Source organism: Thamnophis elegans, unplaced genomic scaffold, assembly GCF_009769535.1.
Source record: "Thamnophis elegans isolate rThaEle1 unplaced genomic scaffold, rThaEle1.pri scaffold_62_arrow_ctg1, whole genome shotgun sequence".
NCBI classification, from domain to species: domain Eukaryota; kingdom Metazoa; phylum Chordata; class Lepidosauria; order Squamata; family Colubridae; genus Thamnophis; species Thamnophis elegans.
Window position 1 is genome coordinate 489,014 of NW_022473900.1, and position 144,179 is coordinate 633,192.

At 43.6% G+C, this 144,179-nt stretch overlaps 2 protein-coding genes and 1 long non-coding RNA gene across 3 annotated transcripts; 1 reads left to right on the forward strand and 2 right to left on the reverse strand.

Moving 5' to 3' along the window:
* Window positions 1–585: 585 nt before the first annotated feature.
* Window positions 586–22,615, reverse strand: LOC116523616. Its single transcript, XR_004257091.1, has 3 exons — window positions 22,420–22,615; window positions 13,172–13,315; window positions 586–748 (listed from the first exon to the last, which is right to left on the reverse strand). It is a non-coding gene; the product is annotated as an uncharacterized LOC116523616 (long non-coding RNA).
* A 19,919-nt stretch (window positions 22,616–42,534) lies between these two features.
* On the reverse strand, window positions 42,535–65,177 carry LOC116523615 (NACHT, LRR and PYD domains-containing protein 12-like). Its single transcript, XM_032238731.1, has 4 exons — window positions 65,112–65,177; window positions 62,409–62,700; window positions 51,401–51,433; window positions 42,535–44,821 (listed from the first exon to the last, which is right to left on the reverse strand). The coding sequence occupies exons 2-4, from the start codon at window positions 62,479–62,481 to the stop codon at window positions 43,161–43,163; spliced, it is 1,767 nt and encodes a 588-aa protein (XP_032094622.1). The 5' UTR covers window positions 62,482–62,700; window positions 65,112–65,177; the 3' UTR covers window positions 42,535–43,160.
* Window positions 65,178–68,420: 3,243 nt separating this feature from the next.
* LOC116523610 (protein-glucosylgalactosylhydroxylysine glucosidase-like) lies at window positions 68,421–83,216 on the forward strand. The gene is made up of 13 exons (XM_032238726.1): window positions 68,421–68,478; window positions 69,753–69,963; window positions 70,477–70,912; window positions 71,937–72,056; window positions 73,795–73,926; window positions 74,044–74,155; window positions 74,485–74,557; window positions 77,776–77,912; window positions 78,766–78,899; window positions 79,014–79,109; window positions 79,210–79,307; window positions 81,756–81,930; window positions 83,199–83,216. Exons 1-13 carry the CDS (start codon window positions 68,421–68,423, stop codon window positions 83,214–83,216), a joined length of 1,800 nt encoding a protein of 599 aa, XP_032094617.1.
* The last annotated feature ends 60,963 nt before the right edge of the window (window positions 83,217–144,179 follow it).

Below are 144,179 nucleotides of genomic sequence, written 5' to 3' on the forward strand. Positions count from 1 at the left end.
GAGTTGCTGAAATTCCTTTTTTCCCCTAAAACAAAATTTTAGAAATGTTTGTAAATTTATTAAAAAGAAAAAACTGAAATATCCTATCAGCATAAGTATCCAGATTCTTCACTCAGTACTTTGTTGAAGCATCTTTGGCAGCAATTACAGCCTCCAGTCTTTTTGGGTATGATGCAACAAGCTTTGCACCCCTGGATTGGGGGATTTTCTTTCATTCTTCCTTGCAAATCCTCTCATGCTCAGTCAGGTTGGATGATGACCGCCAGGGGACAGCCATTTTTAGGCCCCTCCAGAGATGCTCATTAGGGTTCAAGTCAGGGCTCTGGTTGGGCCACTCTAGGATATTCACAGTTTTCCCTAAGCCACTGCCCTACCACCTGTCCCCTGTTCCAACCCCACCAGAAACAAATATAGAAAAACACAATTTCTTGAATATTAAGTATGCAATGTATTTTATAGGAACTGAAGAGAATAGGATCATGTATGGCAACTAAATTGACTCTCTAGATATATTTCTAAAATATTAAGAGTCAAAATACAATTATGCAGATCAAACTGAAAGTAAATAGTCACTTACCCTAATGTCTCTATTGTGCATTGTGGATGATTGAGCCCATCGCACAATAGTTCCATTGCTTTGTCATCTGAGTTCTGGCTGTTCAAGTATAACTCTCTCAATCGCTGGTTTTTCCTGAGTACTTCTGCAACATGCCTGCTGCAAGATTCATTCAGGGTACCTATAAAAAAACTATAGTCCAAAATAATCACAATTATTTCTGGAAAAATAATTATGGATTGTTTTTTATAGGAATTCAAGGGAATGAGTGGCAACTGAACCGCTTTTCCTTGGATATATTTTCAAAATATTACTCAATTTGGAATATTTCTGTTCATCAAACTGAAAGGAATAAATGTCGAAGAGAGCAAGGGGGAAAGGCAGGCAAACCCTACCTGCGCACAGCTCATCCTGGTGCTGGAAAGCAGGCAAATGTTGCCTGCACCCTACTACTGATGGGCAGGGGGCAGGGGGTCCACTGGGGGGGGGGGCAGCCAAACTGCCCATTCGGAATCAGGCTGGAGTCCAGGTGCAGAGGCAATGGTGGTGGTGGTGAAAATGAGAAGCCACCGTGGGTAACTGGCAGGCAGCAGTGGGTGGGGGCTTTCCAATTGAACCTCTCACTGTCTTTGCCTCTGCGTCTGGACTCTGGCTTAACTCTGAACAGACAACTGCCCTCCTATTATGCACCACACCATTCTAACCCCCCCTCCACACAACCTACTATCAGCCATGTTTACCATCAATGCACTGATGCCGCCCCTCCCCCAGGAGCAGTGCATAGGCAGCATTTGCCTCCTTTCCCCTCCCAGCTGCACCAGGAGCTGTCCACAGGCGTTGCCAGGATCACTCCATTAAACATTAAACTGAAAGGTATTTGCATTTCATGCTTTAGCTTATTTAATGTACACCCTGGATTATTGAGCCCATTGCACAATAGTTTCATTGTTTTGCCATCATGCCTTTTGAAGGACAGCATTAACTCTCTCAATCTCTGGTCTGTCTTGAATACTTCTGCAAGAGGCCTGTTGCAAGATATTGTCCAGATCTCTCCACCAAGCCTTCAGATGTGAGTTTGAAAAATAACAAATATTGCTTGAAAATCCATCATGCAATGTATTTTATTGGAACTGAAGGGAATGTGATCATAAAGTGCATTCAGCCATGGCCACACCCAGTTCACCTCAAGCCACCTGCCTCAGCCCATTCATAGCCAGCTTTTCTATTCTGCTGGCCCTCCCCAGCAATTCTCTCTGGCCCTCCACTCCTTGCCCTTCAGCTTGGCCCATTCACTGAGACACCGTTTGTCCTGGGTGTTTCACTCCATGGGACAAAAAGCCACCAACCAATCAGGTGGCAGGTGGCAGCGATGGCCCTGGGAAGGGTGACCGAGAGGGTTCAGAGGGGGATGCAATTGTTGATAGGTTATGGAAGAGAGCACGTGGGGAAGGCAGGTAAACCCTACCTGCATGCAGCTCATGCTGGAAGGGGGCAGCAGGCAAATGCTGCCTGTGTGCCTAGTTCTGTTCCTGGTAGGTTAAACCAGCAAATGCTACCTGCACACTACTCCTGATGGTGCAGTGGGTGGGGGAGTGCACAGTGGGGGAGCAGCCAAACTGCCCATTTGGCATCAGGCTGCAGAGGTAATGGTGGTGATGGTTCTTCAATAATGAGAACATCGGAGGTGAGTGTGGACAAATGAGGTGAAACAGCTTTAATTCAAACTCTTTATTAACATTACTATCTAGACCGCAATTGCTTGAAACTATGAATGAAAGGAACAGAGGCTTCCCCATCTGATAGCCCCTTAAATACCCCTCTGTCAGATGGCTTAGCCAATCAGCACCCAGGGCAGCTCCTGCCTATGTAATGGTGTTGAATGGAACTGAATATATAACACCCATTCCCACCTTGTTTGCACATGCGTATTCTTGCAAATACACTGGCCAACGCCGGATTCGGGTTGAATGTCTCAGGTCCCCTCCTGCTGAACTGGTTGGTGAGCTACAAACCAGCAAAGTTTCTTTCACCACCCCCTGAATACCTTCTGGACCACCATGAAGCCTCAAACTGGCCAAAAACAGAGACGAAGATGAAGACGGGCCTAATTCCACAGATGAGTCCTCCGCATCCTTGGTGTAACCAGGGCTGTCATCATTATTGGCAGTCCAGGATCCTCTCACATCTGTGGCAGTACTTGATGGTTCCCCATTGGTCTGCCTTTGGGTCATTTGTGGTTCTTGTTTGTGTCCCTTGGATTGAGGCAAGGTCCCCGGCAATGCAACTGGTCTACATGGAGCTTCCAAATCTGATCATCCACCAATTCTACCCTATAAGAACAGGGTCCAGTTATAGCTGCCACCCTGCCAGGCACTGATAGGGGACCCTGTGATATTCCTCTCATAAAAATGATCCCCTTACTTAAATTCACGGACCATCCCTCCTGAATCCAGAGGTTTTTCTGGGTTATAATTAGGATGTAATCTATCTAAAGGGGTCCTCAGATGTCGTCCCATCAGAATTTCTGCTGGGCTTTCATTAGTATTCTGGCACGGGGCCTATGCTGTATTAACAAGAAATGGTCTACCTTCTCCTGCCAATTCTGAGGTTCCATTTTCACCAGTGCCTCCTTAGCGGTTTAAACCATGCGTTCTGCCAGGCCATTACATGCCAGAAGGAATGGTGAAGTTAGGACATGTCTGATTCCCTGACTTGCCAAGAACCCTTCAAAAACTGTAGAAGTCAATTGGAGCCCATTATCCAAGACCAACAAGTCAGATAGCCCCTGTGTGGCAAAAATCCTGCGTAATGCCCTTATCACTGCCTCAGAAGTGGTGGATGTCACTAAGACAACTTACAATCGTTTCGAGTAAGTGTCAACTAGCACTAGAAATATTTAGCCATGAAACAGCCCTGCAAAATCTATATGTACTCTGGCCTATGGAGTGGAAGGAGTTGTAACATGTCTAATATGCTAGTGCTTAGGGGCAAAGGCACTACTACCCTTTGTCCCCATAACAGACACCCGTTCTGCACTGACAATTCACAACGGAGGTTGGAATATGGAAGGAACTCTTGTCCTATCTGCTCCTGAGGCCACCCCCTCAGGACCCAGCCCAACACCTGGGAAATGACTTGATCCTTAGAGGAATACCTGGCAATGCCCGCAGCTGTAATTGGAAGCTGGAGGTCTTCAATCAGAAGCACCTGATGCTGGAGCTGGGTCTTCAAACGTCTCAGGCAATGGTCATCTGCTTAGTGCATCCGCATGACTGATGTGTTTCCCAGGCCTATATGACGGTTGGTAATCATAGGCGCCCAGGAAAACGGTCCATCAAGTTAGATGGGGTGAAAGAATCTGTGGTTTTTGCTTATCTCCGGCTAGCAAACCCAAGAGTGGTTATAATGCAGAAATGTCGTCCAGAAAGGTAGTTGTGGAACCTTTTACTCCAACCACTATAGCCAGCGCCTCTTTATCCAAGTGGCTATAATTGATTCAGCAGTTGCAAATGTTCTTGAATAAAAAGCTGTAGGATATTCATGGCTGTCAGGCAACAATTGGCTTAGCATCGCCCCCACCCCATAGGGGAAAGCATCACAAGATAAGATCACAGGCAAGGTATCTCTGTATTGGGACAGTACATTATTGGAAACCAATAGCTGCTTAACAGCCCTGAATGCTTGTGTCTCTCATTGACCCCAGATCCATGTTGTTTTTGGTCAAGTAAGCAATGTAGCAGTTCTGCAACTGAGGCTTTATGTGGCAGAAAAATTGTATAAAAATTCAAAAGCCCCAGGAAAGCCTGTTAGCTGGAGTGGGGGCTTCTAAAATAGCCTTGGTCTTAGCTGTAGTAGGATGCAGCCCCTCAGCGTCCACAAGAAACCTCAAAAATTCTACTTGGAGCACTGCTATGTGGCACTTTTGTTTTTTAACTTTGAGTCCCACACTTTGGAATTTTTGCAATATTTTTCTGATATTGGCTAAGAGTGTGGACTGATCAGGGGCAGCAATTAATACATTGTCGAAATATGGTATTACTCCGAGTGTCCCTTGCCTCTCCATCATGCTCTGAAATATTTTCAGTGCCACACTTAGCCCCAAACTGCATCAGAAAGCCCCTCTATGAGTAATAATCATTTGAGCCTCAGCCATTTCATCATCTACCAACAATTGCTGGTAAGCTTGGGCTACGGTAAGTCCAACTTTGCAAAAATGTGCCCCTTTCCTAAAGAGTGCAGCAGGCGCTGCACTACAGGCACTGGGTATGCATTGGCGGGTACCACACAGTTAATTGTGCATTTATAATTGGCGCACAATCTTATAGACCTGTCTGGTTTGATGGGGGTCACAATGGGGGTCTCCCACTTTCCATGTACCACTGGTTCCAGTACCCTCTGCTCTATTAACTTGTCTAATTCAGCGTCCACTCTTGATCTTAATGCGAATGGCACGTGCTGTGGTTTAAGGCGGATAAGGGGCTATTGTGTGATTTAAATTAAAGGAACTGGCTTTCCCTTGTACATCCCCAACTTGCCATCAAAAACAGATATAGGTATTCTTTGTTTTTCCTGCTGATAACCAGCCTGCTGAGTGGCTCTACAAACTTTTGCTATAGGCCCTTTTTGGCCACAATATTTTTTTTTTGATTTTTGATTTTATTGAAATTTGTAGGCCGCCCTTTTCCCTGAGGGGACTCAGGGCGGCTCACATAAAATCAGGGAAGGGGAAATGCAAACAGTAACATAGACACATATAATAAAAACAATAGGCAACATGCATTCATCATTCGGGAGGGGCAACTATCTTCATCCCCAGGCCTGACGGGCTAGCCAGTTCTTCAAGGCTGTGCGGAAGGCCTGGACGGTGGTGAGGGTACGAATCTCCACGGGGAGTTCGTTCCAAAGGGTCGGGGCTACTACTGAGAAGGCCCTCCTCCTTGTGGTTGCCAGCCGACACTGGCTGGCCGATGGAATACGGAGGAGGCCCAATCTGTGTGATCTAATTGGTCGCAGGGAGGTGCATATAGTGTTCTTAAATTTACAGTCAGATCTCAAATGGCTTCCCCCACAACCAAAACAAGTTCTGGAAGTGTATTCAGGGTCATTCTTTTTCGCCCTCCACTCAATCTATGCACATCTTCTTCCTCTTCAGAATTATTTGCTATGTTAGCCTCACTTTGGTGTATAGCTGTGCTTGAAGAGTTATCTGTTTTGGCTGAAGTAATGGGTGTTTGATTTTGAATGAAAGCTAGTGATTGAGTGGACAACTCAGCAGCCCTTGCCTTGTCTAGGGCTGACAAGAAAGTTACCTCAGGCTTGGCTAAAAGGCAGCATTGAAGGTGAAGATCCCTCATACCACACACCAATCCGTCAAGCAATGCATCTTCAAGATCCTTAAACTCACAATATAAAGCAGCAGATCTCAGAGCAGCAACATACTTGTTGATTGACTCCCCCTCCTTCTGATTTCTGTGATAAAAAGCATGTCTTCTAGCAATTTTGGAGGGGGGTGGAGCATAATGAGACTTTAGCTTAGCCATCAAAATCTCCTATGTCACGGTGAGTATAGAATTTGGGGTGCATGGAATTAGCGATTAAACTTCATTTTAGATGAGGCGAGAGGATTTATAATCCTTGCCTCTTTAAGCAAGGAAAGGAAAAGAGAACCAGGTTGTCCTCAGTAGAGGAAAATATGCAAATGTAACAAAGGTTAGAAGGGAGGGAAGGAGGACAGTAGGGAAGTCAGGATGGAGAGGAGAAAGGAGAGGAATAGGAAAGGCAGAAGAAGGGGGGAAGGATAGAGGAGGAAGAGAAAGAAGAGAAGGGAAAGAAGGTGGGAAGAAAGAAGGAGAGAAGAAAGAGAAGAAACTGGGGGAGGAAGGAGGGAGGGAAGAAGAGAGGGTAGTAAAGAGGGAAAGAGGGAGGGAAAGAAAGAGAGAAGGAGTGTTGAAAGGAAGAAAGGAAGGAGGGAGGAAAGGAGGGAGGTTAAGAGAAAAGAAAGGAGGAGGGAAAGAGGAAGGGAAGGAGGGAAGGTATGTGTGAAGGAGGGGGGGATCGAGGGAGGGAAAGGAGGAAAGGAGAAAAGAAAGGAGGGAAGGCAGGGGAGAAGGAAGTAAGGGGGGAGGGAAGAAAAGGGTATGGAAAAGAAGAAATGAGGGAAGAGAAGAGGGAGGGAAGGAATAAGATACCTAACCTTTGATGTTTATAATGATTTGATAGTATGGGAATATCTTGAAATGTAGTTGTATTGTTTTTTACAAGTTATGGATGTTGTATTTTCTTTTTACCAATAAAATCTTTTTTAAAAAATTAAAAAAAAAAAAGAATTTGGGGTTGTAAGAGAGAAGGCTGAATCAAACATCTAAGTTCCACAAATGTTCAAAAAAAGTGCACTTACTATCACTGGACATATCAGTTACTTCGTTAGCCCTGAGAAAACATTTGAACCCAGTAATATAAGATTCCCATGGCTCAGTGTTGGGATTAAAAGGATTGAATGCCAGGAGGACAGACATTGCTAATCTTCTGAGAAGAAGTATGTTAATTTTGGCCCTGAGCAAATTGCATCGCTGACGTGCCTATTTTCTGATTCACTTTATTCTACGGCCTCTGTCCGAACCCCATCCTCATCGCCAGTATTCAATATTGAGAACATCGGAGGTAGGTGTGGACAAATGAGGAGAAACAGCTTTAATTCAAACTCTTTATTAATATTTTTGCATCTTGGAGCGAAGGGAAGGGACGCGACAAGCGGGTATGCAACAGCAACCTTTATTGGGAATAGAGTGTCTGCGATTCAACGTGGCGTGGTTCGCGCCAAACATTTATACCCCCGGGTTTGAACGAGGAGCCAATGGGGCGTCGAGTAGCTCGACCAATCGGGGCGAGGATTGAACCGGCTCCGCCCGGGAACCAATCAGAAAGGGAGTCCTTTATCCCCGCGCTTGTATTTCCCGCGCTAGTATTCAACACCCCTCCCCCCCTAGTCAAGAGTCCCTTTAGGAAGGGCAAACATAGTCTTGTAAGTAGGTGGGACGGCGACGTTCTCGTCCCGACCTTCGTAGCTCCCCGGCGGTTGTCGATGGGGGGGGAACCGCCGGTGGAGGTGTGTCTGTGGCGGGGCGGTGGATCTGCGACGCGGCCTCGTGAGATGGCGCTGGCCCCGTGCCCCGTGCCCAATGTCCATTTGTCCGGGGTGGCGTCTCCGTGGCAACAGGAGTGTCCGACAGTGGCTCCGCGCAGTCTGGTTGGGGTGTAGGTTCAGAGTCTCGATAAGGGCTTCGAAGAAGGGAGTAGCCGGGTGAGGCGCGTCTGTCCGAAAAGTTCGTATCGGCTTGTCCCCCGTTCCCCGGGTAGAGGCGGTCCGTTTGGGGGAAGGTCATCGAGGGTGGCTCGTGCTGAGAGTGGGTGTCTGAGATGCTCGGGCCGTCTGTTTCCGTGGGGAGGCGTCGCCTTAACTGGTCCACGTGGCGCCTCCATTGTGTTCCGTCGGCCAGACCGACCCTGAAGGAACAGGGGCCGGTCAGAGCTGTGATGGTTGCGGGAACCCACCGTGGATCCCCCGAAAAGGAGCGGGCCCATACAGGATCCCCTAACTTAAACGCGTGGGAAGGGAGGGCCCCCAGGTTGCTCGGCAGATCCCCTGCGTAAAGTGGATGGAGCCTGTCTAGGGAGGTTCGCAATCTCCTACCCATCAAGAGCTCCGCGGGGCTTTTATTAGTCGTTGGGCAGGGTATGGAGTGCTGGCTCAAGAGGTAAGCTGCCACTCTTTCTTGCCAGTCGCCCTGGTCCATGCGGCCTAAGGCTTCTTTGGCCGAGCGAACTGCGCGCTCCGCCCGGCCGTTACTAGCTGGGTGATAAGGGGCTGTGGCTGCGTGTCTGATTCCTTGTTCTGCCAGGAATTCTTGGAACGTGGTGGAGGTAAACTGGGGCCCATTATCTGAGACTATCACATCCGGTAACCCATGGGTGGCGAACATCTTACGAAGGGCCCTCACTGTACTCTCTGCTGTGGTGGAGGTCATGATTACCAGCTCCACCCACTTGGAGTAAGCATCGACTACTATCATGAAGTTTCGGCCGTGGAAGGGGCCGGCGAAGTCAATGTGTAAACAGGACCATGGGCCTCTAGGGATTTCCCACTCCCGGGGGGCGGCTGTGGGGGGATTCGGCCTAGAGTTTTGGCAGATCCTGCAGCGGCCTACGTAGTCTGCAATTTCCGAATCTAGCAAGGGCCACCACACATAGCTACGGGCTAAGGCTTTCATTCGCGCTATGCCTGGGTGGTTTTTGTGGAGTGCGGGCAGGATTCGTGCCCGCAGGGCTGTGGGGATCACTACCCTATCCCCCCAGACAAGACAACCCCCGTGTATGGCGAGTTCTGCTTGTCGTGCTTTAAATGGTCGGAATCCTTCCGCTACCTTTTCCGTGGGCCAACCCCTCAAGACCCATGAAGCTACTTGGGATAGGACGGGGTCAGCCTTGGTGCAAGCTGCGACGTCCGCGGCAGAGACGGGGAGGTCGGATTCGGCGATGGACAAAATAGAGAGAGCGGGCACGCGGGCAGTGTCCGTCTCTGGCAAGGGGCAGCGGCTCAGGGCGTCTGCGTGCCCTAGCTGCTTACCCGGACGGTATAACAGCGTATACGAATACGCCGTTAGGAACTCCGTCCAGCGTGTCATGCGGGGAGACAAAATGGGGGGGGTTGGCTTGTCGCCTGCCAGTAGTCCCAGGAGTGGCTTGTGATCCGTGACAAGGGTGAAATTCCTACCATAGAGGTAGTCATGGAACCGCTTAATGCCGGATACTGCAGCCAGGGCTTCTTTATCGATTTGGCTGTAGTTCCGCTCCGTGGAGGAGAGTGTCCGGGAATAGAAGGCTATGGGGGCCTCTGAGCCGTTCGGGAGGGCATGGCTCAGGACCGCCCCTATGCCATAGGGAGAGGCGTCGCAAGTCAGAACTAGGGGCATCCTATCGCTATATTGAATTAGTACTGCCGATGAGGTCAAAATGTCTTTTATAGCCGCGAACGCGTGCGCTTCACGGCTACCCCATTGCCAGGCCGCTGACCGGTCAAGCAGTCGGTGTAGCGGCTCAGCTAGCGACGCCTTGTGGGGAATAAACGGGGCGTAGAAATTTAAAAGCCCCAGGAACGCCTGCAATTCCGCCCTAGAGGTGGGTGCAGGTGCGTTTTTGATGGCGGCAACTTTGGAAGGAGTGGGGTGGATGCCTTGGGCATCAATGAGGAACCCCAAGAATTCTACTTTGGAAACAGCAATTTCGCATTTGCTGCGCTTTAGTTTCAGTCCTGCCTCCCTAAAACGTGTGAGGACCTCCCGCAGTATTTTCAGGAGTTCCGAGTGGCTGGGGGCTGCGACCAGGACGTCATCGAAGTAGGGCACGACGCCTGGGAGCCCGTGGAGCAACCGCTCCATGAGGCTCTGGAAAATCCCCGGGGCAACCGAAACGCCGAATTGGAGGCGGCGGCAACGGAAGGCCCCGCGGTGGGTGACGATGGTCTGGGCTGTAGCCGCATCGTCATCTACGGGAAGCTGCTGGTAGGCCTGTGCCATATCTAGCTTGGCGAAAATGCGGCCTTGCCCTAAGGAGTGGAGTAGGTGTTGCACTATGGGGACCAGATATGGATTTGCCTGCAGGGCCAAGTTGATGGTCGACTTGTAGTCGGCACATATTCTCACCGATCCGTCGGGTTTGACCGGGAGGACTATGGGGGTTTCCCAACGGGCGTGATCTACGGGCTCGATTACCCCCTGCTCTATGAGCTTATCAAGTTCAGCGTCTACCTTTGCTCTCAATGCGAAGGGGACCCTGCGTGCCTTCAGCCTAATGGGAGCGACCTGGGGATCGAGGCAGAGGGAAATGGGGGTGCCCTTATAACAGCCCAATTTCCCATCGAACACATCTGCGAACTCGTCTAGAACGCTATCTACGGTGAGGGGAACTACCCTGTGCACCCCCTCTATGGTGAGGCCCAAGGCGGGAAACCAATCCAACCCAAGAAGGGCGGGCAGATCGTTCCTGACGATTAGAACTGGGAGTTTCCCCTTAAAATCTCCGTATTCTACTCGGATGTGGAATATTCCTGCCGTGGGAATCCCATTTCCCTGATAGTCTAGGAGGGAGACCCCGACGGGGCGCAACTTCTCTGGGGAACCCCGGGACAAAGGCGGGAAAACTGGGCCCAAGATAGGAGAGAACGGGAAGACCCGGAGTCCACCTCCATTCTACAAAGCTGACCTTCGAGTCGGACGGCGGTGCTGATTTTGCGATCGCCGGCGGGAACGTGGGAAGCCTGGTAGACCACGCAGTCGGCGCTGGAGGGCTGGTAGGTTGAGTGGCAGTCCTCAGCTCGCCTCGCAGGACGTGGCTGTTGGCGGCGTTGCGGTGCCTGGCGCTGGTCGCTGGGCTGCATGAACGATGGGGCTGGCACGAGAGCCCGGCAGACCCTGGCGAGGTGTCCTTCTCCTCGGCAGCGGTGGCAGACGGCAGAACGGAACGGGCAGGATGCGCGGCTGTGGCGGCCGCCGCATCCGCGGCAAGGTGCGTTTGAGACTGGCTGAGCTGGCGTCGGTGGTTGCTGGTGTGGCTTCCGCTTCGGCTGCGTCCTCATTTGTCCGACGGTTTCCTCCTCCTCGTCTTCAGCAGGAGAGAGGTCGTCGACGAGGTTCGTCTGGGTGGAAGGCCCCGCGGCGGTTTGTGCGGGGGTTTTCAGCTGGAGGCGTTCGATGTCGGCCGTGGATTGTTCGGAGAGCTCTGCTGCTCGCGCGGTCTCCACGGCTTGCACCAAGGTGATTTTGTGGTTCCGGAGCATGCGGCTGCGCAAATGTGCGTCGCGGACCCCGCATACAAACTGCTCTACGAGGTTCTCCTCCAGGTCTGCAAAATCGCACTGGGCGGCCACGGTGCGCAAAGCCTCTAGGAACTGGCTGATGGATTCGTTGGGCTTCTGCACTCGGCGGCGGAAGGTGAAGCGGCGTGCGATCAGAGAGGGTGAGGGAGCGTAGTGGTTCCTCAGCCTGGACATCAGCTCGTCCCACCCAAGTTTGTAGGCTGGCCTCGGGGCGGCCAGGGCTCTCGCAGAGGCGAACATGGAAGGCTCACAGCAAGACAAGAAGAAACTGCATTTCTCCTCGTCGGTCTGTGCCTGGTTCCTCGATGCGATTAAGTAGCACTCAAAACGCTCCATGAAGCCGTCCCATGATTCTCCGGCAGATCCGAATGGCGCGAAAGGAGGAAGCGCTGATGCCATCGTGGTGTGGAGCCAGAGAGGGGGAGGAAGAGGGCGGAGAAATTTTTTGCGTTCGCTGCCGGAGTTCTCAGCCTGAGATAGCGTTCGTGCTGATTCAGACGCGGTGGCAGCTGGCTCGTTCTCCTCCGTGGTCGCGGGAATCGGAATCCCACCTTCGTCGCCAGTTTTGCATCTTGGAGCGAAGGGAAGGGACGCGACAAGCGGGTATGCAACAGCAACCTTTATTGGGAATAGAGTGTCTGCGATTCAACGTGGCGTGGTTCGCGCCAAACATTTATACCCCCGGGTTTGAACGAGGAGCCAATGGGGCGTCGAGTAGCTCGACCAATCGGGGCGAGGATTGAACCGGCTCCGCCCGGGAACCAATCAGAAAGGGAGTCCTTTATCCCCGCGCTTGTATTTCCCGCGCTAGTATTCAACAAATATTATTAACTAGACCGCAACTGCTTGAAACTATGAACGAATGGAACAGAGGCTTCCCTGTCTGACAGCTCCTTAACTACCCCTCTGTCAGGGGTACTTGAGCTGAGCTGAAGAGGAAGGGTTGGAGGCCCAGAGTCCCATTGGCCAGGGAGAATCACCGGGAAAGGGCCAGCAGAGGAAGACAGCTGGCTGTGAATGGGCTGAGGTGTGTGGCTGGAGGCAAAAGAAGCATGGCCAAGGGTGGGAGCCTGAAGGTCCTAGACCCATTTAGATTACCCACTTCACTTTTGTCAATATTGTTATGCTGCAGCCTGATTCTATAACTGTTGAAATTAATTTGTTTCTCATTAATCTACACTCAATACTGCATTAGGACAAAGAGATTTTTTTAAAGAAATATTTGTAAATTTATTAAAAAGAAAAAACTGAAATATCCCATCGGCATAAGTATCCAGACTCTTAACCCAGTACTTTGTTGAAGGCTCTTTGGTAGTAATTTCAGCCTCAATTCTTTTTGGGTCTGATGCAACAAGCGTTGCACATCTGGATTGGGGGATTTTCTATCATTCCTTGCAAACCCTCTCATGCTCAGCCAGGTTTGATGATGACGGGCAATGGAAGGCGATTTTCAGGTCCCTCCAGAGATGATCATTAGGGTTCAAGTCAGGGCTCTGGTTGGGCCACTCTAGGACATTCACAGAATTTTCCCTAAGCCACTGCCCTGCCCCCTGTCCCCCCTCCAAGCTGCTCCAGAAACATATATGAAAAATTATAATTTCTTGAATATCAAGTATGCAATGTATTTTATAGGAACTGAGAAGAGGACCATGTATGACAACTGAATTTATTCTAGATATATTTCTAAAATATTAACAGCCAAAAAACACATATGCAGATCAATCTGAAAGTAAATAGTCACTTACATTAATGTCTCTATTGTGCATTGTGGATGTTTGAGCTCATCACACAATAGTTCCATTGTTTTGTCATCTGGTATGAAGTAAATATGGAACTTTCTCAATCTCTGGTTTTTCCTGAGTACTTCTGCAACATTTGTGTTAATCAAACTGAAAGGAATAAATGTTGACATATTGTAGTATTATAAGAAATTCACATATTCATTTGTTACAATTTTGATTGAAAAATTATTCACATATTATATTTTCTAAAATGAAATTGTTTAGGTTAAATATCGTACTGCGGGTAAAGAGAAAGGAAAAAATAGTGTCTTATATTGGCACACCTGTTTGTTGTTCAGTTAAATATTAAATATTAAATAGGATTTGTATCCAAGTTGCTTTTGCCAATACCAGAGCATGTATATATTATTAAACAATATCCATTTACATTTCCTTGTTGTTATTACAATAGGCTAAAAATCATTTACTATTTATGTCCCATCTCCTCTCGTCAGATCCAGAAAAAAAACCTTACGCCTTTATGACAAGATCTAAATAAAAATTTGTTAATAAAATTTATAGATCTTTTTCCCAGATCGCAATTTGTAATTTAAATCCAAATTTCTTTTACTAGTTTGCCAGTACATGTATATATCATTAAGCTGTATCCATTATCACTTCATTATTGTTATTATAGTTAATTATTTGTTAACAAATAAACATTTAATAACAATCTAAAACAATCTAAGAATTACTAAATTCCTACATATTGATCACTAAAATCAACTATTTTTTTATTATCAACTTTCATTTTCAACCTGTATCTTTCCAGTAACAAAACAATCTTATCTCTCTTGCCAATTATGGTGTCAGTCTTATTTTTATCTCCTTTATAAGGATTTTATAAACTTCTCTCCACACTTTGTTGCTTGAAGGATCTCTCAGGTAATCTCGTTGCCCTCCAGCTGTTACTAAAATTAGCTTGTCAATTGTGCTTCTGAAAGAATTCCTCCTCTTAAATCCATGATCATTATCATTTCTTTTTCTTCTGTATCTTGGAATCTGGGGTAGGGCTCAAATTCCATTTTCCATATTCCCTTCTTTCCACTTTCACCCACATTTGCTCCATTAATAAATTCATCTATTGTCTTGTCTTTATCTTCTATGTCTTCATTCTCCCCTTTAATTTTTGGGGCTTCAACCATTTCATCTTTTGCTGTGAGGAAGACTAGTCTTTCCAACTTCTTCTCAATTCTCCCATATCTTTCCAATAGATTTTGAAATCCAGTCAAGATATTTTGGAATTTTAAGGTTTTCTCATCTGAATATTGATCCATGTCCAAAAAACAAAGGAAAGAGAAAACAAACTAATAACCACTGCCACTCTAGCTTTCCAGGCCTCTTTTATTTTATTTTTTTAAGTTGACTTGAACACAAGATCTTTTATGCTCTTCAAAGGAGAAGGGTTTTGTTTGTTTTTTCCCCTTTCTCTCCCCTGCCAAAAAAGTTCTCAAAGGCACCTGTGAAAACAATTCATGCCCTTGGCTTTTTATCAGTTTCTGTAAACAAGTTGCAAACCCTTCAGCTACAAAGTCAGAAGGAAAGAGAAGAGATATGTTGTTTCAAAAACTCCAGCCTCTGACCTCCAGCCTCTGAGTGGCAGTGTTGCTACTTTTCACTTTCTAATATTTATCTCTGGCTTATAGGAAACAAAGTTCTTTAAATTTCTTCAATGGATTTTAATAACAAGTAAAAGGAAGAATTGTTAAAATAAAAAGGAAGGTTTTAATCCAAAAGTCAAAAAATAAAGCAACAAAAGGCAGAAGAAAAAAAATCAATCTGTTCACTTTAAGAGGAGAAATGAGAAATGTTATGAGCACTTCAATCCACAAAGTATAATTACAAAGAAAAAAAAGCTTTTCAAAGCAATCCAGTATGAATTAAATTAGCCGCTTAATTCTTTTGCTTAAGGATCTAATTTGGCTTAAGAAAAGTTTCTTTGGGCAGTCTTTCCCAAAATAGAAAAAAATGGCTCACCAGATGGACTCACTTTCTCTTTTCACTTCCTTCCTTCCAGAGCCGTCACAACTTCATCAGCCTGGGGGCTGCCTGTTTACTTCCGGCTTGAAGAGCTTCCCTTGGGTCTATCAGGGACTTTGTGATATCCCTGAGACCAGCAAGGCTTCATCTTCCTGATCACTGTCTCTGCGGGATGGTTTAGGTCGCAATGGACCGTCCAGCAGCAAAAGTATCAATGACTGTCTTGGAGTATCGAGACCGCACGTTGTGACATCACGACATTGGCTCCTCCTTCCAGGCATTCCTCGGAATTCTTAACTTCTACAGCGTCTTTCTTAAACAGAAAGCTACTGTCTCTGAGCCTTTGCATTGGCTCCTCAGCAAGAAGGCAAAGTGGACGTGGGGCCAAGTTGAAGCTGCCGCATTTGCCATGGCTGCTCTCAGCGGACATGTTCCTGGTCCAGTACAACAGATTCTGCCACTTGTGCTGACTTGTGATGCCTCTCCATTTGGCGTCGGAGTGGTCCTCAGCCAACGCATGCCCAATGGAACCAAGGCCCCCATCGGCTACTACTCGAGGGCTCTGTCAGCTGCCAAGCGGAACTACAGCCAACTGGACTGTGAGACTCTGGCTGTGGTAGCTGGTGTGAAGAGGTTCCATGAGTACCTCTATGGCCATGAGTTTGAAATCATCACAGACCATAAGCCGCTTTTGGGGCTCTTGGCTGGGGACTGGTCTACTCCAGCATCGCTGTTGCCACGAATGACTTGCTGGACTATTTTCATGGCAGCCTACAGCTACCACCTTGTTCATCGGCTGGGCATCACCTTGGGGCATGCTGACGCCCTCAGCTGGTGCCCTCTACTCAAACTGCTTGCCGATCCAATCCCTGAGTCCCCGGTCCTGCTCACTGACTGTCTTGAGGCTGGCCCGGGCTCTTCCAGAGAGGTTGCCCATCACTCAGCGAGAGACTGAACTCTTATATAGGTTTTGAACTGGGTGTTGAGGCCCAATTGGGCCTGAATTTAAAATGTTTGTAACTAAAAGGGATGAACTGTCTGTTGTAAATGGTTGTATACTGTGGGGGGACCAAGTCATTGTTCCAACCAAACTGCGGGTTGCAGTAATAGGGCCTTACATGTAGGGCATCCGGGAATTGTGCAGATGAAATCTTTGGCTAGGGGTTATGTGTGGTGGCCTAATATGGATAGACAGATTGAAGAGTGGGTGGCTTCCTGCACACCATTCCAGGAGTCCAGTCCAGCTTCCCCAGAGGTACCCGCTAAGGAATGGGAACAACCTCATTCACCCTGGTTGAGGGTGCACATTGACTTTTCTGGTCCTGTTCACAGCCTAGTCTTCATGGCAGTTGTGGACACTTACTTGAAATGGTTAGAGATAGTCCTCATGCCTGTTACCACAGCAGAAGCAGTTATCAAGGCACTACGGAGACTTTTCTCCACTGACGGCCTGCCCAACATCCTTGTCTCTGACAACAGGCCCCAATTTATGGCCATGCAATTCAAGACTTACTTAGCTTCCCAGGGAATCAGGCATGCCCTAGTCGCTCCATTTCATCAGGCCAGTAATGGACAGGCAGAGAGAATGGTGCGATCTGCAAAATAAGCCCTATTTGGATGGATGGAGCTGGGAGATTGGCAAACATGGGTAGACCAATTCCTCTTTTACCATGTAAAAGAGGAATTGCTCATCACGCCAAGTGCAACCACTGGCAGAAGCCCTGCCGAGCTTCTGATTGGTCACCGGCTAAGATCGCCCTTAGACCGACTACACCCAAACTACTCTGCTGTGACACCCCCTGATTCGACTGGCAAACTTAAACACTTTAGCATAGGGGATCGAGTTTACACCCACAACTATGCTGGGGAGGATTCTCTGGATTCCTGCCACTGTTACAGGAATTACCAGACCTCACTCTTACCAGTTAAGAGCTCAAGGACAGTAGAATTTGGAAGCGGCACACTGATCAACTCCGAGGCAGCATAACCCAATCCTATCTTAGGCAACCAGAGGTAACTCCTGCACGAGTTAGCCAAAGCCCTACACAAAAGGAGCATGAATTCACTCCTTCCACAGACTACTCAAGCCTGAAGGTACCGGGTTACTTATCTGGTGAGATTCCAGGGCTGCAGCAAGTTCCGAGCAAACTGGCTCCAGAAATTCCAGCGGTGTCCTGTAGAAAGTTCCTGGAGCTTCCACCAGGCAAAGCCAGAGAGACATCAGGTCCATCCGACCTGACTAAAGTTCCAGCACTGACTGAACTGTGCAGGTCAGAGAGAGTCACTAGAAAACCCACCCACCTGGGTGAGTATGTAACCAGCTGGATCAGCCCAACTAAGAGGGGAGGGGTGTTACATACTGACAGACAGTATGGCTGTTTCCACCAAGGTCCTCTGATTCAGTGGGAAACACATTCAAATGTGATTGGTCAAAACACCTGACAGCTCCCGGGGAAGAAGGCGGGGCTTAGCAGTGAGAAGATGGAGTTTCAGGCTACTCCTGAAATTTCTCTATTCCGAAGGATTTTTGGACGAGTCATTGGACTCTAGCTGTCCCGTAGAAGACAGTGAAAGATGAGGGGAGATCCAGTGACCTCAGAGACGATCGCAAAGTCTCTGGGGGGTGTTGGAATTAACCCCACTTGCCAATTCCTTTTTGGATTAGCTGCATGCTAACTGAAACTGCAGGTGCCCCTAAGAATGGTTTGAGTGGATTCACCTGGTAAGCTGATTTTATTACTCAAAGAGAGACAGTCCGCACTAAAATCTAAGCTAATTGAAACCAAAGAACAGAAGAATCCAGCAGCGAATCGGCTTTTTTTTTAATGGATTTATGGCTGGTGGTTACTCTACTTCTTAAATGTTTTGAATGCTGTCTACGTGGATAAAGGAAAGTTTACTTTACTTCAATACTTCCTCACGGTTCTCCTTAAGTGGGCTGTAAACCAATTTATTATAATTTGGCTTCTTACAACCTGACACTTTTATTGCTTGGCTGTGTTAGTTTAAGACCAGATAAGACTGCATAGCTCCCAGCGTGTCCTTAATTTCATCTGCGTCACATCATGGCGTCTCTACTTGCTCCAAGTAATTCATTCCAAAAGATTTTCTCCGTCTTTCAGAAGTTGTTTGATACTTATGAAAAATCTGAAAAAATATCTGGGAAAAAACTGGACTATTTGTTATCTTTAACACTAAAATATGAAGGAAAGAGTCAGGATGTTGAATGTTTGAATGCTCCTGAAATTCAAATGAAGAATGTCATTTCTCAACTTGCTGACACGCCAGCCGTCTGTTCTACTTCGGAGGCAGAAAGAGAAAGAGATGCAACGTTTGAAAGAAAAAGAGCCACACAGAAAACTTCGGAGGCAGAAAGAGGAGGGGGAACCATACAGAAAATTTATTTCAAAAGACAGAGCGTAGAAGGAATGAGAAACATTAAAGAATCTGTACTTTATGAAACATTATCTGCAAAAATTTTGACACCACCTTTGAAAATTCAGGACAAATTGAATGGAATATACGAAGGACAACATTATTACATCAGAGGCAACCTAAGCAAAAAGGTGCGAATATATTTCTGCTTGGACTTGCCTATAAAAACGTTTGGGGAATTTGTTTTAAGAATGGTAAGAGGACTTTGCTATTGGAGAGACATAGGCTGATAGATTGAAGAATACAATTGAAAACTAGCTAAATCTAATTACTCTTATTTGTAATAGATATAGCTGAATAATAATTGATATTGATAGTAATGTATATAATGTGGAGTTGATATGATAAATAATAATTGGATATGAGAAAGGAAGGTTGGAAATATTTTTGGATTATATATAAAGGGTTTTAATTATAATAATTATTACTATTATAAAATAAAATATATACAGTTAAATGTTAACTAATATGGGGAAAATGTTATGATATATGATATAACTATATAAAGAAGGGAGAATGATAATAAATTATACTGTATGGAAGATGGAATCTTTGGTATTAAATACTATGGATGTTCAGCTAAAATAGGATATGAGGATTTGATGTTAATAGAGGATTTTACAAACAAGTAATGAAATGTCAGCATGTGTCTATGGATTAATTCTTTGGCATAGTTAAGGATGAAGGATGTTTAAACAACTATAGTCAATTAAAAGTGGAGGTATAATGATGTTACTATGGTAAACATTTGAGTTAAGATATTCAAATTAATATGAAATAATGGAAGAGATGCACCAAAACATGTTGTAACCAGCTGATATACTTTTTTTTTGATGATATATACCTGTGTTCATTTTTCCCCCCTTTTTTTTGTTTTGTCTTTTTTTTATTCCCTGCCTTGTCTTTTTTTGTTGTTGTTGTCTTTTTTTGCTCTCTTTTTTGTGTGTTTCTTTTTATTTTTTATTTTTTCCCACTGGTGTGGGTATGTATTGTTTAAGAATATTATTATTATTAATATCTTTAAATAGTAATTACAGTCAAATGAAAATGGATATATGATGATGGTGATATGTATGAATATCTGAGTCAAAATGCTTGAGTTATGTTTGTTGACTGTGGAGGAGATGTACCAAAGTTTATTTGTGATCGACTGATACGCTTTTTATAGCATGTAAAGAAAGATGTTGTACTTGTTTCAAATTAAAAATAAAAAAAATTTAATTAAAAAAAAAAAAAACACCTGACAGCTCCCTATAAAAGGGCTGCTGCCAGACAGAGTCTTTGCTGGATTGTACATAGTTGTCATTTAATAAAGAGTTGTTGTTGCTAAAGCCTGAGTCTTGCCTCTTCCATTCACCTGATCTAACATCCTTAGTCATGTGATTATGATCTGGGTACTTGGCAACACTTATAAAAAGTGGTCCAATGTCTTATAATCTTGTTATTGCCAATTTCATTGTTTCCCACCAGCTTCCCCAGAAAGTCCATGCAGAACCCAGCAGGAAAGATCACACATCATTTCTGTCTACCATGGGGACTTGGCATGGAGGTTTTTCATCCAGCCTACAGAGACAAATGGCTTCCCTGTCATCTCTAGGGACTCACTGGAAATAATTCCTGGTCCCAATCCTGTTTGGACAAGAGGGAAGCCCCCTGATTCTGACAGGTGACTGAAAAAACTGCCTGCTTTTGAAAATCCTCCCTGGTTGAAAATCTTTCCTGGATATCAGCAGGGAGGTTTTTCAGCCAGTCCCCAGAGCAAAGTGGCTTCTCTGTTGATTTTACCCTTGTTGTTTAGCCTTCACCTCCCCATTTGCTAGGCATCTAAAACTGCACTCTCTTCACAAAACTTTCTGAAGATAGGGTAGCTTGAGGCGTATGTAGGACATGTTTGCTAAGAAGTTGGGTCTGAAAAATAATTAAAAACACAATGAGGTGTTTGATGCAAAAGGTTAAAAATTGATTGGGAAAAGAATTGGGCAGGAAATTGGGAGAGAAAATAGCTGTGGGAATGAATGCTTGCTGAATCTGCCTGGGCACACTGTGCAGTTCTAGGGCTGCTTGCCAACCTACAAGGCAGAGGCCAGGACAGTAAAAAGAACAGTGGTGGAAGGGAAATAGGTGAAGGGATTTGGAGATGGTCCCTTTTTCTTACCGAAGACTGATCCTAGAATGGCTTGGACAGGATGGATACTCAGTGACACATGATTTCTGGTTAACAACTACAACTGTGATAGATCCTACAGCTGAAAGGAAGAAAGCCCTTAAAGGATGAGTTAAGAAATATTCTTGCTGGGGGCTGGGGATGGCAGAAATGAACAACAAATGGACCATTTTTGCCCCCAGCCCCAGCAGCACTCTATAAGCCTCCATAAGGCTATGCATGCATTTTTTGGACAAAAAAACGGGCCTGTTTTTCACAGAAAATGGCCCTTTTTTTGCTTGGTTTTGGCCCTCCCACCCCCCAGGAGCACTCTGCAAGCCCCCCCAAGGCTATTCATGCCTTTTTTGGAGAAAATGGGCCATTTTGGGGAGGTTTGCAGAGTGCAAAAACTTTTTTTCCCCTTTTGGAAAGCTCTTTAACTGATTGATGAGAATTACATTGATCAAGTGCTGTGTCAGCAGAAACACCTACCTATCTTCTCTCTCTCTCTCTCTCTCTCTCTCTCTCTCTCTCTCTCTCCCTACACACTCTCTCTCCCTACCTACCTACTGTATTTCTCTATTTCTCTCTCTCTATCCCTTTATCTACCTACGTACCTACTCTCTCTCTCTCTCTCCCTATCTGCTGTATTTCTCTCTCTCTCTCTCTCTATTTCTCTCTATCCCTCTACCTCCCAACCTACCTACTCTCTCGCTCTCTCCCTATTGTAATTCAATCTCTATTTCTTCCTATTTCTTTTTCTATACTTCTACCTACCTACCTACACACACACTCTCTCTATCTCTCTCTATTTCTCTCTCTCCCCCCCTTTATCTACCTACCTAACTACTCTCATTCTCCCTACTTACCCACTGTATTTCTATCTCTTTCTCTCCATATATATCTCTCTATTTACCTACCTACTTTTTTTTACTTGCCTCTTCAAAACCCTGGTGCATCTTATACTCCGGTGAGTCTTATACTCCAAAAAATACGGTACTCAGACTATTTCACTTTTATTTTTTATGCAGCAGCCTGATGCTATAGTTGTTGAAATTCATTTTTTCTGACTAATCTACACTCAATACTGCATAATGACGAAAAGAAAACACAATTATAGAAATGTCTGTAAATTTATTAAAAAGAAAAAACTGCAATATCCCATTGGCATAAGTATCCAGACTCTTCACTCAGTACTTCGTTGAAGCATCTTTGGCAGCAATTGCAGCCTCCAGTTTTTTGGGTATGATGCAAAAAGCTTTGCACACCTGGATTGGGGGATTTTCTGTTATTCTTCCTTGCAAATGTTCTGATGCTCAGTCAGGTTGGATGACAACAGTGGATAGCCATTTTCAGGTCCCTCCAAAGATGCTCATTAGGGTTCAAGTCAGGGCTCCGGTTGGGCCACTCTAGGACATTCACAGAGTTTTCCATAAGCCACTGCCCTGCCGCCTGTCCCCTCTCCCAGCCCCACCAGAAAAAGTATGAAAAATTACAATTATTTCTTGAATATCAAGTATGCAATGTATTTTACAGGACCTGAAGAGAATAGGGCCATTTATGGCAACTGAATTGACTCTCTAGATATATTTCTAAAATATTAAAAGCCAAAACACACTTATGCAGATCAAACTGAAAGTAAATAGACACTTACTCTAATGTCTCTATTGTGCATTGTGGATGTTTGAGCCCATCACACAATAGTTTCATTGCTTTGTCATCTGGGCTATGCATGTGAAAGTGTAACTCTCTCAATCTCTGGTTTGTCCTGAGTACTTCTGCAAGATACTTGCCGCAACATTTAGTCAGAATCCCTCCATCAAGCCTCCAAAGCAGAGTATGAAAAATAACAATTATTTCTTGAAAAAGAAACATAGAATATATTTTCATAGGACTTCAAGGGACTGTGATTAAGTAAGGAAATTGAATTGCCTCACCCTGGATATATTTCCAGAAAAATAATAATTAAACAGTGGTTGTACAGATCAAACTGAAAGTTATTTGCATTTCATACTTTAGCTTCTTTAATGTACACTCTGGATTATTGAGCCCATTGCAAAATAGTTTCATTGCTTTGTCATCATGGCTTTTGAAGGACAGCTCTAACTCTCTCAATCTCTGGTTTGTCTTGAATACTTCTGCAAGAGGCCTGCTGCAGGATATTGTCCCGATCTCTCCACCAAGCCTTCAGACTTGAGTTTGAAAAATTACAAGTATATCTGGAGAATCCATCATGCAATGTATTTTATTGGAACTGAAGGGAATGTGATCATATGGTGCATTCAGAATGGATCAGGACCTTTAGGCTCCCACCCTTGGCCGCACCCAGTTCATGTCAAGCTACCTGTCTCAGCCCATTCACAGCCAACATTTCTATACCGCTGGCCCTCCCCCAGCGATTTTCTCTGGCCCTCCACCCCTTGCCCTTCAGCTTGGCCCATTCACTGAGACACCGTTTGTCCCTGTTGTTTCACTCAATGGAATTAAAAGCCACCAGCCAATCAGGTGGAGAGTGACAACTATGTTCCTGGGAAGGGTGACTGAGAGGGCTCAGAGGGGGATGCGATTGTTGACAGGTTACAGAAGAGAGGAGGGGGGAAGGCAGGCAAACCCTACCTGCGCGCAGCTCATGATGATGGTGGGAGGGGGAAGCAGACAAAGGCTGCCTTCCCTTGATCCTGGAGGTTGAGGGCAGCAGGCAAATTCTGCTTGTGTGCCCGGTGCTGATGCTGGTAGGGGAAAACAGACAAATGCTGCCTACACACTGCTCCTAGTATTGTGGGGAAGGGGTGCACAGTGGGGGAGCAGCCAAACCACCCATTTGGCATGAGGCTGGAGTCCAGGTGCAGAGGCAATGGTGGTGATGGTGGTGAAAATGAGAAACCACCATGGGCAACAGGTAGGCAGCAGTAGATGGTAGATGGGCCGAGATGCCCATTTGCCAGGGAGAATCACCGGAAAAGGGCCAGCAGAGAAAGAAAGCTGGCTGTGAATGGGCTGAGGTGGGTGGCTGGAGGCAAAGGAGGCATGGCCAAGGGTGGAAGTCTGAAGGTCCTAGACCCATTCAGAAATTACTCAGACCCCCTTCACTTTTGTCAATTTTTTTATGCTGCAGCCCGATTCTATAATAGTTGAAATTCATTTTTTTCCTCATTAATCTACACTTAATACTGCATTATGACAAACATTTTTTTTTAAAATGTCTGTAAATTTATTGAAAAGAAAGAACTGAAATATCCCATTGGCATAAGTACCCAGACTCTTAACCCAGTACTTTGTTGAAGCATCTTTGGCAGCTATTACAGTCTTTTTGGGTATGTTGCAAGAAGCTTTGCACACCTGGATTGGGGGATTTTCTGTCATTCTTCCTTGCAAATGCTCTCATGCTCAGTCAGGTTAGGAACTGATAATAGGACCATGTATGGCAACTGAATTGACTCTCTAGATACATTTCTAAAATATTATCAGGCAAAAGACACGTATGCAGATCAAACTGAAAGTAAATAGTCACTTACCATAATGTCTCTATTGTGCATTGTGGATGTTTGAGCCCATCGCACAATAGTTTAATTGCTTTTTCAACTGGGTACTCAATGTGCAAGCGTAACGTTCTCAATCTCTGGTTTTTCCTGAGTACTTCTGCAAAATGCCTGCTGCAAGATTCAGTCAGCATCTCTCCACCAAGTCTGCAGTCCAAAATAATCACAATTATTTCTTGAAAAATAATCATGGATTGTATTTTTATAGGAATTCAAGGGCATGTATTTATGGCAACTGAACTGCTTTTCCTTGGACATATTTTCAAAATATTACTCAATTTGGAATACTTATGTTTATCAAACTGAAAGGAATAAACATTGACATATTGTAGTTTGTAATAAATTTACATATTCACTTTCAATTTTGATTGAAAGATTCTTCACAGATTATATTTTCTAAAATGAAATTCTTTAGGTGGAATATCGTACTGTAGGCAAAATAGTATCTTATATTGGCACACCTGTTTGTTGTTCAGTTAAATATTTAGGGAAGGAAGGAGGCCCTTAAAGGGGGAGTTTAGAAATATTCTCACTTTGGATTCTATGGGAGTGGGGAATCAAACCCTTCTTAGGCTTTATCAGGCACTCCCAAGGGAAATGATGGTTCTGCAGTCGTGCTCTGGGAGGGCATGCGGATGTCGGCAGCAAGGCAGGGAGGGCGGGCAGCAAGAGCGGCGGTGTCCCCTTCCAAGCAGAACTCACAGAGATGGTGGGCAAGGTGGGCAAGGCAGCCCCAGTGTGCCTCTTGCTGGGGAGGTGCAGTCCCAGGATCTAAAGCGAGGATTGCCTCGGCCTCTCTGCCAGGCCTCTCTGCCAGGATTGCCTCGGCCTCTCTGCCTGTGCTATATTCTGCTCTGGCTAGCCACGGGACTACAAGTGCGATGACCTGGTCTTTGCCAAGATGAAGCGGTGGCGCCCAGGATGAAGGGAAAGCACCACAGGCTCTGCAGTGGTATGGCGGTCCTGGCCTGCTCCCCAATTGAGGGGCTGCCAATGGGCTACTTTGCAGCCTGAAGCCCCATGGAGCTAGGGTGGAAGGCAGCCTTTTCTGCAGCATCCCCCTCCCCTCTTTGGATTGCCCTGTAGCAGTGGCTCTGCCATTGCAGAAACAGAGCAGGCACATGTGCAGCAGCCCCAGGAAGTTAACTTACCCTCGGGGAGCACCACCACCCTTCTCAGCCCCAGCACAGTGTCTGCGTTTCTACCAAGGGCTGCCAGGCCAGGCTGGATGCTGACCTCAAAAGGCAAGCTGGTGTGGGGGACCGCCGGAAAGGCTGCGTGGAAGGCAGGGAAGCATGGCAGGGCTGCGGGCCATGGGGAAGGGGGCAGAGGTAGTTAGCTAAGCCGCAACTCGCAGGCTTACCTGGCAGACAGATCAGGGCCGCAGCGCTTCAGGAAGGCAACTGGGTGGGGTGCATGCACAGTACTAAAAAAATGCTTCTGTGCAGAAGCAAAAAACAAGATGGCGCCACCAGAGGCGCCACCGATAGAACCAGTTCAGGGGCATGGCAGGCCAAGTTACTACCTACTCAGCGAAACTGGGCTGAACGGTAGGAACCCATCTCTGCACCAGACTCATTGCTCATGGGAAGGAGGCATCTTTGAACATGGTTGAGGGATAGTAGGTAGCTTTACAGTACATCTCTCCAGCAGATGCAGAAACTTTACTCCAACACCGACAGGAGATGGAAGGAAAAATGTGGAACTTAGAGGCAACAGTACTCCAATTAGTCCACAATAAGTTCAAAATGCCAAGCAGGACAGGATGTGCAGGAACAATTGTGGGGACTCCAGGGGAGGAAGAATGAGATATATTGGTGGAAGCCTTGGGTAATCTGAAGAAGATAACCTTTTCCATCACTAGGCCCCCATGACCTTCCCCACCCTGAGATACCTTATGTACACTTAATAATCCATTTGATTAGTGAATGCATGGGCGAAAGGAGGGAGTGATCGCAGTCAAGTTATATGATTCACTCCTACAAATCCTTTGGTTACAAATGTAATTAGCAGGTTCCATTATATTCATAATTCAAGGACTACCTGTACAACCTTTAATTAATTGGCAATTATCTTACGAGTCAATATTTATATTAAAGCAGATTCCTAAAATACTAAGCAGAATAAATTTTCAGGAAACCTTACTGTATTAAAGGAAGCTATTAAACAATTGAAGAGAAAGTCGAAAAAAGATAGCAAAATGATATAATCCACCCAAATAACAAATCTTGTCATAAAGTGTAAAAAAATTAAGCTATATGAGAATTCCCAAAAAATGACCATTTATAGACCTATAAATCTGCAAGGCACAGCTGCAGATTTTTTAATCAGTAAAATTGCTATCATATCTGCAAATTGCTTAATGAACATTTATAAACTTCTGAGCTCATCCCTAGGAACTGACCTCCTCCCTCAAATTTAGTCTCTCTGCCAGAATCTCAGCAGTTTACAGTTAAGAAAGTATCTCATATCCCCCAGAACCAATTATCACCATGCCATTTTGATTATAATCACAGAAAGAATTGTATCTTAGAAAACAGAAGGAACAGAAAACAATATGTTTAAATATGACAATTGTAATTATCTTTCCATGGATACTTTTCCAGAATTCAAGAGAAAATAACACATACCAAACTTAAAAGTAATACTGATCACTCACATTAGACTTTCTATTTTGCAGTCTGGATCTTGGAGCCTCTCACACAGCAATTCCGGTGCTCTATCATCTATGTCCTTGAGAGACAACAGTAACACTTTCAATCTCTGGTTGTTCTTTAAGACTTTAGCAAGATGCCTGCTGCAGGACGCTTTGAGGGACAATCCTGTCAACCTGAAAGAACAGCAATTACTCAGAAAAATTAGAATGATAAATTCTGGTTAGTAGTATCACATATAAAAATAGACAATAATAATTAAAAACAAAACAAAAGTAATAAGTATGGGCATATAATTAACAAATCTAAGATATCGGGGAGGAGCCAACATCACGATGATACGGACGTGCGGTCTCAATGCTCCCACCGCAGCTTGTACTTTTGCCGCTGGGTAGTCCAATTGGACCTAAACCGTCCCGCAGAGACGGTGAACAGGAAGAATACATCTTGCTGATCGCAGGGACATCACAAAGTCCCTGATCATTCCAAGAGAAGTTCTTCAAGCCGGCAACAAAAAATCCAGCCATTTGATTTAATACATAACCACATACTGGCCTTTCATTTACTATTTCTAAAATCCTCCAATAACACTGAATCCTTATGTCCTATTTTAGCTAAACATCCATAATATTTAATAACAAAATTTTCTACTCCTTCTTTCTAAATCACTGTTTACAATTTACATCCAGTTTGCTTATGTTGTACATACATATATGCACCCAGTCACACGACAACCCAGCAATGCCCACCCAGTCACATGATCACCCAATCACATGACTGCATAGCCATGCCCACCTAGTCACATGACTACCAAGCCATGCCCACAGAATCAGCAGTAAAAAAATTTGAATCCCACCACTGGCTGAAGGGAATTGGCAACTGGCAGATGATCTAACTGTATTCTGCTGTAGGTTTAAGAAAAAACTATTGTCAATTATTGCTATCCTGTCCATCTCAGATACACCAACCACAGCCAAATCTCCTATGCCTGATTCCATCCGTCTGGGCCCCCACCTCTAGTCATCCTAAAAAAAGAGGTGCAATGTCTATTTCACATACAAAAGTCGAGAAAAGCACCAGGCCTAGACAGGATAACTCCTTCTTGCTTGAGAGACTATGCTGATCACCCAGCCCCCATCTTCCACATGGATATTTAATAAATAATGGGATTCTACCTATTCTGTGGATGTGGTCCATTTTGTGGGCTTTGCTGGGTGGCCATGTGACTGGGTAGGTGTGGCCAACTTGTAAAATGTGGTGAAACTCACTTAAAAATGCTCTTGCTGGAGGAAGAGCCAATGTCGCGACAAGATGGTTGTGTGGTCTCAATGGTCTGAGACCACAGCCAATACTTTTGCCATTGGGTGGTCCAAACGGACCTAAACCGTCCCAAAGAGACAGTGAACAGGAAAAATATGTCTTGCTGATCTCGGGGATATCGCAAAATCCTCAAAAGAAGCAAGAGAAGTTCTTCAAGCTGGTGACAAAAATTCTAGCCACAAGGCTGACAAAGTCGAGGCGGTCCAAAACGGAAGGATATGGAAGGAGAAAGTGTTTCCAGCTGGTGAGGATTTTTTTATAGCAGATTTTTTTATTATTTTTTCCCTTTTACAACACCTTACAGTCATTACATCAACATTGTTGTGTCATCATACCTGTACATGTATATATTTCACTTCTATATTTACACACTTTATACACAGTTCTATATATATTTATATTTTATATATATATATATATATATATATATATATATATATATATATATATATATATATATATATATATATATATATAGGGTTTCTTTTGCTTAATTAATTTCATTCCTGTTTTGCAGCCATTTGTACCAATTGTTCCAAATTTCATAATATTTCGACTCTTCTTTATCTTTAAATTTCAGTGTTAATTTGTCCATCTCTGCACAATCCAAAGTTTTTTTTATCACTAATTCGTCCGAGGGGGTATTATTTTGTTTCTAGCATTGGTCAAATGCTATTCTAGCTGTAGTTAGTAGATGTGTTAATATGTACTTAATTTTCTTTGTATATTTCCCTTTGATTATTCCCAGTAGAAAGATTTCGGGTTTGTATTTTATCTGTTCTCCTGTAATTTCTTGCACCCATTTCCAAATTTTTATCCAATATTTTTTTGTTACCGGGTAGGTCCATCATATGTGATAATAAGTCCCTTGTACTTTTTTACACTTCCAGCAGGTCGGCTTCATGATTGGGTATATTTTAGCCAATCTTGTTGGTGATAAATGCCAATGATAAAACATTTTGTATATATTTTCTACAAGTGCTGCTGATCGTGTTAGTTATAATTTGAGTTCCAAATTCTTTCCCAATCCACTAGATCTATGTTGTAACCAAAGTTTTTGGCCCAGTCTGCCTATAAAAACTCAAAAACCAATTTAAATTAAAGAATAGAAGAATCAAGTGGTGGAATTGAATTTGGAATGGTTTTGGACAGTGGTTATCTTACTTTTTAAATGTTATTTACATGGATCGAATCTATGCAAGCTCTTTAAGAGTGTCTCGGCTCCGGAGGCTGGAGGTACTCGGAGTTTTGAGTATTCAAAACGGAACTTTTTTTTTCTTCTTTTCTTTCACGGATTTCTTTGACTTGGCGCCTCAAGGATTTATTGTCTTGGCTACACACTGATAAGAATGCACAGATGTCTCTTTGATGCTCGACCAGCATTCTTTGTGAATCTATGCTTTAATTTTGTTGATCTTTTAAGCTTTGTCAGAATGACACAATCCCAAGGAAAATAGAGTTCTTGACTTTGCAAGATACACTTTCAGAACTACAGAAATTATTAAATAGAGAAGAGAAACAACTGGAATACCTAGAGCAAATAAAAGAAAATATGATGAAAAAATTGAAAATGATCATCAAATACAAAATGAGGTGATCGAAACTCAAAACATGGAAGTGGAAAATGAATATAAAGAGACTAAACCTGCTGATATCTATGGTAATTGGTTTGTTCCTGAAAATGGAAAGAATGGAATACAGAAAGAGGAATTAAATGGAGAGGAAATCTACTTTAAGGATCAAGATATAGAAGAAGATAAAATTAAAGAACCTATGGATTTAAAGAAAAAAATTCCACTAGCAAAAGTTTTGATAACACTGTTGACAATCAAAGACAAACTGAATAAGGAAACAGAAAGAGGGCATCAAGATTATATGAGAGACCTTATAAGCAAGGAATTGCTAAGAGAAGTCCATACAAAGCTGATCAAGAAGATGACTAGAGGATTGGTACCACAAATCAGAAGATATGAGATTATTTTGTTATTGGAAAGATACAGGTTGATAGAAGGAAGAATAGAACTTAAAACTAGTTAAACTTAGTGAAACAGTAATAATAGATATAATTAAAAAAACAATTGATGATGATAATAATGTATACAATGTGTTGTGTTATGATAAGTAATAATTGGATATGAATATTGAATGGTACTCATGAAAGGAAGATTAGAAATCATTTTGGATTATATACAGAGGTTAATAAAAAAGAATTAAATTAGATATAGTTAAGTTTTGATTATTAGGGGGAAAATGTTATGATACAGAATATAGTTAAATAAAGGAGGGATAATAATGACAACCTATATATATATGTATGGGTACAATATAAGGAAACTGGATGAAAACTGCAAACAGTGATCTGGAAAGGAGGATTAGAAAAGTTTGTTACTAAATATTAAGGATGTTTAGCTAGAATAGGACATAAGGATTCAATGCTATTGGAGAATTTTATAAATATTAAATGAAATGCCAGTATGTGGTTATGTATTAAATCTTGGTATATTTTATGATGAAGGACGTTTAAACAATCATAGTCAAATAAAAATGGAGGTTTAAGGGTAACATGTATAAATATCTGAGTTAAAATACTATGGCAGAAGATATAAGATTGTTTTGTTATTGGAAAGATACAGGTTGATAGAAGGAAGAATATAACTTAAAACTAGTTAAACATAGTGAAATTTAGTAATAATAGATATAATTATATTTTATGATGAAGGACGTTTAAATAATTATAGTCAAACATAAATGGAAGTATAAGAGTAACATGTATAAATATTTGAGTTAAAATACTTGAGTTAATATGAATTATGCTTGATGACTGTGGAAGAGATGCATGAAAACCTTTTGTAATCAACTGATACACTTTCTACAGTATGTATGGATGATAATTTTTTAATGTTGTTTTTTTATGTTCAAAAATAAAAAAATGGAAAAAAATGCTCTTGCTTAGCAACCAAAATTTTGGGCTCAATTGTGGTCTTTCTTTTTCTTTCTCTCTCTCTCTCTCTCTTTCTTTCTTTCTTTCCTTTCCTTTCCTTTCCTTCCTTCCTTTCCTTCCTTTTTTTCTTGTGTCTCTCTCTGCCACTTTCTTTCTTTCTTTCTTTGTCTCTTTCTTTTCTCCCTTCCTTCCTTTCTCTTTCTTTCTCTCTTACCCTTTCTCTTTTTTCTCTCTCTCCCCCTCTCTCTCACACACATGCACACACACACACATGGTGAAAATTTCTGTTTTGCCAGCTGGGAGGTTGGCACAGAAGCCCCACTTTTCCAGCTGCTGTGGCTCTTGGAAGAAAGAGGCATAGATACTGCCCTTGCCCTTGCTTTCCTTAATGCTAACCACCGCTCGCCCCCTCACCGCTTTCCCTCCCAGCTGCCCAGCTAAGCAGGGCAGGCAGGGCCCGGGCTGCAGCCAGCAAGGAGGGGATGGTAAAGGGAAGCATGCCGGCTTCTTCCAATATCCAAATCCTCCACTCCTGTCCTTCCTCAGCTGTTGGAAGAAGCCTGTGCGCACTTCCTTCTCTTTGACAGCCAGCTTGTTTCTAATGGGGTGGGGAGAAATCCATGCATTAGAGAGGGAGGAAAGGCAGTCCCCAGCAAAAGCTTGGCCTTCTCTTTCCTCTAATGCATGGATTTCTCTCCACCCCATTAGAAACCAGGCGGCTATCAAAGAGAAAGAAGCCCATGCAGTCCTCTTCCAATAGCCGAGTCCTCCGCTCCGGCAAAGTCGATGGGCAGAACAATCATGGTGCGGACAGGTGGGGCGAGAGAGCAAGTGAGCAGTGACTGGGTGGGGGGAGTGAGTTGGGGACAGGCCATGAAAGGAACTGTACCAGTACAGGGCCTCCAAGGGCCCTGACACGCAAACAGATACAATTTCCGCTACTGGCACGCAAGGAACAGGGCGTACCAGTCAGAACCCACCTCTGCCTATATAAGGGTCCTTTTTGTAGACTTCAGCTCAGCATTCAACACCATCATTCCTGAAATCCTTGTCTACAAACTGACTTAATTAGCTGTGCCTGACCATAGTTGCAGATGGATCACAAGCTTTCTAACAGATAGCAAGAAGCAGGTGAAGCCAAGCAAAATCCCATCAGTTACCTGTACAATTAGCATAGGTGTCCCCCACGGCGGTGTGTTCTCTCCACTACTCTTTTCTCTCTATACCAATGACTGCATCTCAAAGGATCCCTGTTAAAGTACTGAAGTTTGCAGATAATACAGCAGTGATTGGTCTTATTCGAGATGATGATGAAGCTGCATACAGATGGGAAGTTAAAGAACTGGCCCTGTGGTGCAACTGGAACAATCTTGAACTATACACATTCAAAACTGTAGAGATGGTAGATTTCAAGAGAAGGCCTCCTATTCTATCACCTGCAACAATCTTAGTCAACACAGTATCAACAGTAGATACTAGAGTTTCTGGGTTCTATAATCTGCCAGGACTTGAAATAGACACCTAACGTTAGAAACATTATTAAAAAGGCACAAGAAAAAATGTTCTTCAATTCAGAAATCTCAGAATGCCCGAGGATTTGTTGATACAGTTCTACAGAGGAATAATTGAGTCTGTTATTTGTTCCTCGATAACTGTCTGGTTTGGCACAGCAACCAAACAGGACAAGTACAGACTTCAACGGATAGTTAGGACTGCAGGAAAAAGAGTTGCAACCAACCTGTCTTCCACTTAGGACCTGTATACTGCATGAAACAGAAAGAGGGCTTAGAAAATATTTACAGACCCCTTACATACTAGACATAAACTGTTTCAAGTTCTTCTGTAAAAATGCCACTATAGGGAATTACATGCGCAAATATCTAGACACAAAGATAGTTTCTTCCCCCATGCCATCACTCTGCTAAATACCTAACTCCTACAGCACTTATGCCTAAAGATATGTACCCACATAGTAGTCTATATTGCTATTATCCTTGTTATCTTCTCATCTTTCTCATCCTCTCATCTTTCTAACTTTTCATCTTTCCTATAGCTTCTGCTATTGGTATATTATGATTTATCAATTGCCATTGTATCTTATGATGTATGATCTCTGACTTATCACTTTGTCATTTGTATGTACACTAAGAGTTTATGCACCAGAGATAAATTCCTTGTGTGTCCAATCACACTTGGCCAATAAAGAATTCTATTCTATCCTGTTCTGTTCTAGTCTATTTCCTGCCTCTGGTTAAGAAATTCCAGTGAAAGTACTGCACCCTTCCTTGAGTTTTCTAAACTGTGTTTCCTTCTCTCTGAGTGTCAATTATAACTCAATTCCATGGTAGGCTTCGGTAACTCCTAGTTAAGCATCTTCTATTGTTGACCATGAGAAATTGATGAGAGACTGCTGTAACAATATATTTAGTTTAATACACAAACTTCTAATATTATGTAGTGGTTTCATTATCAATAACATCTAAAATAAAATACTAGCACTTTCTTACCGCAGGAATTCTAAGTTTCTCAGTTGCGTCAGTTCTTTAAAGAGATCTTCCACATTTCTTTCATGCAAACTCCAATCCCTGAAAAGGAAAGACACAGACTTTTACTTCAGTGCTTCCAGTTACTCTAATTTGCAAATATATTCCAGTCCATTTGAAAAGTAATCATATATAGTTTCCGAAGTGAGGCGTGGGAGGAGTCACACATGGGTATTACTACAGCCCTTTTGCCCTGGAGACTGAGGTAAGTCTTGAGACCACACCTCCATTCCTCCTTCTGACCTCCCAGATTAACCTCAGTCTCCAGCCCAGAAGGAGTGTTTTACCTGACTCTCCCTTCACTTTGAGGACTTAGGAATTTTTTCTTACAGGTTTTTTTTCTACAATTTTACCTTTTTTACTTGCTTTATCTTGCTGGATTGCTGCACCACTCCTCTGCTGTGCTCAGCACTGCTAGATTCAAGCCTCGCTGCTTGCTAGCGTGCGCGCGTGCCTCAAGCGATCAGATAGTCGCGTAAGAGGGGAAGAAAGCCTCCACGCTGCGTGATGTGTGAGAGATGGCTGCGCAGCTCCCAAAAGGCCAACGAAGACCAGCAGAGAACCGGGGATCCGGCAGAGATTGCCCCAACGCTCCCCAGCTTCAGGAGGAGATCGGACCGCAGATCGGTGGCCGCCATCTTGCCCACTGCCATCTTGAGCACGTGAGTGAACGTGTGACGGGCATTCCCCTACGGACGCTGAGAGCAATCTAAAAGTATTGCCGAATCCGGAAGAGGCTTCTTCAGGGCCCAACTCCGCCGGCAATCCAGGGAGGCCTGTAAATCAGTGCTTGCCGGCAACTCGGGCCGCGGATCGGCACCAGGAAGAAGAAGAGCTGGGATTCATCACAAGAGGATAGAATCCCACCAAATTGAGGCCGGCAGAGAGAGAGGAGGTTGGTGATCAACATGACTGTAAGTACAATGGCAGAGGCGGCGAGGAGCAGGGGTGCTAGGCCCAGATCCCCAGGGGTTTCGGATCCGGCCGAAGGGACCTCCACGAGGGTTCCCCCAGTCTCCAGAGTGAGGTCTCCAGCCAAGAGGGGCAACCCCAGAGCCCAGGGCAAGGCAACCTCTGAGAAGGAGGTTAGGATCACCAGGGCCTCTGCTAGAAGGTTTAAGGCTACCATCAGTCCCTCCCCTTCCAGATCCCACTCCCCCTGCAGGCTTCCGGCCCTGGAAGAGGCCCAGGCGGCATCTCCAGGTTCCCCAAGGGGCTCAGGCAGAGGTCATAGCTCCCTATCGCCCCCCCCCCCCCATCGCCTGCACATACATCTGAGTCTAGGGGTAACCCTTTTGGGTGCAGAGCACCCAGTCCAGCCAGGCATTGGTTGGCACTGCAATCCCCTGAACCCAGGGATTATATACAACCTCCAGAGCTCCATCCTGCCCTGCCTGAGCTACCTACAAGCTTTCAGGATGTGTTAGCTAGGGCCATAGCCCAGGGGATCGCTTCTGGGATGAAGCACCAGCCCCAGAGCTCCAGGGGTAGGTCTTCCCGGGACCAGCCCAGGGGTCACCAGGATCGCTCCAGGGCCTCTGCTACCAGAGGGGCCAGGTCTCCCTCTCCCTCCACTGCCAGTGAGGCTTCTGAGTTAGAGGAGGGAGAGTTGAAGGTCGTGGGGTTTTCTGAGGATGAGGATGTCCAGGCACCTGAGGCCCCCAACATCCCTGGTCTCTTCCCCCCCCTCCTTGTTTAGCTCATTATTTCGTAAGGCCAGGGCCACAGCAGACCTGGATACCCGCCCCTCCAGATCCCAGGCCTGCGACTGCCATGCCTAGCACTAGAGGGGTTAACAAAAAGGGGCCCTTTCATAGACCACCTGTGGAGAAGGAGGAGATCCCCACTCCAGAGGTGTTCCTAGAAGTGCTTAAATCCCAGTGGGTTAAGCCAGGATCATTTCCCAACCCGGGGGGGCAATGAGCGGAGGTTCTATAATCTCAATTCTACCTTTGCCCAAGCTCTCCAGGTTCCCGAGGTGGACACTCCAGTCGCCACCTTAGCTTCAGCCTCAGCCATAGTCACTGGAGACATCGCCAACTGCCTTAAGGCAGAGGATAAGAAGGCGGACATTGTTTTTCGTAAATCATTCCAAGCAATAACCTGGGCCATTAGGGCAGCCGCTTCTGCATCCTTTTTCAATAGGTCTACAGTGCTATGGTTGGAACAGCTGAGAGATAGGACCCCGGCCACGGAGGTATGACTGCTGCAGGACATCTCTAAGGTGCTGGCAGCCATGCAGTTCTCAGCAGACGCCACCCTGGATGCAGTTAAGTATGCTTCTCGAGCCTTGTCATCCTCTGTAGCATCCAGGTGCCTGCTGTGGTTGCGCCACTGGCAGGCGGAGTCCCGGGCTAAGTGGCACCTGGCAGGAGCAGACTACGCCGGGAACAAGCTTTTCGGTGCCTCGCTGGATCCTATCCTGGTGGAGGACAAAAATAAGTGGAAGGTCTTCCCGACTATGACCAGACGGTCAGATCACCGACATGCTCCTTACCCCAGGAGAACATCTTATCGCCTGCCTGAATCGGACATCCAGAATCAGAGGTACCAGACCCCCAGGTTTCATAGACAAGGGGATAGACAGTTTCCTAGAGACAGATTCAGGGGCCAGCAGCAGAGCAAGTGGCCCTTTCGAGGAGGGGGCAGACACCCATTCCACAAGTTCAAGTGATCCGTTCATGGATCACCCCATCGGCGGTCGCCTCTCCATTTTTGCGGATGCCTGGGAGCGTGTCACTTCAGACAAATGGGTCCTCCAGACTGTCAAGCTCGGGTTACAGCTGGAGTTCCGCTCGCAGCCTCCAAATAGGTTCCGTCCCTACGCCTCCTCTGCAGATCCGACCAAATGGGCCCTTAAGGCAAAGGCCATCAAACATCTGTTAGATATCAGAGCCATAGAGAGGGTTCCAGAGGGGGAGAGGGGTGCCGGATTCTATTCGAACCTATTTTTGGTCCCCAAGAGTTCAGGGAGGTGGAGAGCCATCCTGGATCTTAAGCTGCTCAATTGCAGGGTGGTCTACCGTAGGATCAAGATGGCCTCCCTGAAATCCTTCTTAGAAGGCATCTGACAGGACGATTTCTTGGCCTCCATTGATCTCACTGAGGCCTACCTTCACATTGGAATCACCTTGGAACATCGTAAATTCCTTAGATTTTCCCATGAGGGCAACCATTTTCAATATAGGGCCCTCCCCTTTGGGCTGGCTTCAGCCCCCAGGACCTTTACCAAGGTGCTGGCCATGGCTGTGGGTAACCTGCATTCCTTCCCAGTCTGGCTTTTTTGCTACCTGGATGACATCCTCATCCTAGCCAGGTCCCCGGACCTGCCAGGCAGGAGCTGGGACTCACCATCAACACTCTCAGGTCCCTGGGGTTCTCTATCAACCTAGAGAAGAGTCACCTGGACCCATCTACTGGTCTCCAACACCTAGGGTCCATTATAGATTCGGTGTCCTGAGAGGTTTTCTTTTCCCAGGATCGAAGGGACAGCATTGTGCAGCTGGTTTTGGAAATACGCAAATTACGCTCTGTCCCTGTAGTTCTTCTTTCCAGGTTCCTTGAGAAATTCATTTCTTGTATAGGGATCGTGCCTTGGGCTCACCTACACACCAGGGAGCTTCAGTGGTTCCTGCTTCCATACCAGAGAGCCAGGACGAGCAACACCAACTTCAAAGTTCAAGTGTCACCCCAGGTGCTGCTCTCGCTCCGTTGGTGGCTGACCCCAGCACTAGACAAGGGATCCCTCTTCAGGGAACCAGCAAGGAAGGTACTCACAATGGACACAAGCCTGTTCATCTGGGGAGCACACCTGGAGAACCAGATAGCCCAGGGCCACTGGACTCCAACAGACCTGCGCAACAACATAAACTGGTTGGAGCTCAGGGCCATCCACCTGGCCCTATGTCACTTCAAGATCACCGTGACTGGCCACCATGTCCTGGTCCTGATGGACAACGTGGCAGCCAAGGCCCACATGAACAGGCAAGTGGGCACTCATTCCAAGGCCCTTCGCGATGAGGCCCTCCGGTTGGGGAACTGGGCAGAGAGGCATCTCCAGTCCATCATTTTTATCATTTATCATTTTATTAAGATTTATAGGCCGCCCTTCTCCCTGAGGGGACTCAGGGCGGCTTACAATCACAGGGAAGGGGGTGCAATAATAAAAAACAAACAGTGAGTGAACAAAATAAAATAATAAAACACAACTTGCATTCAACAGTCAACACTCGGGCGGGTAATTTAAGAACTTATCCCCAGGCCTGCTGGGAGAGCCAGGTCTTAAGGGCCGTGCGGAAGGTCTGGATGGTGGTGAGGGTACGAATCTCAATGGGGAGATCGATCCACAGGGTCGGAGCTGCAACAGAAAAGGCTCTCCTCCATGTAGTCGCCAGTCGACATTGACTGGCAGATGGAATCCGGAGGAGGCCCAATCTGTGCGATCTAATCGGTCGAAGGGAGGTAATCGGCAGAAGGCGGTCTCTCAAGTACCCAGATCCACTACTATGGAGTGCTTTAAAGGTGGTCATCAGTACCCTGAAGCGCACCCGGAGATCGACAGGTAGCCAGTGCAGCTCGCGGAGGATGGGTGTAATGTGGGCGAACCGCGGTGCGCCCACTATCACTCACGCGGCTGCATTCTGGACTAACTGCAGTCGCCGGATGCACTTCAAGGGCAACCCCATGTAGAGCCCATTGCAGTATTCCAGCCTAGAGATCACAAGGGCTCGAGTGACTGTTGCAAGAGCCTCCCGGTTCAGGTAGGGCCGTAACTGACGGACCAGGCGAACCTGGGCAAATGCCCCCCTGGTCACAGCCGACAACTGATGGTCAAAAGTCAGCTGTGGATCCAGGAGGACTCCTAGATTACGGACCCTATCTGAGGGGTATAAAATTTGACCCCCCAGCCTGAGTGTTGGAATATCGGCCAAATTGTTGGGAGGGAAACACAACAGCCACTCGGTCTTGTCCGGGTTGAGTACCAGTTTGTTAGCACTCATCCAGTTCTTAACGGCCTCAAGACCCTGGTTCATCACGTCCACCGCTTCATTGAGTTGGCACGGGGCGGACAGATACAGTTGTGTATCGTCCGCATATTGATGGTATTTTATCCCGTGCCTCCGGATGATCTCGCCCAGCGGTTTCATGTATATGTTAAATAGTAGGGGGGGATAAGACCGAACCCTGCGGCACCCCGTATGTTAGGGGCCTCAGGGATGATCTCTGCCCCCCGACCAACACCGACTGCGACCTGTCCGAGAGGTAGGAGGAGAACCACTGCAAAACAGTGCCTCCCACCCCCACCTCCCGCAGTCGTCGCAGAAGGATACCATGGTCGATGGTATCGAAAGCCGCTGAGAGGTCAAGGAGAACCAGGATGGACGTATGGCCTCCATCTCTGGCCCTCCAGAGATCATCGGTCAATGCGACCAAAGCGGTTTCAGTGCTGTGACCAGGTCTGAAGCCGGACTGGAAGGGGTCAAGATAACTAGCTTCCTCCAAGGCCCGTTGAAGCTGGAAGGCCACCACCTTCTCAACAACCTTCCCAATAAAGGGGAGGTTGGAGACAGGACGATAGTTGTTTAAAATGGCTGGATCCAAGGATGGTTTCTTCAGGAGGGGTCTCACCACCGCCGTCTTAAGTGCGGCGGGGAAGTGCCCCTCCCGAAGGGAGGCGGTCACAACCGCCTGGATCCAGCCATGTGTCACCTCCCTGCTGTTGGCAACCAGCCAGGAGGGACACGGGTCCAGAATACAGGTGGAGGCACTTACAGCTCGAATGGCCTTGTCCACATCCCCAGAGGCAACATCCTGGAACTCAACCCAGAGATGGCTTGCCAAGTAATCCCCCTGTGTCTCGGCTGGATCTACGGCGGTGGAGTCCAAGTCCGACCGAAACCGAGCAACTTTGTCCGCCAAGAACTGGGCATAGTCCTCAGCCCTACCCTGCAAGGGGTCTCCCACATCCCTCCTATTGAGGAGGGAGCGGGTGATCCTAAACAGGGCGGCTGGGCGTGACTCGGCGGACGCTACCAAGGCGGAGATATGCATTCTTTTGGCAACTCTTAGTGCCCAGATGTAATCCTTGGTGCAGGTAGTCAAAAGTGCTTGGTTCGCCTCGGACTTATCGGACCTCCACAGGTGCTCTAGGCGTCTCCTCCGGCGCTTCTTCTTCCGGAGCTCCGCAGTGAACCAAGGAGGTCTCCGGGATCCGCTGACCCGGAGGGGCCGTAGTGGCGCAATCCGGTCAAGAGACTCCGATGCCGCCGAATGCCAGGCGACAACCAGAGTCTCCGCCGAACTGTGGGCGAGAGTGTCGGGAATTACCCCAAGCTCCGTCTGGAACCTCAAAGGGTCCATAAGTCGCCTGGTCGGTTCCTCCTCCCTACGGTGGGGGTTTGGCCTCCGGAAGTCAAGCCTCAGTAGGCAGTGGTCTGACCACGACAGGGGTATGATCTCATTACCCCTCAGACCAAGATCACGCATCCACTGCTCCAAGAGGAATACGAGGTCGAGCATGTGACCCGCTGTATGAGTTGGGCCCCGGATTACCTGGGTCAAGCCCATGGCTGTCATGGAAGCCATGAACTCCTGCGCCCCGTCAGAGCGTTCACCGAGCGATGGCAAATTAAAGTCCCCCAGAACTATAAGCCTGGGGAGCTCAACTGCCAACTCGGCTACTGACTCGAGGAGCGAGGGGAGGGATGCTGCAATGCAGTTGGGAGGCAGGTACGTTAGCAGCAAACCCACTTGACCCTTGAGGTCCAACTTTATCAGCAGGGACTCACACCCGGCAAGCTCCGGAGCAGGGACCCTACGAGGTAACAGAGACTCCCGGATAATAATAGCCACACCGCCACCCCTTCCCTGGGCTCTCGGCTGATGAAGCACCTGAAATCCCTCTGGGCACATCTCTACAAGGGGGACTCCTCCTTCTGTGCCCAGCCAGGTTTCAGTAATACATGCCAGGTCTGCCCTCTCGTCAACAATTAAGTCCCGGACGAGGGGAGCTTTGTGAACAACAGACCTGGCATTTAGCAACAGCAGCCTGAGACCAGGGTCCTGACTACTCGCGCCATCTGGTCTTGGAGTGGGACTCATAGGGCCGGAAGGAGGGATCTCTGTAATGTAGCGAACCCTCCTTCCCCAGTAATGGCTTGCCCTAAAGTCCCCGCCATATCTGCCCCTCCCTATTATGACCGCAATGCTCCGACCCACTCCCGTGGCAGTAGTCCCCCCGACCACCCCGGTGACCCTTGCCTTCCCCGGCAGGCCCTCCGAGTCACACATATTCATTCACTCACACAAGCAATCCCCACGTAATGGTTAAAAACAAAAACAAATACAGCAATAATAACAGTAAAAGTGGGCTCATTCAATTCACACATACAAGTCCCATACACTCACCATACTGTTTAAAAAAATTTTGCGCAGCATGCGAAGATCTTACAAAAAGTCAAATAGAAGGTATACAGAAGGGGGAGATGGCATTGCTTCCCTTCCTATACAATTGGAAAGGTCCCAAGAGTCCCAAGAGTCTAGGCGGTTAAAAAGACCGCCAGTGATGTTTAGTCCGGTTTGCCAACAATGTTGGGGAAGGCAGAATCTAGGTGACTGAAATGGTTTCCCTGGGGTGGTAAAGAGTAACGTTGGTTGGGCAGGTACAGTTTGTTCACGTGTGTGGGAGCCCGAGAGATGTAATTGCAGAAAGGGTGGGTAGATGTTAATTGAAGAGGCAGTGAAGATGACAAACCAGCCAGAAGATGAGAAAAGTACCAGTAATGGCCACAAGGGGGAGTCCAAGATAGTAAACCAATCCAAAGATGAGAAAAGTACCAGTAGTGGCCACTGGAGGGAGTCTAAGCTCCAAGTACCCTGCCTTTCCAAAGCAATGGCGTCCGATATAGAAGAGTTCAATGAATAGCTCTGTCGGACGTGGCTCTCTTGAGATGGTAACAGCAGCAGACAAAAGCCAACACAGCCAGTACAGCAAGGAGCCCGTCGTTGAAGTCTTAGAGTCACACCCCCGGCAGTTAAACAATAGATAGAATCCGACGGAGGTAATGGCAAGATGTAAGGTAAATGCCACGCCAGAGGGGAAGAGAGAAAATCAGCTGGGCTGCGTTGCAGGGCTGCAGGGTTGTAATGGGGGGAGAGAACAGGCACTTCCATAAAGTACCCCACTCCCTGTTCGGGGCACAAGCCCACACGCCAACAATAAAAGTTAATTAGTGAAAGACCAGGTCTCCCAGGGCAGTGGGGCAGCTTCTCAGGGCGGCGAGGCCGAAACCACCGCCGCTCGCGCAAAGCCGCCACTGCCGCCGCCGCCGCCGGCCAGCTGTTTAAAACGAACGTCGAGGGAGGTAACAGCATCCAGGAGCTATCCAAAGGCAGCCCCCTCCTCAAATAATTACCTCCCCGGGAAGCCTGAGCATTGATATCTTGAAGGGACCCCTCCGTTCTCATGTCCGGGGTCCTGGTCACCTGGAATTTTTGTTTTTTGGTTTTCGATAGCCGGAGCGATGAGACTCGGCAGCCATCTCCCATTCTCACGCATGCGCATAAGCTCACGCATCAGAGTGGAACACATCTCCGGGACAGAGAACCAGCAAATGGATTGTCTCAGCAGGGTGACGGTCAACAACGGAGAGTGGCAGCTCCATCCCAGCGTCTTCCTGCAGATCTGCGAGAGGTTCGGGCGCCCAAAGGCGGATCTCTTCACAACCCTAGCAAACGCCCAGCTCTCAGATAAAACTATATAGTCAATCTTTTTATTTTAAATGACTAATTTCAAAATAACCTTTTTTAAAGGAAGGAGCTAAAGAAGTTTCCAATTATTGCAGAAGTATCTTTTTATGTTATCTGCCATGTAAGAGGAAAAGTTTTACATGCAATGAAACTTTCAAATGGAACATTTGAGTGTTGAATTAGCTCTTTTTAATTTAAGGGAGAAAGACCCTGAGCTTTCATGACCCAGTGAACTTTCACTCTCTTTAAAGACTGTCAGGAGTGGGCTCTGCATAAAATAATCAAGTTTTTAATTTATTTAAAATTGTTACAGCCTCTAGGTTTCAATAGCAACTGCCTCTCTGATCTTGAGCTGAGATTTTAATTTAAACCCTATTTCATTTTTCATTTCAAATAAGAGGAGTAAATTGAGAAAGAAAAGGAATTCCTCCCAGTGGTGACTTGGAGACAATACTGCTTCACTTCTCAGATAATACTTATCTTCACTTCTAAGGACTGAAAGCCATCTTTAACTAGGCTTCCCAAAGACACTTATGCATATTCCCAAGTGACATTTTTCTGGTTTATTATTATATTTGAGACAGTAAGTTATAGAAAAGTGGTGACAGGATCATAAACTGAATGAAATGTTCAACAGACTTTCAAAATACTTACTTATTTTCTGGAAAATCTGAATAGTTAATACTGAGTTCCTTTAAATTTTGGCAGTGCTGTACACAGTAGCTGAAGATCATCAATTCCATTTCAGAGTTGCAAAATGACCATATTTCAGTGATATTACATACTGCATTTTTTATAAAATTGTTATCTTGTGTCTCATATAAATAACAAAACATATCGTTTTGCAATTGGCAATAATAACTAATATTTTTAAAACTATTTTTCACCCAATGTAACATGAATTCTTTATTCTTAGGAGAAATTTTCCATCCAAATTCTTTTTTCAACTCTCTCATTCTTTTTTCTTCATTTAAAAAACCAAAGAGGAAGAGAAATCCTACTGCAAAATCAGTCCTAAAAGATGTATTGGTTTCTAATAATGTCTGCAAATTTTTATTCAGATTTTGAGAATGCTGCTCCTCTCCTTCTTCTAAGACATAAAACAAAGCAGCAAAAAACTCCTGGAAACTTAAATGAATAAAGCTGTAGGTTTGAATACAATCAATATCCCTTTTGAAGATGCTCTGATTCAGAAAAAGGGGGAGGGAGTTTCCCTGATCTAAAATGTGCTTCTTGACTTCTTCCTCCATAAATAGTATTTGCTGTTTCCTGATTCCTTCTTCAGCCAAAGAGCATAAGCCTTTCACATTGGTTTGGACATCCTGTTTGGATTCTTTATGGTGATACTTTAACAAACTGGAGAGATACAGCATATAGATTTCAGTGAGGGTGTATGGTGTCTTCTGAAGATCTTTGCCTCTCTCCATCTCCTGTTTCATCACTGTGCAGATGATCCAGCTCACAAGGGGAATGACACACATGGTGAAAAGCGTATCATTTTGTTTAACAAATCTGAGGGCTTGAGTTGCTTGGTCTTTATTTCCAAAAAAATTGTAGAAATATTCTTCTCTTTCCTTTGTAGAAAATCCCAGTATCTCAAAATAACCTGGGCGCTTTAAACATTGATGGAGTTTCTCCAAAGCAGTTGGTCTTGTTGTGATTATAAGAGAGGATTTAGGAAGAAGCTTTTTTTGAAATAAGCTGTTCAAAAGAATTCTCACTGGTTCCTTCTTCCAGGGATCAGTGCAAAAGTAGTTTTTAGGCTGATCAAAGGAATACTTTAATTCATCAAACCCATCAATTATGAACAGAAGCTTTTCTTCATTCTTCAGTATGTTTTGAATGACATTTTTCAATGAGTGACCCTTGAGAAATCCTTCTGAAATTATATCTGCAATGTTACTCTTCTCTGCCTCTGCATGGAGATTCATCTTTCTACAGCAAATATAGAAAACATAATTAAATTTGTCCTGGTAAAGTTGTTGAGAAGCCCAATCAAGCATAATTTTTTTGGCCATTATGGTTTTTCCAATTCCTGCAGCTCCCTGTAACACAATAACTTGTGGAATTAATCCATGTTTATCAGGGTTAAACAATGCTTCAATGCTGGTGGAAGACTCAGCTCTTTTGCTGATGATTTCATGATGTTTCCATCCCATAGCAAGAATTTCATGTTCTCTCTCCTCTTTAGATGGGTGATAATCTAGGATCATTAGCTTTGAGTATCTCTGATTCAAGAGTACATATTCACCTGGAACAGCATTAGGATCTTTCATTGTTTCAAATTTTTCTTTAATGTAGTTTCTGTATGCTAAAGAAAGAATGAATAAAATTAGAAGTGTGAAAAATAAGCCTTTCACAAGACACTTAATTAAGTCTTTTGTCTGTATAACTTCTCTTTGAAGCCATCCCCATCCACCCTCTGGATTAATGTGCTGAAGGAAGTTGTAGGATACTTTGTTAGTTGGCTTGTCAGAATTGATGTGAATAAGCAAATACTTGTTAATCAGTACATTAAATATTTATCATTTTGAACCTCTTTTTATTCTGCACAACATTTCTCAAATGAATGCATTAAATACTAACAGGTTATATAAGGTTCTTTCTTTGGATTTTGATAGATATTTTTAAATATTACCACCCTTGGATATAATAAATATTCTCAGAATGTGTCTAATTTTCAGCATACTTCATATTTAGCGTGGATTGATTTTTATTTGCAAAGAGAAAACACACACACATGAGATGATGGATTTTCCACAATGAAATATGTTCTTCAGTAAATTTCTATGGGGTTTGTCAATTCAAACTGTCTATTTCTACATATTCTTTTCAATATATCTTTAAAAAGATGCAGTTCTTATTAAAATATGAGGTTTTGATTTCCCAAATTCTGAATTATGCACTGATGATACCAAATTTGGAACAATTTCATTCAGCATAAATTCTCTCCCCTAAGCCCTGTGTGTGTGTGTGTGTGTGTGTGTGTGTGTGTGTATGTGTGTATGTGTATGTGAAAGAGAGAGAGGCAGACAGACAGACAGACAGACTGACAGACAGACAGACAGACCTACCAGTGGTGGGTTTCAAAAATTTTTAGAACCTCTTCTGTAGGTGTGTTCTGTTTTGTGGGAGTGGCTTGGCAGTCATGTGACCGGGTGGGAGTGACTTGCCAGTCATGTGCCTGAGTGGGAGTGGATTGGCAGTCATGTGACTGGGTGGGCATGGCCAACTTGCAAAATGTGGTGAAACTCACTTAACAACGCTCTTGCTTGGCAACCAAAATGTTGGCTCAGAAACTGAATCAGAGGGGGAGATGAGTGGAAAATTGCTTTCAACTGCCCACTGAGCTGTTTCTGATTTAGGGTGATCCCCTTTGGACTACAAGGTGTGTCCACAGTACTCATGCAGCTGATAAATGAAGTCCTGCATGAGCACCTGTATAAAGAGGTGTTGGGTTATCTAGATAACATTTTAAATTTACACAGAAATGAAAGCTAAGCATGTGAAACTAGTCAGAGATGTTCTCCAGAAACTTTATGCTGCTAAGTTGCATACCAAACTATCCAAATGTGAGTTTCATCAGGATAAGACAATTTATGCCACCAAATTTCCCATAAAGAAATCAAAATGGATCTGGAGAAAGTGTGGATAGTGCTGGAATGGGTACCCTTCCATACCAGGAAGCAACTACAGAGCGTCCTAGGATTCACTAATTTTTATATTAATTCCTTCTTTTGTGCAAATTGCCCTCCCCATTACAAACTTACTGAAGACAAAAGTGGGGGGGGGGGGACCTAAACCCAGCCAACCACTGAAATAGACTATGGAGTGCCAGATGGCATTTGAAAAACTCAAACAGCTTTTCTCTTCCAAACAAAACCTGAAGCATCTGGATCCTGACAAGCCATTTATCATCCAGGCAGGCACCAGTGATGTAGAGGTAGGAGCCGTTCTGAGTCAAGAAAATGAGCAGGGACAGTTATAGCCCTGTGCCTGCACATGCAAGAAACTGACTGAAACTGAACAGTGCTGGCCCATATGGGAGGAGGAAGCCTATACAGTTCTCTGCGCACTGCTTTTTGGAGGCATTTTTTTGGAGGGGAGTAAAATTCCTTTCCAGGTATGGACTGATTACAAAAACCTGGAAGCCTTAAAGACCTCTTGGAAGCTCTCCTCTAAACAGGTGCAATGGGCCCAGTACTTTCAGAGATTCAATGTTATCCTATGCTATTTGCCAGAAGGAAAGAACTTCCTTGCTAACGCTTTGTCAAGAATGCCTCAGTACAATAGCTCTAAGGTGGAAGTAGTCAAACCTTTGTTCCCATTGCACCAACTGGCTGACCAAATAACCATGAGAACACAGGGAAAAGGAAAACAACTGTGGATGGACCACAGCAGCTGCTTTAAAGGCCACTCTAAAGGATGACACAAAAAAGGTTTGTCCCATTCAGGGTGGACTAGCTTGGGTAGGGGTCAAGCCTTATATGCCTGCCAGTCAGAAACAAATGTACCATGATGCCAAACAGGTGGGACATATTGGGTTTGTTAAATCTTTACACCTCATAAAAAGACAATTTTGGTGGCTTTCCCTCAAAAAAGACATTGAAAGTTATTTTCTCTCACTCTCTCACCCTACCTCATGGTGGCAGCACCAGCCATGCTCTCCACAGTGGCTTGCAGATGATTTGAGGCACACAGACCGATCCCTTTGGGCACCTGCCTCCCTCTACCTCGTGCCCCAGTTGGCCTCTGTGTGATCACTGCCTCCTGTGTGCATGGAGGGGAGCAGGGTGCCTGGCTGGGCCTTGTGATGAAAAAAAAACACCTCCCTGAAAATAAGCTCAAGTTTTAGGGCCCAAAAGAAAATAAGACCAGGTCTTATTTTCAGGGAAACACAGTAGCTGATGCAGTCTAACAACATCTAGTTGAAAATAATCTTTTCTACCTGAGCAGAAAGGAAACCACCCCAATAGCAGAGGAACAAAAGATCAACTTCTAATTGACAAAATGATTTTGGAAAACTTCAAGAAAAGGGAGACCAACCTGAACATAGTATGGATTGAGTACAAAAGGACTTCAACTCTCTGCCACATGACTGGATAATCAAGTGCTTAGAAATAACAGGAGGCAGTAGAAACACCAGAAGCTTGGTGCAAAGATCGCTGGCACAATGGAAGACACAGTTGCAGGTCAATAGTGAGAAACTGGGAGAGGTTAATATCAAGAGAGGAATATTTCAAGGAGATTCACTGTCACTGCTACTATTTGTCATTGCAGTGTTTCCTCTCTCAACAATACTGAATAACTCAGGCCATGGCTAACAAACATCTACTCTCCCACCTCCTTTACATGGACGATCTGAAGCTGCATGGAAAAACTCAGTTTAAAATAGAATCACTGTTCAACACTGTCCGTTTATATAGCCAAGCAATTGCAATGGAATTTGGATTGGACAAATGTGAGGCACTCACTATCAAACAAGGAAAAATAGTGAAAATTGAAGGAATCAAGATGCCCCATGAAGAGTCTGGATGAAGATGATTAATACAAATACCTGGGTATCAGTGGTGGATTCCTACCAGGTCAGACCAGTTCAGCTGAACTGGTAGTAGTTTGGTGGTCTGGGTCTCTGGAACTTGCAGCAACCCAGGCCTCCCACGCCCCCAAACGGGTCTCCCAGCAGCACCATAAGCACTGCCATCTTGGTTTTTGCTTTTGCGCATGTGCAGAGCAATTTTAGTTGTAGTGTACATACATGCACAGCGCACATCAAGCACGCACCTCTGAGCAAACCAGATGTAGTCTTTGCCAGAATTCACCCTGATAAGTAGCCTTCAAACTGGCAACATCAAGCACATTGAAGTCAAGAAAAGGATTAGAGAGAGTGTGAAGAAGATCTCAAAGTCCAAATTCAATGGAGGAAATACCATCAAGGCAATCAGCATCTGGGCAATTCCAGTCATTAGATAAACACCTGGAATAGTGAACTGGACTCAAACAGAACTAAAAGCAATGAATAGGAAGACCAGGAAAATAATGACAATGAATCATCTTCAAAGCAACATTGACAGACTCTACCTACCAAGACAAATAGATGGGAGTGGATGGTTGCAAATGCATCAGATGGTTGAAAAAGATAAAATGGCTTTGGAAGAATATGTGAAGGATAATGAAGAAGATGCACTTAAGTTAGTAGGCTTACTGACTACTGGAAAGATCAGACTGACGTACAACAAGGCCAAAACAGAATACAGAACCGAATAGAAGCATGGGAAGACAAACCACTATATGGCCATTACATTAAAAAAAAATAGCAGAGAAAGCAGATAATAACAAGACCTGACCTTTGCTAATTGCTAAGGTCAGGTAAGTTGAAGAAAGAGACCAAAAGATTAATTCTGACTGCACAAGCCTTAACGACAAATGGATACAAAGCCAGAATTAAGAGGACAGGAACTGACAGTAAGTCCTGCCTATGGAAAGAAGCTGATGAAACAGTGGACCATCTGACAAACTGCTGCAAGAAGATTGCCCAGACTGACTACGAGCAGTAGCATGACAAAGTAGCAACAAAGGTGAATTGGAAGATCTGCAGGAAATATCATTTGCTTGTAAGCAAAAACTGGCGAGACCATAAAACAGATAAAATCATAGAAAATGAAGAAGTTAAATTGCTCTGGGATTTTAGAATTTAAATAGAGAGGCACCTGCCATATAACACCCCAGATTGTTGATAGGAAAGACAAAAAAGTCTGGCTAGTGGATGTGACAGTCCCTGGAGACAGAAGAATAGAAGAGAAAGAATGGGAGAAGATAACAAAATACGAAGACCTACAAATAGAAATAGAATGACTGTGGCAAAGGCAAGCAAGGGTAGTACCAATAGTAATAGGTGTCTTAGATGCAATCCCAAAACAATTGGAGCACCACTTGGACACCATTGGCATTGACAAAGTGCCATCAGTCAATTGCAAAAAGGCAGCTTTACTGGGAGCAACTTTCATCCTGTGACAATATCTATAACACCATCAAATATCCACATCTACGTATCCCAGGTTCTTGGTAAGATCTCAATAGGTAGACAAAGTGCCAAACCCAGTCCGAAAAGCTGTCTGACAATGCAATTAATCCAAGGGTGGGTTTCAAAATATTTTACTACCTGTTCAATTTGCGTGGCTAGGTGGGGGAGGGGAAAGCATGTGACTGAGTGGGTGGGGCCAACTTGACATCACTCATGCCCACTCAGTCACATACCCCCCACTTAGCAATGCCCATCTAACCGGGCAAAATTTTCTATTTTGCCAGCTGGCAGGCTGGCAAAGAAGTCTCCCTTTACCACCGCCGCAGCTACTTCTATCTCAGCACTGAACAGTCCATGACCTCCCCCTACAAACTGATGCCACAGGAGGGCAGGAAAGAAGAAAGTTTTGGGAGACACCTTCCCTCCCCCTCCAGGAGAGAGGAGGCGGGCCGGTTTGAACACAGGTGGGCAGTTTGTGTTCGGTGCCTCCTTCACTTGAGGGTGCGAGTGCAGCAAGACACATGTCATAGCAGCACCTGCGCCACCTGCCTGGGTAAAGACAGTGTGCAGGCGGGCAAATTCTTCTCTCTTTCTCCCCCCCCCTCTCTGGGGTGATTCTCGCGGGTGAGAAAGTTACATGGTCGTTCAGTCCAGCATGCACAAGGCAGAAAATCCCTGGGCATTGATCCTTATCAGGGAAGAGAGAGATCACTGGGCAGGAGCCACAGGAGGAGGAGGGCGGTGGCTCTTCTTCTTCTTCTTTGCCTCTGCCCAGAGACAGATGCTCCCGGCACAAGGAAACCAAGAGAAGGAGGCTCAAGGTGGCTCTCCACCCTAACCTAGAGGTGGCCAGGGATTGCTCTCACCCTCAGACAACAGCTCCACCTCCTCAAGCCTGGCAAGGAAGCCCGCTCCTTTCACTCTCCCATCAGATCACAGCTCTCCTGAGCGAACTCTTCCGTCCTCAGCTGTTGCGAAGAACCTGTGACTCTGGGTGCACCATGCCTGCTTCGTTCTCTTTGAGAGACGTTTTGCATCTTGTTTGTAAAACAGATCTCAAAAAGAACGAAGCAGGAGTGATGCACCCAGAGCCACAGGTTCTTTGCAACAACCGAGGACCTCTTCTGCTTAGAGCTTCAGGTGGTTGGCGATAGAGTGGGGATCCCAATTACATTTGTATAGAAAAGGAATCAATAACCATTGCCATTTATGAGATATAACAGGAATCATATCTCAATTAAAAATACATTTTTGAAAAGTCTTAATATTATTATATTTGGAACAGAGGTTCTTATATGCTTCAGACAGATTTGGGTTTTAATTTTTGGTGCTGGCTATATTCTTTGACTATTTCATGGAAATTGTGGCTGGAAAACAAAAATGGATTCTCTCTGCCATTTTTAGCAGTAGGAGACTTTTTGTTTAAGATTGCAAAGGAACATTTATGGCCTCAATTAGCCAATGGACAGAAGACTTCATGTTACTTGAATTGAATGAATGAATTGTGTACTAACAGAAATTATCCATGGACAATTATAATATAATACTAGAAACCTCTACGTTGTTGGGTACTCATTTTAAATATTTCCTTATCTAAGCAGAAAAAGAGAATGACAAGGGAGAGCAAAAAAACCAATGGGGCCAAACTTCCTGCTGGCTTCCCCACTGAGTTTCCTTTTGGGAAGCTGGCAGGAAGTATTGGAATTCTCCCTCCCTTTCTTTTTCATGGTCAGCAGCACCACAAAACCTCCTGGAGTTTTCCCCATTCACAATACTTTGCATAGATGGGGAAGGAGGAAATGAAATGCTCATGCTGAATTAGTTTTAAACATAATTCAATGACCCTTTGAATGATTCCTGCCTTACCTGATAAATCTGGAAATTGGTGAGCATCAACATCTGCAACAAAAGATGGATTAGAATTAGTGAAATGGGTATGTCATAGAATACTTTTTTTAAAAAAAAAAAAAGTAAATGCATGGGTTTATAACTTCTATGAATGTCTAGCAACATCACTTAGACATATATACTGCTTCACAGTGTTTTATAAGCATCTTTAAGTGGTTTACAGAGTCAGCATATTACCCCCAACAATCTGGGTCGTCATTTTACTGACCTCAGAAGGATAAAAAGCTGAGTCATCCTTGAGTCAGTGAGAATCAAACTGCTGAACTGCAGGTAGCCTGCAGAACTGCATTCTAACCACTGTGCCACCATGGGTCTTAACATTATATACATTATAAATGGTCTACATTTATAATGTATATTTCATTTCTTATAATTTCCGTGCCTTTCTATACATTTAAATGATCAGATCATTCAAATGATCTGTCACATCCTTTTCAGCAGGTGGAATCATCCCTCCCATCAAAAACCATTTCCCATCTCTTGGGTTCAACTACATGTGGTCCCCTGAGAGCCCTTAATTAACCATGAAAGTAAAAGAGGGCAGTATTCAAGCCCCCAAGGAGCTCAGCCACTTCCTCAAGGCCAACTGGGGCAAAAGCCAGGACAAATTGCTTTCTGCAATGGGCAGTGACTGACTGACTGTGGTAGAATTTGCTGAGAATCCACATGCACCAGCAGCTGAAATCTGAATGAAGCAGAAAAGTATCACATTATAGAGTTTGAAGTGAGATTATCAATAAGGAAATATCAGGAATTTGGTTATTATTACACAGCAAAGTTTTCCAGGAAGGAGAAAAATTAGTTAGCTTCTGTTGCCTCCTATTAAATTAGAGCTGAGCTGTCTTCTGATTCTTGAGCTCCCCTCACCAAATTCTTCTAGGAAAGCAAGATGTAGGCCTCAGTGCTCACTGCCTATGTCAGCCAGGAGAATCCCATAATTCTTCCTGCAGTACTCACATTTCTATCCCAATTTCTTTTCCATGTGTGGATGGTGGGGGTAGAAATCCTTGATCTCTTAACAGTGAGGGCTTTATGGTGTGTGGTGAGTGTAACCCACATTACAAGCCTCTACCATTTATTATCCAAGTACGCCTTAAATTTGGGGAAATTTGCATACCATCTTCATCACATCATCAAGCTCCCAGTTTGGATAACAATTCCTTTGTTTTTCCAATTACGTATATATCTCTCTCAGGAATTCAAGTTTTAAAGCTGACTGAGCTCTTCACCATATTTCAGATAAACTGGGTTTCAATGGTGCTGCGTCAGTCATTGACCAGTCCCCTGCTCAACTAGGAGAACCTATACCATTTCAGGCAAGTGACTGTGCAGTCTCTTCTTTAAAACCTCCAGTGATGAAGAACCCACAATTTCTGAAGGCAAGATGTTCCACTGGTTAATTGTTCTCACTTTTAGCAAATTTCTTCTTGATTGGTTTTCCATCCATTGTTTCTTGCCCTGCCCTCTGGTGCTTTGGAAAATAAGTTGACACCCCCCCCCCCCTTTGTGACAGCCTCTCAAATACAGGAATACTTCTGTGCCATAATGTCCCCCACCCCCAGTCCTTCTTTTCTCTAAACTAGCCAAACTCAAATCCTGCAATTGTTCTTCATATGTTTTAATCTCCAGGTCTTAAATTATTTTAGTTGCTTTTCTTTGCACTTTTTCCAAAGTCTCAACATCTTTTTTTGTAGTCTAGTGACCAAAACTGGATGCACTATTCCAGGTGTGATCTTACTTATCTTGTATAAAGTTTTTATTTTTTATATGAGTTTGATTCTATGCCTCTGTTTATATAGCCAAGGATTATATTAGCTTTTTTGGCTGATGCTGCACTGCTAGTTCATGTTTAAATGATCAGCCAATAGGACTCCAAGGTCCCTCTCACAATTACTGTTTTTGTGCCAGTTTTGCCTAATCTGTAGTTATAACTTTGGCTTTTCCTGCCTAAATGTAAAACTTTGCTTTTCTCCACATTAAAATTCATTTTTGTTGGATAGGGCCAATTTTCAAGTCTCTCAAGATCCTTTTGGATCCTTAGCTTGTCTTTGGGGATGTGGGCAGTCCTGTCAGTTTAGTATCATCTGCAAATTTGATGAGTTCTCCTATTCCCTCATCTAAGTCATTTATGAAGATATTACGGTTTATTATTAGGATTTGTATGCTGCCCACTCTTGAAGAGTACTGGACCTAAAACAGGACTTGTGGTATCCCACTGCTTACATCCCTCCATGTAAATATACTACATTAAGAACTATCATTGAGAACTTTGTGTCAGCCAGTTACAAATCTATCTGGTGGTCATGCTGTCCATCCCACGTTTTTCTAGAACGACCGTTAACTTACCTGAACGGTCTTCTATGTGTGCTGCGAGGGGAATCCAAGCATGGGTTAACTTTGTCCATTAGCCTAGAGACTGAGTTATGTAAATTGGTGACTACGCCTCCTCTGTCTGGATGGGTCAGTTTTGTACGAAGTCAGCCGGTTAATGATATATAGCAATGTCAATGATGGCCATAGCCCAATAAGTTGGAAAGTCACTTCAGAATAAGTCAAGTCATGTCAGGTAAGAGTCAGTCATAGTCAATGTTATAAGTCAGGTAAGAGTCAGTCATAGTCAACGTCACGAACAGCCCTGGCAGTTGTGGGCAGGTTTGGATTCCCCTCGCAGCACACATAGAAGGACTGTTCAGGTAAGTCAACGGTCGTTCTCCTGTGTGCTGCTTGGGGAATCCAAGCATGAGACATGCCAAAGCAATTAAGATTCAGGGTGGGAGCTAGGCTGGTCAGGGTCTCCTGCGGAGGGGAGCACCCGTTGCGAAACTCGCCATCCAAAGGAAGCCTCAGCCGACGCATACACATCAACCTTGTAGTGTCGGATGAATGGCGATGGTGACGACCAGGTAGCCGCTCTGCAGATTTCTTCCACTGAGGCTTGTGTGGCCCGGGCCGCCGTGGTGGCCGCACTTCTGGTAGAGTGAGGAGTGACGGCTCTGGGAACCGGTCGAGATTGGCTGTCATAAGCAAGGGCGATGCACGCCTTCAACCATCAGCCTATGGTATGGGAAGACACTTTCTGTCCCATGGATGATGGCTGAAAGGACACAAAAAGCACCTCCGATCGCCTGAAGGACGCCGTGCACTTCACGTAGCGACGAAGAGTCCTGACACATCCAAGTGATGCCACTGGCGTTCCTGCGGATGAGAGGGGTTGGGGCAAAAGTCCGGAAGGACGAGCTCCTGAGCCCTGTGGAACGTGTTGACTTTAAGCAGAAAGGCTGGGTCCAAACGGAAGACGACTCTGTTGGGATGGAATATTCAGAGGTCCGCCCTAACTGACAGTGCTGCCAATTCGGAGACCCGCCTAGCCGATGTAATTGCCACCAAAAACACAGTCTTAAGAGTCAGTAGCCGAAGACTGATGGATGAAATAGGCTCCAATGGAGAGGCCATAAGAGCCCTGAGTACTAACGTCAAGTCCCACATAGGGTAACGGTGCACAGTCTGAGGTCTGATGTTAGCCGCTCCTTTCAGGAACGATTTGACCCATGAGTGTTGAGACAAGAAACGTCCCTGGCCACCCCCAATCACTATGGCCAGGGCCGCGACCTGCCTGCGAAGCGTGTTGGGCACCAAGCCCTTGTCAAGTCCAGTTTGCAGAAAGTCTAAGACTCGGGGCACTGAAGCCTGGAGGGGATCAGCCCCGGCACGGCGGCACCACCTGCAGAAGGCCTGCCAGGTGGCCTCATAAATACAGGTGGTGGAGGGACGACGGGCCACCTGGATCGTGTCAATGACCTTGCTGGAATAATAAAGGCCAGTTAGAATAGCCCGCTCACGTGCCACACGGTTAACTGCAGCAGCTGGGGGTTTGGGTGCATGAGAGCCCCCTGGTTGAGCTGGATCTGGTCGTCTGGAATCCTCCACAGGTGTGAGATCGACAGGTGCACAAGATCGGCGTACTAGAGGCGCCAGGACCACATCGGGGCCACCAATAGGACCTTCGCTTGCTCCGTCAGTATCTTCTGGATGACCATCAGGAGGATCAGCAGTGGCAAGAAGGCGTAAAGAAGGCCGGCCGGCCATGGGCTGTGCAAGGCATCCACTCTCTCCGCTCCAGGGGTCACGTACCTGGAGTAAAAATGAGGTAGTTGCGCATTGTGAGGCTGTGCGAACAAGTCCACTTCCGGACGGCCAAACCAGCGAGAGAGCTGCTGGAAGAGGTCGGGGTGGAGATGCCACTCCGCATGATCCACTGTGGCTCTGCTCAGCCAATCCACCTGGACGTTGGAGTCGCCCGATATGTGTTCCGCCCGAAGGGACAGCAGTCTGGGCTCCGCCCAATGATGCAGTTTCTCCGCCTCCAACATGAAGGCCCTGGAATGTGTTCCCCCTTGGTGATTGACATGTGCCTTGGAGGCCACATTGTCAGTCAGAATCAGCATGTGGTTGTGAATCACAATGTCCTGGAACTCTCGTAGGGCCAATCGGGTGGCCCGGAGCTCTAGCCAATTGATGCTGTTGGTTAGCTCCTGACTCGACCAATGACCCTGATTCAGGGCATGACCTCCCCATCCGAAGAGGCTGGCATCCGTTGTAACCTGAATGCGGTCCGGCTCCTTAAACAGGCACCGTTTGAGGAGCTTGGAAGATGCCCACCACCAAAGGGATATGAGAGGCTTGGGCGGAAGCTGAACTTTGAGTTGTGAGTGGCTGGTGTGGGACCTCTGATAGGGAGCAGGAACCATTGCAGCGGACGTGCGTGGAATCTGGCCCAGGGAACAATGTTGATGCAGGAAATCATCTTCCCTAACAGTTGAGAGAGTAGGGCCAAGGGCACAAGTTGCAGAGTTGACACTTGAGCTGCCAGTCGCTGGATGCTCTGTCGTCTCTCCAGGGACAGGAAGACCTCGCACGTGGCGGAATTTATGATGGTTCCTAAGTGGAGCAGCGATGTAGTTGGCTGCAGATGACTCTTGGGGAGGTTCAGTATGAAGCCGTGCCTCCGCAGGGAGTCCATTGTTACTTGCAGATCCCATAGGGCCTGTTCCCGAGATGGCGACAGGACCAAAATGTTGTCTAAGCAACAATTCACTCTCACTGGGACTGAGCGAAGCGAAGCCGCCACAACCGCTAGGAGCTTGGTAAAGGTGCGAGGGGCTGACGAAAGACCGAAGGGCAAGGCCCAATATTGGAAATGACAGTCCGTGAAGTGCAAGCGAGGAAACCTCCAATGTGCCGGATGGATGGGCACATGGAGGTACGCCTCCTTGATGTCGACTGATGTCATCATGTCGCCCTGGCGGATGGATGCCAAGATGCTCTTTAAGGACTGCATGTTGAACTTTTGATACTTGATGTACCAATTGAGTCTTTTCAGATATAGAATGGCCCGCCATCCCCCTGAGCTCTTGGGTACCAGGAATAATATTGAGTAAAACCCTAGGCCTTCCTGCCCTTTTGGAACCTGTTCTATGATGTTGATGGAGATGAGATGATGTATTTCGGCCTCCATGAGACGCCGTTTCACTGAGCATCTGGGGACGGGGCACCTGATGAACCGTCTCAGGGGAATGGAGAGAAACTCTATGGTGAGGCCCAGTCTCACTACCTGAAGGGCCCAGGCGTCGGACGCGGTCTCTGCCCACTGATGAGCGAAGGCCAGGAGACACCCGTCCACTGGCTCCTCCCCATGGGAGTCACAGGTACCTCTGAAAGGACCAGTTCCCAGATCCACGAAAGGACCTCCTGTTGTGGGATTGCGTCTGATGTTGTTGGCACCCCCTATCCCTGGCCCCCGCACGGTCCTGGCCGAGGTCCTGTGGCTGGTGAAAAGCCCTGTTGTAGTGAGGAACAAAGGGAGCCGCTGTGTATCCAGAGTAACCGCCCCGAAAGGACTGTCGTCTGTTATATGGCTGCTGTCTCCTGTTAGTGCACCCCCCAGTGGAGGGGAGAACCTTGCGTTTGTCCCTGGTCTCTATGAGTATGGCGTCCAGTACAGATCCAAATAATGCACCGCCCTTGAAGGGCGTGGGCGCCAGGCGCCATTTAGACTTAACATCCGCCTGCCAATGGCGGAGCCACAACAGGCATCTTGACGCCACATTTGACACCACAGCTCGAGAAGCGAACTTGGCAGCATTAAGGGTGGCATCTGCCGAGAATTCCAGGGCAGCTATAATCTTGGTAACGTCCTGGTGAAGTCGCACCTCATCAGGGGCCAGTCTCTCCTGCAATTGTTTGAGCCAAAGTACGGAGGTTCTATTAAAGAACGATGCCGCAGTAGCAGTGCACAAGGCCCAGGCCGCAGCCTGGTGGGTCTTACGAATGACCGTCTCAGCTTTACGATCCTCTGCCTTCAAGCCCTCGGAAATTTCTGATGGAATTAGAGCAGGGGAGGCTAGGGAAGCTACTGGCTGATCCACAGTTGGGAATTGCAAAATGCCTTCCAAGTCAGGAGTGGAAAGGTACAGTTTCCTGTCCCCATTGCTGGGCGGGGCAACCGCAGTCGGTTGGTCCCATTGCTTTTGAATAAGATCCAGAAATAGCTTTGGAGAAGGGATAACCTCCTGCAGTGATGATGGAATAAAATTGAAAAAGAGTTAATATTTTGTATGACCACAAGAGGGAGCCCAAGAGGGAGTTTTAGAAAAGAAATGTGTAATCATTTGATTGGTTAAAGAAAAACAATGTTAGAAGTTGATTGGTTAAACGTCATAATTTTATATAAGGTAATAGTTAGGGCGTGACTGTCGCTGATTGGTTTGTGACCGCCCCGATCAGGCTAGCTGATATGGGAGTAGGAGGAGTTAGGGAGGGTATAACTGCTGTTTCGCTTTCGTTGTGGGTGTGGCTCTTTCTTGTAACACACGAGGAATCCACCACGCTTTGCAAACCGTTGATCAAGAGAGATTTTTAATAAAAAGAATTTTATTACTCTACTCCGAACCTCGTCTCTAGAATTCTTGTCTAGAATTCTGCAAACAGTGAGACTGGTTCAGCAAAGAGGCACTCAGTAGTATCAAGGCCTACTGCAGAATTGTCCTTAGGGGCCACCTCCCCCATATGGGTAGTGGCCTTAGCTTTATATAATAGGGACTTAAATAGCGTGGGGTGAAACAGGCCAGAGGAATTAGGCTGATCAAATATCAGGCCCTCATCATCAGAGAAATCTCTATCTATCACTTCCCCTTCCTCCACCAAGGCTGAATCCGCGCTGTAAGTAGAGGGAAGAGGTGAAGCAGGCCCAGCTGGAAGATCGGGAAGATCTACTTGTGGAGCCTGGAGAACAGGCCCACCTTGGGCGCTGGCAACCACAGGGGCCTGATTCCTATGGAGCAGTTCAGCATCCACCCCCCCTGGATATAGCTGCAGAGATCATCTGGTAAAGGTCTGGAGAAAGGCCCTGATCATGGCCTTCCATAGGCCTCAGACCTGCAGCAGTGGGGGTAAAGGTGGCAGAAGGCCCAGCACGTGGCAGTGAGTAGGCTGAGACCGCATGGGTCTCAGTAGTGACCGGGGAAGTTGGATCCCCACCCCCACCCCCACCCCAGCCTTAGAAATAATAGGCAAGGGGCGATCAGGTACTGGAGAGACCGCCTACTGCCAAACCTCCACTAGACCAATTAGATCCCACAGACTAGGCCTCCTCCGAATTCCATCCGCCGGCCAGTGTCAACTGGCGACTACCTGGAGGAGAGCCTTCTCTGTGGCTGCTCCGACCCTCTGAAACGAACTCCCCGTGGAGATTCGTACCCTCACCACCCTCCAGGCCTTCCGCATAGCCCTTAAAACCTGGCTGTTCCGACAGGCCTGGGGCTAAAGATTCGCTGCCCCTATCTCGAATGGTATGATTGTTGTGCTTTTTAACTATGTATAGTTTTGTGTTCTTGTTAAACTGTTTGTATCCCCCCCTCCCTTTTTGAGTTGTGAGCTGCCCTGAGTCCCCTTAGGGAAAAGGGCGGCATATAAATGGAATAAAACTCAAACTCAAACTCAAACCAGGTGTGGTGTCCTGCTGGCTGCAGAATAGGAGCTGGTGAAACACGCTGAGGCAATAGCGTGGGGGGAGGAATTCCTACCCTCCCCAGAGGCCTTAGGCGCTGCCTTGGATTTGTCCTTTTTCTTATGGGCCTTATCCAGAGCCCTGGAGGCCTCCTTGGGCCTCTGACAGATGGCTCTAGAGGCGGCCCTGCCAGGCCTCGAGCTAACTCCTGCTTGGGCAGAATGCTGGGTATCGGTAGAGGGCTCTATTGTACCTCCTGAGGTGGACTGATCGGCCATTGTAACCTTAGAAGTGAAAAGACTCAAAGAGCACAAAAAGCACCGGTTTTACTATGCCAGAAAGGCGGGCCGCGTGGTCAGCAGAAGCAGCGGTAGTACGACCCTCTCACCAGGGCAACCAGGACCAAAGTGAGGGAAGTGGGAGGACCGATGAATCAGCAGCTTTTTGGGCGTGAAGAAAGGCAATGGCCCGATCTTGGCTGCCTAAGGCGCATGCGCTAAAAACGGTCCCAAAATGGCAACTGCAACTCGGGTGCCAAATTTAAACATGCCCTCCAGCTAGCAAACCGCCCTGAGGTTCCCACAACGTGGAATGCTTCGGCGGTGGAGGCGGCGCACCCCCGGCGCGAGCAGCGACCAAGGAGCTGGAGAAATCGTGCTGCCTATCTGTAACCTACTACTACTGCAAAACTAATTTCTAAACTGCATACTACTTGCAAATATAAATAGATTGTTAAAATGGCTCTACCATAACCAAATAAGAGAAAAAACACCTTCCTTTTGTTTATAAAGTAGTGATTTTAGTTTGCTCTATGGAAGTCACTATTTTAAACTGACAGATAGGAAGTTTAATTAGATTAAAAGCAAAAATATTCTCAATGACTTTGAAAATCTCAATGAGTTATCAAATATAGGTACTCCTTCATTACAACGTGGAACTGGAATTTTTATTACTCAGCAATGTGGTCACAAAGCTGATGTCATGTCATGACTCATGTGACCGGGCTCTGTCGCCTCTTTCCAACTCCGAGGGCATTAATCATGTTAGCCAAGGGATCTGCAAAGCTGGCTCTTTTAAGACTGGTGGACTTCAACTTCAGAATTTTGAGAGTTGAAGTCCACCAGTCTTAAAACAGCCAACTTTGCAGAACCCTGTGTTAGCCCAAAGCCTGGCGCTGGGCTTTGCTCCCCCATTGGTGGAGCCCCGAGAAGCGAGGAGGGAAAAAAAGAGCTCAAAAGAGCTACATTGTTGCTAAATGTAACTGGGGAGAGCCAGCCCAGGCAATAGCAAATTAGCCAATCTTGCAGCAGGTCTGAAGGGGGAGGAGCAAAACTCCAGGCAGGGCTCTCTGACTGTTCTAATTCCCTGTGAAAACTGTTGTTGCCTCTGAAGCATTTGCTCCAGTGTTTTAAATCTTTAAGATCCCTCTCCCTTCCTTTTTTCTTTTCGACCTACACAGAATCACAGATTAGAGAATCCTGAAGTCAGGCAGGGCTGAGGAGGGAGAAAAAGAGCTCAAAAGAGCTACATTGTTGCTAAATGTAACCGGGGAGAGCCAGCCCAGGCAATAGCAAATTAGCCGACCTCGCAGCAGGTCTGAAATTGGGGGGGAGGGGGAGCAAAACTCCAGGCAGGGCTCTCTGACTGTTCTAATTCCCTGTGAAAACTGTTGTTGCCTCTGAAGCATTTGCTCCAGTGTTTTAAATCTTTAAGATCCCTTTCCCGTTTTTCTTTTCAACCTACACTGATTAGAGAATCCTGAAGTCGGGCGGCAATGTACTGCAGTAGAAAAGGTTTAGCTGGAGGAGGTTTTGATTGCGATCGCTCTGTAGTTCGTGTCCAGATACCTGCCCCACATGCCTCTGCGCGGCAATTAAAACTACTGCGCGGGGTATTGCAGCCATGTGCGCGGCCGCGCAGGCGCACACCTTAGAGGGAACAGTGGTTGTGAGTCGGCATGTTTTAATCTGGGGGAGAAATCAATTGCTCAGTTGTAATGGGGCTACATTGAGATTGGTAAGATTGGGTAGTAGGGGTTTGTTACATGTATGCTGCTTCTTTCTTTGATTGTCATGTTTCCTTGTGTGTGACATGCCTCCATTTACCTTCCTCCACAAGGTCAATTCCTCTAGGGGTTGTTTGTTCATTATTTGGTTCAATTTGGATATAATCTTGTTGCATAAGTTGGAGTTTGGCAAGAGTTGCCTCTAGATCCTTTGCTTTTTCTTCTAATAGTTCATGAAGTTTACATTTAATACATTTATAATTTGGGTATTCTTTGGGCATAAGCACACACATTGAACATATATTGCATACCACAATAATGTCAGTCATCTGTTCAATGAGTTTGTTTCTTTTTTGGTAGTTGCTTTAAAGGTTAAATATATACAGTATATAAAAGGATATTTTGTCTCAATGTATATTCAAAGAAAAAAATATAGTTTAAAAATGTTTCATTTTGGTAGTTCATTGAAGGTATTAAGAGAATGCTGCCCCTCTTTGTTCTCTGACTCCACCCAGCATAACATGCTCTGCTCTCTTCTCTAGTAGCAACAGTAGCATCACAACCTATAAGATACTTTAATACTGTGTTATGTCAAGAAGGATGCTGGAAAAAAGGATGGATTAAATTAAACTTTTAAAGATCTCCCTTAAATTTAGATCAGTGGACTAACATCTTTGGCTTGAACTTGGCCTATCCATTTACTTTAATAGTGACAAGAAAATATCAAGCTGAATGATAGTGCAGATGTTCCCTTAGATTTGATTTCAAGTTCAAGACCTGGAGTCTCAGACTGGGATAAAAGTTCCATTCTGAAATGCCAGGCAGCCACTGCTGTTCCTAACCACCACCAACAAATCGGTGACCAAGATTCAGTGGCAAAGAAATGATAATGGCTCTTTATTGCCATTTGATCTTAAGTGGAGAGAACATTTCTGTAATATGTTGGGTTTTCTTACCGTTCTGTCCAGTTTCTTCAAGTTTTTTTGCAAGATCATGTCTGTTGCATTTTCGAAGGACATCAATGCACATCTCTAGAGCATCTTCTCCATAATGTTGAATCAGGAGATCTACAATGTCTTGTGCCTCTGCTTTCTCCAGTGAAGCTCTAGGAATGTTTGGCCTTTCATTATAATCAATAGAATTTAGTCTCCATTTAAATTATTTTAATTCTTTCACAAGGAGTTCCTTCAATGCATTGTAAAGTTCTTCTTTCACAGTGTTACTCATGTCAATTATTATGGATCATATCTAAAATTAAAATTAGAGAATTAAACTAATATGAATAATTAGATTTGAAGGCAACAGTATTCAAGTTAAACTAGTTAGCTCATTCACAAAGGCACAGCAGTTTATTTATCAATTCATTCATACTGGTTTCTGTATGTCACCCATTCCATACATTCTAGGCAGGCTATATTTCTAAAAGGTAGACAGCACTCATCCTGACCTGAGATGGCAAGCTATAACCAAGAAGCCTGTTCTTCAGGTTTCCAACTGTCTTTTCCACTGATGTGATCCCAGAGCTTTCCTCTTGCCTTTAAAATAATGGATAGACATATGCCCCAGGGGTGGGTTTCAAAATTTTTACTACCTATTCTGTGGGTGTGGCTTGGCAGTCATGTGACTGGGTGGGCATGGCCAACTTGATGTCTCTCACCAGGAGATGTCATGGATTGGTTAAAATGTGATGAAGCTCACTTAACAACAGTCTTGCTTAGCAACCAAAATTTTGGACTCAATTGTAGTCAAAAGTTAAGGACTATCTCTGCCTTCCTCTGCATGGCAACCTTGTCCTAGTAAACTCCTCCTTCTTTCTGCCAATTTTCCTCTCTGTTAGAAGGACCAACATAATCCATACAATGTAAGGTTTCCTGCTGCAGCAGGGGGTTGAGTTAGATGCCCTCCAAGTAACCTTCTAGCCTTAAATTGCTGTGCTGTTTTCCTTCCTTCCTTCCTTCCTTCCTTCCTTCCTTCCTTCCTTCCTTCCTTCCTTCCATCCTTCCTTCCTTCCTTCCTTCCTTCCTTCCTTCCTTCCTTCCTTCCTTCTTTTCTTTCTTTCTCCCTTCCCTCTGTGGGAAGCAACCTGTCAGCCTCTACTTCGCTTGCTTGCTATCGGCTGCCATAGAAACAGGAAGGGTGGAGGCTTGTGATATTTGGGAAAGGAATTACTGGTACTGGAGGAGTTATCAAGAAGGGAGTTTTGTTATGGCCATCTTCTGCGCATGCTGATGACTTGTGTTTGGGCTTGGTCAAGGTCAATTGTCTCTGCATGCCAACTGAATGAGGCCGTTTGAAGATGCACCCCACATGACACCTTAGGGAGTTGCAGATTGGACATTGGGTTGGGAAAATTGGGGGGGGGAGAGTGCTGGATAAATGTTTGATATGTACATGTTCACGCCTTTTTGACTTAGATCTTGCTTTTCTTTTATTGCTTTCATTTCATATCCAGTAAAAGTACCTTTATTTCTACTCAAATGGAGTTGAGGGTTCCCGAACTTACTGTTTGCCCATAGGGCCGTTTTTTTGTACTCCAGAGGCTTCAGGGAAGTTCCTGAAGCCTTCGGAGGGCCTCTGGGGGGTTCTTTTCGCCCTCCCCAGGCTCCTATAAAGCCTCTGGAGCCTGGGAAGGGGGAAAAGGGGCTTTAAAAAAGGCTGATCTCAGCTGGCCAGCACGCGCATGCGCAGTGGCCAACTGACAGAGGAACGCCTCATGTGCCCTGACAAATGGCTCTGCGTGCCACCTGTGGCATGCGTGCCATGGGTTCTCCATCCCGAAGCTACAGCATGTGAGGTAGATATATAGTAGCTGTGCTGAATTACAGGGTGATGGCACCAAGGAAGCTGGATCAGGCTCAGTGTTCTCAAGGCTTCGAATTTGCAAGAATCTGAAGGGAAGGAAGTGACTCAGATAGCAAACCAAGAATAAACGAAGTCATGAGATTCACAATCCCGGAAACCAAAGATGTTTTTAAAAACTTTGTGCATGTCTGGGTGTATTAACTTTCTTGTAACAGTGTCCAGATCATGTGTTACAGACATTTGAGATTGAGGGTTGGACGGCATCTTAGTATCCCAGGAAAGCAACTCCTATCTTTTAAATGCTCGATCTCAGGGCAAACCAAGTTGTGCTTTTCTAAACTCCTGGAGTGAAATTCTTTAGGATCCGTACAATCCAGGTGGTCAAAAAAGAAGCCCCCACAGGCATCCTCCAGGCAAGGGTGATGTCACCAGTTAATCCTTTCAATCCAGAAGCACCTTAAAAGATGCCTTTGATATGAATGGAATGGGAGTTCAAACTTAATCAAACCCTATCCCAGCTATCAAGGGATGCCAACCAAAGAGATCTACCCAGTAATAGCTGAAACACTCCAGGGGCCCATACTGGCAGCCAGCTTATAATTGATCTACTAGGTAAGAGCTTTTCTAGAGTCAAGTTACTGCACAGGCTGAGCTGTGTGAAATTGCCACTTGTGAACCCTTCATTGCTTAAATAAAGTACAAGGAAACATTTTCCTCCAGGCTGACCTTCCCTACATGAACAATCTGGATGCTTCTGATTAGAAGTGTCTGAATGTGCCCATTCACAAGCATCTCATGCAAGCATCTATCCAGAAAAACAATTGATCCATGTTAAACAATAAAGTGTTTAGACTTACCACTCTGTGGTGAACAGGTACAGGCATAATCCGATGCTGCTAAATGGATGAAAAGGTCTGTTTATTGGATATTTATTCCAGATGTAAAGAGTAGCTTCACTTTTAAAAGCATGTGTGTTGCTCCACCCTCTTCCTGCTTGTATTTCCTGCTTGCTTCTGTAAGGTTCCAGCAGTTTTCTCCGAGCCACTGAGATGCCAAAGAGAGTGGAAACTCCAGAGGAGGCTTGCAAAAAGTATCAGCTTTTATTTATGGCCATCGTAAAAGCTGGGTGAAAAAACTATATCCAAAACATACAAACCAATCCATGTAAGGAATAGCCACACCAGGGGTGGGTTTCAAAAATTGTTCGAACCTGCTCTGTGGGCGTGGCCTCCTTTGTGGGAGTGGCTTGCTGCCCATGTGACCGGATGGGAGTGGCTTGCCACCCATGTGACCTGGTGGGAGTGGCCAAGACGATGTTACTAGATATTACTAATTACTAGATATTATTAATATTACTAGATCATTATTAATGCATAGATAACTGCGGGACATTACACACCCACCCACACCCACAAACTATGACAGTGCTAGGAAAACACCCAAAAAATAAAAATCCCCCCCCCCCAAAAGACTGCCAATGAAACCAGTTTTTTTTTCCTAAGCCTAAGAACAGGGAAGACAAAGTCACTGGAATAAAAACCATCAAGGCAACGTGGAAAATTATAAAGGACAGGCACTCACAGAACCATCAACCACCTCAGAATTACCTAAACAAGGAGTGTCAGCCTCTGCTTCACTGTTGCTTCGGCTGCCATGAAACGGGGAGGGAGGGCATGGAAGAGTTCTGGAATTCAAGCTTCTGCAGAGGGGTTTTTAAAAAGAAAACAGTCTTTTTGGGAGGGGGAATGGGCTGTGCTCCTGGTTTTGGGAATTCCCCCCCCCCCACCAAAGACCAGTTGCAAATCTCTCCAAATCCTTTTCAGGATTTTCTTTTTAAAAAATGCCTCTCTGCAGACGATCTTGAAAACCCCCATCCCATCTCTGCTTGCCTATAGTCTTGGAAGCTTCCACTGAGAAGCTTCTGCAGAGGGGTTTTTAAAAAGAAAACAGTCTTTTTGGGAGGGGGAATGGGCTGTGCTCCTGGTTTTGGGAATTCCCCCCCCCCAAAGACCAGTTGCAAATCTCTCCAAATCCTTTTCAGGATTTTCTTTTTAAAAAATGCCTCTCTGCAGACGATCTTGAAAACCCCCATCCCATCTCTGCTTGCCTATAGTCTTGGAAGCTTCCACTGAGAAGCTTCTGCAGAGGGGTTTTTAAAAAGAAAACAGTCTTTTTGGGAGGGGGAATGGGCTGTGCTCCTGGTTTTGGGAATTCCCCCCCCCCCACCAAAGACCAGTTGCAAATCTCTCCAAATCCTTTTCAGGATTTTCTTTTTAAAAAATGCCTCTCTGCAGACGATCTTGAAAACCCCCACCCCATCTCTGCTTGGAAGCTTCCGCAACTTCACAGTAAAAGCAAGTAAGAATTTCTCTCTCGCTCGTGAGATTTTCTTTACTGTGCAAAGGCTTGGTTTAAAACTGCAGGCTCCCGGGGAGGGGGGCAGGGGAAAATGCTGCCCATATGCCCCCTTCCAAAGCAACCTTGCAGGTTTTCAAGATCATCCGGAGAGGCATTTTTTAAAAAGAAAAACCCTGCAGGCACCCAGCGACAGAGGCTAGGAGCTAGGAACCCGGAAGTTAATTACTTCCGGGTTCACTGACGAACCGGATCGCAAGAACCGGTGCGAACCGGCAGGAACCCACCCCTGAGCCACACCCTGGAAGAGTGGCTCAGAGTATTATATACATTTTAGGCAGATAGAAACAAAGTTTATCCAATCAAAGGCAAAGATTCGTTACCAATCTTTAAAGCGTTCTTTTGTTCAACTTTTAACCACAAGAGCTCACACATAGGCTAGAAATGATCTGCTTGTTTCTGATTCTTATGCTTATGCAGCTAAATTACGGAAAAGCAGCAACTGTGGGCAAAGCAAAAGTCACCCACGGCCATTAGAAAAGCCAGTTTAAAGGCCAATGGTACTTTAGGGAAATTGTGAACTTCGTGGTCCTCGTCAAAAGGGATTTGCGTTTGGGCTGAGGGAATAAAACGCTCTTGAAATCTATTTGGGGGGGGGTATGTCTACTTTGCTAGACACCATCTCTTGCAAAACCGTAGTTTATAATAAAGTGCTTGCTGCTTCACTTAATGGCTGTCCAATTTCTGACTGGTGAGTGGGTTTCGCAGAGTGCCAATTTTTATCCTAGTAGTTCGGCATTTTCCAGCTAAACGTAGAAAAAAACATAACCCCACTTTGGATTCTTCGCGCTTGCGCGGTCAGATGCTGCCCCCTTGCGGCACCCGCTGGGAGAGTCTCAAAGAGAGAAAAGGGAAAGGCAGAAAAGGGCCGATGCCGGAGGGAGGAGGGGAGACGGCGAGGCCCCTCCTGTCCCTTGGCCTGGAAGGCGTGGCCAGTTTTTACAAAAAGCTCCATTTCTCCGCTTGGAGTTGTTCCCACCCTGCGGAATTAGGACTAAATAGCAAATTCGCCAGGCGGAAGAAGGGGCGGGAATGACCGGCGGCTCTTTTCAGAACTTTCTCCGTTCCTTGGGAATATTTCTCTGCGGATGAGCTGGTTCTTTTCTTCCCTAAAAACCAGCAGCCTGAAGTTTTGGACTACATTTCCCATTAGTTCCTACTAGCTGATGAGGAATTGCTGGAGGATTGCCCCTTCCCCAAATTCTGTAAGACTTGCCTGCCTGCCTCTCCTTTGCACCCTCACCACGCAGAATGGATCCATCTGAGTCCTTCTTCCCACGTGGATTTTAAGCTGACCTTCGGTACCATGTGAAATGTGGGGGGATGATGGGCATGGAAATCCATCCCTTGGCACAATGCCATGCAAACAGAGCAGCGTTTCTCACTCTTGGGAACTTTAAGATGGGCAGATTCCAGTCACCTGGGGAATTCTGAAAGTTGAAATCCACCCACAAGTTCCCAAGGGTGAGAAACACTGAGATAAAGTACATATTGTGTGCCTTGTTTTTCTCTCCAGCTGGAACTCCAGCCATTGCTCCCTCCCTCTTCTTGAGATGGCAGTGGTGGGTGAAGACCCTACCGTATTTACCACGGATGCTCTGCCTTCTGATGCCAGACTCCTCCCAATGTTGACCAACGCCTATCTGGGCACCCGAGTCTACAGGGACATCCTTCATGTCAACGGGGTGGTGTACAATGGAGAAGTTGGGCAGACACACCGGGCTGATCTCCCCAGTCCCCTTAATATCAAAATGGATGTGGATGGGGCTGATGACTTGAGGGAGACCTTCTGTTTGGACACCAGGACAGGTAAGAGGCAATGCCACCCTCCTCACCTACGTTGTTTCTATGGCCAATACATTCCTGCCACCCTGTCAGGGCAGCTTTCTTCAACTCACATGCTGAACATAGAAATGAACTTTTTTTTTTGAAAGAAAATGTGAAGCTACGATTTAAAAAGGAGAAAAAGGGGTGGAAAATAGAAAATTCAAACTGAACTATGTTCTCTGAAGTTTGAATCCCTTCCTAGTTCATAAAGGAATCTGAAAATCTGTCAAATGAACCTATTTTAAAAGGCATCTTTTAAAATAGCCTCTCCAACTAGATCTCCAGATGCAGCAAAATAGTCCCCATTAGCAACAGGATGACGTGAGTTCGTATCCAGAATGTCTTGTCCAACCTCCTAAAACCTCCTAAAACCTTCAACCTGGAAGAAGAGAAGACTTTTCAAGATAGGAATGTGTTTTAATGACAGTATAAAGTGCTCAAAATCTGGAGAACATTTTCACCTTTTTATGAAAATGGATATGGTAACAATATGGAAAATCAATTATATTTTGAGGAATTTAATAACATATTTTGATTTCTTGTGACATACTTGTTGGAAAATGTAGAATTCAGTCTTAGTTAACCTGCTTATTTTTCACTCTTGGTTGCTGAACAAAGGTGAAGGGAGGGGAAATTTTCCCCTAGGTGCAAAATGTACCTATAAAAGTCTCGGACTCTTTAACTCCCATCCCAGAGTCAGGTGCCTCCCTGTCCAGGTCAGGTCTTGCAGTCTGGATAAAGTCACGATGTCAGGTTAATAAAAACTCTAGTAATGGCCTTTAAGCTGGGAGCTTCTGCACAGAACCTAGCCCAGTGTACTGGGAACATTGCCATCCCCCCTCCAATGGGGTATCACTGCTGTCCTTATGAAGGAGCTCCCAACACCTTGTAAGAAATTGGGAATCAGCTTGCTTGATATAAATGCTTTTCTGTTAGCTTAAGTTAATAATAAAGCCTAAAATGTCTTTATTCGCTGGTATGTTTATTGTCTCTGGATCCAAAAGACCAATTGTGTAACACTTGGGCGAAGCAATGGATTATCTTTCACTCCTTGAATTGGATTGGATTTAATTGTTAAGAGACAATCACAAAGATCCCTTTTGATATTCCAATGCATCAAATAACAGAAGGATTATATTGTCATCCATGCTTCAATTTCTTATGCCAGACCCTTTTCCTTATGTGAAACTGCAAAGTAGATTTGACATGAGAATTTAGGGTATGCATTCAAACTGACTCTTTCCTTCTACCTGCAGGGACATATTTCCATATAGCTCAGTGGTCAGGATACACAGCTACTCACACAGTCTATGCCCACCAGTCTCTTGTCCATCTTCTGGCTTCCAGCATAACAATCTCAACATCAGCTCTCGAAACTAAACCCATCACAGTAAATCTCCACACCCAGTTCAAACCAGAGAGTCCAGACCTGGACTTGCAGAAAGGGCCAGATTTCCTGGGAGCTCAGTGAGTATTATTGTGGGAATGTTTTCTGTGCTCCTGGCCAAGCATTGAAAGACTCCAATAACAAAGCTTAGTTGTTTTTCTGGTGGATTCTGTGAATAGGGAATAAATGCAGTCCCCTCCAGAGGACACAGGGAGGCTGTCAGGAAATTCCTATCATGCTAAGAGGGTGCTGTGGAAGATAAGAAAGGGTGGACTATGACTAATATTGCCTTCCCTAACCTGCTGTCCTCCAGATATCTACAACTCTTGAACTCCCAAGTAGCTTGGTCTATGAGGCAGAGAGATTGAGGGAGAAGAGAACCATTGGCCACTGTGCTTAAAAGGGATAAGCAGAGATACAAGGGAAAAGGAGAATGGGAAGATGGAAAAGGTTTAGATTAGAGTTCAAAAGGTATGCAAAGCAAAGTCTGTGTGCTCAATGAGTGTAGAATTCCAGTGATGTTTCGGTTGTTTAGTAGATCCTCTGATGCCCAGAGAGAAACATAAGGATTCCCATTTTTTCTTCCTCTTTAGCTATCTCTATGGAAAGACATTGGTCCCAGAAGTAGAGGGTGGCCCCCAACCTACTGTACACATGATCTGGACCCCAGTGCCCCAATCAGTGACCCTCCCTGGAGACCGGAAGGAGCAGAGATGGGAGTTCCTCACTGCCGTAGCAGAGTCTGAAGAGGTTGTGCAAAGGACCTTTTGTGAAGGGATGTCCCTGGTTGGATCGGGTTCCTTATATCTGTCTCACACCCAGGCATGGGCAGCGCTCTGGGAAGGCTGCTGTGTAGATGTGGACGGGCCTCTTCCCTTCAGCCAGGCCATATATGGCTGCCTGTATTACCTGCTGAGTGCCATTCCTCCTCTGGGCTCTGCTAACTTCCCTTTCTCTGGAATCAGCCCAGGAGGCCTTTCCAACGGCACATTCGGTGAAGACTACTGGGGCCATGTCTTCTGGGACCAGGTGAGCAGAGGGAACCGCCCCCGTTTGCTACTCCTGGAAGAAGGGAAGATGAATTGGGGAAGATGCTGCCTGCCATGGCAAAGACTGGGTCATCTACTGTCCTGCAGCTAGTTTTGGCTTTCTGTGATGCGCATGCAAAGACTAAAAGGTGTTGTAAATTTTGCCCAGTTCTTCTTCTCTCTGTTGCAGGTTGATGTAAGTACCATGCAATCAATGGTTAGTTCAGATATGTGACTCAGCCTGGAAAGTGAAGATAGAAAGTTAGACTTAGTTCGTCTCACCTGACATGCATGGGGTAGAATGTATGTGTGTGTTTAAACTAGGGATCTTTTTAATTTGAGGTGACATGGATTGAATCCGGCTGTTATCTATGTTCTGTCCTGAGGCACAGACTCTGCTTCTCGAATAAAATATCTTTTCAAAATGGACAAGTTGGAAGATCTTATTAACAAATGACCTGACTCGGGATCTGTCTCTAATTTTCTCCTCCTCCCGCCCTCCCTCCCTCCCTCCCTCTCTATCCATTCCTTTGTAACTTAAGCTTTGCTAACCTTCCGGTTGTTTCATCTGACATGTGAAATACCATGTTTTTATTATTGCTCTGGCACTTCCTGATTTAAACACTGTCCCCTAAATCAGAGTTCCCCAAACTTTCTGGGTTGGCGGCCCAGAGGAAAAGGGAGGGGCAGGCGCCTTTATGCGTGCATGCACTGGTGGGAGCAGCACTTTCTTCCACAGTCCCCTGAGGAGGATTTGATATTAACTTTCCACCAGCCTCCTGCCCCAGAGAAGAATGTTCATCATGTGGTTCTCTAGTTTTTAAACTGAAGCGACATAATTCCTAGAGCCCAGATTTTGTTCTGAGGGACGGGTTGAAGAAGTTTGTCTCCCAGAAGACTCATCCTCATCTGAAGCTGGGAGCCCTTATAGGAAAGGAATAACTGCTGGCTTTACTCTAATTTGCAGATCTTTTGCATTTGATGGCCATATTTATATATGTTGTCCTTTTTGTTGTTAAACGTAGGATACCTGGATATACCCAAACATCCTGCTTTTCTATCCAGAAGCGGCTTGTGCTATCTTAAAATACAGGATCCAAACACTAGAGGGAGCTCTACACAATGCACGGGAACAAGGATACAAGGTAGAAGCCACTTACAAAGACAAGAGGAAAAGTTTCTTCTCTTTCCACATCAGGCGTGGAACCAGTTTCCTTCACTATTTCCTTTAGTCGTGGCTGGGATCCACACAGAGGTTCCTCTTGTTTTGAATGGTTTTAATTTTAGCATTTCTGCAGCTTTTCAAGAAACAAAAGTAAAATCCTGGCGCAGCAGCAGAAACTCCTTTGAAACAAGAGTAGCTCTAAACAGTTTTGAAAGCCTTGATGATATTCAAAAGCAGCTTTTGCGATCTGAAGTGGGGGAGTCTGGAAGTAGAAGGACAAGAAGTGGTGTCTCCATTGAGGAGATTTTGACTCTTTCTCAGAAGTTAGATGGCTTCTTTTCCAGATTCGGACCTTGCTCTGAAGACAAGTCAGGGATCTCTTCTCTGTTCCTCAGAAAGCATAAATGGTTAGAACAGGCAAGGGGCTCCAAATTTCAACAGGCTAATTTGAAAATAATTTCTGAAGTAGCACAATGGAGAATTCAGGGTGAGTTTCTAGCTTTGTCTAGAATTGATTAAATAAAGTAATTTAGACTAACCACCAGTAACACCACATGAATATATAAATCATTTGAAGTTAAGCTAGACTAATCGTTGGAGCCCTGGTGGCACAGTGGTTACTAAGCAGTATTTCGGGCTAATTCTGCCGACTGCCAGCAATTCGATTCCCACTGGCTCAAGGTTGACTCTGCCTTCCATCCTTCTGAGGTTGGTAAACTGAGGGCCCAGATTGTTGGGGGCTGATTCTGTGAACTTTAAGTTAACTTTAACTTTAAATTAAGGAAATACGCTTAAACAACAATGTAGTAACAATTTCTAAGGTCATAATCCTGAAGAGCAGACTTCCTTCAGAAGTTGGCTGCTAAAACTCCAGTGATGGTGAATCCATGGATTCAAAGGGCACAAACATGTAAGCATTTCTCAAATTTGCAACTTGTTGCTGAAGGTTTAAAATCAGATAATTTAAGTCTCAGTAAATTTTAAAGTAAGCTATAGGGATGGGGGGGAGGGGTTTATGCCTTTGAAACAGTCTTGATTCCTGATGACTGGACTAATCCCTGCAGTTTTCTTGGCAAGACTTTGGAAATGGCTTCCTATTGCCTTCTTCCTAAAACTGAGAATAGGCGACTGGCCCAAGATCACCCAACTAGATTGTTTCCTAAGGGGGTGATAGAACTCAGAATGTCCTGGTTTCTAGCCTGATGCCTTAATCGTTGCACCAAACTGGCTATAAAGACTGGCAACTTCTAACCTGCAGCATCACAACAGAAAACTTCTTGACTTGCTTATTGGATCCAAGCAGTGGCCTTCATGTGGCAACTTCCTGGTGTTCTCCTCTTTCCTATGAACATGTGGCTGGATACTGAAGGTATCAACCCCTCCCCCATTGAGTTTCACCCCACTTGACCCAAGTGGAGAGTTTTGTGGGGACCCAACATTGAACAACCGCAAGAACTATTCTTTGGCAACTGAACAAGGCCCAGAATGACATTGAAAAGTTGCCTTCTCTCATTGAGGACAGAAACTGGATTGAGCAAACGAGGCCACTGACTGTTCTCTAGCAGGCTCTTCTGTCTTGCAGGGAAAAGCTGCCCATTCCTGAACAAGCATGCTCTGGATTTGAATGCCTTCAAAGAAAGAAATTTTTTTATTATTTAATATGCCTTACGACCGTCAAGATACTTGATTTTATTTCATTTTGGTTTCCATTGTGGCAAGGTGCAAAGTTTCCCTGGGAGAGTGCGGCAACGGGCCGAGAGGTCTGCCCTGAGAAAATTTATGGAGACGAGGAGATCCACATCAATGGAGATGTGATGCTGGCATTCGAGCAGTATTTCTGCCTCACTCAGGTAGCTGTGGCTGGGCTTGGAGAAGCCACTGTTGCCTCCCGTCCTGCTCCTGCTTTTGCCACTAAACCTGGCTAGCCTGTCTGAGGGTCAATGGAATCTCTCCTGATGTGCTTCTAGGACTTGAAGCTCTTTCAGCAGGAAGGTGGCTGGGATGTAGTCCAGGCTATCGCTCAATACTGGTGCAGCCGAGTTGTGTGGAACTCTGAGGAAGAAAACTATCACATTGTGGGTAAGTGTGTAAGGGAGCTCCTGAGCAGGGATAGGAGTCAGTTCAGTGCATCTCCTCCAGCAGCTACAGCTGATGAGGCAGAACCTGTAATGATAGAATGACTTTGGGAGACAGGAGGGAGAGCAATAAAGGTTTTTCTTAAATGCCCAAATGCATTGCAACCAATATGCACCCTTGAACCTTCATCCATCAATGCTTATTGTAAGAGCTATTCTGGGAGAGAGAGAAAAGATTGGACAGCTTATAGGTGTCCATTCCTAACCATGAGGACATCACAGTGAGGCCTATGGAAGGGCTGCTGGGTTCTAAAACTGTCTGCCTCCTTTCAGGTGTTTTGCCCCCAGATGAATATCATTGCACTGTAGATAATTCTGTCTATACAAATGCAGTTGCCCAGAGGAGGTAAGAGATGTCCAGAATTGCTGATCCTGCTTCTCTGCCCTTCTCCTCCCAGAATTTCTTCTCTGTCCTTCTCTCCTTCCAGAATTTCTATTCTTTCTTTGGCTTTTTTTCTACTTTGGGCTTTTTTAATGGTTGACATTGAATTCACCTTCTCAATGCATTTATTATCTGTTACAAATTTAAATCCAACAGTTCATTTAGTGACCTTTCAAAGTTACAACATCACTGGAAAAAGTGACATTTTTCATATGACTGTTGCTGCATCCTCATGGTCACATGATCAAAATTCAGATGTTTGGCAATTGGTTCATATTTGTGACTATTGCAGGGTCCCAGATCCCATTTTGCAACCTTCTGACAAGCCACGTCAATGGGGAAGCCAGGTTCACTTAACAACCGTGTTACTAATTTAACAACTCTGGTGATTCACTTAACAGCAGTGGTAAGAAAGGTTGTAAAATTGGGCAAAACTCACTTGAAGATGTTTTACTTAGCAACAGAAATTTTGGGCTCAATTGTGCTCGTAAGTCCAGGACTACCTGTAATTTAAAAGTTCATTGGCATGCTTACCCTTCAAGAACATAAAAGATAATTATGATAGGCTGAGCCTCATGTCATACTTTAGTCTGGCTGGCTGGGAAGTTTCATCTCTTCAGCCCAACTCTTGGGAAGATGCTTTGAACTTTCTGGTCCAAAGACCAAACCAAATGCAGTATATTTGTCAACTCCCTCTTCCTTCTCGCTTCCAGTTGACAGATAATTTAATTTCTGGTTTCCAGGAGTTGACTTTCAAATGCAGCGATGGTTTAAGACTTAACTTTTCTTCCTTCTCTCCCTCCTCACCCCCTTTGTGAAAGGTACTGCCCATGTAAAGAAAGAAAAAGAGGCCAATCCAATAGAAATAGAGTAAGATTTTTTGTAAGAATACTCTGTATTATGAAATATATATTGCTTCTTTGCAAATTGTAAATACAATTGAAAATTTTCCCCCAATTTGTTTGAATAATATAAAATCAAGCACAAATTTCCAAGTACTTTACAGATTATTTGGGAATCTTTTTCAAATTCAATTCATGAGTGTGACTGTTGTCTACGAATGTGTTTCTCTAGATTTAGATTTTGTTATTACATCCCTCACAGTTAGTGCCAGAGAAGATGTCCCTGGTGTGGGCGAGTTATGGAATCGGAGAATTCCAAATTTGGAAGGGTCCAGTCTAATCCACATTGTACCCCCCCACCCCAAAAAAGAACCATTAAACAATCCATGAGTACTGGCTATCCAAGATCTCAGGTTCCATGTTCATTTAAAGACACTCTAAAGAAAAAGGAAGGGAAATACACAGATGATAAACTTGAAAATGTTCCTGCTGGTTTTCTTGGTTTCATTAGAAGCCCTCTCTTTGAAATTTATGAAAAAGTAACAGCATTGTTCAGAAATCAATATTCTGTTCTCGAATAATACTGGTAAAAAGCAGAAAGGTTGACATACAATTGCAAAACTTGTGTAGATACTTTTTGAGACTGTTAATGTAACATTTTTTGAAAAAATTATGCCTGTGTTTCGTGGCACAACAAAACCGCGCTCGTCAAAATAGCAGTGATAAAACCGCGTCGCTAAAGCCGCGACATCATCACCGTGCATCATCACCGCCGCGACAACAGCATGGCAGCAAAAGGGCGCTTTAAAACAGCGCAGCGGCAGAAAGCCGATTTACATTAAGGTAAGGGTTAGGATTAGGTTTAGGGGTTTGCTTTAGGGTTAGATTTAGGGTTAGGTTTAGGGTGCTGAGTGCTTCGGAAGGCACGGATTTGCCCTCTGCGATTATGTCATCACGGTAGGGTCGCGTTTTTCCTTAGCGCTTCGAACGGATTTGCCCTCCGCACTTATGTCGGCGCGGATAAGGGCTTCGCGGTTTTGTGGTGGAACCCCTGTGTTTACCCCACGACTAGAAGAAGTCCACAAAATTTCTTTAAGTGGCATATAACTGATTTGTCTTCTGCAACAAAATGTATGCGTTGTACCTTTGGAATGCCATTTAATTTCACAGAAGTAAGCATTAAGCAAGTATGACATCATAGTGATTAAAACATCTGTTGGGAGAAATAATTTTATACCTCCTTAATTCCCAATCAGGAGCAACATCAAAAAAATGCTAAATGTCAACTTTTTTCCTGGAGGCTGTGCGGATCTGGATGGGGAGGAACAAGCTCAAGCTCAATCCCTCCAAAACTGAGTGGCTGTGGTTTCCGTCATCCTGATTTGTGCATCTTGTTCCATCTTTGATAATAGGGGGAGAAACTTTACCCCCCTCAGACAGGGCCCTCAATCTGGGAGTCCTCCTGGATACGCGGCTTAGTTTAGAAGAACACCTGATGGCCGTGACCAGGGGGGCCTTTTACCAGGTTCGCCTGATACGTCAGTTGCGCCCCTTTCTGGATCGGGATGCTCTGTGCATAGTCACTCATGCCCTCGTCCTTTCTCGCCCGGACTACTGCAACACTCTCTACATGGGGCTGCCCTTGAAGAGCACCCGGAGGCTTCAGCTGGTCCAGAATGTGGCCGTGTGGGTTATCATGGGGTACCTAGGTACTCCCATGTTACACCACTTTTAGGTGGCATGCACTGGTTGCCTGTTGTCTTCCGGGTGCAATTTAGGGTACTAATTATGATCTTTAAAGCACTCCATGATTTAGGCCCAAGGTACCTGCGAGACCACCTACTGCCACCAGTAGCTCCCCAGTGTCCACTGCGATCCCACAGAGTTGGCCTCCTCAGGGTGCCGTCGGCCAGACAGTGTCGGCTAGCGACCCCCAGGGGGAGAACCTTCTCTGTGGGAGCCCCTTCCCTCTGGAATGAGCTGCCCCCGGAGCTTTGCATAATCCCCGACCTCTGGTCCTTCCGACGCGCTCTAAAAAGTTGGCTTTTCCAGCAAGCCGGCCTGGCCTGAATAGAATAAAATACAGGATTAATTTAGATGTTAATTTTAATTTAATTTTTAAATTTTTATTGTAAATATCAATTGGGGTTTTTTGGATACTTTATTTAATGTCCCTTTTAATTTTTGTAATATGTGTTTTCTTTTATGTTGTACACCGCCTTGAGTCCTTGGGAGAAAGGCGGCATATAAATCCATTAAATCTTAACCTCAACATTTTCCAATTTGTAATTCTCTGCTAGGTTAACTCAGCTAGATCTTTTTCCCTCCATACCGTTTCAGCTTGAAATTTGCAATTGACTTGGGCTCCCAGTTGCATTTTGCTGTCCCCGAAGAGTGGAAGGAGATTATGAAGAAACTTAAAGTGCCTTTGGATAAGAGCAGACGTTACCATCCAGAATATGATGGATACTGTCCAGGTGAGGGATTCAGAAGAAGAAACCAAGGTGTTCATCCTAATTTTAAAACCAACTGCACTGCATATCAAATGTTCACTAATCATGGGAATGTAACCATCACTTAGCTTGCATGCTAAGGTGGGGGACATCAAATTAATATTTTGCCCAATAGTCAATATTTTTGCATTGTTGTTCAGGGATGTGCTTTCTCCACTGGGGGAATGGAAATGAGAAGAATAATGTAAAGCCAAGAGATTTTCCTTTTCCTCTCAGCAACAAAAAAAGGGGGGCAAAATTGTTCTATTCTCACTTTCATAGATATTTGGAAACAGTGATTTCTTTGCCAGAAGGAAATTGAACCTTTCCCCCCCATTCCTTTCAATTATCCCCTGGAACCCTCTCATTGCCTGAAACTGCTTGACACCATTAGAACTGCTCTGGTTGTGTCAAAGGCAATACAGGCTTTTGACATTACATGTGGCTTTTGATTATGACTTGCCTACCCCTTCAAGAGGGAATGAGTTGGAAAGAGATAACTCTCTCGCATATAGGCTAAACTGATGGGCCAGATACTAGAATATCTGCTAGTTGTTTTCTTCAGATGGACATTTTAGCAGGTTCCTAGAGCTTTATTGCTGTAGCGTTACAAAAAAAAATCAGGTGACCTTTTCTCAGCATGTTAATGTATGGTGACAGCTGCTGCACCTTTGCTTCCCATACATCAAGATTCTTTGAAGTAAGTAGAGGCTTTCTTCCTGTATCCCCTTCGCCATCAAGGGGAATGTGGTATGAAAACGGGAGGTTCCATTTCATTAGCGATCACCATCCCACATCTTGGTCACCTCAGAGCTTTGCTTCATGCCTCTTCCCACAGGTGAGCCAGTGAAACAAGCGGATGTTGTCTTGCTTGGGTTTCCTCTCATGTACCCCATGGACCCAGAAGTCAGAAGGAAGGATCTTGAGATCTATGAGCCTGTGACTGATCCCCAGGGGCCTGCCATGACTTGGGTAAAAAGCTGGCCTTGAGGGAGGGAGCAAGTGGTTTCCATGCCCATCTGCAGTGCATCTGTTTGTGGATGGTAGAGTTCACCCTCAGTGTTACCAGCGTCTTTCTTCCTTCAGAGCATGTTTGCAATTGGCTGGTTGGAGCTGAAGGAAATCAAAAGAGCACAACAACAGATGAGCAAATGTTTCAGCAACATCACCGAGCCATTCAAGGTCAACCAATTGGGCAGATTTTATTCCTGTCTTTAAGTTCTTCTACTCTTGACAACAATCATCTATAGTACATATGAATATATATTCTTCTTTTTCTTAGATCTGGGTGGAAAACTCTGATGGATCAGGAGCTGTAAATTTCTTGACCGGGATGGTTGGATTTCTGCAAGCCATCTTTTTTGGATATGCTGGTTTCAGGTATAAATTAGGAATGGTGAAAAAAATTGCCACAGTTTTCTTCCTAGTGGAAATCATGTGATGTACCAGAACATGTTGTGTTGCAGAATGAATGGGGACATAACTTCCTTAACCCTAGAGTTTCTTACAATCTATTTCTTAGCTGTCTTATTGTGTATTTGGCTTAAAATGTACACTATATTGCCAAAAGTATTCGCTCACCTGCCTTTACTTGCATATGAACATACTGTAAGTGACATCCCATTCCTAATCCATAGGGTTCAATATGACGTCGGTCCACCCTTTGCAGCTATAACAGCTTCAACTCTTCTGGGAAGGCTGTCCACAAGGTTTAGGAATGTGTTTATGGGACTTTTTGACCATTCTTCCAGAAGCGCATTTGTGAGGTCACACACTGATGTTGGATGAGAAGGCCTTGCTCTCAGTCTCCGCTCTCATTCATCCCAAAGGTCTTCTGTCGGGATGAGGTCATGACTCTGTGCAGGCCAGTCAAGTTCATCCACACCAGACTCTGTCATCCATGACTTTATGGACCTTGCTTTGTGCACTGGTGCACAGTCATGTTGGAAGAGGAAGGGGCCAGCTACAAACTGTTCCCACAGAGTTGGGAGCCTGGAATTGTCCAAAATGTCTTGGTATGCTGAAACATTCAGAGTTCCTTTCACTGGAACTAAGGGGCCAAGCCCAGCTCCTGAAAAACAACCCCACACCATAATCCACCAAACGTTACACTTGGCACAATGCAGTCAGACAAGTACCGTTCTCCTGGCAACCATTGAACCCAGGCTCGTCCATCAGATTGCCAGATGGAGAAGCGTGATTCGTCACTCCAGAGAATGCATCTCCACTGCTCTAGAGTCCAGTGGCGGCATACTTTATACCACTGCATCCGACACTTTTCATTGCACTTGGTGATATATGGCTTGGATGCAGCTGCTCGGCCATGGAAACCCATTCCATGACGCTCTCTGCGCACTGTTATTGAGCTAATCTGAAGGCCACGTGAAGTTTGGAGGTCTGTAGCAATTGACTCTGCAGAAAGTTGGCGACCTCTTCACACTATGCGCCTCAGCATCCGCTGACCCTGCTCCGTCAGTTTATGTGGCCCATTCGTGGCTGAGTTGCTGTCATTCCCAAACACTTCCACGTTCTTATAATACAGCTGACAGTTGACAGTGGAATATTTAGGAGCGAGGAATTTCACGACTGGATTAGTTGCACAGATGGCATCCTATCACAGTTCCACATTGGAATTCACTGAGCTCCTGAGAGCGACCCAAATGTTTGTAAAAACAGTCTGCATATCTAGGTACTTGATTTTATACACCTGTGGCCATGGAAGTGATTGGAACACCTGATTCTGATTATTTGGATGGGTGAGTGAATACTTTTGGCAATATAGTATATCTCCTTATGTTCAGAAAAAGTTGCGTATAGGGTATGTGTGACTGAGAATAATTCCTTGTAAAAACATAACAATGATATAGGTTAGAAAAGCCACATCTAAAAATAAATATAGTGAGAGCTTTGTAACTAAAAGTATTCTGTAAAGCAATACAAAATTTGGATAGAATGATTTCATGTAGCACTTGCTGTGAGTGATTCCTATCTATTCAAAAGTCCCATGTATGTATGTATGTATGTATGTATGTATGTATGTATGTATGTATGTATGTACGTACGTACGTATATTAAAATTACAATGATAACTATTTTTAGAAGTCAAGGTAGGCAGGTGGGTGTGGGGAATAAGCTTTCCCCACTGAAGGAGCTGTGCATGGGCAGATGCTTCTGACTGCAGTCATCAAACTCCTTTTGTTTCTGCTAATCTAAAATACCATTAACTGAGCAGCCAGAATCCCTCAAGCAGGGATACTGAGATTAAGGCCGTCTTGTCTTTTCCCACCAAGTGCTCTGATGATGTTACCTAGTTTGGTAATTAAACATATGCAAGAAAACAATCAAGCTCAGAGAGCACAAAGGATCTCACAATTCAACCCTGAGCTATAAATATCCTCCTCCATCAGTGCTTTGTTTTGTTTTGCTGATGTTGCTTCACAGAATAGTATGTGCATAGATGATGCAAAAATCAAGTTGCAAAATGCATCAGCCACTCTAGCCAGCAGGATCAACTTTGGCCTGGTAACTGTCCAGAGTTTCTGGAAATGTATTCTACTCTAAGCTCTGGCTTTTTGGCTTTGACATGCCTTTTTAAAACTACCAGTATTTAATTCAACTTGGACCTTAATAGTTTTCTTTGCCATCCCACCACTCCCATCAAGCTTTGGAAGAACTTATTCTTGGACTCTGCTTTAAAATCACTTGTTGGGGACAATAATGGTAATCTTGAATGAAACCCTGAGTGATGCATCTGTATCCTGTTTCAAGGCTGGTGATAATGTAAGGGATTCCCTATTCTAGCCACTGAGTTCTTTCTGCTCTTCCTAGGATCTCCAGAAGTTGCCTGAAATTTGACCCTGTTTATCCTGATGACATAAAGCAGCTGAACATTACTGGAATTTGCTACTTAGGAAGCAAGCTGAATCTCACCTTCACGAAAGAGAAAACCACCATCCAAATGACCAAGTCTTCTCCCAATTTACACTTATCTGTTCTGGAGGTGGTACTGGCTGGAACAGGAGAGCATCTGTCCTTAAAAAAAGGTGTTACATTGTTTGCTATAACATGAATACCCCACATTGTCCCTTAAGAACATTTAAGAACTTTATATCACTAGCACTACTAAACTAGCCCTCAGGATGACCTTTGGGGATTCGTATTTGTTAAAGCTGGAACTGAGCCAATCTAGATCCATAAGCAGCCAAAAACAGAGCTCAGTCCCTATAGATGAAAAACAAAATCTATATAAGAGCATGTGACTTTCCCAGGACAGCTGAGCAATCTGATAAGTGAATACCAAACATATCTATGACACAATTTCTCTGATGATTTCCTCTCTTTTCATAAGGCATAGCTCTGTCTTCTCTGGATTTTCCATGTGGAAATCCAGTCAAAGCAAACCTAGATAAACAATTATTGCCTGCAGCCCTTGAGAACTTTAGATGTTGATGTAATTCCTTGAGTTCCAACTCTTGTTCCAGAACTCCTAGAAGAAAATGCATAGCAAGAAGGCTGCTTAGCTAAGGTCTACTAGATATGACACCTAGAAATAACGTTAAGCAGGACCCATTGCTTTGTGTGGGGAAAGGTAGAGACACTTCAGGATGGAATCTGGCTGACCTACCAGATCATGTCGGATGCCCCAATTACTAACTGGAAATTTTGAAATTTGTGTTTCTAGAAGCAGTTTGGAGGACCTGGACTAAAACAAGCTTTATTCCTGACTTTGTCCTGATTCCTGACAATGTGGCTGACAGAAGTAGGAATTAATAACAGCTGGAAATGTATAGATCAGGGGTAGCCGAGGTGGCGCAGTGGTTAGGGTGCAGTACTGCAGGTCACTTCAGCTGACTGTTATCTGCAGTTCAGCGGTTCTAATCTCACCGGTTCAAGGTTGACTCAGCCTTCCATCTTTCCGAGGTGGGTGAAATGAGGACCCAGACTGTGGGGGCAATATGCTGACTCTGTAAACCACTTAGAGAGGGCTGAAAGCCCTATGAAGCAGTATATAAGTCTAACTGCTATTGCTATTGCTATTTATACCTACTGCCCACTTTTGTATCTCTGTTAGTAGTAAAATTTTCAAACCGCCCACCAGTTCCACAGTAATGGTGATTTATAAAGTAGGGAAGTAACTTTACTTTATAAAATTTATAAAGCAGAGTTACAGCAAACCCCTACCGCCCACCATGAAAGCTGGAATGCCCACAGTGGGTGGTAGGGACCAGGTTGACTACCACTGGTATAGATTCTCTTAATTCTGTCTCACAGGAGTACATGGAGAAGTAGCATAGATGAAGGATGGAAACTGGAATAGATTTCAATCACTATTTAATACATTCTGCCTTTTCTTTTCATTTCAGGGAAAAGTGTCTCCTTCTTTACAACTGCTGGGTGGATTCAGAAAGAATCTGTTCTGCCATGAAAACCGGCTGGGTGACTTTGGGCCAGTCGCTCTCTCAGCCCAACCTACCTCACAGGGTTGTTGTTGTTGTTGTGGGGAATAAAGGAAAAGGAAGGTGTATTATACCCAACACACTCTGAATTATTTCTAAAAATAATAAGTACAGTTTAAATAAAGAAGCTATGACACATATAAAAACAATTTAAAAGATGATAATTTTTTATTCTATGTTATTACTGGCATATTACAGAGATTTTTACTAATTTCTCAGCAATATTATTGGAGAAATGTTTCTTTAGTCAGTACCTAATGTTATATTATACAGCCTGGGATAATACAAATTCTATGGATACTTAATTGAAAAATTGTGCCTTTGTCTTCCTGCTTTAATATTGTTGAGTTGTAGGAATCCAACTGGGTGTTGAACATTTATATCAAGTACAGTGTAATTCTTGCATTAGAGGTAATCATCAACTTGGAACAGTTCATTTAGTGACCACTCAAAGTTACAAAGGCACTGAAAAAAATCTGGCATGACCATTCTTCACACTTACAACCATTGCAGCATCTCCATGGTCACATGATCAAAATTCAGATGCTTGGCAACTGACTCATATTTATGATGGTTGCAGTGCCTTGTTATCAACTTCTGCAACCTTCTGACAAGCAAAGTCAATGGGAAAGCCAGGTTCATTTAACAACCGTGTTACTAATTTAACAACTGCAGTGATTCACTTAACAACTGTGGCAAGAAAGGTCTAAAAGTGGGAAAATTCACTTAACAAATTTTACCTTAGCAACAGAAATTTTGGGCTCAATTGTGGTCTTAAGTTGAGGATTAGCTGTATTTATTCACTTTTTGCAACTCATCAGAATTATAAAGTACGATATTATTTTGCTAGCCAAATTACCACAGTAGATGACTTTGTAAATAACTGCAGATTGGCCAGGCTATTTCCATTTCTGGTTTGCCCGTTGGGCCATTTTTCACCCTCCCCAGGCTTCCGGAAAGCTTCCGGAGCCTAGAGAGGGTAGAAAACAGGCCTCAATAAAATGGTGAGCTACCCAGAACTATTAGATAACAAAGGAGAATTAAAATTGGCCCAGGCTTTGAAAAAGCAAGGAATTGCGATGGAATGGTGGCCTTATTTACAGATTAAAACAAGATTGAAAAAGGACCGTGAACAATATGGCATATATGAGAAACAATTTGAATTAGACAAACTATTGCAAGAAACAGGATGAAAAATCATTACCAAAACATACAATGTTCTTTTAAGATATAAAATGGAAGAAGAGACAATGATAACCTGGGCCAGAAACTTGGGTCATAGAATTGAGTTACAACATTGGGACAAATTGTAGGAAAGAAGCTAAGCTTAAAGATGGCAGTAGCTTATAAGGAGAATTTATATTAAATGTTGTACTGATGGCACTTACCACCAGAGAGATTGGCCAAGATGTTCCCAAACCTATCATATGAATGTTAGAGATGTAGACATAAATCTGGAATGTTCTATCATATGTGGTGGACATGTCCCCGTCCCCCCCCCCCCCCCGGAAATATTGTCTTAAAATTAAGGATTGGCTAGAAGGAATCCTGGAACGTAAGATAGAATTGAAACCAGAATTATGTTTATTAGGTAAACGAGACCCAAAGGTGGACAAGAAATATCAATATATAATATTGCACGTACTAAACGCTGCTAAGATCGCCTTTGCACAAAATTAGAAACAAAAACCTACCCCTCCCCCCAAAAATGAAATGGTAATTAGGAAGATATTCGAATGTGCTGAAATGGACAGGATGACTATGGAGTTAAAGGAAAGAGAACAGGCAGACTATTATAAAATTTGGAGTAGATTGTACATGTGGCTAGAGAATAAAAGCCAAAACAAGAAATAAAAGTTTTTAAAACTATTGATTATAATATTAAAAAAAAATGTATGCATGTAAAATCTGATTATATGTATTATAATATTCTATTACAATGTAATAATTGCATTAGTATTAGAATTGTTAAAATCTATGACAAGGCAATGATTGAATAGTAAACTACAAAAGCAGAATATACATGCTGATCCAGGAAGCTGTAAAATTATATTATATTTTTATGTTGTTTGTGTTTTTATCTACTTGCATTTATTTTTGTATTTTTTTTTCCTTTTTCTAGGTGGAGATTCCACCATAACTGCTTCATTCCATTTTCCATTCTGTATAATGTATTCTCCATTCAACCTATAATTAAATATATATATATATATATATATATATATATATATATATATATATATATATATATATATATATATATATATATATATATATATATATATATTAACTTTCCAGCAAAAATCCCTAACAATTATACAATCTGATTATAATCTAATTTATCCTACATAATTTCAAGGGTGATCTGTTTTGACTCATTCCAGGTTGTTTTGTCTGATTAAAAAGTTTGATTTCCAGTCTCTTTGTGAAGATTTGCTATCACTACAATTTAATTGGTGTGTGTGTGTGTGTGTGTATTTTATCCTTGTTGTCCCAGTGTTTCTCATATTCATCTTCATCTCCCCCCGCCTCAAATAACTAGGCAAACAGCTTTTTCATATTGTCATTTCATCTTAGAATCTAAGCAATGCCCTTCCCCCTTCTTTAATTTATATAGCCGAATTCTCCCTGGCCAATCAGTAGCCAAGAAGCTCACTTTCATGACTTCATCACCTGTCTAAGTTGTGACTGGGGGTCAATAATGGATGAACTAAGTGTTGCAGTGAGTAGGGGAGTCTTTGGGGGATTGATCTAAAGGCCAATTTTGAGTTAAGACAAGTTTTATCTGGAAGACTTCCAGAAATAGTTGATATAGGAGATTCTTTTTAAAAGGAAATTAAGAAGATTAAAATAATATGAAAGAAAATGGTAGCATGAGAGTGATCTCTATGTCAATTATCATATTTGAAATAAACAGAATTGTGACATTAAAAATGGACACTATTGTAATCAACATATACTTTATAGTGCTGTAAGTTGTTTAATTTCAAATGTGCTCTGAATTGATTTTACATTCTGGACTTATTGATTGGTTACTATTTCTCTGAAATATTCTGGAACTACATATTACATATATTGTCAGTAAGAATTTGACAAAATGAAACTAATTCTATAGTGTCACCTGTTGACCCTATAGGACAAAACAAGTAATTAGAGTAAGAATTCCCGCCCCGCCCCCCATACCATAATGGATCAATCACATTAGGTATAAACTAATTAATTTTATCGTTTTAGAAAAAGAATGAGAACATATAATAATTGTCTTTTTTTAAATATTAATCACATGCAAAGCAATCGGGGAAGAAAGAACTATCAAAATCACATTGTCTCAAATGAATATCCAGTGGGAAAAATCTAGAGTTAACACATGTTTAAAGATCCCAATGGGTAGATCCCAAAGGATAGCCCAAGAACATGCAGAGGGTTGCCATGTGGTAGGCAGAGTTTATCTGGGAGGCTGGAAATTACATTTAGTTTGAATAGATACTTCGTGTTAAACGTTAATAAGGCCAGCAAACTCAGGAGGAAACACGTGGCCAACGAATGCCACCCCCCCCCCCCAAGAGAAGTTGAGATATCCTGTTTTCCAGAGTGGATCTGAATTGGGATCTCTTACTGCAGCTCAGAAATGCTTCCATTAAATACTTTTAAGGGGAAAACATCAGTGCTAACTTGGTCATAGATGAAAGAGCAAGTCGATTTTAAACTAATCATACTATAATAGTAGACAATGTGGTCATTGAAGGGAGAGAGATGGTAGTGAAGGAAGAAAATGTCAAAATATGCATTATATTGTCACCTGCAAGTACCAATACTTCAGAGACATGAGACCCATTTCAATATGTTGATAAAATCTCAGCTTCTATCGATGCCCAAAAAGTCACCCATGTTTGATGCTTTGAACTCCACTTCACATCCCCTCAAAATGACTCAACCATTTCTAAAGGCCATACTTTCATGGCATGTTTCATCCCCAGCCCACTGCCCTTACAAGCCTACATTCATCTTTTGTAGCTTCATAGTAATATTTTTCTTCTGCTCCTGAAACAAACCTTGTCATAGGGAAGATCTGCTGTATCTCATGGATGAATTTGGTAATGCTGCTGCCCAGGTTAACTGGCCTCTGGAGACTACCTGGGTACCATCCGTCCCTTAGTGGCCTTTGGACTGCAGGACAGGGAAGACCTCTAGTTTCTGCAGAGGCCTTTCCCTGAGCATTGCCTGACTGGTGCTCTGCAAAGCAGTGACGTGCAGTCAGGTGTGGCAAGTGAGGCACAGCCTGACCGCTCTCATCATGAAAAGAAAAAAAAATGTGAAAAGAAAAAGCTGAGCTAGTTGCTGCCTCACCGTGGATGACTGCTTAACTGTTAAAAAAAACCCTCTAAAAAAACCCCCCTCTACTATGAGGCAGGAGAACTGCATGCCTCATCTAGTCTGAATTTAGGCATTTTATGATCACTCAAGCAAAGTTAAGCAAGGGCTAAAAGCCTAAAAATTACTGACGTAGGTGAGGCATGCAGTTCTCCTGCCTCATAGTAGAGGGCGCTTTTTTAGAGGCTTTTTTTAACAGTTAAGCAGAGTCATCCATGGAAGCCAGGCAAAGAGCCATGCTGTAGAACACACACTTTCCCCCAGCCTCTTTCTTTTGGAAGGCTCAGATCGGCTCCCCTCCTGCTTCTCTGCCTCTCCTCTCACCACAGCCTGCCAGCAGGAGGTGAGTGGGTGGGCTTTATTGCGTTCCAGGCATTTCCCACCCAGACAGCAGGCTGCATTTGCAATGGTGGAGATGATGGAAGGTGGAATGGTGGAAGGCAGCAATGTGTTCACTATGACATCCCTCTCTTTTTCCATGTGGCATGATTGTGCTGATGATATTTAAATTAAATTCAATTTAACTTTAGCACAATGTTTTACATTGTTGTTCTCAACTGAAAAAGTTTAAAATCCCTGTTGGCTTCTTTATTGAAGTATAGGAAGCTGTAGGAGATACTGTAGAGAGATCCCATCACATCTGGAGGGTTAGGGAAAGACTGGTTCACCTAATCTCTTGTGGCTGAAGATGTCCTGGCCTACACTTAGCTTTAGAGTAGGAAGCAGTTGAAAAAGGAGACAGAATGGGCAAAGAATAAGGTACGGTGACTAATGTATTTGACTGATACCAGAGAGATCCAATTCCTAAAATCACAGCACCTTACTTGGTGACTTTCATCTCAACCTATCTCACATGTGGATGTGAAGAAAGACAGAAAGATGTAGTACTCTTTTCCCCTGACTTTCTGAACAAAAACCAGATATAGGTGCATGTTTGTGTGCCAGAGAAAGGGAACACAAAACATAAAAATATATGTTGTTTTTTAAAGGTCCACACAATGTGTTCACACAATGAGTGAATTATTTGTTGTGTGGGAACAGGAGGGAGGAAGGAATTACAAGATTGGCTGGAAAACTATCAGGGAATATTCAAAATGAAGATCATGTGACTGCAGCAGCAACAGAGCAGATGTCAATAGCACTGAAACAAGAGCAACTTCAACAAATTTTATTCCATCAGGAAAAAGGGATCCTAGATTTTGGAAAAATTTGTAAGTTATCAATGTGAGGTTAGTTACTAAAAAAACAAACCCATAGGATTTGGCAATGGCATCATAGCAGAGCGAGTAAAGAAATGGCAGTTCCGTTCACTTTGCTCTAGTTTTCATGTTGGAGATCCTGAAAAGGACGACATCGGACCCGGACAGTGCGACAGGAGAGAGGGAAAGCTCAGGGGAATGTTGTGGAGATATGCAATCTCCCAAATGGATGAGAAAAACCCCTTGAAACCAACAGAAAAGAAATTGGTGCCTACGATCTATTCAGAGCTGTGACGACCGTAAATGAGGAAGAGACTAGAAAGCAACACGACAACATCAGAGAAGGAAACAACATCCAAAAACGGTAAAAGATTTATATACAAGAGTGTGAGCTAGAAATTTGAGGCTCTAAGGAGTCGGGCTGAAACACAGCCCAAACTCAGCAGCAATAAGGAGAGAGGAGCACACGAGGATTTCCTTTGGCAGCTGAAAAGATTGGGAGTAAAAAGACAAAAGAGAAGGAGAGAACACCAGAGGGTTATTTAACAACAAATCCATGGAATTTGGACATTGGTGAAATAGTGATAGCTACGAAGGTGGGTAGAATAATATAATTAAAAGGTACCTGGTGAGCCACAGAAGTGGACATATGGCATAAAAACTTGTTTTTTTGCAAAAAAGAATGGAAATATCAAATGGAGAACATGACAACAGTGCCATCTAGTGAATTGAGAAATTAGAAACTGAGTAAAGAGACCTGATAAGTGACTGATGCAATTTTCTGAAAAGTTACAAGGGGAAAAAGAAAGGGATTTTTGGAGGCTTGATTGTGGAAGTAAGAAAAAAAACTTTAAAAGACTTTACCTAAAAGAAAGTAGAAACCTAGACTAAACTGAATTGTGGATAGATGCAAATATTGAAGAACTGTATTGGATTATATATGAATTATATGTGATTATATATGAATTAGGAATTACAACTGATTGCTAGATTGAATATAGGAAATACCCGAAATAGAAAATGTAAAAAAAAAGAGTGGGCTGCAAATATTGAATATAGAATTAGATATAAAAGCCTCGGGTGATGTAGGCTTGCTCAGGGCATGCAGTTAACTCCACACTTAGGAATCTCCTTCAGATCAAGTTTATTATCAGGCATTCTTAATAGCAAAACTTAGAGTTCAGTGTTAAGATACTTCTGACCTTCCATAATCTGTCCCATCACGTGGTGTAAAAAGATGATGATTTCACTCCCATGCTGAACGGAGATATAAAACAATACTATTCCGGTTCACAAAGGCATTCAACACTGCCCGGCTATAAACTTTGCACGTGGGCAAGATGCCCCAGTGGCCAATCATAAACAGAGATGTGATCACATGTCACGGAATTACATTTCCCATAAGGCAGGCTCTTAAAGGAGACAGTTCTTAATTCCTACACTAGCTATATACTGCTGGGGTAGCACACAATGAGTGAATTCTTTGCTGTGTGGGAACAGGAGGGAGGAAGGGATTACAAGTTTGGCTGGAAAACTATCAGGGAATATTCAAAATGAAGATCATGTGACTGGAGCAGCAACAGAGCAGATGTCTATAGACTAAGGTGACCAGATTTTCAGATTGGAAAAGAGGGACACCCTTGACCGGGGGGGGGGGGGGGGCTTGATTAAAAAAAAATTTTTTTGTCAAAAGGTCACCCCAGGACACTGAAACCAGCATAAATACGAATCTGTTGCCAAACAAAATTTTGATCACGTGACCATGAGGATGCTGCAACGGTCGCTAAGTGTGAAAAATGGTCGCAACGGTCGCTAAGTGTGAAAAATGGTCTCAACGGTCGCTAAGTGTGAAAAATGGTCATCAGTCACTTTTTTCAATGCCATTGTAACTTTGGTCACTAAATGTTTTCCCCCTCCTCGAGACTCCTCACTTCTTCCTTCATTCCTCTTGCTTATCTACCTTCACCTTATCTGTCTTCTGCTCTTTCCCTCTCTTCCTTCCTCCCTCCCTCCTTCCATCCTCTTCTTTCCTCACTCACTCCCTTCCTCCTTTTTTCTCTTCCTTCCTCCTTCCATTCTTTATACGATATAAAATTCAATGAGGGTGAAACACACCAAATCTGGCAAAGCTGCCTTGCACCAACCTGGCCTGCCCATAGAATAGCAGCCACTTTGAGACACATAAACCTGGTCTGAACATATTGCATCACAAAGATTTGCAAAGATCACATTTGCAAAAAGGAACATTTCTTGTAGTAAATACATTTTATAAACAATTTAAAAGTAAAAATCCCCCCAAAATAATAAAAATAAAAAAGGTATTCTATAAATAAAAGAAATCCTTAAAAACCATTGTTAAGTATTACACCAGCAATAATTTATACTGTCACCATTTCAAACTATCATCAGAAATACGAATTCGTTGCCAAACATCAACATTTTGATCGCATAACCATGAGGATGCCACAACGGTCGCTAAGTGTGAAAATGGTCGCTAAGTGTGAAAAATGGTCATCAGTCACTTTTTTCAATGCCATTGTATCTTCCTGATTATTAAAAGTGCAAATTCACTCAGTGTCAATCATGACTCCTGAGTCCATTTCAAAGTATTGTGCATAGAAATTTTAAAAATGGCTTGTTTCAATTTATTTTGGATAGAATCTTTTTTAAATAGTCTAAGACAATTTAAAAAAAGAATCAACACAGAATACCACTATTTTAAAAAATCATATGCACAATAAATAAAATATTATTTTAAAATACATTGAGCCTATACTCCTTACAGTAAATGACTCATCTGGAAACAAGCCAATAGCATTTTTTGTGCTTTCAAATTTACAGATGTTCCAAAATCAGCTTAAAGTCCAAATATTTAAAGACCACCTCCCTCAAAGCTATCTTACCAGAGCTTTAAATATCTTCTGAGGAGGCCCTGTAATCCCATTCATGACAAAGGTAGGGCTTTCTCAGGAGGAAGGTTTCAGCTGGTGCCCATCCTTTGGAAACCTCCTCCAGAGCAGGGAGCCCTAACCTGCTGTCCATTCAGGAAGGCTGTACAAATTATTCTGTCTTCTAGAGCCATTGGGATTTAATATGGTTTTATCACTGGATTTTCTTTTTATTGTTTTTGTGGAATTGTTACAATGATTTTATAATAATATAATTTTATTTGGCATTTTTGTTGCTGTAAACTGCTGAAAGCCCCTGATATAATACAAATTATTTAATAATAAATTTAAAAAGCTGGATGCAAGATATGAAAACATTGCAAACTATTGTTCAAGATAATTTGAGAAAAGGGAATCATTCACCAAGAGTGCTAATAACTACTGCTAAGTTATATAGCAAATCAGATACTAAGGCCTAATGCCACAGAGGGGAGAGAAATTCATAAGTTTTCAAGATTTCCTGCACTGCTTCAAACATATACACTTAATACCAATGAATCCACAGCTATTATTTGATACAAGAAGATGGGTATGGAGAACGGAAAGAAATTTAAATTAATAAAAAAGATGCCACTGAAATCATCTGTTTTAAATTATAATCCCTCTTCCTGACAGTGGATCAATAAAAAAAGATTATGCCCAATTCAAACTGGAAAAATACATTTAGCTAAAAAAAATAAGATCGTCATGGTGATGAAAGAACATGGCAAGTATCCCTAGGAATTATTTGTCTCCAGGCAAATAAGGAAATACCTGTTGCTCTGGTCTTTAATGCAATTCTTGCTTAAGGCAGAGCCCTCCCCCGAAAAAATGCTTCTGCCGGGCTGCGAGAGCCACGTGGAAGTTGTCTGCACGGCTGAAAAACGGACTGTTTGCTGGGCTGGGAGGAGGAGACAGCCCCCTGCCTTCTCCCCCTTTGGCTTTGCGGAGTTCACAGCCAGCACGGGCGGCAAGTCTGGATGGAAGTTCTCTGCGCGACCGGCAGCCGCTTTTTACTCCCGAGTAAAATTTTTACTCGGGAGTAAATTTTACTCCCGAGTAAAAATTTTACTCGGGAGTAAGTAAAATTTACTCCCAAGGAAAATTTTTTACAAAACATGATTTATTTTACTCACCACCAGTAAGTGCAGCTGCAACCCCAACAAGAAAGACAAAATAAAATGGAGATTCGCGCATGCGTCCTCAGCTAAGGAGTCCAGCCAATCAAATCAGTGAGCGGCAGGCTGGGCTGGCTTAAATTTGTAGGTAGCATAGAACAGAACGATGAGCCAGCCCAGCAGCTGATGGGCGGGAGCTGCGAGCGCCAAAAAAAGTGTGCCTTTTAAAAAAGCAGGCGGGATGCGGGAAAATGCATCAAAAAGCGGGGGTGTCCCGCCAAAAGCGGGATGTCTGGTCACCTTACTATAGACTCCAACAGACCTGCGCAACAACACAAACTGGTTGGAGCTCAGGGCCATCCATCTGGCCCTACGTCACTTCAGGATCACCATCATGTCCTGGTCCTGACGGACAACGTGGCAGCCAAGGCCCACGTGAGCAGACAAGGGGGCACCCATTCCAAGGCCCTTCATGATGAGGCCCTCCGATTGGGGAACTGGGCAGAGAGGCATTTCCAGTCCATCAGAGCGGAACACATCTCCGGGACAGAGAACCAGCAAGCGGATTGGCTGAGCAGGGAGACGGTTGACAACGGAGAGTGGCAGCTCCATCCCAGCATCTTCCGGCAGATTTGTGAGAGGTTCGGGTGCCCGTTCTGGATCTCTTCACAACCCCAGCGAATGCCAGCTGCCAAGCTTTGTATTGAGTTTCCCGTCCAGAGGAGCCATGGACACAGACGCCCTTTGCTGCAGATGGCCACCAGGTCTACTCTACACCTTTCCCCCCTTCCCCTCATTCCCATGGTTCTGAGGAGGTTGGTGTCAAAGGGAGCAGAGATGATTCTAGTGGCTCCCTTCTGGCCACGCCGCCCCTGGCTAGTAGACTTGGTGGAGCTGTCCTCAGCTCCTCACTGGAGGAGACACCAGGGGTCTCTGGAGCATCCAGATCCGGAGTGGCTCCATCTGACCACCTGGCGATTGAGTGGGAACAGCTGAGCTGACCACGAAGGTCATTAAGACCATTGAGGTGTCCAGGAGGCAGTCCACCACTCGCATCTACAATGCCTCCTGGGTTGCCTTTGTGGACTGGTGTCAAGCAAAGGACATCATACCAGCCTCGGCCTCTGTGCCCCAGGTTCTGGACTTCCTACAGGAAAGTCTGGAGAAAGGTTTGGCCCCCAGCACCCTTAGGAGACAAGTCTCTGCTCTCTCCATGATTCTGGGTGGGGAGTGGAAGCACCACCTTTGTCCCAACATCCGGTCCTCAGGCACTTCCTTAAGGGAGCAGCAAATCTGAAACTCCAAGTGGTCCATCGATTCCCTACCTGGGACCTAACCACGGTCCTCCAGGCATTGACGGAGGCACCATTCGAACCCTTGATGGAGGTTTCCCTACAATTCCTGACCCTTAAGGTCATCTTCCTGGTTGCCATCACCTCAGCCAGGAGAGTATCTGAGCTCAACGCTCTTTCCAGCAGAGCGGACCTCTGCACCTTCCTGGAGAACCAGGTCATCCTCAGACTGGACCCCGCGTTCATGCCCAAGGTCAATACTACCTTCCACAGGGCTTTAGAGATAGTTCTGCTGGACTTCTGTCCGCAGCCCTCCAGGGATAGGGAAAGATCTTGGCACAGGTTGTACGTCAGAAGAGCCTTGCGCATACATCTGAAGTGCACGGCTCCCCTTAGGCATTCAGAAACCCTCTTCGTGTCTTTTCAGCCATCCACCCAGAGAGCCAAGGTTTCCCCCCGCTACCATCAGCAGGTGGATCAGAGCAGCCATCTCTCAGGCCTACAAGGCATGGGGACTTCAGGTCCCAGAGAGCATCACAGCGCACTCCACCAGAAGTGCGGCCACCTCAGCAGCCTGGGCTATCCAGGCTCCCATTGAGGAGATATGTTGGGCTGCCACCTGGTCTTCTCCCTCACTTTTCATCAGGCATTATCGGGCAGACGCTTACACCTCTGTGGAAGCAGCCTTCAGTAGGAGGGTTCTGCAGGGAGCCATAGACTCTCGAGGGGCTCAGGCCCATTGATCTCTCCCAAGGACATCTAGCTTTGGTATGTCCCATGTGTTACTCCTTCCACGCCTCACTTCGGAAACTGGCAGTTGGTCTTACCTGAACTGCATGTTTAGAAGAAGGCGTGGGAGGAGTCACTCCCCCCCCCCCCTGTTTAGGGCGCACCCTGCAAGGGGCCTGAGTTAGTCCAGTGGTCAGGCAGGGCCAGGCAGGAAGGATGTGTGCTTGTGCTGTCTCTGTCCCTTCCTTCCAGGTTCTCTGCTATGATCCATTGGTTAATCTGGGAGGTCAGAAGGAAGAACGTAGGTGTGGCCTCAAGATTTACCTCAGTATCCAGGGCAAAAGGGCTGGGTAAATACCCATGTGTTACTCCTCCCACGCCTTCTTCTAAACATGCAGTTCAGGTAAGACCAACTGCCATTTTCATTAAAGACCAATTTCATTACTGAACACATATTATAAAATATTAATATCCATAATGGTGGAACAATTTTTTAAAAAAACTAAACAAATGATCCACTGAGATCAAAATGGTTTTTTAATGAAATGACAACTGAAAAATAACATGAGAATAATTATGAATACATTAGGATATGTTTGTTTGTTTGTTTGTTTATTATATTTATATGCCGCCCTTTTCCCCCGAAGGGGACTCAGGGCGGCTCACACCTCAAACCAGGGAAGGGGGATACAGACAAAAATTAAAAACGACACATAACAATGCATAATTTAAAACACGACAGTCATACCATTCGAGATGGGGGCAACAGCTCTTTAGCCCCAGGCCTGTCGGAACAGCCAGGTTTTAAGGGCTATGCGGAAGGCCTGGAGGGTGGTGAGGGTTCGAATCTCCACGGGGAGTTCGTTCCAGAGGGTCGGAACAGCCACAGAGAAGGCTCTCCTCCGGGTAGTCGCCAGTCGACACTGGCCGGCGGATGGAATTCGGAGGAGGCCTAATCTGTGGGATCTAATCGGTCTAGTGGAGGTAATTGGCTGCAGGCGGTCTCTCAAGTACCCAGGTCCAATACCATGAAGGGCTTTATAAGTGACGACTAGTGCCTTGAAGCGTATCCGGAGACCAATAGGTAGCCAGTGCAGCTCGCAGAGGATAGGCAGAGATAAGGCATCAAATTAGAAATGCCTTACTGCAAACATGGTTAAAAATTTAAAGAAAACATTATAATAAAATTCCAATTTAGCTATCGACTATGGAAGCACTAGTCTACCTAAAAACAAAACAAGAATTAAAAAATGAGGGAATAGATATAGAATGGTGGCCGTATATGCAGATACAGACTAGGTATAAGAAGGATCCTGAAATAGATGGATTTTACAAAGAACCACATGAACTAGACAAATTTTTACAGAGGACTGAAGAAAAACTGATCAAAAAATAGACCATTATTTATTACAATTCAAAATGGAAGAAGTAGTAAAAGAGACCACGATAACACGGACAACAAACTTTGGATAGAAGAATTAGCAAAGGCTAATAAATTACAAGCTAACAATGGCAACAGCATACAGGGAACATTTGTACAAAATGTTATACAAATGGCACCTACCACCAGCAAGAATGGCAAAAATGTTTCCGGAATATTCACCTGAGTGCCGGAAATGTAGCCAGGCACACGGAACTTTTTATCATATGTGGTGGACGTGTATAACAGCAAAAAAAGATTGGGTAAAAATAAAAAACTGGTTGGAAGATATGATTACACAACCAATAGAATGAAAACCGGAATTATTTGTATTAGGAACAAATACAGGGAACTATGAGAAAAAAATCAAATATCTACTACTACATGTAATAACGGCAGCAAGAATCATATCCGCATAGAACTGGAAAACCAAAAATACACCAACAGAAGAAAACATGATAAAAAAAGTACTAGAATGCACCAAAATGGACAGACTCACAAAAGAAATAAAAGAGAAAGAAGAATCCGAGTACTATTCAGTATGGAATTTATGGTACAAATGGCTAGAGGAAAGATGCAAAGAGTAAGAAAGCAATAAAGGGAGGAAAAAAGATTAAGAAATCAGAAAATAATCATAAAACCACAGAATTAACAAGAGGGGGGAAATGTAAGATAGATTGTATATAAAATAGTACGGAATAAGAAATATAAGAGAAATATATGTACATAGAAGGACATAAGATGTATTGTATAGAAATAAGTACATGGAAAGAGAAACATGAATAGAAGAAATATAAGTATAAATAATAATAGGAGTAGATGAAAAATATGTAAAAATGGCCATATAGATATAGATATATAAAGTTATATATGTACGGATAAAAGGAGTATAATGTATATTTAACAATGTAGAAATGTTGCAAAGATGATATTTATGTTTACAAATAAAATAAAAAACAAACCTATGGCTGCATAATGCACTGTTTCTCATACTGAAAGTTAATCATAAGGAGTTTTAATATTTAGATCTTTGAAAAGAAACAGGAACTGTACCATTTAAAGAACAGAAAGTTATATATTGCATTTAGAATTGCCTCATCCTGGATATATTTCCAGAAGATAAACATTGAAGAGATGATTGGCACATGAAAATGAAGAGAGAGAGAAAGGCCACTTACTGTAGTGTCTCTATTTTACATTCTGGATGTTTGAGCCCTTCGTACAATAGTCCCATGGTTTTCTCATCTGAATTCTTGAGGGTCAATTCTAACTGCCTCAGGCTCTGGTTTCTCCTGAATACTTCTGCAAGATGTCTGCTGCAGGATCCACTCAGGCTCTCTCCAGAAATCCTGCAAACAGGAATCTCAAAATTAACATTATCTTAGGAAAAACAATTATGTATTGCATTTTTAAAGGAAATGAATATAATAAACAATGCAAGGTAAACTGCTTCTCTCTGGATATATTTTCAAAATATTAACCTTCACAAGATGATTTTGTATAGGAAAATGCATTTCTTACTTTAGCTTCTTTATTGTACATTCTGGAACATTCAGCCCACCACATAATAGTTCCATTATTTTGTCATCGGGGCTTTTGAAGGTCAGCTCTAACTCTATCAATCTCTGGTTTCTCTTGAATACTTCTGCAAGATGCCTGCTGCCGAATTCACTCAATATCTCTACATGAAGCCTGCGGAGAATAGTACAAACAATTAAAAAAAACTGGAATCTGTCCTTATAGGAATTGAAGGGAATGAGATTATGTATGGCAATTGAACTGCCTCACCCTGGATATATTTCCAGAATATTAAAAAAAAAACAGTTGCACAGATGAAACTGAAAGGAAAAAACAGTCACTTACCATAGGGTCTCTATTGTACATTTTGGTTGTTTGAGGACCTCACACAGTTCTATCATTGATTGATCATCTGGATTATTGAGGGACAAGAATAATGTACTTAATCTCTGGTTTCTCCTGAATATTTCTGCAAGATGCCAGCTGTCAGATTCACTCTGGAACTCTCCATGAAACCTGCAGAGACAAATCCGAAAACTTACAATTATTTCTGTGGGGAGAAAAGCACCCCGGATTATTGAGCCCATTGCATAATAGTTCAACTCTTTTGCCATCAGGGTTTTTGAAGAACAGATGTAACTCTCTCAATCTTCAATTTTTCCTGAGTATTTCTGCAAGATGCCCGTTGCAGAATTCACTCGATATGTATCCATGAAGTCTGCGGAGATGGGTTTGAAGTATTTCTTGAGAATCCATCATGCAACGTATTTTATTGCAACTGGAGGAATGTGATCATACAGTGCATTCAGAATGGATTGGGACCTTTAGGCTTCCACCCTTGGCCACACCCAGTTCACCTCAAGCCACCCACCTCAGCCCATTCACAGCCAGCTTTTCTATTCTGCTGGCCCTCCCCCAGCAATTCTCTCTAGCCCTCCACCCCTTGCCCTTAGGCTTGCCCCATTCATTCAGACACCATTTGTCCCAGTTGTTTCGCTCCACGGGACAAAAAGCCACCAGCCAATCAGGTGGCAGGTGGCCACAATTTGCCTGGGAAGGGTGACCAAGAGGGCTCAGAGCGGGATGTGATTGTTGACAGGTTAAGGAAGAGAGCAAGGGGGGAAAGAGGGTAAACCCTAACTGCGTGCAGCTCATGCTGGGAGGGGGCAGGAGGCAAATGCTGCCTGCGTGCCTGGTGCTGGTGCTGGTAGGGGAAAACAGGCAAATGCTGCCTGCACACTGCTCCTGGTATTGCAGGTCAGGGGTGCACAGTGGGGGAGCAACCAAACTGCCCGTTCGGCATCAGGCTGGTGTCCAGGTGCAGAGTTGATGGTGGTGGTGAAAATGAGAAGCCACCATGGGCAATGGGCAGGAAGCAGTAGATGGGGGCTTCCCAACCCAATTTGACCTCTCACTGACATTGCCTCTGTGTCTGGACTCTGGCTTAACCCTGAATGGGGAGTAAAGCTGTCCTCCCATTGTGCACCATACCATTCTACACCCCTAATCCCAGCACCACCATCACTTGTGTTCACTATCAATGCACTGATGCCCCCCAAACTCCCTGGAGCAGTTTAACTCTGAATGGGGAATACAGCTGCCCTTCCATTGTGCACCACACCATTCTACACACACACCCTAACACCTCCATCAGCCATGTTTACTGTTGCTGCACTGCTTCCCCCCCAGCTCCCCCAGGAGCATTTGCCTCCTTCCCCCTCCCAGCTCCACTAGGAGGTGTGCAGAGGCGTTTCCCTGCTTCCTCCTACCAGCACCAGATGTGCAGGCAACATTTTCCTGCTGCCCCCTTCCAGCACAAGCACGAGCTGTACGCAGGGAGCATTTGCCTGCCTGCCCTCCTCGCTCTCTTCTGTAACCTGTCACTAATCACATTCCCCTCCCAGCCCCCTTGGCCACTCTTCCCAGCCCCATCATTGCCACTTGCCATCTAATTGGCTGGCAGCTTTTTGTACCATGGAGCGAAACACCTGGGATAAATGGTGTTTCAGCAAATGAGCCGAGACGAACAACAAGGGTCGGAGGCCCAGATGCCCATTGGCAGGGAGAATCACTAGGAAAGGGCCAGAAGAGGAGGAAAGCTGGCTGTGAAGGGGCTGAGGTGGGTTGCTGGAGGCAAAGGAGGCATAGCCAAGGGTGGGAGCCTGAAGGTCCTAGACCCATTGAGAAATGCTCATTAGGGTTCAAATCAGGGCTCTGGTTGGGCCACTCTAGGACAGTCACAGAGTTTTCCCTAAGCTACTGTCCTGCCATCTGTCCCCCTCCCAGCCCAAACAGAATTTTTTTTCAAAAAGTACAATTATTTCTTGAATATCAAGTATGCAATTTATTTTTTTAGGAACTGAAGAGAATAGGACTAAGTATCGCAAGTGAATTGACTCTCTAGATATATTTCTAAAATATTAACAGCCAAAAGACACTTATGCAGATCAAACTGAAAGTAAATAGTCACTTACTTGAATGTCTCTATTCTGCATTGTGGATGTTTGAGCCCATCACACAATACTTCCATGTCTTCGAAATATAGGTAGTGGATGTCCAAGTACAACTTTCTCAAATTCTGGTTTTTCCTGAGTACTTCTGCAACATGCCTGCAGCAAGAAGAAATCTCGATCTCTCCACCAAGTCTGCAGTACAAAATAATCACAATTAGTTCTTGAAAAATAATTATTAATGTTTTTAATAGGAATTCAAGGGAATGTATTTATGGTAACTGAACTGGTTTTCCTTGGATATATTTCCAAAATATTGCTCAATTTGGAATATTTGTGTTCATCAAACTGAAAGGGATAATGGTTGAAGAGAGCAAGGGGGAAGGCAGGCAAACCCTACCTGCGGACAGCTCGTCCTGGTGCTGGTAGGGGAAAGCAAGCAAATGCTGCCTGCACATCACTCCTGATGGTGCAGAGGGCGGGGGGGGGGGTCACAGTGGCGTGACAGCCAAGCTGCCCATTCGGCATCGGGCTGGAGTCCAGGTGCAAAGGCAATGGTGATGGTGGTGAAAATGAGAAGCCACCGTGGGCAACGGGCAAGCAGCAATGGGCAGGGGTTTCCTAATTTGACCTCTCACTGCCATTGCCTCTGTGTCTCGACTCTGGCTTAACCTTGAACGGGCAGTTCAGCTGCCCTCCCATTGTGTACCACATCATTTTAATCCCCCACACACAGACAACCCACCATCTGTCGTGTTTACCATCGATGCACTGATATTTCCTATATCCCCCAGGAGCAGTGCGCAGCCAGCATGTGCCTCCCTTCCTCTGCCAGCTCCACCAGGAGCTATGCACAGTCATTTGCCTGTTTCCTCCTACCACACCAGATGTGCAGGCAGAATTTACGTGTTTCCCCCCAGTCTCCTAGGAGGAGCATACAGGCAGTGTTTGCCTGCTGCCCCCTCCCAGCACCAGGACAAGCTGTATGCAAGCAGAATTTGCCTGCCTGTCCTTGCTCTCTCCTGTAACCTGTCACTAATCACATTCCCCTCCAGGCCCCCTTGGCCGCCATTCCCAGCACCATCATTGCCACTTACCCACCAATTGGCTTGCAGCTTTTTGTACCCTGGAACGAAATACCTGGGATAATTCATGTTACAGCAAATGGGCCGAGCCGAAGAGGAAGGGTCGGAGGCCCAGAGGCCCATTGGCCAGGGAGAATCACCGGGAAAGGGCCAGCAGGGGAAGAAAGCTGGCTGTGAATGGGCTGAGGTGGGTGGCTGGAGGCAAAGGAGGCATGGCCAAGGGTGGAAGCCTGAAGTCCTAGACCCATTGAGAAATTACTCAGACCCCCTTCACTTTTGTCAATTTTTTTATGCTGCAGCCTGATTCTATTGTTGTTCAAATTGATTTTTTTCTCATTAATCTATACTCAATACTGCATAATGACAATGAGAATTGTTTTAGAAATGTCTGTAAAAATTTTTTTTTAAAAAAACTGAAATATCCCATTGGCATAAGTATCCAGACTCTTCACTCAGTACCTCGTTGAAGCCTCTTTGGCAGCAATTACTGTCTTTTTGGGTCTCATGCAATAAGCTTTGCAAACCTGGATTGGGGGATTTTCTGTCATTCTTCCTTGCAAATCCTCTCATGCTCAGTCAGTTTGGATGAGGACTGCCAAGGGACAGCCATTTTCAGGTCCCTCCCAGAGATGCTCATTAGGGTTCAAATCAGGGCTCTAGTTGGGCCACTCTAGGACATCCACAGAGTTTTCCCTAAGCCATTGCCCTGCCACCTGTCCCCCTCCCAGCCCAAACAGAATTTTTTTTCAAAAAGTACAATTATTTCTTGAATATCAAGTATGCAATGTATTTTTAGGAACAAGGGAATAGGACCATGTATGGCAACTGAATTGAATTTTTAGGTATATTTCTAAAGTATTAACAGCCAAAAGACACTTATGCAGATCAAACTGAAAGTAAATAGTCACATACTTTAATGTCTCTATTGTACATTGTGGATGTTTGAGCCAATCGCACAATAGTTCCATTGCTCTGTCATCTGGTTTCTGGGGGTGCAAGTGTAATTCTCTCAATCTCTGGTTTGTCCTGAATACTTCTGCAATATGTCTGCTGCAGGTTTCAGTCCAGAACACTCCATCAAGTCTGCAGTCCAAAATAATCCCAATTAGTTCTTGAAAAATAATTATGGATTGGAGATAGTCCATTTTCATACCAAAGACAATCCCAGCATGGCTTGGACTGGGTGGGTGCTCCATGACCCATGATTTTTGGTTAACAACTACAACTGTGATATATTCTACAGGTGAAAGGAAGAAAGCCCTTAAAGGGGGAGTTTAGAAATATTCTTGCTTTGGATTCAATGGGGGGGTGAGGGAGAGAAAGATCAAACACTTCTTATATCAGGCACTCCCAAGGGAAGCTTAGCAGTTTGGTGAGATTCTTTTTTTTTTTTTTTGAACAGAACTTTTTTATTTTTCTTTTAAAAAAACACAAATATGTCATCATTTGTCAATCATTAAGACATTGAAGTACAATTTTTTTTTTTGTTTGTAGCCCTCCCTCCCTCCACCTCCCCACCCCCCTCCTCCTTCCCCCCCCCCCGACTTCCCAGAACCCGTACACGGTATGGATTTTTAACTAACACAGTCTAAAATCTATTGTCATTAAGAAATTAATGACATTCTAGATTGACCTTAGCTTCTTCTTACTGAACTGACTTTTAACAGTTTAAATCATTTCTGATCTTAAGCATAGGCTAACTGGAATTTCTTAGTCCCGTATTTATTTTGTATATAGTCAATCCATTTTTTCCAGTCTCATTTATATATCTCATTTGAATGATCTTTGAGATATGCCGATATTTTAGCCATTTCAGCTAAGTTTGTTACTTTCAATGTCCATTCTTGGATTGTAGGCAAGTCTTCCTTCTTCCAATATTGCGCCACCAACAGTCTTGCTGCAGTTATCAGGTGCAGAACCAAGTTAGTCTCTACCGCTGTAAAGTCAGTACATATACCTAGTAAGAATAGCTGAGGAATAAACTTTATCCTTCTTTTAAAAACATTTTGCATGACCCACCATATTTTTATCCAAAATGCCTTAACCTTTTGGCAAGTCCACCATATATGATAATATGTAGCATCGAGAGAACCACACCTCCAACATTTAGGCTGTACATTCGGATACATAGAAGCCAACTTTTTAGGATCTAAATGCCATCTATAGAACATCTTGTAAAAATTTTCTCTCAGATTTTGAGCTTGTGTAAATTTCACATTTCTTACCCAGATTCTTTCCCATGTATCCAACATTATTGGTTCCTCAATATTTTGAGCCCATTTTATCATACAATCTTTAACTAATTCTGTTTCCGAATCCATCTGTATTAATACATTATATATCCTCTTTATATGCATTAAGCTTTGATCTCTTATTTGTTTAAACAGATTATCCTCAACTTGAATAAAACCAATTTTTTGATCTATTTTCCACCTAGCCTGTAATTGCCCATACTGGAACCATGTTTGAACTACCTTCTCCTCTTTTAATACCTCTAAAGATTTTAATTGTAATACCCCCCTTTCCGAGGTAAGAAGCTGTCTGTAAGTAATTCTGTCCTGTTTTTGTGCTGTATTCATATTTTCAATTGCGTGTCTAGGAATTGCCCACATGGGTATCTTGTCATTTAATTTATATTGGTATTTCTTCCAAACCCGCAATAAAGCATTTCTTAAAATATGACTTTTAAAGTTCTTATCCAATTTTTTGTTGAATAACAGGTAAGCATGCCAACCAAATACCAGATCGTGTCCCTCAATGTTCAATATTCTATCATTGGTTAAATGAATCCAATCACTAATTACAGATAATGCCACTGCATCATAATATAGTTTTAAATTAGGTAGTTTCAATCCTCCTCTCTCCCGTACATCTTGCATTATTTTCATCTTTACCCTCGGCTTCTTTCCTGCCCACACAAATTTGTTGATACCCTTCTGCCATTCTAAAAGGTTCGCATCTTTTTTAAGTATAGGTAACATTTGGAAAAGAAATAAAAATTTTGGTAAAATGTTCATTTTCACTGCCGCTATCCTACCCAGCAAAGATAAGTGCAATTTCTCCCATTTTTTCATCTCTGTCTGTATGCTATGCCAAAGTGGTTCATAATTATGCTTATATAATTTCCCATTTGAAGTTAAAATGTTAACTCCAAGATATTTGACTTTTTTAACTACCTCACATCCTAGCATCACTCCTAATTCTTCCTTTTGTTTAATATTCATATTTATAGCTAATATTTTGGTTTTTCCTAAGTTTATTTTAAAGCCCGACACTTGACCATATTGATTAATCGTATTCATTAAAACCATACTGGATTCCTGCGGTTGTTCCAATATTATGACCAAATCATCCGCAAAAGCGCGGACTCTATATTCTTGCTGCCTAATCTTGATCCCTTTTAAACCATCCAAGCCCCGTATTTTATTCAGCAATACTTCCAAAGTTATAATAAACAATAATGGGGACAAAGGACAGCCCTGTCTTGTACCTTTTCCAATTTGAAAAGAGTCTGTTAAACTTCCATTGACTGATTTGTGCTGTTTGCTGTTGGTATATTGCTTTAATTGACTGTAAAAAATTATCTCCTATCTGCATTTTTTGCAGTATCTTCAGCAGAAATTGCCAGTTAACTCGATCAAAGGCCTTCTCAGCATCCAAAAATATAAACGCAGCAGGGATCTGGTTGTTCTTTCCCAAATATTCTAATGCATTAATAATTAATCTAACATTACTTTTCATCTGTCTCCCTTGTATAAAACCTGTTTGGTCCGTATGTATCAATTGTTGAGTGACCAACATTAACCTATTTGCTAATATTTTAGTAAAAATTTTATAATCTACATTCAGTAATGAAATAGGTCTATAATTTTTGGGTTGAGTAGTATCTTGATCTTCTTTGGGTATCAAAGATATAAACGCTGTCTTCCAAGATGGAGGGACTTTACCTTCCGTTTGAATCATATTAAATAATTCTCTAAGAGGTTCTACCATTTCTAACTGTAAGTTTTTATAGTAAACCGCTGTCAAGCCATCTGTACCTGGTGCTTTCCCTGACTTTAATTGCTTAATTACCTGCAGGATTTCCCCCGAGGTTATTGGTTGATTCAATTTTTGCCTGTGTTCTTCTCTAACTGAAGGTATTTTCTCTTTGTCTAAATATTTGTCTATGTCTAAACCATTAATTTTATCCCCTTTATACAGTTCTGTAAAAAATTCCCAGAAAGCCTTTTGAATCTCTTCCTGTTGAAACACCTCCTTCCCTCTGTAAATCAGTTTAGATATATTTCGAGTTTTCCTTTTTTCCCTAATCTGATAAGCTAACCATCTGCCAGGTTTGTTTGCATTACAAAAAGTATTGTGTTTTGCATATAATAAATTAGTAGCTACCTGGTCAGAGATCAACATGTCAAATTGAGATTTTAATATGTTAATAGCTTCCTTAACCTTTGTATCGTCTGGGTTCATTGTTAACTCCAGCTCTTTTCTCTTAATTTCCTCTTCCAGTTCTGTTCGTTTTAACCCTTGCTTATTTCTATGTGTTTTATTTATATTCATCAAAACTCCTCTCATATACGCTTTGCTTGCGTCCCATACAAATTCCATAGATGTACCCTTATTCATATTCAAAACAAAATATTCAGATAGTAATTTTTTACAATCATTAATATACTTTTCATATCTAAATAAGTTTTCATTCAATCTCCAAGACCTTCTTGCCTGCACTACCCTTCCCAACTCCATCCAAACTGGGTTGTGGTCCGAAAGGACCCTAGCTGCAATCTTTGTTTTCTTGACCCTAGAAAGCAAATCATTAGTGGTTAGAATAAAATCAATCCTTGAGAGGGATTGATGCCTGTCCGAGAAGAAAGTGAAGTCACATTCCTCTGCATTTCTTTCTCGCCAAATATCTCTCAATTCAAAATCATCCATAATGTCAAAGAAAGATTTGGGTAACTTTGCTCGCATCTTGGTATTTAGGCGGGAAATCTTCTTATCTCTCTTAGTGTCTATCACTCCATTCCAGTCACCCAATAGTATATAGGAACTATAGTCCCACTGTACTAATTTAGCATGAAGATTTCTATAGAATCTATCTTGCTGTTGATTGGGAGCATAAATTCCCAAAAGTAATGTCTTTTTCCCTTCTAAGATTAAGTCTAAAGCAATATATCTTCCGAAGGCATCTGCTTCTATTAATTCAGCTTTCATATCTTTTCTTAAGTATACAACTATACCATTCTTCTTTTCCATAGCAGAAGCTGCAAAATGTTGACCAAGTTTTGAGTTGATCAAATATTTTTGATCAGTTGACTTGATATGAGTTTCTTGCAAACAAATTACATCGTTCTTAAACTGTTTGAGATAATGAAATATTTTCTTCCTCTTCTGTGGAGAGTTCAGTCCGTTGACATTCCATGTTAAAATCTTAGTTGTCATCTTTGGTTGGTTGAAGCATTTTTAGAGCTTCCTGCACGGCCTGTTTAACCTTAGGTCTAGCTCCTCCCACTGCTTCCAGATTTGTTGTTGTAGTTCCTTGATCGATGGCCGATGATTGTTGATGCTGTTGCTTTTTAGCTTGTTTCTCCATACGTCTAGTAGTCATGCGGCTAGGTCTTGGTTCCATAGCACCTTGCACTTCTAGAGAAGAGAGATGCTCCATCTTGTCTGGTGATTGTGTAGTTTGCTGTCTATCCTGTCCTTCTTGTGGTCTTTCTCTAGGTCCAGATGGTGCAGGGTGTCCGGCCTTCAATATATTATAATAAAAATCTCGGGCTTTCCATACAGAGTTGAGGCGGTACCTTTGCTTATCAAATGTAAATATGATGCCGAATGATGCATCCCATCTATACTGTATTTGACGATTTCTGAGTTCTTCGACCAAAAAAGCGTAGTCTCTCCTGGCTCTTAACATTTGAGGTGGTATCTCTTTCAAAACAGCCAGGTCTTGACCGCCAATTTGAAGCTTAGTGTTATAAGACGCTTGCAGTACCATATTTCTAAACTCTCTTGTAGTAAAATATATAACGATGTCTCGAGGAAGCTGCTTCTGCTTTGCCAGCCAGGAGTTAACGCGGTAAGCTTTGTCAATTTGCCAGCCTTGGTTGGTCCCTGGTCTTCCCATCAGGCGGTCAAAAGCTTCCGATAGGATCTGTTTCAGGTTCTCCTGTTTCTCCTCACACAGCCCCCTTACTCTTAATGCGAACTCCATTTGTCGGTACTGTATCATAATAATTTCTTTTTCAGCATTTTCCACTTTTTGTTCCACCACCTCTGTTTTCAATGTCAAGTTAGCATTGGCATCATTAAGAACCTCTAGAGTATCTTCCACTCCAGAAATATGTTCTGTTAATACAGTTACAAGACTCAGCATGTCGTCTCTAATTTTATCAACCTTAGCCTCAAATTTCTCATACAGCTCCTGTTTAAGTCCTTTTATTTCACTTTTAATTTCTTCTTTCATTTCTTTTATTTCCTCTTTTCTCTCCTCTCTATTATCTCTAAATTTATCTTCCATTTTAATTGTCTGTGCATTAAGAGCCTCGCTTAGATTACTCAGAAAAAATTCTTTCGTTAACACATCCCCAGCAGGGGGCGTAGGAAGCGGAGGCTGCAGCTTTGTGCCAGGCACTGAGGATGTGCCCCTGGAAGTAGAGGGTGACGACTTCAAGTTAATATTTGGTTTTGAGGCCATTTCAAAATTTGTCTGCCTGCAGTTAATAAAACTCTATTGCCTGAATATGCAGCTTTAAGTAAAGAGGCTTTTATTTTGAAGTTTAAGGCTTGGCAAAACTTTCAGTGAGTAAACATTGTAACAAGACCGTTCAGCAGATTCATCACCATTTAACTTCCAGATAAGCAAGGTTAATGAAGGAGTAAAATTCTTCTATTGTGAAACCAAAACATATGATAAGCAATCTCTTTTGTTTTGAATTCTTCTTGTGAGGATTAGCAAAAAGTGTTCATTATTACCGGAGAAACCAGCCTGCTCGGCGCCATTTTAAAAGCCTCTGAGTAAATAATTTTTCGGAGGAGAAAAAGAAAAGAAGCTAAAATGTTGATAAGCAATTATTGTCCACGCAGTAAACGGATTCAGCTCGTGATAAGATTAAATCAAACAAAACTTTGAGCAGAGTGAGGGAGACCTACTTTGTCCTGCACAAGGCAGTTTGAAGTTCCCAGCACGGACAGCCGTTCTGCCTTGGGCTAGCCCCCCTTTCCTTGCAAGCACAAAAGCTGCAAAAATCGAAGAGCATTTGCCAGCAAAACAGTTTCTTCTTTCCTTCTTGCCTGAAGGATAAGAAAACCTGATAAGACGTCAGATGGAAGATCCTCTAAACAGGTACGTAGCCAGGAATTCGGAGGCAGCTGATTTTTTGCTGCCCCCACCAGTAGGCTCCTCCCAGGAAGTCCAGTTTGGTGAGATTCTTGTGAACTGTTGAATCAACCATAAAGAAACCTTTTTATCTAATTTCCAGAGCCTTTCTGGTTTCCTGTGCCTGACATTAATCTCAACTGAGTGGGATGGGTTTCAAAAGTTTCTACTACCAGTTTTGTGGGCATGGTTAGGTTGTGTTGGGGACATGTGGGTGTGGGTGTGGACCACTTGACATCACTTATGCATACTCAATCACATGACACCCCCACTAGCCATGCCCACCGAAATGGTGGTGAAAATTTTGGGGACTGTGACAGCGGAAAGCAGGGGGAGAGAGGGAAAAACTGCCAAAAATAGACTGCTAGAGGTTTTAGGGTGTGGAAAAGCCATAAGTTTCCTAGAAGGAACTGAAGCATTCAACTTTGCAGCCCTGAGGCCACGCCTGTGTTTATAAACCCGACGGGCGAATAGGGGGTGAGAGAACAATGGAAAGAGAACAATGGAAAGGAAAAGGGTGGGAGATAGGAAAAAAAATTCAGGCGGAGGCACTGGACTGTGCAAGCAGCATAGGAGGGAGTGAGGAAAGTTCACCCGATCCTGGCTTGAGACAAGGGGAGAGGAAGAACCGGCTGAAACCTCCCCAAACACCCCCAGGCAAAGTGGGGGCAGTGGGAAATCACACAGCCTGGATTGCATATTCCCACTAGTGCCCTGCAGTCATGCATGTCACCCTCACCCCACCCTGGGTTCCTCCTACTGTGACAGGTTCAATATTGGAAGGGAATCAGGGATCCCTTAAATATCCGGACTAAATAAGAGCACTACGAAGCAACGTAAGTGACCATGCGTCCCTCTCTATAAAGTTGCTCTTGTATGTCCATTATATTCAAACATACAGATGGCAGAGCATGCATACAAATCCCCCATAAAAACCCCTAGGCGTGCAAACCACAGTGAAAAAAAGATCAGCTTCGATGATGGGGACGGAGAGGTCTTCAGCTGACCACGCCCCCTAGTCTCTGCACCCCTCCCCCCCAGTAAAATCTGTTTCTCCGTAGTTTGCAGGCAGAGACCAGGGAGGTTTCCTGCCCCTTTGACTATGCCCGAGAAAGTGGTTGCTTTTGATTTCTGCCACTGCTTCTTGATAGAACCAAAAAGGGGAAACCTCCCAGCCCCGCCAGAAGACCCCAAGTATAGAAAGCTTTGGCAATGGACTGGAGCTAGGAGTGGGATTAGAGTCAGCTGCCACACTGCTTTCTGCCAGCAAAGAAGCAGAGCAAGAGGCGTGGAAGCCACGGGCAGGCGGGTGGGCAGCGGGCCAGGCTCGGCCATGCCACCCTGGAGCCCATGTCACTTTCCCTTCATCCTGGGTGCCACCGCTTCGTCATAGAGAAGACCAGGTCACCACACTTGTAGTGCAACACTGTTCACCTTCGTTTTGCAGTGGGAGAAGGAGGAAAGCAAATGGCGGTTCCGTGGTGATGCTCTTGGAGGGGATGCAGATGTCAGCAGCCAGGTAGGGAGGGAGAGCAGCAAGAGTGGTGGAAGCCTCTTCCAAGCAGAATGCAGAGAGGCGGCGGGCAAGGTGGGCAAGGCAACCTCAGCGTACCTGTTGCTGGGGAGGCACAGTGATCGCTCAGCCAGGATCCCCGTGGCCTCTCTGCCATGTGCCATGTCCTGCTCTGGCTAACCATGCAAATACATGTGCGGTGACCTGATCTTCACCAAGATCAAGCGACAGTGCCCAGGATGAAAGAAAAGCACCATGGGCTCTGTGGTGGCATGGCTGGGCATGGCCTGCTCACTGTGTGAGGGGCTGCCAGTGGGCTGCTTCGGAGCCTGAAGCCCCACAGAGCCGGCATGGGAGATACATGAACTAGGGTGGAAGGCAGCCTTTTCTGCAGCATCCCTCTCCCCTATTTGGATTGCCCTGCAGAGGGGGCTCTGCCTTTGCAGAAATGGAGCAGGTGCATGTGCAGCAGCCCCAGGATGTCCACTTGCCCTCCCAGAGCACCACCACCCCTCTCAGCCCCAGCACAGTGTCTACATTTCTACCAAGGGTGCCAGGCCGGCTGGATGCTGACCTTGGATGGCAAAAGCGTGTGGGGGACCACCAGGAAGGCTGTGTGGAAGGCAGGGGAGCATGGCAGGGCTGGGGGAAGGGAGCAAGCAGTCTACTATGGCACTGCCATGCTTCTCTGCCTTTCATGCCAGAGCCAAGGTGAGCCAAGGTGGCGCAGTGGTTAAATGCAGCACTGCAGGCTGACTGCTAGATCAGCAGTTCAGCGGTTCAAATCTCACCGGTTCAGGGTTGACTCAGCCTTCCATCCTTCCGAGGTGGGTAAAATGAGGACCCGGATTGTTGTTGGGGGCAATATGCTGACTCTGTAAACCGCTTAGAGAGGCCTGAAAGGCCTATGAAGCGGTATATAAGTCTACTGTTATTGCTATTGCTATTCATGCGACCCTCCCCTTACCTGCCTTCTCAAGCTGGCCATGGGGACACCAGGAAGGCCACATGGAAGGCAGGGAAGCATGGCATGGCTGGGGCCATGGGGAAGGGGGGAGGGGCAGCTACCTAAGCTGCAACTCACAGGCTTACCTGGCAGACAGATCAGGGGCGCAGCGCTTCAGGTAGGCAAGCTGCAAAGCAGAGACTGGGCAAGGCGCATGCACAGTACTAAAAAAATGCTTCTGCGCAGAAGCAAAAAACAAGATGGCACCGCCATAGGCACCACCGATTGAACCAGTTCAGATGCGTGGCAGTCCAAGTTACTACCTACTTGGCCAAACCGGGCCAAACTGGTAGTAACCCACCTCTGCACCAGACTCATTGCTCATGGGAAGGAGGCATCTTTGAACATGGTTGTGGGATCGTAGGCAGCTGTACAGTACATCTCTCCAGCAGATGCAGAAACTTTACTCCAACATTGACAGGAGACGGAAGGAAAAATGTGGAACGTAGAAGCAACAGTACTCCAATTAGTCCAGCAATAAGTTCAAAACTCACAGCTTCCACCTACACCAATGATGCAACCATTTTTTAATGTTCCCAGAGTGGTTCTCTGAGACATTTGAAGGAGAAGCAGACAAGATGAGAACATCTATTGCTCAATGTGAGTTTATTATGGGATCCTGAGCCACAGAATTTCCTACAATACTTTATTTGAATGACATCTTGATTTACTCTGAGTATGCAGAGGCTCATAGGCAGCATGTTAGAGAGGTGTTGCAAAGCCTTTGAGAGAACAAGGTTGAGAAGTGCATCTTTGACCTCCAGCAAGTAGACTACTTGGACTACAGAATTTCAACCAATGGTCTTCAGATGGATCCAACTAAGGTACAACATATTTCATCCTGGAATTCTTCCCCCACCAACCTGAAAGATATTTAATACTGGACTTTGCAAATTTTTACAGGAAGTTCGTCCCTAATTTCTCCCACAGGGTTAAGCCTCTCACATAGTTGTTGAAAAAGAAAACTAGGTTTGTCAGGGACGTGCAGTCAGGGGAGGCAGGGGAGGCAGGGGAGGCAGGGCCTCACCTCTGTTATCACGAAAAGAAAAGAAAATGTAAAAGGAAAAAGGCTGAAATAGCTGCTGCCTGAGTCACAGTGGATGACTCTGCTTAGTGCTTAATTGTGTAAAAAAGCCTCTAAAAAAGTGCCCTCTACAGGGGGCGGCAGGAGAACGAGGTGCCTCATTTAGTCTGACTTTATGATAACTGGAGCAGAGGTAAGCAAGGGTTAAAAGTCAAAAAATTCCTTATGTAGATGAGGCACGTGGTTCTCTCACCTCCTGTAGAGGGAATTTTTAGAGGCTTTTTAGAGTTCTCTGGGAGCAACTAGCTCAGTCTGACCTCAGAGCTCATGCCTTTCTCCTTTTACATTTTTTTCTTTTCATGATGGCAGGCAAGAGCAGAGTTGAAATCCTCTCTGAAACAGCTGGAAAAGGTACATGTGTGGGTCGGAGGGAGGGGAAGGAATTCAAACTTCATCCTCAAGTGTAGATCCCACCCCAAGTGTAGTTTGATTGCTTGCAGAGCCACATTGCCTTTTCAAACACACACACTCACACACAGACACACACACACACAGAGAGAGAGAGAGAGAGACCTGGATAAAAGTATATAAGCCCAGCTTCACTGATTACAAGTTTGAAAAGGCAATGTGGCTCCAGCTGCAATCAAAGGCTCGGATCTGAAGGCAGCAGGGGAAGGGGGGGTATGGCAGAGGAGCTGCTTTCAAGCCATTGGAAAATATATCCAATCCCACTCCTGTGTTTGTGTTTGTTTGAGAGAGAGAGAGTGAGAGAGGGATCCAACTTCTCTGTGTGCGTGTGTCTGTTTTCAGAGAGGGGGGAGGAAGGGAGAGAGGGAGGAAGGAGGGGAAGGGATGGGGCACAGGAGTTCATGGCTTCCATGACAGCCATGGGCTTGACCCAGGTAATTCGGGGCCCAACCCATTCAGCGGGTCACATGCTCGACCTCGTATTCCTTTCGGAGCATTGGACTTGTGAACTTGGTCTGAGGGGTAATGAGATTATACCCCTGTCGTGGTCAGACCACTGCCTACTGAGGCTTGACTTCTGGAGGCCAAACCCCCACTGTAGGGAGGAGGAACCGACCAGGTGGTTCCGCCCCAGGCGACTTATGGACCCTTTGAGGTTCCAAACGGAGCTTGGGGTTATTCCTGATACTCTCGCCCACAGAGGCTCTGGTTGCTGCCTGGAACTCGGCAGCATCGGAGTCCCTTGACCGGATTGCACCACTACGGCCCCTCCGGGTCGGTGGATCCCGGAGGCCTCCTTGGTTCACCGAGGAGCTCCGGGAGAAGAAGCGCTGGAGGAGACGCCTAGAGCACCTGTGGAGGTCCGATAAGTCCGAATCGAACCGAGCACTTTTAACAACTTGCACCAAGGAATATATCAGGGCATTGAGGACAGCAAAAAGAATGTATATTGCCACCTTGGTTGCGTCCACTGAGTCTCGCCCAGCCGCCCTGTTCAGGATAACCCACTCCCTCCTAAATAGGAGGGATACAGGGGACCCCCTGCAGGGTAAGGCTGAGGATTATGTCCAGTTCTTAGCGGACAAAGTTGCTCGGTTTCGGTCGGACTTGGACTCCACCTTTGCAGATCCAGCCGAGGCACAGGGGGATAACTTGGCAGACCATCTCTGGGTTGAGTTTCAGGATGTTGCCCCTGGGGATGTGGACAAGGCCATACGAGCTGTGAGTGCCTCCACCTGTGTACTGGACCCGTGTCCCTCCTGGCTGGTTGCCAACAGCAGTGAGGTGACACGAGGCTGGATCCAGGCGGTTGTTACCGCCTCCCTTCGGGAGGGGCACTTCCCCGCCGTGCTTAAGGCGGCGGTGGTGAGACCCCTCCTGAAGAAACCATCCTTGGATCCAGCCATTTTCAACAATTACCGTCCAGTCTCCAACCTCCCCTTTGTCGGGAAAGTTGTTGAGAAGGTGGTGGCCTTCCAGCTCCAACGGTCCTTGGAGGAAGCTAGTTACCTTGACCCCTTCCAGTCCGGCTTCAGACCTGGTTACAGCACAGAAACCGCTTTGGTCGCATTGACTGATGATCTCTGGAGAGCCAGGGATGGAGGCCATGCGTTCATCCTGGTTCTCCTTGACCTCTCGGTGGCTTTCGATACCATCGACCATGGTATCCTTCTGCGACGACTGGGGGAGGTGGGGGTGGGAGGCACTGTTTTGCAGTGGTTCTCCTCCTACCTCTCGGACAGGTCGCAGTCGGTGTTGGTTGGGGGGCAGAGATCGTCCCCTAGGCCCCTATCATATGGGGTGCCGCAGGGTTCGGTCTTATCCCCCCTACTATTTAACATCTACATGAAACCGCTGGGCGAGATCATTCGGAGGCACGGGATAAAATACCACCAATACGCGGACGACACTCAGTTTTATCTGTCCGCCCCGTGCCAACTCAATGAAGCGGTGGACGTGATGAACCGGGGTCTTGAGGCCGTTAAGAACTGGATGAGAGCTAACAAACTGGTACTCAACCCGGACAAGACCGAGTGGCTGTTGTGTTTCCCTCCCAATAATTTGGCCAGTGTTCCATCGCTCAGGCTGGGGGGTCAAATTTTATACCCCTCAGATAGGGTTCGCAACTTGGGAGTCCTCCTGGACCCACAGCTGACCTTTGACCATCATCTGTCGGCTGTGACCAGGGGGGCATTTGCCCAGGTTCGCCTGGTGCGCCAGTTGCAACCCTACCTGAATCGGGAGGCCCTCACAACAGTCACTCGAGCCCTTGTGACCTCTAGGCTGGAATACTGCAATGTGCTCTACATGGGGCTGCCCTTGAAGAGCATCCGACGACTTCAGCTAGTCCAGAATGCGGCCGCCCGAGTGATTGTGGGCGCACCACGGTTCGCCCACATAACACCTATCCTCCGCGAGCTGCGCTGGCTGCCTGTTGATCTCCGGGTGCGCTTCAAGGTGCTACTTACCATCCATAAAGCCCTCCATGGTAGTGGATCTGAGTACTTGAGAGACCGCCTCCTGCCAATTACCTCCCTTCGACCTATTAGATCGCACAGATTAGGCCTCCTCCGAGTTCCATCCGCCAGTCAGTGCCGACTGGCGACTACGCGGAGGAGAGCCTTTTCAGTAGTAGCTCCGACCCTTTGGAACGATCTCCCCGTGGAGATTCGCACCCTCACCACCGTCCAGACCCTCCGCACAGCCCTTAAGATCTGGTTATCCCATCAGGCCTGGGGATAAAGATTCTAATCCGCCCCACCCGAATGTTGAATGAAAGTTATGTTTTATTGTTTATTTTTTAATTCATGTACTGTCTTATGTTTTGTCTTGCACATCCCCTCCCATGAATTGTAAGCCGCCCTGAGTCCCCTCGGGGAAAAGGGCGGCCTATAAATAATAAATAAATAAATATTTTTTTTAAAAAGGGAGAAGAAAAAGAATGAAGGAAAACTTATTTCGCAAGGGGGGAAAATGCTGTCGCTATAAATCCGAACTGAGCATGCCTGGCTGTGAAATTCTGGGAGTTGAAAAAAAGTCTAAAAAAATTTGAAACTGCTGTGTCAGTGCCTCACCAACTATAAACCTCACTGCACGTCACTGTTTGTGTTAGATAGGATGAATGGAAGAGACAGGACTCAATGATCAGCAATAAACAGCTCTTTATTTGGACAATTATGTAGAAGTCAGCAACTTGCCTATTGACAAGTCGCCCTTTTACAGGGAGCTGTCAGATGGGTCGATCAATCACATTCAAATTAGTTTCCAACCGGAATAGCAGACCTGAGTGCTCCTGGTTACATATCTCCTCCCGCTCTGGCCAGCAAGCTGTTGGGATGTCGGACTCACCAAAGAGTTATTCTGTTTGTCTACAAAACTCTTCTATCACTACCCTCCTTTGCTGTGTCAGCCGGAAGTCCTGAGAAAAGAAAGGGCACTTCCAGTTCGGGTTCAGGCCTGACAAAACCTTTGCAAAAATCTTCCCGAGTGGAACTTGGGAGTGGTGGCACATCACTTCGAAGCTCTGTTTGTACCAGAAAAGGCTTTTTGCAATGGGCTGCCAAAGCCTATAGGGACACAGTCTTCATGCAGGCTTCAGCAACCTGTTGCTTTATTGGTACAAACAGAGCTTTGGAGGGATGTGAATATCCCCATGGGCCTCCTTTCTCATCTACAAAGTGCTTGAGGAGGCCTTTGCTGATGAGAAAGGAGGCCCAGAGGCACAGACACACCCCTCCAGGGCTCCTTTCTCATCGGCAAAGCCTCCTTAAGGAAGCAGCGCTCCATAGGTGCACAAAAACATTTCACCCACAGACTTGGAAGCTTCAGGGGACCATGATCTCGTGCAACTTCAGGCACCAATCTGCTTTTGCAGAGAATGGATGCCTGAAGTCCCATGAGATCAGGGCAATCAGAAGCTTCCAGTCTCTGCGAACGTGTTTGAGTGCCAAGGCTTGAAGCAACATGATTTTGCTGCCAAAACCTCCCTTCCCCGTGCAAATGCTTTTCCATGCCAAGTGGAGGAGACTCACTGAGGCTCCTGCTGCTCCACAAATGGCAGGCAGCCCCGGTAAGTCTGTGAAGCTGAGCAGCGCACTCTGCAGGATCAGACAAAGAAACAGAGAGGCTGGAGAGGAGAGAGATTTTCATAAGGTAAGTGACCAGCAGAGCAAGATGTGGTGGAGCAATTATGGGATCTCCAGGAGAGGAGTGTTTTTACTGTTCTGCCTCAGGCATTGTAGGCTTGCTCAGGGCATGCAGTTAACTCCACGCTTAGGATCTCTTTCAAATCAAGTTTATTATCAGGCATTCTTAATAGCAAAACTTACAGTTCAGTGTTAAGATACTTCTGACCTTCCATAATCTGTCCCATCATGTGGTGTAAAAAGATGGTGATTTCACTCCCATGCTGAACGGCGATATAAAACACTACTATTCCAGTTCACAAGGACATTCAAAACTGCCCGGCTATAAACGTTGCATGTGGGGAAGATGCCCCAGTGGCCAATCATAAACAGAGATGTGATCACATGTAATGGAACTACATTTCCCATAAGGCAGGCTCTTAAAGGAGACAGTTCTTAATTCCTACACTAGCTATATACTGCTGGGGAAGCACACAATGAGTGAATTCTTTACTGTGTGGGAACAGGAGGGAGGAAGGGATTACAAAATTGGCTGGAAAGCTATCAGGGAATATTCAAAATGAAGATCATGTGACTGCAGCAGCAACAGAGCAGATGTCAATAGCACTGAAACAAGAGCAACTTCAACAAATTTTATTCCATCAGGAAAAAGGGATCCTAGATTTTGGAAAAATTTGTAAGTTATCAATGTGAGGTTAGTTACTAAAAAAACAAACCTATACGACGTTTGGTAGTGGCGTCATAGCAGAGTGAGTGAAGAAATGGCAGCTTCATTCACTTTACTCTAGTTTTCATGTTGGAGATCCTGAAAAGGACGACATCGGACCCGGACAGTGAGACAGGAGGGAGGGAAATCTCGGGGGAATGTTGTGGAGATATGCACTCTCCCAAATGGATGAGAGAAACCCCTTGAAACCAACAGAAAAGAAATTGGTGCCTGCGATCTATTTGGAGAAGAGACAACTGTAAATGAGGAAGAGAATAGAAAGCAACACGACAACATCAGAGAAGGAAACAACATCTAAAAAAGGTAAAAGATTTATATACAAGAGTGTGAGCTAGAAATTTGAGGCTCTAAGGAGTCGGGCTGAAACACATCCCAAACCCAGCAGCAATAATGAGAGAGGAGCACACGAGGATTTCCTTTGGCAGCTGAAAAGATTGAGAGTAAAAAGGCAAAAGAGAAGGAGGGAACACCAGAGGGTTATTTAACAACAAACCCACAGAATTTGGACTTTGGTGAAATAGTGATAGCTATGAAGGTGGGTAGAATAATATAATTAAAAGGTGCCTGGTGAGCCACAGGTGCGGACATATGGCATAAAAACTTGTTTGTTTGTTTTTTTGCAAAAAAAGACTGGAAATATCAAATGGAGAACACGACAACAGCGCCATCTAGTGAACTGAGAAATTAGAAACTGAGTAAAGAGACCTGATAAGTGACTGATGCAATTTTCTGAAAAGTTACAAGGGGAAAAAGAAAGGAATTTTTGGAGACTTGATTGCGGAAGTAAGAAAAAAACTTTAAAAGACTTTACCTATAAGAAAATAGAAACCTAGACTAAACTGAATTGTGGATAAATGCAAATATTGAAGAACTGTATTGAATTATATATGAATTATATGTGATTATATATGAATTAGGAATTACAATTGATTGCTAGATTGAATATAGGAAATACCTGAAATAGAAAATAAATTTTAAAAAAAGAGTGGGCTGCAAATATTGAATATAGAATTAGATATAAAAGTAGATTGAATTGAATAGTGGATATATGTTAGAATTGTTGATTGCATATGAACCATGAATTATAATTGGTTGTTGGGTTGAAAATAGGGAATACTAGAAAGTGAAGTTGGAAACAAGTTATTATTTAATACTATTCAATATATAAGTAAATAAACTATATATATAAATATATATAGTTAAGTATTTTATATATTTTTCATTCCATATACGTATTTAAAAAAATATATTGACATAATTATATGTATAGTTTGTTATACATAGATTGATTTATTTGTTATAGATATAAAATATACCAAAGAGGGAATAATCAGATACTCTTGGGGCTAGAAAGAGGGAGGAATAGAAGAAGTGGGAGGGGAGACTAAAAGGTTAAAGTAAAAACAACTGACATATATAAATAATTATATCAGTATATGCTATTTTGGAAAAATACTGTGCACATGATAAACATGATGAGCACAACAACCATTAGTAAAATAAATAAGAAGGCATAGTCAAAGGGGCAGGAAACCACTAATGATTTGCTTTCTAGGGTCAAGAAAACAAAGATTGCAGCTAGGGTCCTTTCGGACCATAACCCAGTTTGGATGGAGTTGGGAAGGGTAGTGCAGGCAAGAAGGTCTTGGAGATTGAATGAAAACTTATTTAGATATGAAAAGTATATTAATGATTGTAAAAAATTACTATCTGAATATTTTGTTTTGAATATGAATAAGGGTACATCTATGGAATTTGTATGGGACGCAAGCAAAGCGTATATGAGAGGAGTTTTGATGAATATAAATAAAACACATAGAAATAAGCAAGGGTTAAAACGAACAGAACTGGAAGAGGAAATTAAGAGAAAAGAGCTGGAGTTAACAATGAACCCAGACGATACAAAGGTTAAGGAAGCTATTAACATATTAAAATCTCAATTTGATATGTTGATCTCTGACCAGGTAGCTAATTTATTATATGCAAAACACAATACTTTTTGTAATGCAAACAAACCTGGCAGATGGTTAGCTTATCAGATTAGGAAAAAAGGAAAACTCGAAATATATCTAAACTGATTTACAGAGGGAAGGAGGTGTTTCAACAGGAAGAGATTCAAAAGGCTTTCTGGGAATTTTTTACAGAACTGTATAAAGGGGATAAAATTAATGGTTTAGACATAGACAAATATTTAGACAAAGAGAAAATACCTTCAGTTAGAGAAGAACACAGGCAAAAATTGAATCAACCAATAACCTCGGGGGAAATCCTGCAGGTAATTAAGCAATTAAAGTCAGGGAAAGCACCAGGTACAGATGGCTTGACAGCGGTTTACTATAAAAATTTACAGTTAGAAATGGTAGAACCTCTTAGAGAATTATTTAATATGATTCAAACGGAAGGTAAAGTCCCTCCATCTTGGAAGACAGCGTTTATATCTTTGATACCCAAAGAAGATCAAGATACTACTCAACCCAAAAATTATAGACCTATTTCATTACTGAATGTAGATTATAAAATTTTTACTAAAATATTAGCAAATAGGTTAATGTTGGTCATTCAACAATTGATACATACGGACCAAACAGGTTTTATACAAGGGAGACAGATGAAAAGTAATGTTAGATTAATTATTAATGCATTAGAATATTTGGGAAAGAACAATCAGATCCCTGCTGCGTTTATATTTTTGGATGCTGAGAAGGCCTTTGATCGAGTTAACTGGCAATTTCTGCTGAAGATACTGCAAAAAATGCAGATAGGAGATAATTTTTTACAGTCAATTAAAGCAATATACCAACAGCAAACAGCACAAATTATAGTCAATGGAAGTTTAACAGACTCTTTTCAAATTGGAAAAGGTACAAGACAGGGCTGTCCTTTGTCCCCATTATTGTTTATTATAACTTTGGAAGTATTGTTGAACAAAATACGGGGCTTGGATGGTTTAAAAGGGATCAAGATTAGGCAGCAAGAATATAGAGTCCGCGCTTTTGCGGATGATTTGGTCATAATATTGGAACAACCGCAGGAATCCAGTATGGTTTTAATGAATACGATTATTCAATATGGTCAAGTGTCGGGTTTTAAAATAAACTTAGGAAAAACCAAAATATTAGCTATAAATATGAATATTAAACAAAAGGAAGAATTAGGAGTGATGCTAGGATGTGAGGTAGTTAAAAAAGTCAAATATCTTGGAGTTAACATTTTAACTTCAAATGGGAAATTATATAAGCATAATTATGAACCACTTTGGCATAGCATACAGACAGAGATGAAAAAATGGGAGAAATTGCACTTATCCTTGCTGGGTAGGATAGCGGCAGTGAAAATGAACATTTTACCAAAATTTTTATTTCTTTTCCAAATGTTACCTATACTTAAAAAAGATGCGAACCTTTTAGAATGGCAGAAGGGTATCAACAAATTTGTGTGGGCAGGAAAGAAGCCGAGGGTAAAGATGAAAATAATGCAAGATGTACGTGAGAGAGGAGGATTGAAACTACCTAATTTGAAACTATATTATGATGCAGTGGCATTATCTGCAATTAGTGATTGGACTCATTTAACCAATGATAGAATATTGAATATTGAGGGACACGATCTGGTATTTGGTTGGCATGCTTACCTGTTATTCAACAAAAAATTGGATAAGAATTTTAAAAGTCATATTTTAAGAAATGCTTTATTGCGGGTTTGGAAGAAATACCAATATAAATTAAATGACAAGATACCCATGTGGGCAATTCCTAGACACGCAATTGAAAATATGAATACAGCACAAAAACAGGACAGAATTACTTACAGACAGCTTCTTACCTCGGAAAGAGGGGTATTACAATTAAAATCTTTAGAGGTATTAAAAGAGGAGAAGGTAGTTCAAACATGGTTCCAGTATGGGCAATTACAGGCTAGGTGGAAAATAGATCAAAAAATTGGTTTTATCCAAGTTGAGGATAATCTGTTTAAACAAATAAGAGATCAAAGCTTAATGCATATAAAGAGGATATATAATGTATTAATACAGATGGATTCGGAAACAGAATTAGTTAAAGATTGTATGATAAAATGGGCTCAAAATATTGAGGAACCAATAATGTTGGATACATGGGAAAGAATCTGGGTAAGAAATGTGAAATTTACACAAGCTCAAAATCTGAGAGAAAATTTTTACAAGATGTTCTATAGATGGCATTTAGATCCTAAAAAGTTGGCTTCTATGTATCCGAATGTACAGCCTAAATGTTGGAGGTGTGGTTCTCTCGATGCTACATATTATCATATATGGTGGACCTGCCAAAAGGTTAAGGCATTTTGGATAAAAATATGGTGGGTCATGCAAAATGTTTTTAAAAGAAGGATAAAGTTTATTCCTCAGTTATTTTTACTAGGTATATGTACTGACTTTACAGTGGTAGAGACCAATTTGATTCTGCACCTGATAACTGCAGCAAGACTGTTGGTGGCGCAATATTGGAAGAAGGAAGACTTGCCTACAATCCAAGAATGGACATTGAAAGTAACAAACTTAGCCGAGATGGCTAAAATATCGGCATATCTCAAAGATCATTGAAATGAGATATATAAACGAGACTGGAAAAAATGGATTGACTATATACAAAATAAATACGGGACTAAGAAATTCCAGTTAGCCTATGCTTAAGATCAGAAATGATTTAAACTGTCAAAAGTCAGTTCAGTAAGAAGAAGCTAAGGTCAATCTAGAATGTCATTAATTTCTTAATTTCTTTTTTCTCAATAGATTTTAGACTGTGTTAGTTAAAAATCCATACCGTGTACGGGTTCTGGGAAGTCGGGGGGGGGAAGGAGGAGGGGGGGGTGGGGGGGTGGAGGGAGGGAGGGGCACACACAACAAAAAAAATGTACTTCAATGTCTTAATGATTGACAAATGATGACATATTTGTTTTTTTTTAAAGAAAAATAAAAAAGTTCTGTTTAAAAAAAAAAAAGATAAAAAGAGAAAAAATGAACAAAACAAGAAAAAAAAAGTAAAATAAATAAGAAGGCGACATATAATCCTGCATCTGCAACGTCATCGCCCTCAAACCAGGACTCAATAACAGCATACTAAGCATAGAAAAATCAAGCTCAACAACAAACCTATAGAGTAGGCAAGCAACGTTACTTATGATTCAAGAAACAATGATGAAGACACAAGAGACAATAACAAAAAATCATGAGGAGATTAGAAAAAACCATGAAGAAATCAAAACTGAGGTGGGAGAAGTGAAAGGTGAGATTAGAAGAATAGATGACAAACTAGGAAAAATACAAAATGAAATTACCAAGAACGAACAAAAAATCCAAAAAAGTAGAAACAAAGGTAGAACAATGGAGAGAAAAATGGAAAGAATAGAACAGAAGCTGTCCACAGTGAATAGGGATTTAGAAGAAAAAATAGTTTTCCTCGAGATGGAGAAGGCAGTTTTCTTTTTAGATTCCAAAACATAGTAGAAGATAAGGAAAAGGATTTAGGAAAGACAATTGCAGAAATTCTGGTACACATATTACAAAAAAAATCAACAAGATATATAAAGGAACATAGACCAAGTGTACCAAATTCATACAAATTACGCTAGACTCCCAAATTACAAAGACTCCCAAAAGAAATACACATACGATTTATAAAAAAAAATCAGTAAGGGATGAAGTATATAAGAAAGTGAGAGAAGAACAGATAACATACAAAGGAAGAGAAATACAAATTCTGAGACAAATACCAAGAAGAGTTAGAGATCAATTAATAAGATACAACATATTGTTCAGATGGCTCATTCCAGGGGGAATCATGATCACTTGGCAGGAAAAAAAAGTTCAAAATAAACACAATAGATAAGGCACACGAGTTTTTCGAACACCACTTCACAACTGAGGAAGAAGAAGAGAGTAGGGAGAAAGCAGAATGCAGAAGTCAAGAAGAGCAGCTAATAGAAGATAAGGAGGTAGAACAAGATGAAAAAGGAAACAAGAAAGAGAACAAATAGAACAAGAGGGCGCAAGAACAAGAATAGAGACAAGGACTATGAAAAAATTAAGTACTATATACAAATAGTGCAATGGAACAAGAAATTAAGACATAAAACAAACAATAAACCTTCTGTTCCAACCCACACAAGTCGTGGTCAAGAATAGACATGTTCTGTCTAGCTTGCTATCTTTACTATCGATTCCTGCTTGCATTTTCTGCATCATTTGTATAAGTGTTTCAAAATTGGCTTCCTTCTCTTTTTCCTGCTGGGACATCGTCTGTGTTGTCCTCTGGCCTCCTGCAGGTGAGGAGGCAGAGGTTGATGTAGAGCCAAAAGCAGCTGCTTTTCTACTCATAGCCAATTAGTATTAGAGGGTGGAGGGTTATAAGTATGGTGGATTAAGTACGTAAAGTACACAAAGGAGAGGAGGGAGAGATAAGAAAAGGGGGAAAAAAGAAAGGAAAAGAAAAGGGAGAAGGGAGAGAAAGGGAAAGGAAGAAAAAGGAACTTTTCTAACTATTTTGTTCAAAATTTAAATTGGATCATCTGTTGATGTCCAATTTCTTCAGAGAAGAAAGAAATGCAGTAAGAATACAAAAGAAGATGTGTGTGTGTGTGTGTGTGTGTGTGTGTAAAAATATAAAATAGTAAAAAAAAAAGGAGACATCCCCCCTCCAAAAAGGGAAGGAGAGGTGCTTCAGCTACAAGTGGGAAAAAGAAAAAGCAGAAAAAATGTAAATAGTCAAGGGGTCAAAAAGAATGATCCAAAGGTTAAAAAGAATAATCAAAACAGAAAAAAAAGTAAAAGATCAAAAAGTCAATAGTAATGATCAAAAAAGAAAAAATCAGTGTCGATGTCTCCACAGCAGATGATGTGAAAATGGTGTTGAGAGATGAAAGAATGCCAACAAGCTAAAACAAATGATTTTTTTCGGACTCTTTTTCCCCCCCCTAAGATAAAAGTCTTTCCAAGGTCACTCTCAGCTCTGCTGTTTTGTCTAGCAAGTTTCCAGCTGCGTAAATACGTAAATCAAATGCATTACAGGGGGGATTTTGATAACAAAGTTCAAGTCCACAAGATGGCAGTGTTAGCTTGTAATTTGTAGTTTACAGCTTGCTTTAGCCTGTTCCGTGGCATTTGTTAATTACTAATTGTTAAAATACATCAAAAAGGCTGAAAGGCAACGAAGAAAAACAAAAAAAAAAAGATCTGCAAGGCACTTTAAGTTTAAAATTCAGTGTCCCCATTAGATTCAAAGTTAAAAATATCGACAACAAAAAAGAGGAACACAAGAGGCCGATTTAAATTACAAGAAAGTCCAGCCCGGCTTCCAAAGATTAAAAAAAAAGAACAGAAAAATAAACTTCCAAATGGCAACATTTATCCCGCCGCTTTTCTCACTAGTCAGCCTTATTTTAAACTAAGTTTCCAAATTTAGAATGTTCTCTTTCCAACAAGAAAAAAAGATTTAAAACTCACACCAAACGACATGCTTATATCCACTCTCTCTCTCTGGGCTTTTGCAGTTGTAGTCAGCATCGGCTGATCCGGAAGTCACTGGATTAGGAGGGCTTTCCTTAGGTTCCCAGAGATTTTGCGAACATCTCTGGGACTACTGGAGTTCCCACCATGTCACTGTCTCTCCGGGACAGCTTAGATTCGAAACGAATCGTCCAAAATAACCCCGGTATAGATGGTCTCTCAGGAACTGCCTGAAAGTCCGTCTTCTCACTGCTAAGCCCCGCCTTCTTCTCAAATGGAGGTAATGGAACAACAAAATCAAAGCATAGTGCAAAAAGTCGATAATATGGAAGGAAAAGTAGAAAGTATACACAACTGGATGCTGAAATACGAAGACAGAATTCAAAAAATTGAAAATAAAATTCAAGGAGAGAAGGAAACCGAGAAGCTAGAGATCAGACTAAGTGATGTAGAAAGAGAGAGCAGTGGAATATTAAGATGGGAGATGGACAGGTCTGAATTTTTCTTAAGATTTCAAAATATAGAAGAAGAAAAAGGAGAGGACTTAGTTCAGATAATTTCAAATATTTTGATAGATGTTCTGGGGATGTCCCAGGACAAAATAATAGAAATTATTGATGAGACTTTTAGAGTATACACAAGATATGCAATGAGAAATGCTCTTCCAAGGGAAGTGCATGTAAGATTTACTAAGAAAACAATTAAATCACAAATTTTACAGAAATTGAGAGATAGAAAATTAGAATATAAAGGTAAGGAGATTGTAGTACTCAAACAAATTCCAAGAGAGGTGAGAGAGAGGAGAAGAGAATATCAATTTCTGACTAAAGTATTGATTAAAAAAAGGTGTTAACTACAGATGGCTCATACCGGAAGGTTTACTATGTACTTGGCAAGGACAAAGACACAGGATAGATACAACTGAGAAGGCAGAAGCTTTCTACGAAGAATACTTTAGAGAAATGGCTGAGAAAGCTGGGAAAGACGATTCAGCGGTACAAATACTGGAACCACCTGCAACCGCGACCAAAAAAATAGAAGGAGCAGTAGGTGGAAGTGAGAAAGAAGGGGCAACAGGGAATGGAAGCCGCAAAGAAAAACGAGAACCTAGATCTACTAGAACGATAAATCCTGTATATAAAGTATAAACATGGAAGAAAGAAAAATGATTACAATTAACATTAATGGACTTAATTCGGCAATTAAAAGGAAGAAAGTATTCCATAAATTAGAGAAATTACAACTTGACATAATTTGTCTGCAAGAAGTACATATTCAAAAGAAATATGAACATTTATTAACTCAACCAAAGCTTGGGAAAATGTTTTCATCATTGGCAAACTGCAAGAAAAGAGGAGTGGTCTTTTATATTAAAGGTAACATCCCAGCAAAAGTAGTCTACGCAGAGGAAGAGGGAAGAATTTTGATGGTGGAAATTATGGATACCAAAAAGACACTCCTAATTGGAATCTACGCACCCAATGAAAAACAAGATGAATTTTACAAAAAACTACACAAAAAAGTTTTGGAACTAGACTATGCTGATATTTGTATGATGGGAGACTTTAATGGCATTGTGAATCAAAATATGGACTATAAAACACATAAAACAAAAAAATTAAATAGGAAGCCTCTGCTGAAATCTTTTTTTAGGATGACAGATGAATTAAATCTAAAAGATATATGGAGAGAAAGAAATGCTAAAAAAGAACAATATACTTTCTACTCAAATAGACCTTCTTCATTCTCTAGAATAGATATGATATGGGTCTCAGCGGAGTTGAGCTCCAACAAAAAAGAAATTGAGATTGAAGCAAGTACCTGGGCGGACCACAATCCAATTTTAATTAAATGGAAAGGCCAAAGGGCAAGATCTAGATGGACACTAAATAACACTATATTGAAAGAAAAAGAGTTTGTACAAAAAATGGAAAAAGAGCTAGTCCTTTTCCTTAAAGAAAATAGGAAAGAAGATACGTCGTTGCAGAATCTCTGGGATACAATGAAGGCTGTTATCAGAGGTTTGACAATAGACTACACAAGGAAGAGAAACTCAAAGAAAAGACAAATGCATAACGCTCTAGACAATGTCTATAAAATACTTGAAAGAGAACTACAGAGAGCACCACAAAAAAAAAAAAAAGATGTTAAAATAAAAATGGACATAATTAAACACAAAATGGACCTATTAGAAAAGGAAGAACTGGCACAAAAAATTAGAGGTGCCAAACAGAATTATTTTGAAAATGCGAACAAGCCAGGCAGGTGGTTGGCATATAAGATGAAAAAAGAGAGAGAAACAAAGAAAATACTTCAACTAAGAGATAAACAAGGAGAAACTCAGTATGGAAACACTGAAAAAAAATATTATACAAGACTATTATGTTAAACTCTATGAACAAGAGAAGGTGGAGGAGGAACGAGTTAAAAAGTACCTACAAGATGCCAATCTCCCCCAGGTACCAGATGAAACTAGAACAATGTTAGAAAGTAAAATAACAATGATGGAGCTAACAAAGGCACTTAAAAAACAAAACAATGGGAAAGCTCCAGGACCAGATGGACTACCTGTGGAATTCTACAGAACATTTGAAGAAATATTGACCCTCCCACTCCTACAAGTCATGAATGAAGAGATGTCTGAGAGCCAAATACCAAAGTCATGGTCAGAAGCGTATATCACACTACTACCCAAGGAAGAGACTGATTTAACACAAATCAAGAATTATAGACCAATTTCTTTATTAAATTCAGACTACAAGCTATTTGCATCTATACTAGCTGAGAGACTTAAAAAATATTTAAATGGCTTCATCCATTCAGATCAAAATGGCTTTTTACCTAAAAGACAAATTAAAGACAATATGAGAATGATTTTGAATACCTTGGAATACTATGAGGCCCACCCAGAAAAACAATTGGCACTGATGTTCCTCGATGCGCAGAAGGCCTTTGACAATGTGAATTGGCAATTTATGTTTTTGCAACTGGAGCAGATGAATTTTGACAAGAAATTCACTCAAACTATAAGAATGATATACCAGAAACAAGCAGCAAAGATAATGGTAAATGGAGAACTAACAGATCTGATTGAAATAAAGAGAGGTACAAGACAAGGCTGCCCACTATCACCGCTACTCTTTGTCCTAACACTAGAGGTCTTAAATAGAAAGATCAGAGAAGAAGAAATAAGAGGAATGAAAATTAAGAGAGAAGAGTATAAATTGCAAGCGTTTGCAGACGACTTAGTCTTTATTCTTGAAGATCCATTAGAAACCGCACCCAAATTGCTAGAAAGAATAGAGGAATATGGAGAAGTAGCAGGCTTGAAAATAAACAAAGATAAAACAAAGATCATGACAAAGAATATCCCAGCAACACAAAAGGAAGAGTTGTCAGAAATGTTGCAGATTCAAAACACAAGTAAGGTTAAATATTTGAGGATATATCTATCACCTAGATGTAGCACTCTTAAAGAAGATAACGATACCAGATTAAAACGACAAATAGCAATCGACTTGGAGAAATGGGAAAACTTGCATTTATCAATGATGGGAAGAATCTCTACAATTAAAATGAACATTCTACCTAGAATTCTATATCTGTTTCAGACAATCCCAATCAGAATCGGTAAGGATTTTTTTCAAGATTTAAATAAAATAGTTTTGAAATTTATTTGGCAAGGGAAAAAAGCTAGAATAAAACTTAAATTACTACAAGATGTTAGATCAAGAGGAGGTTTTGGGTTACCTGATTGGGAGCTATACTATCAGGCAGCAAACCTGATGTGGATTAAGGAGTGAATATCATTAAAAAACTCTAGATTATTGAATGTAGAAGGTCACGACTTGCTGTTGGGATGGCATGCTTTCTTATGGTATAAGGGAACTAAATCACATGGTTATTTTAGAAGACATTACATAAGGGAGGCGTTGTTGCTAAACTGGGAAAAGGTTAAAAGATTACATTATTTAAAAATTCCAGTCTGGATATCAACAATTGAAGCATTTTCGTATCTGATAATATATAAAAAGGAACAAACAGTTAGATATACAGAATTATTGAATACAGAGGGTGAGCTCAAATCTAGTCAAGAGTTGAAGCAAGAAGGGATGGAAATGAACTGGTATTCATATGTACAGATACAATCTAGATATAATGAAGATAGAAAAACTAAAGGTCTTTATAACAAAATGACTGAGTTAGACAAAATTCTAACAGGTACTGATGAAAAAGTAATTAAAAAACTATATGGATATTTATTGGAGTTTAAATTGCATGAAGAACAAGTTAAAGAAACCATGATAGCTTGGGGAAAAAACTTTAGGTATGGGATTGATTTAGAGAATTGGCAGAAATTGTGGTCTCAAAATTACAAAATTACAATGTCTACTGCATATAGAGAAAACTTGTATAAGATGTTTTACAGGTGGCACCTACCCCCGACCAGAATCGCAAGAATGTTCAAGAATAAATCAGAAAAGTGTTGGAAATGTCACCAGATACCTGGCTCATACTACCACATGTGGTGGACTTGCACTGAAGCTAAAAGATACTGGACTAAAATCCACATGTGGTTGGAGAAAATGACATACAAACAAATAGACTTTAAACCAGAGGTCTTTTTATTGGGAATCATACCAGAAACCTACAACAAAGACTTAAAATATCTGATTGTAAATGTGTTAACAGCAGCCAGAATTGTATTTGCAAAAAACTGGAAAAACGAAACAATACCAAAAGAGGAAGAAGTTATCCGAAAAATAATGGACTGTGCCGAAATGAGTAAATTGAGATTTGAAATTAGAGAGCAAGAGGATGAACAATTTTATAAGATATGGGACTTGTTTTATCGGTGGCTAAGGGAAAAAAACTTTGGAAATGAAAAATGATACACTTATGCCTTAATTGAAAAAAGTAAATGATGATATAATTATGCTGTGAAATAATCTAACAATGATACAATGAAGTATTAATATAAGGTCTGGTGATATAATATATAAGGTTAAGAACTTACTATAATGATATTTCGCTGCTGATAAAGCAATTCTAATGGGGGAACAAATGAAAACTGGTATATATAGGCAGCGACGCCTTGTTGAAAAATGAAGGAATAAGATCTCTGTTTGAAGGTATGAAATGCAATGTTAACAATGAATAGAAGTATACTTTCTGGGGGAAAATAATGCTAATGTTAACTGAATATATATTGTAGAATGAAAATGAGGCCTTTAGTTATATTAGATGAAATATCTGAGATGGTAAATATTATTTGAAGATGCAGATGTTAAAACAACTGTAACCAAACGACATGCTGCATGTGATGATGGTTTCCCCCCCCTTCTTTTTTGGACTTTTTTGTCCTTTTTGTCTTTTTTGTCCTTTTTGGCTTCCCCCTCCTTCCCCCCCCTTCTTTTTTTTTAAACCCTAGCTTATTGTGGTGTTTATTAAATATACAACAGAGAGATATGGGATGTATAAACGTAGTAGGGATGCACCTGTGATCAAATGACATATTGTATGTGATGATGGGGTTCCCCACCCCTTTTTTTTCTTCTCCTTTTCCCATTGTTGTCTATGTAATAAAAAATAAAAAATAAACATGCAAAAAAAAAAGAATAGACATGTTCTGGATGACACTGGGATTGAGAAGAGATATAGAGGAGATTGGAATAATGACTAATATCTGGGCAGACCACAATCCAATAAAAGTAGCATGGAAAGGACAGGGAAAAAAAGAGATGGAAAATTAACCAAAGAATATTGAAAGATAATGAATACATAACAATGATAGAAAAAGAAATTAAACTCTTCTACAAAGTAAACAAAAAAGAAGAAACATCATTACAAAACTTGTGGGGTACAACAAAGGCATTCATTAGAGGACTGACAATAACATATTTGGCAAAGAAAAACAAAGAAAAGAAACAAAAATGAGAAATATTAGAGAAAGAACTTTAAAAAAATTGGAAGTAGGCCAAAAAGATCCACAAAAAAACAAAAAGAAAAGAAAAGAAAGCACTAATAAAACACATATTGAATTTGATGATACAAGAGGAGATGGCCCAGAAAATTAAAATAGCTAAAAACTAAATGAAATGATCCACTCAGATCAAAATGTTTTTTTTAAAGAAATGACAACTGAAAAATAACATGAGAATAATTATGAATACATTAAGATATTATGAAGAACACCCAGGGAAACAAGTTGCACTGCTTTTTTTAGACTCCCAAAAGGCTTTTGACCATCTGAATTGGTAATTTATCATTACACAACTAAAAATCATGAAATTTGAAGAAAAATTTGTAAAGATGATTGAGACCAGTGGTGGGTTTCAAAAATTGTTGGAACCTAGTCTGTGGGTGTGGCTTCCTTTGTGGGAGTGGCTTGCCACCCACGTGCCGCCCATGTGACTGGATATGAAATTATGAATTAGTACTTAGGTCAGTCCAAGTAGCTATTCAGAAACTCTGGCATTGAAGCATGCAAGTCTTAAAGCTGTCAAGTTACAAAATCCTCGCGCCCCTAACCCTTTAGGAAAAAACCCCCGGGGGTCTTCAAACCTGACAGCTTTAAGACTTGTGGACTTCAACTCCCAGAATTCCTTCACCAGTCATGTTGCAGCGACGTCATCTGCATGGATCTACTCCATCTTCAGTTTTTTCACAGGGGGCAGGGCTGCCGCTGAAGATGCCGACGACACTTGTCAGAACCACCTTAAATTACCTCACACACAGCACTGGCAGGCATAAGAATATGAAGTAAACTTGTTTTTTAAAAAGCATCTTTGGTTTGTGTTAAAACAACTTCAACACACGCAATGTTCTGATTGCACCACAAACGCAGTAGTCATCCTTACCTTTCACAGAGGCACTGAGTTTTATAAATATGAGCATGATAGTGTAGAATAATCATATCCAAGGACCTTTTCTCTTATCCCCAGTCATGAAATTCGGGTGGTTTTTTTTTTTTACTTTTTTCTTTTAAGAAAGAAGCGTTTTTCATTATTAGGCCCCATTGTCTTTAAAGAAGCCAACAGCTGCCAAGAGTCAAATGAAAAACAGAGTGGAAAAATGGGGCCTAACAAGGGGAATGAAAATAACGAGACAAAAGTAGAGAAAGGGCTTTTCTAAATAATTACTACCAACTGAGAAGAGATAGTATGTCAGGTGCAATCATTTTCCTAGGGAGGACTTCCATCCTTAAATAGAAGTGGGCAAAAAGATACCACCCAGGAACATGTACAAACTGAAAAAGAAGCAACAGAGGGGATAAAGAAAGAGAGAAATGTAGTTGCTTCTTGGAGAAGATGGGTAAACTTGGTAAGCCCCCTTTGTGGGCAGCCAGTCCTTGCCACTTGTGCCCAATGCTGCAGCTGAGGTGAAACCCTAAAGCCCCTGCTGCCACTGGAAACCTGCTGCTGCCTCCTCCTCCTCCAACAGCACTGCCGGATTTGCTGCCCGACGCTGCGGCTCAGGTGAAACCACCAAAGCTCCCGCCGGCACCCCCGCCCATGGCAGTGACGCTTTCCCCTCCACTCGGAGCACCTGAGCTGGGCCCCGCGTTACCCCTGCCCCCACCTCCTCCTCCTCCGCTGTGCTTTTGAGAAGCCATGAGGCTTTTTTTCCTGCTCCCGCCCCCTCCGCCACCTTCCTACTGGCTCCCGTGGCCTCATGGCTCCTCTAAAGCATGATGGAGGAGGAGGGGGGAGGGATAATGCGGGGCCCAGCTCAGGTGCTCCGAGAAGATGGGGAGGTTTCGCTGCCATGGGCGGGGGTGCCAGTGGGAGCTTTGGCGGCTTCGCCTCAGCCGCAGTGTCGGGCGGCAAATCCGGCAGTGCTGTTGGAGGAGGAGGAGGAGTAGGAGTTTCAGTTTCAGTTTCAGTTTTGGTTTATTTGAGGAGGTGGCAGCAGATATTCCGATGATGGCGGGGGCTTTGGGGCTTCACCTTGGCCGCAGCTCTGGGTGCAAGTGGCTAGGCCTGGCCAGCCACAAAGGATCTCCCCGGGCTTGCTTTGCTGAAAATAGGGCGACTGGCGCTAGTTTGAGATGGGAAAAATAAACACATAGCTATTTCCAAAGGCATCAAATTAAAAATACCTTACTGCAAACATGGTTAAAAATTTAAAGAAAGCATTATAATCAAATTCCAATTTAGCTATCAACTATGGAAGCACTAGTCTACCCAAATGTATTACATATAAATAAAATAATAAGATATGAAGATTTATTGGACAATCAGGTGAAACTAAAAACAAGACAAGAATTAAAAAATGAGGGAATAGATATAGAATGGTGGCAGTATATGCAGATACAGACTAGGTATGAGAAGGATCTAAAAATAGATGGATTTTACAAAGAACCACATGAACTAGACAAAATTTTACAGGGGACTGAAGAAAAACTGATCAAAAAAATATACCATTATTTATTACAATTCAAAATGGAAGAAGTAGTGAAAGAGACCATGATAACATGGGCAACAAACTTTGGATAGAAGAATTAGCGCAGCCTGTGGGAAATAAATTACAAGCTAACAATGGCAATGGCATACAGGGAACATTTGTACAAAATGTTATACAGATGGCACCTACCACCAGCAAGAATAGCAAAAATCTTTCCAGAATATTCACCTGAGTGTTGGAAATGTAGCCAGGCACACGGAACTTTTTATCATATGTAGTGGACATGTACAACAGCAAAAAAAGATTGGATAAAAATAAAAAACTGGTTGGAAGATATAATTACACAACCAATAGAATTAAAACCGGAATTATTTGTATTAGGAACAAATACAGGGAACTATGAGAAAAAAATCAAATATCTACTACTACATGTAATAACGGCAGCAAGAATCATATCCGCACAGAACTGGAAGACCAAAAATACACCAACAGAAGAAAACATGATAAAAAAGTACTAGAATGCACCAAAATGGACAGACTCATAAAAGAAATAAAAGAGAAAGAAGAATCCGAGTACTATTCAGTATGGAACTTATGGTACAAATGGCTAGAGGAAAGATGCAAAGAATAAGAAAGCAATAAAGGGAGGAAAAAAGATTAAGAAATCAGAAAATAATCATAAAACCACAGAATTAGCAAGAGGGGGAAATGTAAAGAAGATTATATATAAAATGGTAAATATAATAAACAATGGAAGGCAAACTGCTTCTTTCTGGATATATTTTCAAAATATTAACCTTCACAAGATGATTTTGTATAGGAAAATGCATTACTTACTTTAGCTTCTTTATTGTACATTCTGGATCATTCAGCCCACCACATAATAGTTCCATTGTTTTGTCATCAGGCCTTTCGAAGAACAGCTCTAACTCTATCAATCTATGGTTTCTCCTGAAAACTTCTGCAAGATGCCTGCTGCAGGATTCATTCGATATCTCTCCATGAAGCCTGCGGAGAATAGTACAAACAATTAAAAAACTGGAATCTGTCCCTATAGGAATTGAAGGGAATGAGATTATGTATGGCAATTGAACTGCCTCACCCTGGATTTATTTCCAGAATACTAAAAATAAAATAAAAAACAGTTGCACAGTTGAAACTGAAAGGAAAAAAGAGTCACTTATTCTAGGGTCTCTATTGTACATTCTGGTTGTTTGAGGCCCTTACACAGTTCTATCACTGATTGATCATGTAGTCTATTGAGGAACACGCATAATGTTCTTAATCTCTGGTTTTTCTTGAGTACTTTTGCAATATCCCAGGGGTAAGTGGGAAACATGTACTCTCTCTCAACCCTGCAGAGACAAATCCGAAAATTATTTCTATGGGGAAAAATTGGATTATTCAGCCCATCGCATAATAGTTCAACTGTTTTGCCATCAGGGTTTTTGAAGAACAGATCTAACTCTCTCAATCTCTGATTTTTCCTGAGTATTTCTGCAAGATGCCCGCTGCACAATTCACTCGATATGTATCCATGAAGTCTGCGGAGATCAGTTTGAAGTATTTCTTGAGAATCCATCATGCAACGTATTTTATTGGAACTGAAGAGAATGTGATCATACAATGCATTCAGAATGGATCGGGACCTTTAGGCTTCCACCCTTGGCCACACCCAGTTCACCTCAAGCCACCCACCTCAGCCCATTCATAGCCAGCTTTTCTATTCTGCTGGCCCTCCCCCAGCAATTCTCTCTAGCCCTCCACCCCTTGCCCTTCAGCTTGCCCCATTCACGCAGACACCATTTGTCCCAGTTGTATCGCTCCACGGGACAAAAAGCCACCAGCCAATCAGGTGGCAGGTGGCCACAATGTATCTGGGAAGGGTGTCCAAGAGGGCTAAGAGGCGGATGTGACTGTTGACAGGTTAGAGAGCAAGGAGGGAAGGCAGGTAAACCCTACCTGCGCGCAGCTCATGCTGGGAGGGGGCAGCAGGCAAATGCTGCCTGTGTGCCTGGTGCTGGTAGGGGAAAACGGGCAAATGCTGCCTGCACACTACTCCTGATGTTGCAGGTGCAAGTGGTGTGTGCACAATGGGGGAGCAGCGCAACTACCTATTCGGCTGGTGTCCAGATGCAGAAGTAATGGTGGTGGTGGTGGTGAAAATGAGAAGCCACCGTGGGCAATGGGCAGGAAGCAGTAGATGGGGGCTTCCCAATTTGACCTCTCACTGCCATTGTCTCTGTCTGGACTCTGGCTTAACCCTGAACGGGCAGTTCAGCTGTCCTCCCATTGTGCACCATATCATTCTACACCCCTAATCCCAACACCACCATCAGTTGTGTTTACTATCAATGCACTGATGCCCCCCAAACCCCCTGGAGCAGTTTAACTCTGAATGGAGAGTACAGCTGCCCTCCCATTGTGCACCACACCATTCTACACAAACACCCCAACACCAACATCAACCATGTTTACTGTTGCTGCACTGCTTTCCCCCCCCCCAGGAGCATTTGACTCCTTCCCCCTCCCAGCTCCACTAGCAGCTATGCAGAGACATTACCCTGCTTCCTCCTACCAGTACCAGATGTGCAGGCAACATTTGCCTGCTGCCCCCTTCCAGCAGAAGCACGAGCTGTACGCAGGGAGCATTTGCTTGCCTGCCCTCCTTGCTCTCTTCTGTAATCTGTCACTAATCACATTCCCCTCCTAGCCCCCTTGGCCACCCTTCCCAACACCATCATTGCCACTTGCCATCTAATTGGCTGGCAGCTTTTTGTACCATGGAGGAAAACACTGGGATAAATGGTGTTTCAGCAAATGAGCCAAGACAATTCACAGCCAGCTTTCCTCATCTGCTGCCCCTTTCCCGGTGATTCTCCCTGGCCAATGGGCCTCCGGGCCTCCGACCCTTGCTCTTCGGCTCGGCCCATTTGCTGTAACAGGAATTATCCCAGGTATTTCGCTCCAGGATACAAAAAGCTGTAAGCTAATTGGTTGGTAAGTGGCAATGATAGTGCTGGGAATGGCGGCCAAGGGGGCTTGGAGGGGAATGTGATTAGTGACAGGTTACAGGAGAGAGCAAGGAGGACAGGCAGGCAAATTCTGCTTGCATACAGCTTGTGCTGGTGCTGGGAGGGGGCAGTAGGCAAACACTGCCTGTGTGCTCCTCCTGGGAGGCTGGGGGAAAACAGGTAAATTCTGCCTGCACATCTGGTGTGGTAGGAGGAAACAGGCAAATGACTGTTGAAATTCATTTTTTTTCTCATTCATCTACATTCTATACTGTATAATGACAAAGAGAATTGTTTTAGAAATATCTGTAAACACTTTTTTAAAGAAACTGAAATATCCCATTGGCATAAGTATACAGACTCTTCACTCAGTACCTCATTGAAGCATCTTTGGCAGCAATTACTGTCTTTTTTGGTTTGATGCAACAAGCTTTGCACACCTGGATTGGGAGATTTTCTGTCATTCTTCCTTGCAAATCCTCTCCTGCTCAATCAGGTTGGATGACAAGTACCAGCGGACAGCCATTTTCAGGCCCCTCCAGAGATGCTAATTAGGGTGCAAATCAGGGCTCTGGTTGGGCCACTCTAGGACATTCACAGAGTTTTCCCTAAGCCACTGCCCTGCCATCTGTTGCCCTTCCCAGCCCCACCAGAAAAAATATATGAAACATTACAATTATTTCTTGAATATCAAGTATGCTATGTATTTTATAGGAACTGAAGAGAATAGGACCATGTATGGCAACTGAATTGACTCTCTAGATATATTTCTAAAATATTAAAAGCCAAAAAACACTTATGCAGATCAAACTGAAAGTAAATAGTCACTTAACTCCAATGTCTCTATTGTTTATTGTGGATGTTTAAACCCATTGAACAATAGTTCCATTGCTTTGTTATCTGTGTTGTTAATTTCCAAGTATAACTCTCTCAAGCGTTGTTTTTTCCTGAATACTTCAACAACATACCTCATTTCAGGTCCATACTGGCTCCATCGACCAAATCTGCAGTCCAAAAAAATCACCATTACTTCTTGAAAAATAATTATGGATTGTATTTTTGTAGGAATTCAATGGAATGTATCTATGGCAACTGAACTGCTTTTCCTTGGATATAGTTTCAAAATATTACTCAATTTGAAATATTTTTCATCAAACAAAAGGAATAAATATTGACATATTGTAGTTTTGTAAGAAATTCACATATTCACTTATTACAATTTTGATTGAAAGATTCTTCACAGATTATATTTTCTAAAATGAAATTCTTTAGATAGAATATCGTATCGTGGGTAAAGAGAAAGGAAACAATACTGTCTTATATTGGCACACCTGTTTGTTGTTCCGTTAAATATTTAGGTAGGAAAGAAACAATAATAAATGTAGCACAATATGGGTGATGATGTCCTCTGAGAAACAGTAAATAAATTTGTGTATTTGAAAGTGTCTATTAGATTTATTCAGCACCACCAACTGCACAGAATTACAGGGATAGTCATTCTTGTCTTCTGATTGTTGAATGTTATGATGATGCTAAATGAACATGCCTTATGACTCATGCCTTCAGTTATGGCCATTGAAGCACCTCTTAGTCATGTGATTGTGATCTGGGCGCTTGGCAACACTTATAAAAAGTTGTCCAATGTCTTAGAATCTTGTTATTGCCAATTCCATTTTTTCCCACCAGCATCCCCTGAAAGTCCATGCAGTACCCAGCAGGAAGATTCACACATCATTTCTGTCTACCATGAGAACTTGGCATGGAGATGTTTCATCTAGCCTACAGAGACAAGTGACTTCCCAGTCATCTGCGAGGTGTAAGAGCCGAGGTGGCGCAGTGGTTAAATGCAGCACTGCAGGCTACTGCTAGATCAGCAGTTCAGCGGTTCAAATCTCACCGGCTCAGGGTTGACTCAGCCTTCCATCCTTCCGAGGTGGGTAAAATGAGGACCCAGATTGTTGGGGGCAATATGCTGACTCTCTGTAAACCGCTTAGAGAGGGCTGAAAGCCCTATGAAGCGGTATATAAGTCTACTGCTATTGCTATTGCTATTGCTATCTCTAGGGGATAGAAATCACTGAAAATGATTGCTGTTCCCAATCCTGTTTAGACAAGAGGGAAGCCCTCTAATTCTGGCAGGTGACTGAAAAAACTCTCTGCTAAAATCCAAGAATCAAAGAACCTTTGCCCCAGAGCAGAAGTTTTGACTGTATTCTGGGACTGAAAATCCTCCATAGTTTAAAATCCCTTCTTCAGCAGGGAGGTTCTTGTCAGCCAGTCCCCAGAGCACAGTGATTTCTCTGTTGGCTTTACCCTTGTTGTTTAGGGTACTACCCTAAACCACCGCATTTGCTAAGCAGCTAAAACTGCACTCTCTTCACAAGCCTTTCTGAAGGTGGTGCAACTTTAGCTGTATGTAGGATATGTTTGCTATGAAGTTGGGCTTGAAAAATAAATAGAACCACAGTGAGATGCTGGGTGCAAAAGGTGAAAAATTTGATTGTGAGAGGAATTGGGCAGGAAATTGAGAGAGAAAGTAGCCATGGGAATGAATGCTTGCTGGCACTTGCTGAATCTTCCTGGGCACACTGTGCAGTTCTGGGGCTGCTTGCCAACCTACAAGGCAGGGGGCAGGACAGTAAAAAGAACAGAGGTGGAAGGGAAATAGGTGAAGGGAGTTGGAGGTAGTCCCTTTTCCTTACCAAAGACTGATCCCAGAATGGCTTGGACTGGGTGGGTACTCAATGGCCCATGATTTTTTTGTTAACAACAACTGTGATAGATTCTACAGGTGAAAGGAAGAAAGTCCTTAAAGGGGGAGTTAAGAAATATTCTTGCTTTAGATTCGGGGCGGGGGGGGGGGGGAGATCAAACGCTTCTTAGGCTATGTCAGTCACTCCCAAGGGAAGCTTGGCAGTTTGGTGAGATTCTTGTGAACTGTTGAATCAACCACAAAGAAACTGTTTTATCTAATTTCCAGAGCTGTTCTGGTTGCCTGTCCCTGACATTAATCTCAGGGAGAATCACCGGGAAAGGGCCAGCAGAGGAAGAAAGCTGGCTGTGAATGGGCTGAGGTGGGTGGCTGGAGGCAAAAGAGGCATGGCCAAGTGTGGGAGCCTGAAGGTCCTAGACCCATTGAGAAATTACTCAGACCCCCTTCACTTTTGTCAATTTTGTTATGCTGCAGCCTGATTCTATAGTTGTTGAAATTCATTTTTTCTCATTAATCTACACTCAATACTGCATAATGAAAAAGAGATATATTTTTTAGAAATATCTGTAAATTTATTAAAAAGAAAAAACTGAAATATCCCATTGGCATATGTATCAGGACTCTTCACTCAATACCTTGTTGAAGCATCTTTGGCAGCAATTACTTTCTTTTTGGGTATGATGCAACAAGCTTTGCACACCTGGATTGGGGGATTTTCTGTCATTCTTCCTTGCAATCCTCTCATGCTCAGTCTGGTTGGATGACCATTAGACAGCCATTTTCAGGCCCCTCCAGAGATGCTCATTAGGGTTCAAATCAGGGCTCTGGTTGGGCCACTCTAGGACATCCACAGAGTTTTCCCTAAGCCACTGCCCTACCACCTGTCCCCTGTTCCAGCCCCACCAGAAAAAAAAATTCAAAAAGTACAATTATTTCTTGCATATCAAGTATGCAATGTATTTTTTAGGAACTGAAGAGAATAGGACAAAGTATGGCAACTAAATTGACTCTCTAGATATATTTTTAAAATATTAACAGCCAAAAGATACTTATGAAGATCAAACTGAAAGTAAATTGTCACTTACTTTAATGTCTCTATTGTGCATTTGAGCCCATCACACAAAACTTTCGTGATTTTGTTATTTGGGTTAGGAATATCCAAGTATAACTTTCTCAATCTCTGGTTTTTCCTGAGAATGTCTGCAACAATCCTGGTGCAAGATTCAGTCACTTCATCTGCAACAAGTCTGCAGTCCAAAATAATCACAATTAGTTCTTGAAAAATAATTATGGATTGTTTTTTTATAGAAATTCAAGGGAATGTATTTATGGCAACTGAAATGCTGTTTTTTGGATATATTTTCAAAATATTACTCAATTTGGAATATTTGTGTTCATCAAACTGAAAGGGATAAAGGTTGAAGAGAGCAAGGGGGAAGGCAGGCAAACCCTACCTGCGCACAGCTCGTCGTGGTGCTGGTAGGGGAAAGCAAGCAAATGCTGCCTGCACACCACTCCTGATGGTGCAGGGGGCGGGGGGGGGGTTCACAGTGGCATAACAGCCAAGCTGCCCATTCGGCATCAGGCTGGAGTCCAGGTGCAGAGGCAATGGTGATGGTGGTGAAAATGAGAAGCCACCGTGGGCAATGGGCAAGCAGCAGTGGGCAGGGGTTTCCTAATTTGACCTCTCACTGCCATTGCCTCTGTGTCTCTGGCTTAACTCTGAACGGGCAGTTCAGCTGCCCTCCCATTGTGCACCACACCATTCTAACCCCTCTCCCACACACACAACCCACCATCAGTCATGTTTACCATCGATGCTCTGATGTTCCCCACATCCCCCAGGAGCAGTGCACAGCCAGCATTTGCCTCCTTTCCCCTTCCAGCTCCACCAGGAACTATGCACAGTCATTTGCCTGTTTCCTCTTACCACACCAGATGTGCAGGCAGAATTTACGTGTTTCCCCCCAGTCTCCTAGGAGGAGCATACAGACAGTGTTTGCCTGCTGCCCCCTCCCAGCACCAGGACAAGCTGTATGCAAGCAGAATTTGCCTGCCTGTCCTCCTTGCTCTCTCCTGTAATGTGTCACTAATCACATTCCCCTCCAAGGCCCTTGCCCGCAATTCCCAGCACTATCATTGCCACTTACCAACCAATTAGCTTGTAGCTTTTTGTAGATAAGGTGGATAAGGTGACCAGCTTTTGGCGGGACACCCCCGCTTTTTAATGCATTTTCCCACGTCCCGCACGCTTTTTTAAAAAGCACGCTTTTTTTGGCGCTCGCAGCTCCCGCCCATCAGCTGCTAGCTTGCTGGGCTGTCTCATCGTTCTGTTCTCTATCCTACCTACCTACAAATTTAAGCCAGCCCAGCCTGCCGCTCACTGATTGGATTGGCCTGGACTCCAGCCAATCAGTGAGCTGGCTGGGATGGGAAATTTTCAGCACGCCACGTGCTGAAAATTTTCCATCCCAACCAGCTCACTGATTGGCTGGACTCCGCTTAGCTGAGCACGCCTGCGCGACTCTACATTTCCTTTCGTCTTTTGGGGTTGCAGCTGCGCTTACTCACTGGTGAGTAATCTAATCTATTCTATCTAATAATCAGAGAATTTTCCGCTCGCCGCGGCAGGAGGAGAGGGTGGGGGCAGCGGCAGCCACCCACAGAGAACTTCCTCTCGCTTCCGGGGCTCCCGCCGCCCGGCAGAAGCCCCTGAACCGCGTGGAGGTTCTCTGCGGGTGGCTGCCGCTGCCCCCCACCCTTCCGCGGAGTCCGTTCGTGTTTGGGATCACCACCTCCGAGAGGGTGGGGGCAGCGGCAGCCGCCCGCAGAGAAGTTCCTCTCGCTTCTGGGGCTCCCGCCGCCCGGCAGAAGCCCCTGAACCACATGGAGGTTCTCTGCGGGCGGCTGCCGCTGCCCCCCACCCTTCCGCAGAGTCGGTTCGTATTTGGGATCGCCGCCTCCAAGAGGGTGGGGGCAGCTGCACCGCCCGCAGAGAAGTTCCTCTTGCTTCCGGGGCTCCCACCGCCCGGCAGAAGCCCCTGAACCGCATGGAGGTTTTCTGCGGGCGGCTGCCACTGCCCCCCCACCCTCTCCTCCTGCCACGGAGTCCGTTCATGATCATGCACCTCTGCTCTGCAGCGAAAATGCCACCGCCACTCCCTCTGGCTCTTCCCACCCAGACACCTGCCGCCCTGGAGCTGCCCGAAAAGCTTCCTGCCCACCACCGGCTGCACCGCAGCTGACTCGCCCTGAGTGGGCTGGAAGGCTTTGGGCATCCAAAGAAGAGGCGTGAGCGGATGGCAGTGGGGTCGCCGCCCAGGAGCCGCCAGAAGCCTTCCCTTCCTGCCCAACACGCTTGTTTTGATGAGCGCAGGGCAACTGACGAATCAGCTGAGTGATCTATTTCCCGGCTGCTTGGTTTGCTCTCTTTCTTGAGGCGGTGAGAAGCGGGGGGGGGGGGGGAGAGGAATCTCCGGATGAGGTGAAGATGTGTTTTCTCTTTAAAATTATTTTTTGAATAATTCTGTAAGATTTCTTTTTCTACTTGGAAGTTGGGAGGGCGGGATGTGTTTGTGTGTGTGAGAGAGAGAGATAGAACATGGAACATACATAGAATAACCAGAGCTGGAAGGGGTCTTGTCCTTAGAAGTCTTCTACTCCAATCCTCCGCTCCCTGCTCAGGCAGGAAACGCTATACCATTTTTGATCAATGGCTGTTCAGTTTATTCTTTAAAACTTCCAGTATCGGAGCACTCACAACTTCCGGAGAAAAGCTGTTGCTCTGGTTAATCGTTGTCGCTGTGGGAAGTTTCTTCTTACTTTTAAATTGGATCCAGTTTGACTGCATCTGAATACTTTCAAAGAATGCAAAGAATTTCCTTTAACAAGGAGCTGGCTGTGTGTGTGTGTGGTGTGTGTGTGTGTGTGTTTTGAATGGAGACCTCATGGTTTCGATTGCCAAGTTTCGATTGCTGCGAGCGGATGGCAGTGGGGTCGCCGCCAGAAGCCTTCCCTTCCTGCCCAACACGCTTGTTGCTTCGGGAGAGGTTGGAATGTTTGCTCTGTTTCTCGAGGCGGTGAGAAGCGGGGGGGGGGGAGGAGAAGGATTCTCCGGATGAGGTGAAGACGTGTTTTCTCTTTAAAATTATTTTTTGAATAATTCTGTAAGATTTCTTTTTCTACTTGGAAGTTGGGAGGGCGGGATGTGTGTGTGTGTGTGTGAGATAGAACATGGAACATAGAATATGCATATAATTCATAGTACTCCATGGATTATTTTAATTATGATTCTAAATTAGTGGAATTTGCTGCTCTCCATTTCAATATCTGTAGGTATCAGCTGTACTCTCTTTTTTTTAAATGGCTCTCACTTGAGATTCACATTGTAAACTGGTTTCCTTTAATAAATAAAATCAATTTTCTTGTACATTATTTCTGCTGTCCTGGAACTTTTTCAGTTTCATTTAAATAGGGATGTACTTGTAACAATAGGGTAGAAAACAGTACTGATTTCTGAAGGAAAATTAGATAGAACTGAGGATGCAAAAAATCTGATCAATCTTCATTTTTGGTCTGAAAATATACAAGTGGTTTTATGTGCTTCTGTTCTAACTAAAGGATGCACTCACAGTTGTGATTCTGTGAACTAGTTGCAGCTTGTTTCTGTACCATTCTGTGCCATGTGCTTTCCAAGTTTCAAAGCCTTGGATTTTTGCATTTAATCACTTTCTGATTCAGATTCCTAGGCTTTCGCTTGCATTAAAACATTAATGTTGATTTATAAGATCAGTAAACTGGATATTCTACTTTACAGTTA

Coding starts and splice junctions, on each gene's coding strand:
- LOC116523615 (XM_032238731.1), bottom strand. CDS start 62,481: ATGTGCATTGATGTCCTTCGAAAATGCAACAGACATGATCTTGCAAAA. Junction 51,434..62,408: donor TGAAGAAACTGGACAGAACG/GTAAGAAAACCC, acceptor CTTTTGTTGCAG/ATGTTGATGCTCACCAATTT. Junction 44,822..51,400: donor CCAATTTCCAGATTTATCAG/GTAAGGCAGGAA, acceptor TTCTTTCTTTAG/CATACAGAAACTACATTAAA.
- LOC116523610 (XM_032238726.1), top strand. CDS start 68,421: ATGGATGTGGATGGGGCTGATGACTTGAGGGAGACCTTCTGTTTGGAC. Junction 72,057..73,794: donor CACGGGAACAAGGATACAAG/GTAGAAGCCACT, acceptor CCATTGTGGCAA/GGTGCAAAGTTTCCCTGGGA. Junction 74,156..74,484: donor AGAAAACTATCACATTGTGG/GTAAGTGTGTAA, acceptor GCCTCCTTTCAG/GTGTTTTGCCCCCAGATGAA.